Raw genomic sequence first — 144,179 nt, forward strand, 5'->3', positions numbered from 1 at the left:
AGAGAAAAAAACCCGAAAATCGTATATTGCAAAAGAATACATATGTAAATCTTTTTTTAGATAACCCAAAAAGTATAAAGTAGTTGAGCAATAATATAAAGTCTAATTTTATTACTCATGAGCACAGAACTTGTATGGCACTTCCTACAGTCAAAAATAAGTTCAGTTAGATCACCCCATGCATGAGGGCTCGTGTAAGTCTGCAAGTGCAGTTTCAGCCCCTGCACTTCCCTTCAGTCAGTTGCACTTTAAACCACTTTAATTAAAGGTAATTGCATCAAAATGCACTCCTTGCACTTCCATATATGCTTTGTGCCGCTCAGTCCTTAGTGCCTACGGACCAGGCAGTAGCTCCTGGGTTTTTATTTATGTGGATTTATTGAATGATTTAAAAGCAGTCAGAAGTTTTTTCTATTTAAGATATATTGCTCTTTGTAAAATGGCCTTGCCCTTATCCAGTAGCATCTCTTTTAATATCACATCATGCTGCTGTTAATAAGAACTGAGGTTAAGAACCTGTCCTAATTTTGATTTTCATTATCAAACTAAATTATGTATGATATAATTTCTTCTGTTAACTAAAACCTTCAAGGAGAAGGAAAGGTAAAAACTAAGTAAGCTTTATAAGGAAGGTCTATGTCTATGAGTCTATGCTCTGAGTCCTCAGTGAAAACAAACACCACATTTATTTCCTTCTATTCTGTACACATGATCTTCTTTGTCAGACTTCCTTCTCTCAGAAAAATCCTTCAAAGCATGGCATAAGTCTGCTCAGTTTCTTCCTCTCTCCACCTCCCTTCTGCTCCACCCCTCTCTGCTGTAATCTGAGCTGAGCTCTGTTTTCTGCCTGCATGTTGCTGCCTGGACATGACATCAGACCAAGCTAAAATGGCAGCTGTTATCTTAAATAAACAGAGAGAGCTTTTAGGGCTGTTTACTTGGGTATCGTAAAGCATTCTACAGAATAAATATAGGCTTCTAGCTTGCATTATTGTGACTAATATATTGGCAATAAAATGCCAGAGTAGCTTTCTTTCTCCTTTAATTGTATTTAAACTTTGCTGCAGTGTCTTTTATCAGATCATAAATCTCTGCAACATATAAAATCCTACATTTATTACCAAAACACAGACTAATATTTGGTGCATTTCCTTTGTTTTGCTATGTGTTCTTTTCCATGAACAATCTCTAGCATGTGCTCATTATTTCTGACCTGTTAACAGGAGAGGTTCAGTTTCTGAAGCTTATTAGTGGAAAAGGTTCATAGCCTACTAACAGCTTTCAAATGCAACAGAAAAGTGGGATCTAATTTATCCCTCTATATGCCAATCCATTTTGCACTTCAATTGCTTTAAATTCCAGCTGATTTTTTAGCAATTAAAATTCTTGCATTTAGGGGCATTGTTGTGAGAAATGTTTTTTTTAAATGTAAGATTTTTTTGTAAGAAGATCAATACTGGACCAAGCAAAGGATGTGCCCCAGGGCTTTAGCTGATCACACCACTCCCATGTTGGAGCGAGACTGAGTGCGGAGCTAGGTGCAGGGAGCCTCCAGGATCCTAAATTACGATTAGGTAGGCAGAAGCGGTATGTACCTAGCACCCAATGTAAGACTTGTGCCTTTTCAGCCTATAACTAGTTCCAGCCCTGAATGAGATATATTACAGTACATTTCTATAAAAATAATGCATTAATTATCACACAGTGAGATTGTTGGCTAAAATCCTAGCACCAAAAGTCTCACATACATTTTACAAAATATAATCAAAGAAAATGCAAATGCTAGTCAATACAATAAATTGAATAAATAGCTATACTGTTTGACAATATCAAATGGCACTGGTGGCATAGTGAATAATGTGCTAGTGTAAAAGTAAGGAGCACATTTATCACAAATTGTTTGGTAGTGTTTAATTATCTCACTAATCACCATTTATCAGAAAAAATTAAACATCAAATTCTTGAGAAAAAAACTGATTATCTGGATCACAAAATCTTCGAATCAGTTCTAGTTGGTTATGATATATCTTGAAAATCAGATTCTTGGGTTGCTATCAAAAATAATGGAAAATAATGGAAAGATGTTCTACCCAGGGGCGCTTCTGCCATTAGGCGAGTTGAGAAACTTGCCTCAGGCGGCAGAAGCGCCCCAGTTACCAGGGGCGGCAAAAAGCCACTCCTGGTAACTTTAAGAGACAAATTTCTGGTTTTTAAACCGGAAATTCGGCTCTTCTAGTGCAGAGAGCGCAATTGCACTCTCTGCACTAGCGATCTCACCGCCCCCGGACCCGCTCCTGCACTCAGAAGGTAAGCGCTGGGGAGCAGGGGGGGGGGGCGGCATCCAGGAGCCGACTCTGGCGGTGATATGTCCAGAATCGCCCCTGGTTCTACCTTGCCTGCTCCTGGAAGCATTGTCTACACCTGGGTGCAGGCAGACATAGCGGATATCAGCCCAAAAAGTGAGTATTTGCATTTTCAGCTATTATCTGCCCTGCATCTATTTGCACCCAGACAAGGACAGTGCTTCCAGGAGGCTGGTGACAGCGTAGGGCTGATTCTTAGCTTGTGTTTTACTGCAGGCTGAGAATTAGCCTCGTGTGGCACTAGTAGCCTATGTATGTATAAAAAGTGGCTGTTGCCTTCAAGTGAGTATTAAAGTATACAAGACTTTTATTGCATTAAAAGTCAGTTCAACATATGAAGTCCTGAAAGTGCTGCCAACTGTTGAATCTATAATCTGTTTCACAAAGATCTTTTTATCCTTTTATAGTATATGTACATTATCAAATCTGTGGTACTAAAAATCACATTTTATTATTACTATTATTTATACATAAATCAAACCAAAGCTGGTCATACACCTACGGTTGGGTGATATAGGGCTAATTCAATCGTTTGGCCCTAGGGCCAAACGATCTAATTGAAATGGCGGGCATAGGTGCCATCGGCTCAGGGACCACATCAACGAACCAACACATCAAAGAGTCAATGTGGTCCCCGATCCGACGAAAAAGAAAAACCAAATCAAAATCTGCCCAATTTCAGGCCAGATGAGGGTCAGGGAGGCCCATCGGTGGTGCCCAAACAACGGGCATCTAGCTAAGGGCCAATATGTAAAGGGCTGACATTGGCAGCTGAAATCTTCCTACTGTATGTATGGCCAGTTTAACTATAAGATATGGCATCTATTACAGGTATAGGACCCCTTATGCGGAAACCTATTATCAAGAAAGTTCCGAATTACGTAAAGGCCATCTCCCATAGACTCTATTATAAGCAAATAATTCTAATTTTTAAAAATGATTTCCTTTTTCTCTGTAATAATAAAACAGTACCTTGTACTTGACCCCAACTAAGATATAATTATTTATTGAAGGCAAAACAATCCTATTGAGTTTATTTAACATTTATACGATTTTTAGTAGACTTAAGGTGTGGAGATCTAAATTACAGAAAGACCCCTTATCTGGAAAACCCCAGGTCCCAAGCATTCTGGATAACAGGTCCCATACCTGTATCTGTGAATACTTGGACCCCCAGTTTCAGTACTTTGGTTCACCATTCCTTACAGCCCCAAGGATTGTTGGTTCTCCTGTTATACAGAAACCACACCACCCTGGGGTAGCTGGGAATGAGTGATGCTCTTCTTTCTTCATGATCCCAGGGCTGACGCATGTGCAGTAGCGTGAAAAAGATGTTGTTTTTTTTTAAGTTCGTCTTTTCCCGAACTGGGAAGTGGTGCAAAGACAGAAGAAGGAAGATGATCTCTCTCTCACAGATAACCTGGGCCAGTACAGGTTTATGCTAACAGTAGCACCAGCCTGGGTTATAAGGTAAGTGATTGCAATCACTGGGGGTGCCTAACGTTTTGGCACCCCCAGTGATTATACCTTTTCTTCTCCTTTAAGGCTACTACAAAACAGGCTTCTCTATATGTACCAAATTCTGAACCATTTTTTTTATTTCTTAAATTTCTTTGGTTTCACATTGTGTGCAATTTTATTAAATAAATATATATTTGACTTATGTTGTTTATATTGTGTATTTTGTGTTCAATTAACTATATATTGCTCATAATATGTAAGTAACATTAAGTACTGAGTCTTTATTTTAAATTAAAACAAAAAGCATTTAACAGGAAAAAGAACGCTATTACATAAAAATAATGATCTGGGAAGTACAGAAAGGAAATTACAAGATTCATTTCTTTATATAATTTCTAAAACCGAAATAAAGCTAATGAAAAAAAAAGCTGGAAAGCTGCCTACACACCACTTGATTTGTGAAGCAAAGAGGATAAAACTATCTGCTTGAAACTGAAAAACACTACCAAGGTTGGGAGGGAGCAAGCACTAAAAACATAAAACATGGCAAAGAGAAGGTTTAATTTAGGAGAAAATAAATCTAAATCATGATTTGTCCTTGTGTTTTATCAAACACAGATACATAGAAAAAACTGTATTTACAGAACAGTATAGAATGGCAAAACATAGTAACATAGTAAGTTAGGTTGAAAAATGACATACCTCCATCACATTCAACCATAATGCCTATATATAACCTGCCTAACTATTAGTTGATCCAGAGGAAGGCAAAAAACCCCATCTGAAGCCTCTCTAATTTGCCGCAGAGGGGGAAAAATTCCTTCCTGACTCCAAGATGTCAATCGGACCAGTCCCTGGATCAACTTGTACTAAGAGCTATCCCCCATACCCCTGTATTCCCTCACTTGTACTAAGAGCTATCTCCCATACCCCTGTATTCCCTCACTTGTACTGAGAGCTATCTCCCATAACCCTGTATTCCCTCACTTGTACTGAGAGCTATCTCCCTACCCCTGTATTCCCTCACTTGTACTGAGAGCTGTCTCCCATAACCCTGTATTCCCTCACTTGTACTGAGAGCTATCTCCCATAACCCTGTATTCCCTCACTTGCTATGAATCCATCCAGCACCTTCTTAAAGCTATATAATGTATCAGCCAGTACGACTGATTCGGGGAGGGAATTCCAGAACTTCACAGCTCTCACAGTAAAAAAAAACTTTCCAAATATTTAAATGGAATCTCCCTTCTTCTAAACGGAGTGGGTGCCCTCGTGTCCGTTGGAAGGACCTACTGGTAAATAAAACATTAGAAAGGTTATTATATGATCCCCTTATATATTTATACATAGTTATCATGTCGCCCCTTAAGCGCCTCTTCTCCAGTGTAAACAGACCCAACTTGGCCAGTCTTTCTTCATAACTGAGACTTTCCATTCCCTTTACCAGCTTAGTTGCCCTTCTCTGGACCCTCTCTAACTCAATAATGTCCCGTTTGAGCACTGGAGACCAAAACTGAACAGCATATTCTAGATGGGGCCTTACCAGCGCTCTGTTAAGGGGAAGAATAACCCCCTCCCGTGAATCTATACCCCTTTTAATACAGCTAAAACCTTGTTTGCCCTTGCAGCTGCTGCCTGGCATTGCTTGCTACAGCCAAGTTTATTATCTACAAAGCCTCCAAGGTCCTTCTCCATTATGGATTTGCCTAGTGCAGTCCCATTAAGGGTATAAGTGGCTTGCATATTTTTACATCCCAGGTGCATGACCTTACATTTATCCACATTTAATCTCATCTGCCACTTAGCAGCCCAAATTGCCAGTTTGTCAAGATCCTGCTGCAAGGATGCCACATCCTAAATAGAATTGACTGGTCTGCAGAGTTTTGTGTCATCTGCAAACACTGAAACATTGCTTATAATACCCTCCCCTAAGTTATTTATGAACAAATTAAACAAAAGTGGACCCAGTACAGAACCCTGAGGGACCCCACTGAGAACCTTACTCCAAGTAGAGAATGTACCATTAACAACCACCCTCTGTACCCGATCCTGTAGCCAGTTTTCTATCCATGTGCAAACGACTTCACTACGACCAATAGACCTGTGGAGAACGGTATCAAATGCTTTGGCAAAATCCAAATAGATTAAATCTACTGCACCCCCACTGCCCAGCTTCTTACTTACGTCATCATAAAAAGCAATTAAATTGGTCTGACATGACCTGTCCTTCATAAAGCCATGCTGATTACTGCTCATAATGGCATTCTCCATTACATAATTTTGAATGTGATCCCTTAACAAGCCTTCAAATAACTTGCCCACCACGGATGTCAAACTTACAGGCCTATAATTGCCAGGCTGAGATCTTACTCCCTTTTTAAATATAGGAATGACATTCGCCTTCTTCCAATTCCTAGGTACCATACCTGATGAAAGTGAGTCTGAGAATATCAGAAACAAAGGCCACTGTAAATCTGCCCCTAGCTCTCAGTACCCGAGAGTGTATTCCAGTTTTTACATTACTTCTACTCCCAAAAAAATGTTTCCTCTACTATTGAATTTTCCCCCATAGAGACCTGTTAACAAAAAGTATTCACCTGGTTTTGTACATCATACAGCATTAATGATGGTTAAAGTAATTGTCAGACTTACCATTCTCTTTTCTGACCTGGAAAAACCCTCCATGTCATACCCAGGACCTTACTAGGGATGAGATTTCAGCAGCAGTACAGCTTAAATACTAAGGAAGTCAGTTTGCTCCCCAGATTCTTTAAGTGACTAAACCTGGAAGTTTTGGTGACTTTACTACTAAATCTTCTGTATTTGCAAAAAGAGAAAAAAAAAAAAAACGGGCCCTGAAGGTTTCATTTTGCACTTTGAATTCTTAAAGGAAAACTAAACCCACTCCCCCCTGCTTAAACCTGCTAGCCCCAACTGCACATGCTCAAGCAGGGTTCATATTGGCAGTGAGACTCCCACTGAATGGAAGATGGCTCCCAGGTACACTGCTGTGCTGCTCTGCTTTTTTAAGTTGGGTTTTTCTAAAGGGACAGTTTTTACAGGCTATGCGAAAAGGGACAGGTGAGGGGGGTTGATGCAGGCCAGTTAAGGGGGTTTTGTACCAGGGAGAGGTGTAGTTCTCCTTTAAGAACAGTAATTTGAACAAAGAGAACAGGCCTCCAGACAAAATGAATACAACTAAGCTGTCTTAGTATTAAACTAATACCAAAGCTAATACTAAATACTAAGCTGTTTTAATTAAACTTTAATTCATAAATAGAAAAGGTATCATTGAAAGGATACACAGTTCCATATAATTGTAAAAACAAATACATGCCCAGACAGTGTCCTTGTTAAGATATGGGCTGAGGACCCCACCAGTATGTAGCAAAATGGTTCCAAGTGTGTGAGCCTATTATTCATTTCAACTGCTTTAGAGCTAATATTTATTATTATTTGAAATAAAAGCCTCTTGTGTACTGATTGCTGACACCAAGGTAAATCTTAAGTTTAAAGGGCATTATTAAACCAACCACATTTAAGCCGATCCATTCCAAATAATCTGTATTGCCAAGACACAGGTTTGATGATGTGTTTTGTGGCCATTTAAGTGTGGCAAATCAAATACTGTACCACCCTTTAAGCATCCAGCCAATCATATGACGGAACACAAACATTTCAAGGTGGTATGCTAATCAGTCATGGGCGTTGGCACTAGGGTGAGCAAGTACGCAAAAATAATGGGCCTCTAAATAATATTAAGAAAAAGCAAATCCGATATTAGGAGCATGTATATAAACCACAAAAACATTAAGGTCTAAGAACTAATAAAGATATTTCTGAAAAAAGCAAAAAGTACAGTAGAATTGGAAAATCAATAAAGAGATGTTTTATTAAAAGAGTAAGTAAAGATCAATAGAACCGACTGTATTCCCTCTGCAACACAAAGACACCTAGGAAAGAAGACTTTTAAAAAAGCATTATTACTTGTTTTGAAACTATTTGCTGTCCGTTAAACAGGCTGAAACTAGATCTAGCTTCATTGAAAAACGTATTCTTGTTTGTGTGCACTGTGACTCGTATAAACCCAGGAAGCACCCTTAGTACTAAAATGGCAATTTTCTATTTAGGATTACCCAATAGCACATACTAATAAAAAAAGTATATTTTTATGAAAATAGTTTATTTAGATGAAGCAGGGTTTTACATATCAGCTGTTTTATTAAATATACTTTTATACAGACCTACATTGTTTGGGGGTATAGTTTTCCTTTAAACAAAATCTCACCTTTTGGTTTTCACCCTAAAAAGTTACTCTCCATAGATTAAAACATCTTTCCTATTTATATAGTGGAAAATGGGACTTGGGACTTTATTACAATGTAAAGTATTTGGCAAATCCTAGTATGATGGCTTGTCGCCCATATTACTATTTCAACATTTTTTCAGCTGTCAATTTCACCAGCTATTGGACTGAGATGAAGTTTGGGCGGTGACCACTTAAAATTTGCAGCTGGCTGTGGGTCCACACACTAGGATGACAATCACTACCTACTGATAGGCTGTTGTTGATGGCTCGACCTGGACCTTGACCATATTAATGTCTAAATACAGCATGCAAAATAGGCAAGTCTGCAATTCACAGCACTATTAATTTAGGTTATAAACACATCATTTCCTATTGTGTGTAGGATATATGAACTTGTGATCTATACCCTTGAGGGCACTGAAAACTGTGCCAACACTTGGACCTAACCTTACACATAATTAGCTCTGCGGCAGCATTAGCACGCAGTAGTTGAATATGTTAACATCATTAGGCTTGTGGCTACAGTGTGCATCATATTCATTATTTCCAACTGCTGCATTTATAACTTGTTCCTTAGTACAGTATACAGTATATGACTTTAACACATATCACCTCAATTTTTGTGTGTAAGACATGACGTTGTTTTTTACATACATGAGTTTTTTTTCTTAATCCTGTTTATGGAATAAATAGTAATGACTTGGATGATTTCTTAAACAAGCATAATATCCAAGGCTATTGTGATCTTAAAGCAACAGTAACACCAGAAATAAAAGTGTTTTAAAGTAATTAACATTTAAAAAGTAATAAATATTTAATGTACTGCTACCATGCACTGGTAAAGGTTTTGTGTTTGGTTCAGAAAGGCTACTATAGTTTGTATAAACACCCTGCTGTGTAATCAGGGGGGCATCTATTGAAGCTTGAAAAAAAGAAAAAAAGGCACAGGTTACAGATAAGCTCTATAGAATATGATGGTGTTTTACAGAGCATATTTGTTACATGCTATGTAACCTGTTTCATTTGTCTCTGTTTCAGTTTGAATAACCCATGGCTACACAGCAGCTTTGTTTATATAAACTATAGTAGTGTTTCTGGAGCAAAGCAGACTTTTACTAGTGTAGAGCAACAGTTTATAATATTTCAACTACATTAATTCACTTTCATTTTTTGCATTATTGTTCCTTGATGATCTACAGCTAGTAAATATAGGTATTAGCATATTTAGTTATATTTGTGAATATACAGATAAGTCTGTAAAAGTATGTGAATACACACTGCACTTCTTTTTTAGGGGTTGAACTTGATGGACTTGGGTCATTTTTTCAACCACCTTAACTATGTAACTATGTTTCTGATCTAATTGCTCTTTAGTGAGCTGTTTACTCATGAATTTGTATGTGCCCGTAGAGACACAGTCAGGTTGCTTACACTAATGCTGTAGTAGCTAATTAGTTAATTATAGGAGTCTTGGGACTTAATTGAAATGAATAAAACATTAGGGTGTATATTTAATTATGCATTTAATAGATACCTATATGGTTTTATTTTTATTAGTGAATGTTTGTCACCTATATTTATGATCTAATCTGGGTGCCTATTAGTTCCCCAAGTGAGACATTGGTTTTGTGGGTTTTATTTTGTTGGTACAAACCACTCTAATTTAATGTTAACTTTTAAAAGTTAAATATTAGTATGTTATAGACTAGACAACTTTAAGCAACTTTTTAATCGGTCTTCATTATTTATTTATTTTTATAGTTTTTGAATTATTTACCTTCTGTTGGAAGTGTTAGGTTACTGTTTACAGATTTAACAGAATACTGCAACCACTAATACAAGTGCCAACTTGTCTAGGAATATGATGATAATCTCCAGGCTCGTAGTATTTTACATAAGTATATTTTTTGCTTTGTTCAATTAACAAGATACAGCATAGATGATCAATACAATTAAGTTACAAAAAATAGAGGCATAGGGAACCAGCATAATATGTTACAAGGCTGTCCCTCAATCCTGACTGTCTACTAAATCCAAACATTTAGGCTCTCTTATCCATCTTTTTCCTGGGAAAATCACCTCTCCGGAAGAGGTGGTTTTGATGTTTGAGAGCCCCAACTGTTGTTTTCACTGTTGAATTCAGCCCCCTGGCAATGCAAGTCAGCTACAATACAAGGACACAACTGCACAGTTGTGTTGTGTACTCTTTGTGTTGTATTAGCAAGCAGCATTCCCTATATTATAAATATATATAATATAGTGCAGATAAATATAAAGGTATGACCCCCCCACACACTCCCTACACCTTATTCTTCAGACTCTTTCCAGCTTTTAAATGGGAGTCACTCACCCCAGCAGAAAACAAACTATTGCTCTGTGAGGCTACAGTTGTATTGTTATTATTAATTCTTAATACTTTATATATTTTTTTATTACTTTTCTATTCAGGTCCTCTCCTATAAATATATCAGTCTTTCAGTCAAACCACTCCCTGGTTACTAAGGTAATATGAACTCTAGCAACAGATATTTGCTGAAATTCCAAACCAGAGAATTGCTAAACAAAAAATTAAACAATTAACAAAAACACAAATAATGAAAAAATGAAGACCAACTGCATATTGTCTCAGAAGGAGAACAACCCATTTAATGTCCTTACTTCTATACCTATAGCGCAGAAGTCTGTCTTGCTCATGTCTAGTTCTAGTACTTTTTGTCATGAACAAGAAGGTCCATTTTGCACATCAATATGAGGCACAATTAACATACATTTGCCCATCTTTGTCTACATAATTTCTCAGACAGTTTTAACATTTTAATCCTCTCAGGTCCGAAATTCTTCAATGATTTAGCTAACAAAGCTTAAATACAGTATGAACTTGGCATACTGAAAAATGTGTCAAAGAGTCTCTGTGTAATATTTAAGTGTTTGTGATAAAAATGAATGTGACATTCATTCCCCCTGATGGAAAGTTTACACCTTTTACACAAGGCTTCATCTATTTTAACAATATTTAATCTGAATCTGTGCCAATTATTTTTTTACTGTATTCAGTATATGGGCATATCATGCAGACTTTAATTTCATTAACACTTTCTGTATATATATATTTCTTTTCTTTCTTGCTACGCGTCATGTTACCAAAAACTTGCAACACAGAATAGATCAAAGTGCAACCCAGAAATATGGAAAGGTAAGATGGTACTTTGATCTTGCGCCATAGGACAGTAAACCATGGCACCCAATTGGTGATTAGCTTTTTTTTTTTTTTTTTTTATCAAGCTGAGGGTAGAATTGTGAAAACAAATATCTGATTGATTGATTGCCCTGAGTTATTGCCCAGTTGCAGATTTGCAATTTATCAAGAGGTTAAAAATCAAATTTGGGCTAGTTTCTCAAGGGGGTTCTTTAGAAGGCTAATATGAGGTATTGCAAGATACCAAACAGCTGCAAGCTCTAATTGCACAAAAAAATCACAAACTGCAATTTACAATTTACAACTGGTCTCCTACCTATATTCTCTATCCAGAAATGTACACATTAATCTGGCTGGCATAGCTAGAGGTAGGACCAACCCATTCCACAAACCATATGTTTTGCTTAAATATATAATGAAATTGCCTATTAGTCAGGATCCCCTACTGAACTCTGGTCTGTCAGCCGCTGTAGGGTCTAGTTTTTTATGTTTCTATGACTTGCATGTCTCTGTTCACAACTGAGGGCTCTTCATAATGTTTAGATTTTGTGATCTAACCCCTATATGTAGCAACAGGCACTAATTTTGCCCAGTAGCAGTAACCCACAGCAACCAATACGATGTTTGCTTATAAGCAGATGACCAGTAAATGCTCCCTGGTGATTGATTGCTATGGGTTACTGTACCTAGGCAAATTTAGTGCCTTTTATTACATAACCCCTAAAGTATTTTAGATCTCATATAACACTTACTGCTGCAACTTGTAAATGCCCAAGTGCACGTTCTGTATCTTATCAAAGCAAACTTATAAACTAAAATATAGAAGGTACAACTATGCAGAATTTAAAACCAAGTTGTTTTCTCCACTGGTGTATACTGGCAGAATAAAGCCAATACCCCACATTCTATATCTCCTATGTGTATTCACATATAGGTACAAGATCAGCTAAGATCAGTTAAAAACAGAGCAATATCAGCATAATTTAGCGTTTCAGCAACAATACCTGCTGTTGTTCACTAACTGACTGATCCCACTTCCTAATGAAAAGATAAAAGAAAAATCCACACTCTGTATGGCAATGTTTTTTATCAGTTCAAATACACTTGGAGATCCAATCTTTTGTCAGGGTCCAGATTAAAAAAAAACATAGTCCTAAGAATATATAGGGCTGCAAATAAATGTTCAAGCCAAATCTTATAGGCCTTCAAACTGTGCTTTCATGCTTCCAATTTCCCACAAGATATCTTTCAGGTTGGCCCCCCAGCCAGGCCAGCCCCACAGTTTGGGAAGGATTCCTTGCATTTTCCATAGTAACTATAACAAAAGAGGAAGAACAGAACAGTAAAAGTGGCAACCGATTTTTTTATATGAATACAGTTGCCATTATACATATTATGACAATCCTATATAACTATTCATCTTTTATCACTGGTGGTAAAAGCTCCAATAACTAAAAAGGAGTATTACCCAAAAGTTACAGATTACTGTCAACGGGTATATGTATGGCCCTAGTTTTGCTTAGAATCTATTGTTGATTCATTAAGGGTTGGTTTCTGATATTTTTAATATTTTAAACTAACGGGCTAAGCACATTTGTGTAGGATTTGTAATGTTAAAATTTCTGTCTGTCTGTCTGTCTGATTTAAAGATGCATCTCATAAGTCTGCAAATTCTTTTGTTTTAAATGTAAAAGATACCCATAATGACACGTTACTATGGCAACCTGACAGGAACCGAGAAGCACTGCAGCATAAAATAGTAGCATACACATATTATCTAACTTTATATTGGAACAGAGCTGCTAGAATGTTAGAACTGCATCGCTACACTTTTACTGGCTTAGCAGCACAGAACAGAATACTGTTGATAAAGCTGAATGAACAAAGACAGTTCCAGGTTCCACAGAAAGCTGGGATTTTTGATCTGTTTCATTACACTAAAAAAATATGCAATGCAAGTTTAAAAAGTCATCCATGAGAATAGAAGGTACAGTTATTTAGCAATAACCAAGTGCACTTCCCTTCATTGTCCGCGAGATTTCTTTAACAAAAAACTGCAAGGAAATAGTAAAAGAATAAATACAAAAGTTGTGGTAGTATAGGTGGAGGGAAAGTAGTAGCCATAATATTTAGTGGATGCAGGAGACCAAGGGGGTAATGTAATAAAAGGCACTAAGTGTGCCCAGGGGCAGTGGCCTATAGCAACCAATCAGCAGGTAGCATTTACTGGTCATCTGCTTATAAGCAAACTTCTTATTGGTTGCAGTGTCGGACTGGAACCCCAGGGACTTAAAACATTGTGAAACTAAAGCAGGATGGTACTTGTTAAAATTAATTCAACATCAGAACAGAAGTACAGCTAGATCGCAGCCTAGCCATGATCAAGCACAGAGGGCAGGATGAGGTAGGCTTGTATTATACATTAGGTGGCTGCCTGCTACTGGGCTTAACATGCAAAGAAAATTAATGTCAGGGAGCTCTTCAGAATTATTCAAAAGGCTGAGTTTACAGAATCTCGCAGATAAAGTAGTGCTAGTTCTAGGCATTCAGCCCAATTTATAAGAACTTAAAACTTGAACGAGCAGGTACAGAACCTTTGATCGCTGCACCCTTGCCTTATTATACACCTCTTTTCTTTATTCTGACCTTTAAATTGATTAGAAATTAGCTCCCTGTCATGTATCTCTTCAAACAGCAATCCTCTGCTTTTTATCAACTTCAAAAAATTCATGTAGATGCAATGAAATTGGAGAAAAGAAATCTTTCAAATTACCGCCTTGATTTTAAATTTGTTTGCTTACTTTTGACTTTTAAATATGGGAATTTCCTCCTCAGCATAAAGAGCAATCCTGTAAGTGATAGTTAACATGTCAGCCGTAGTTATCATGTATGTGATTTTAAAGGCTTCTTCATTATATAATTTTTAAAAAAATAGACAGAGACAATCCAATTGTATAGTTGCTTTGGAAAAAGCTAGTCTTTATCATTACTTTCCTAGGTCTTGGTTTAAGGCATCAGTATGTACATAGAAGAAATGGAAGATTTATATACTGTATTTATTTATTTACCTATAGCATTATGTCATTCCATCATCGTACCTTAAAGAACATGCCCAAGCATATTGTGGGATATCTGAAGACAGTGACAGATACCAAATATTTAGATATCAAACTTAAAGGAGAAGGAAAGGTAAAACCTAAGTAAGCTTTATCAGAAAGGTCTATGTAAATACAGCCATTCACTTTCCAAGCATTCACAGAAAAGCTGCACTGGGTCCTCTATCAAAAGAAACACAGAATTTCTTTGCTTCTTCAGGGCACATCATGCGTCTGCTCCACTCTTCCTCTCCCCCTCCCTTTCCCCCTCCCCCTTCCATCATCTCTCGCTCCCCCTCCCAACTGTACTGTGTAATCTGAGCTACCAACAGCCAGAGCTGCAGCACAAAGCTACTGAGACCAAGCTAAAATGGCAACTGCTATCTAAAACAAACTGATGGAGCTTCTAGGACTGTTTTCTCAGGTATGGTACAGCTTTTTGCAGAATTAATACAGCATTTTGATTGCACTATTGTGGCTAATCTATTGGCAGTAAAATGCCAAAATGCCTTTGCTTCTCCATTAAAGCAGAACTAAATATTCTGTGTCTGTATCATAGCAAGAAATAACCACCAAAAGGCTCTGAAAAGCTTTGGAGAATGAAAAACATTATTGATTTGTTTGCTTTAAGAAATTGAAAATATGACTAATCTGTCAGTATTTAAACAGAGAGGATTTAAATGCAAAAAAGGTAAATGTGCACTTACAAAGAGATGGGACATCATTTGCAAGTTTCTAAAGAAAGTTTTTTTTTTTTTTTTTAATAACATTAGTTTCCTAAATAAGAGAAACATAATGTTAAGCACTATTTTCAGGCAAAATGGAACATTGATTGTTTCTCTGGTGCTACAAATTAATACAGGCTAGTCAAGTGCCATTTTTAATGTATAGCTCTGACCTGATTTTGTGGCTTGTCTTATTTTAACCTAGTCACATCCCTGAGAATAAATCAACGGTAATGTAATATATATATATATATATATATATATATATAAATAGTGCCTGGGAATGTTCAATAACCAGCAATAAAGCTATGACACAATGTTCATAATACAAATAAAACATATACACGTGAAAAAGGTGACTGGTTTGCACAAAGCCCAGTGGATTTCCCAGCTCTTCCACTTTCAACCTCCATACGTGAAAACCCAATGGGAAATGCTGAACAAACAAAAAAAAACAACTCGTCCCCACCAATTGGTCAGCCAGCCATGGCCCTCACCTAGCCTATTTGGGCTGGTTGCACTGGGTATTCTTTCTGCTCTTATTTGTCTTATAGCACTCAATTCATCTAACATTTGAAAAAAAAATGGGAAGGATAGCAGATCTTTCTGGGTGCCAGTCTTAGAGAGTTAAAGGATCCTATTCTCAATCAAACTTAGAAGAATATAAGCATCAATATGTTGACTTTTTTGCACACTGTACACAATGTCATTTTGAAATGCAGATTTGACACATTTCTTTTGTGAAGACTTTGGTTTTTAATTATAGGGGGCATTACCTAGACACAAATTGCAATTTTGAGTGCAACTGACATGTTTTTTTTTTCTCACAATGCAGTTTTTTTTGCACAATTATTCTAGAGTTGTGATGTCATTCTGCTGCCAAAATATACGCAACACATGCAAATCACTGCAAATCGGCACAATTGCGCCCAAAATTTTTGAAATCTGTTTGACTTCATTTCCAGTGTTTGGCACAGTGACGTGTAAGCTATTCTCTTACCGCAGGGGTGTTCTCCTATTGATGCAGGGCTCTGAGGGAACTCTGGTCCAGAGGTGGTGGTAGCTCTAGGGTTCCCCTGCATTAATAGGCATTGTAGAGCCCTGTTCAGAATGGAACCTGTAGGGCGTAAGTTGCCTGCTGCACTTTTGGATGAAAAAGAACACTAGAGATGCATAGCTTTTTCTCTTTTAAGTAACAATTGGGTTATGAGGGCATTCATCATTACAGATGTCTGCTCACTTTGCACATCCCAGTACCTGTGAAAAGTCATCTTGAGGTCTGATATATCTGTAAGACTGGGGTCACAGGGATTCTGGAGTCATAATTTCATTCATCCCCATTCCCCAGCAATGGCCTGTGTTCCTCAGGGTTCTTTCCGTAACATCCCAATTCCATTCATGCTCAGCAATGGCCTGTGTTCCTCAAGGTTATTGCAACTTATTGCTGGAGAAATGCTCATTTAGTACTCATGAGTTCTGTAGGCAACACTCACTTGTTTCAGTGCTCTGCGAAGATGCAGGATACATTTTTTTTTATTTTTGCCACATTGATAAATTGCTCTCTCCTGGAAGAACTGGTGATGATATTTTGTCTTACAACAAGATGTTTATTTAAAATTTTTATTCTTCTATGAAAGCTATTCACCATTCCATTGAAGTTTTGATTTGAGTTCACATTGTTCCTTAGTATGATATCCCCATCTCAAAATGTTCATTTTTCTATTGCATTTGATTACAAGAAGCTTTATTGGTGTTTAAATTGTGTGATATCAAGCACATGTGCATTTTAATTCAGGTGCCCTAAACCTGCCTGACAGGTCAGAAAGGATTTACGTAATTATTACAGAGATAATACAGAATATAGAACTGATCATATTTAGAAAGTATTATTTTCATAAACTTATATTAAAGCTTTTTTTTCATGATGGCTTCCTTAAAACTCTGCTTTGAACTGCGCTTATTATGTAGGTTTTGGCACTGGGAGCAGAGAACTGACTGCTGCCATGATGTCACATGCTCTACAACATACTTTAACAAAGGGGCTGTGGCTATTCCTGTGGCAATCAATATTTTGGGGAGAACAACACTGATGTCTGCCCACAGCCTTTGCGCATCTATATTTGCTGTTAATGAATCAACTGCCTATTATGTTTTCCTCAATTAATAAAGTGGTATTGTGCCATTGGCACAGGGCTATGTGCATGTTGTGCTGGTCTGGGCCGGATAATTATTTAAAAATTTGCAAATAAGCCACCTCCCCATCTCTTTACAGCTCCATAAAATATTGAATATATGTATGCTCTAGAGACTGTGGGATGGGTTTCAGGAGGATTTCCCTTTAGCAAAAGAAATGAAACTTAAAACGCCTTCTGAAATCAGAGCAAAAGAAATCAATTTTATACAGCCAAGAAGTTGAAAAGAAGTGAAAATTGATCCAGGTGCTAGAAGCCTTTAAAAATGTAAAGATTCCATTCTGTATCACAGAGATGAAGAGTGAAATAACATTGTCCTACGGTAAAGGGGTTCTAACTATTATTAGCAATTCTCTGGTGCCAAGCCGTAGATAAGGAATTTATTAATGATGTTCTTAATGATTTAACAATGGTTTTAAATTAACATAATAAATGTATTTTAAATGAGGTTTCAAGGTAATACATTAGAAACTATTAAATGTTTCAAAAGAAATAAAATCGCTATGTCTGATGGGTAACCTGTTCTGTCCTTGTTCTATACTAATGATCATAACATTGTAACTAGCATGGAAAATGCTTTGGAAAATAACTTACATTTGGACATACTTTAGAATAAAAGGGAACTTTGTTTCACAGGTATTGGATGCATTATCCAGAAACCTATTATCCAGAAAGCTCCAAATTACAGGATAGCCATTTCCCATAGACACTATTTTAATGAAATAACTCAAATTTAAAAAACAATTTCCGTTTTTTTCTGTAATAATAAACAGTACCTTGTACTTAATCCCAATTAATATAGAACTAATCCTTTTTGGAGGCAAAACAAGCCTATTGGCATAATTTAATGTTTAAATGATTTTTAAGAACACTTAGGGGCACATTTACTTACTCACGAACGGGTCGAATGCGTCCGATTGCGTTTTTTTCGTAATGATCGGTATTTGGCGATTTTTCGGAAAATTATCGCAACTTTTTCTTTGCCATTCCGAATGTTGCGCAAAATCTGGCGATTTTTTCGTAGCGTTAAAACTTGTGCGAAAAGTCGCGCCTTTTTTGTAGCCATTCCGAAAGTTGCGCAAAATGTTGCGATTTTTCGTAGCGTTCGGATTCATTCAAGCTTCAGTATGGTGACTTTTCTTGGGCCAGGTTGGAGCTGCAGGGTGCCATTGAGTCCTATGGGAGGCTTCCAAAATCATGCTAAGTCTGAAAGTTTCGCCCGCCGCTTACGAGCGCTCAATACGAAAAAGTCGCGACAAGATACGAGCGAATCGTAATGGCTACGAAAAACTTGCGTTTTTTCGCGCAAATCGTATTGGTAACGAAAAAGTCGCAACAATTTCCGAAGAGTCATAAAGGCGCTGAAAAAAACGCAAAAAATACGAAAAAGTCGCAAAATATTCGTTTTCCAATCGGAATTTTTCCAATTCGGATTCGAATTCGTGTCTTAGTAAATCAGCCCCTTAAGGTATAGAGATTTAAATTACAGAAAGACCCCTTATCCAGAAATCCCCAACGATTATGGATTAAAGGTCCCATACTTAATACATATAATCAGGCATCCAAAGTTTGGTTGTTGTGCATATAAAATATCTGACTGATGCTGAAATTAGACTCACAGCATAAGTGTGTTAAAGCAAAACTATTCCCCTGCAAGTCTATATAGAAACACATTGTATATATCAGCCCATATTTAAAACATTGCTTCATCCAAATATACCATTTTCATAAAAGTATATATTTCTACTAGTGTGTGCCTTTGGACAAACAACCATTTTAAGTAATAATGGATACTTCCTGACTCATCAGCCAATGGCTGGAAGCAGTCTTTAACTCCCAGGCTTCTTCTTGATCTCTGCAGGAGCACACAGACCATCACAAAATGATGGCTCAAGGTAAAAGATGTAAAATATTTACTAATACAAATGAGAAGCTCAGAAATAACCAACAAAACATAAAAACACCTGTAAGAAAATAATATAATTAATTATACATTGATTTTTTTATAGCATATTTTTTATTTTTTGCTTCAGTTACCCTTTAAAATATGCTCAAACAAATGGAAATTGTGAAATACGTTCTGCATATTGTTATTATTAATAAAAGACTAGTTTTGCATTTCCTTTACCAAATATTGTAGAAGAAAGACTTCATTGCTGACACATTGTATAATGAACCCCACTTAAGATATAAGACTAAGGCACAATTTTAAAGAGGAGAAAAGAGCACATCCAGAAGTCATTAGAGACTTGCCTAGATTTATTGCAGTGTTCCCTATGTTGCCTAAAACAGTTCCATCAGTTGTTTTACCAAACACGTTTAGCAAAGATGCTAACGCGTACTCTTTGATCTTCATGTGCATCTGCCCTTCACACAAGATTTACAGTACAGGTATAGGACCCGTTATCTGGAATGCTTGGGACCAAGGGTATTCCAGATAAGGGGTCTTTCCGTAATTTGGATCTCCATACCTTAAGTCTACAAAAAAATCAATAAAACATTAATTAAACCCAATAGGATTGTTTTGCATCCAATAAGGTTTAATTATATCTTATTTGGGATCAATTACAAGGTACTGTTTTATTATTACAGAGAAAAAGGAAATCAGTTTTAAAATTCTGAATGATTTCATTAAAATGGAGTCTATGGGAGACGAGCAGTCTGTAATTTGGAGCTTTCTGGATAACAGGTTTCCGGATAAGGGATCCCATACCTGTACTATCACATTTTTAGTACTTTTTACATTTTACCAATTAGCCTTTTACTGAATTTATATGATTTACATGTAGATAAAAGGGTGCACACAAACAAAACACACAGACACAAAAGAGATAATTGTGATACAGCACTCTGGTCCCTTGCATTCTAGCTATGTTATCCATGTTCCCTAATGATCAATAATCATGCTTGCATTCCAGAGAAAACAACTGGAAAAAAGGAAGGGATAAGTTCCAGGTACAAACTAATGAGCAAAAATTAGAAAGCTTAACTATACATACCTAGTACAAATTACATTTGTTGGTAAATGAAAAAAAAATAGTACACAACTAGTATGTAAATTAACATACATTATGGAAAACAAAATATGAGGCACAGTGCCCCAAACAGCCCCATCTGCCATCGCCCTTACAAGTCTTCATTTACTCTATAATGCCCATGCAGTGCCACGGATTCTATCCCCTGATACTGCAATCTATTCAAGAAGCCTTTAGCCTTGCTGTATGCTTCACTAGAATATTAAGAGGCTTCCTGCACAACTCGTATGTGCCATTATTTGCTTGTTTATTTATTTATATATTTATACTTATTATGTGATGTACTGCCTGTGTAGTTTCATTCATTCATTCTAGATCTGAACCTAGGATAAGCTGCTTCGTATCTGACTTTTTCACCTCTACTCTAGGGTGTCTAACTGCTTGTGCTTAGCAGTCTTTAGGGCATAATTAGCCCTTTTTAGGGCAGTGACACAAATGGCTCTTTTAGGAGTATCTGGCTACATTGGCCAACCAGGCGGAGATTTATCAAGTTGAATGTCTGGTATTTATTAAGTGCTAAATACCCAAAAACTCAAATGTAAACATTTGCTATGTAAATACTTACTTTCTAAAGAATATGAGTTTTTATAGAAGTCGATGGGAGCTTGTAAACTAAAAAATTCAAAGTATTCAAGTTTTGTATTCAAACGAGTTTTCTTTATTAATAAATGAGCTGGCATTTGATATGCAAGTTTATTTTATTTAGAAATACAAACTCGAATTCACAAACTGAAAAATTGTTATATAAGCCCACTATACTCTGCTTACACAGACCCTCTGCCTCTACTTGATTTTACAACTCAAAGCATTGCTAGACTATAGTTGATACTGCTGAGAATTTCAAACCATCTAGGAACCAAATGTACTAGAGGAACTACCCAAACAGTCAAAATAGGGTTTTGAGTGTCATATAAAACAATCATGTGAAATTGTGGGAAATAATGTCATACTGCTCTACAAACCTCCATCCATCTCTTTTGATCATCTCTGATCAAATATTGGAGTAACATGGTCTATTGATATACATGGATAGTCACATTAAACAGTTTTTATTCTATAATTCTATTTTGTTATCTTACTTGTATAAATATAAATGTTCCAAAATAGATTCTTAGCATATCCTCATGAGAGTAACTATACCTCAAATGTTTGTGTAACCTCTACAGGATAAAAGGCACCAGAGCTAAATTGAAAGGAAGAATGCACTAACACCATGACTGTCACACTGTGATCTTGGTGCCTCTAGAGACAAAGATCCCAAGACCCAAGTGTTGGAATACGCATTCCAACACCTGTTTCGCTCCAAGTTGTCTGATCACATTAATGTCTAACCACTGAAGCGAATTGAAGCAGTACAGTGGAAAAGTGTTACCCGCTGAAAATAAAATTACCTCTTGGCTGTTTTATTATTTAACTCTCTGCTTGAATATTGCTTCATATAAACGCAGGAAAATAAGTGTAGCAGTAGCGTGTTAATAGCTAATACTGACAGTACCCCAGTGGGCTGAACTAACTTTAATTTGTAATACAAACTCTGTTCAGTTGTCTACATACACAATGTCCATCATTATATAACTTGGACTTCAGCAGCAGAAAAGATCTGTTAACCCCTGAATATCCAAGATAAGCTTGAGCTTTCCATAGACCTAAATACTGCTCTTGTGTCCTCACATTATCTCACCAGGAATCTCCCAGTGTTATTTCTCTCTACATTTAAATGTGAAAATTCACCAAATGGCACATTTTATTTATTTTCTCATGTCCTCTGTTTCAGCTCTGGCTACATTTCACACTTTACATAATTTTTTTTCTCCGATTTTGCACCATTTGCTTGAGAATGAATGGAAAAAAGGGATTTGTGTCTATTTCAGCAGTTAGTTAACCCATTTGAAATTTTTTGTAAATACGCACAAAACCACAAGGAAATAAACTGTGACAGTTAAAAGTCTCTTAACCTGCTTATCTTAATAGAATCCTGACATTCCCAGCATGATAATTCCATCACATCTTCACTTAACCAAGGTGTTTTTTCCCAACTTTTACATCCCACTCTAAAGGCCAAATCAATTTAGCAGTGCATTTTAAAAGCACATCCCATACTGACCTATATTCCTTTTATTTCCTTTGAGGTTTTTGTTAGTAACTCTTACACTGCTTTACAAACAATTGAATATATTCTTAAAATGCATTTTACTTTCTTATTATCAAGAGGTCCAGTATCTAGGTTTGTCTGCCTTTGCTGTCTAGCCATTAAAAACTTACCTAACATAGCAAGATGTCTGGTATACTTTGCAACTCTGCAACTCTGTCAGGGGCTGACCTTAGAGAATGGTTAAGGTTCAATGGTGTATTTTTTTGCACATTACTTGCAACTAAATATGGATGGATATGTTGAATTCCCTAGAGTCATAACGAAACATACAAGGCTGCCCCAATTAAATCCATTTGAACCTGCAAGTCCACAACTATCAACTTAAACTATCAGTTCTTCTTGACAGGCACCTTCAATGACAATTTTTATAACTTTATCCAATAGTGTTTTCCATTAATCCCTTATGTTCTAGACATCTAGAACAAGAGAATACTTTCCTTTTCTCATATTTTTCTCAGGAGATACCTTAAAAGTCTGTACTTAGTTCTTCCTATTTTCTAATTATACTACCCTATTAACTGTGATGCCTTATCTGGCATTTCTATCTGAAGCTATTCTTATATTAGAAAGGAAAAACTGAGCCATTCCACAAATCCACAAAACTCTTGTACTGCTAACAAGTCCCCATCACATTCTTATTCCATGCCGTTGCCATGGGTTTATAAGGATTACTTCCTCTCTTTGATACCTCACATTTAATACAAACTAAATGATACTTATATCAACAGGAGAACATATGCATCCTAGATGCCACCAATAATCTGAAACTTTGCCAGGCACTAATCTGGCTATTGCTTAATTTCAGAATAAAATGTAAACTATTGACTGTTAAAACTGTCAATAACTCTAATTCCCATGAAAATATAACCTAGTTGCATAATCTTCTGTCCTACTGACAATCTCATCTCCATATTCAGTATGAGATTGGTGTCTATATTGTATGTTTCGCACTAAGGAGCCAATTTATAAAGCTGTGCAAAATTATTTATGGCAAGAAAAACTGCATGAAATGTGAAATTAATAGCATATTAAAAAGGCGGTGAATTTCTCCCTTAGTGTCACTAAAATAATTTATTTAATATGGACTGTATGTATTATTTATTTATAATTATTTTACAACCTCAGACCTGGCACTCAATTTAGGCGGCAAAAAAAATTCCAGCTTAAGAAGCTGTGTAAAAAATGGCTAAAAAGCAGAGCTGAGAACGTAGCACCTTTTTTCAATTTGCTGCTGATTTTTACACCTGAATTTTACACTGGGTTTGTGGTTGGCTAAAATAAATACACAGCTTTGTAAATATGTCAGATTTTATGCGGCAAGGCCTGGCATTTAGATGGGGTTTTTGTGTCGGAATGGTGTATTTATGCGCTGCTTTTTTCACATAGCTTTATGAATAAGCCCTGAAGTGTATTGTACAGCAATAAATATATATTTTGTAATAAGTATAATGTTCGACCTGCCAAAAGAAACGTTTCCTGAGATGAACAGTGCATATTTCTAATGACCTTAATGTCAGCAGGTGCTGGAATACAGTGCCTAGTACGAAATGGATGAATACAAAATTAATATGTCCTTGATTGCATTGCCATAGCTGCAGCACCGTAAAGTGTTTTGAGGCAGAGCAGTATTCAAGAAGCGTGATGCTGGCAGAATTATGTTTTTTTATTTAAAGAAAAACTGTCATAACAACATTATTTCCTTTGTGTCTTAAAGGGTTGTTAAATGTAATGTAGCATGGAAGAGCTAGAAATTTTGTTTTTGTATGCAGCATATGTTATGCTCTTAAATACTAAAATACTAAAAAAGTAAATGCAGGAAGCTGAGCATTATTTAAACCTCCATCTTTTGTTAATGTTATTCTTATGATAACTGATTATGAAATAAATATAAATGGAACCCTAATGGAGCATTCCTGACTGTTCCAGTTGCATATGGAGAGTTAAGAAAAAGGCTTATATCTCAATAGGTACCTGTTATACAGTAGACAAGATATATGAGGGCCCCAGACAGTGTGCAAAGTGCAAAAAAAGGCTGAAATCGGCAATTTTTTTGCACGTTGGGCATTGTGTGGATAGCCACAGGCCTCTATGTCCTTTTGCAGAAACCTGTGGACGTCTACTTGATTCTAGCATGGCCTGCATTAGGCAATGTTAGATTCAAAAGGGGCAGGGGGAGAAATGTACATGCCCCCCCTCCAGCCACCTATCTTCCCTTATTTGAGAGAATTTGGATGCGCAAGTAAGGAGTAGAAGGAGGTACAGCCACATTGGGCCCAGTATTTACTGCTTGCCCAAAAAAAGGTTGTAAGAACAGGGCTGGAATACGTCTCCTAATGATGGTCTCTGAATGGAGCACCAGATGGGAAAGCAACAGCCCCAGGGGGACAGATAGTTCTGTTAAAAGAGCACTAAGGGGCTCACCCCTACACTCCTTAGTGCAACTTCACACCCCCCCAGAGGCATTGTAATTTGCCCCTATTGTGCCATATAAGAGACTCAAACAGTGGGCCAGACTAGATGACTCTGCACTGGGTGATTAAGATATTTATACATACCGAGGTGCATATGTGGAGAATGATTAGAAAAAAAGGTTTGAAACAAAATGTTATGAGTGCTTAGGCAACATGCACAAAGAATTTTTTTTAAACACTGATATAAATACACAGGAACTGCAGAAGTGCTTTCCTATTATCTGTCTAATTATACTTTGAGGAGAATAAAAACATGAGTAGTTGCAATGATTAATTTATCTTCTCCTGTTAATGGGCAGCTCCTATTCATATTTCAAATGCTGAGATGCGTAGAATGTGTTTTAATCCCTTACACAGCAAGCAGTTTAAACAGGATGTTTAATAATACGTATTAATACAGCTATAGATGTGTGTGGGTGACGACTGGTATAGAAAATAAGAATGAATATATATATATATTGTATATATAATATTGTTTATTTATCCATTACTAGCTCAAATAGCACTGGACTTTATAAAAGCATAGTGGCAAACAGCTATAGGAGGAAAATGTTTGTTATATTTAACAAATAATAACCACAAAACATCATTGGATACAATCCTTATAAAACCACATATCTGGGATTTATATTAATATTACTCTGATTTACTGAATATCAGTTTACAAATGAGTTAGGTCCCCCAAAACATGTCTATGCTTATTAGAAGATAAAGACTCAGCTTAAGAACCTCTATATACATAGCAACTGTATCACAACTCATCACTTGTCAGGTCCCCTGGAAGCAGTATCCCTCTGCTTTTGGAATAGATGTCACATCTAAATGTTGTATTTTCTGACATGCAAGCTGGAAAAGATTAATTTTGAAAACTTACTGAGCACAGGTTTCTATGTATGTGTGCAGCTTTACATTAAGGTTCTAAAGGAAATCATTATTTAAGCATAACATAGACAGAACCCACCATATGGGCAAACATGTTAGTTTAATACTTTTAAGCAAACCAACTTTATAGTAACATGAGATGCAAAAGCTTCCAGTGCCTTAACAGAGCAGGCCCAGACTGGAAATCAGTGGGTTCCGGCAAATGCCAGACGGACTACTGTAAGATGCCTTAGACAGTCACTATTTATTGTGCTTTATTGGATGCTGTTTGGGCCTTTGTTTACTTGAAATGCCAGGTCCTATTTTGGATCCCAGTCTGAGCCTGCAACAGAGAACTGCTGTACAGGCTGCATATCATGCTTTCCAAGGTCCAGGCCTTGACAGATGGGGACATCAAGTGGTGTAACTAGAGGAAGCAGACCCCATAGTCCTGGGAGAGGGGGCAGATCACAGAGAAGCCCAGGCTGTAGGGTCTGCTTTTTATATAACTGTAGAGATCACTCTTCTCCAGTTGCTCTCTTACCTGAGATCGAGTGGGTAGGGAGCAAGGCTAGCTAGAGAACGGGCAGGGAAGGGAGGGTGAGTAGAGGTTGTGGTGAGTGCTTGGGGGAGGCCCAGCACTGAGTAGTTACACCACTGGATGACATATACCCAAAGATATATGTATGTATAAAGCATATGCATATAAATGCATACAGTTTATTGGTTTGTTGTAAAGAATACTTAGTACTTAATGATTACTTTGAACTCTCATATTAAAACAGAGAACAGTTTCAAATTTTATGGCCACTTTATGAGCTAAAGTTCAATAATTGTTGCACTTCGGTAAGCAACTGTATGTCAGGTGAAAAAGATTCCACTGTTTGGATGAACTAATGATAGTAAAGGCATTTATATTTAATGTACAGGTCAATTAGATTATTGCTTCACCTACAGTTCAAAAGACAGGTGCAAATTATAGAGTATGAAAACTTTTTTAAAAAGTGAAGAGTAATTATTTAGGGCTGAAAAAGCCCATTTAAGGTAATTAATAGACTTCTTTTTCTGCCAGCATTTATTATCCATGTTATAAGTGAACAGGTTAATATTCATGCAGACCTAATGGCATAGTAGAATATTTAAAATGCTTTCTCTTTGGGGAAAAGGTGTTTCACATTAACCTTCCGTAAACTATATTTACATGTTTTAGTATAATGAATAATGGAACAGGCTGAGAGCGTAAGGTTATTTGGAAAGTTTTACTGAGAGAGGAGTTGCAGTAAACTCTAAATTTATGTCTCCCTTGAGTGCCTGTAATGTGTAGCATTAATCTTTGGAGAGATAGATAGGAATAAGAACTGTTAGATACGGCTATGAGATTGCATGGCTCTTAATTTAGCAGTGTGTCCTCCTACATATAGCACAAAGTAGCAAAGTATATGGCAGTATTAATATCTATCAAATCTGCTGTTCAGCGAGCACCGTAATGCTTTCCAATACATGGCCTAAAGTGTTCTGTCATTTACATCACCCAATCATTGCTAATATTGGAAAGCTTCATTTCCTGTACAATCCATGTTCAGATATGGTAATGTGCTTCTCTATTTTAGGTAAGTCTTACAGAGGTTTTTTTTAATAACTCGTGACTGTCAAATACAAGTAACACTAATCTAAAGTTTCAGTTGGATTACAATTACACATCAAATTTAGAACCCTAAAAAAAGTGTTGGGCCCTGAGAATATAATACTATTATATAATCGGAATAGACAATTATTTGGTTATATTGCACAAAAGATGCATTCTCAGCTGGAGAAAAGCAAACACAACACAAGTTAAAGTCATCACAGTTGGAATGTGAATATACACACTAAAATAGATACTAAACAAAAATTACTGGCATGTCAATGTGAATAATCTTTAATATTTCAATAATATATATTCTTTAGTAGAAGGCTATGAAACCTACTATAAATTAGAAATGGTTATTAACCTCATGCCTTGTAAGGTTTCACATAAACATATCTGATCATTGTTATCTTTAGCTGGAAATGTATGGGTAGTGCATTAGTAAATAAGCTCTGTCCTGTAGTTCATCATACACCCTTTAAAGTACAGTAACCTATAGGCGGGGAAGCAGCTGGATTTACATGATACACCATATGCAAACAAGATGAGTATTGGAGGAACGAAAAGTGGCACTGGAACTATGCAATCTGCTGAAGGACAAGTATCAAAGCAATATAAAAGATTTTGATATACAAGCCTTTCTGCCAATGTAAATGTACATGAAGGTAAAAAAAAAAGTACAGAAAAATGTGGTACAAACATTATTTGTCTCATATTAACCTCTATGTCTACTGAGTTACTCCAATTATTAGATTATGACACCTTTTTTAACCCTAGTTTAGCCTTGGTATGCTAGTGTGAATTATGAGTAAATTGTATGATGACACTCCAAATACCTCCATTTGTAGCAAAGAAAACCCAGTAAAATTCAGTATACAGGTATGGGATCCATTATCCAGTAATCCAGGAAGCGCATCTCCTATGGACTCTATTTTAATCCCATTTTTTAAAAATAATTTCCTTTTTCTCTGTAATAATAAAGCAGTATCCCAACTAAACTATAATTAATCCTTATAAGAGGCAAGACAATCCTATTAGATTTGATAAATGTTTAAATCATTTTTGGCAGACTTCAGGCATGTAAATATAAATTACAGAAAGACCCCTTTCTGGAAAACTCCAGGTGCTAAGCATTCTGGATAACAGGTCTCATACTTGTACCACTGTTGCCACTGAGTTGCCCTATAGGTTGAAGTATATTTGTCAGGCGTGCGTCTTGACGCCCGCGCATGCGAACTGCGCTTAAATAGACGCCAAGGGCCTAGGATCACTGCGAAGTGATCATTTTCCTCGTGAAAGATGCTAAGCATTGTTATTTTTCTGATTAAGACTTTTTTTTGACCCGGCCTGCCTATTGACTACGTATCCTGCTGCCTGGACCGACCTCTCGCCTGCCTGACCATCCAATTGCCTCTCGACTCTGTTTGACGCCTGGTGCGGCACTCCTGCCACTCCTCCACTTGGTCCCAGTCCTGTTTCACCTCCAGTGGCTGTGCTCCTTAGTGGGAGGTGTAGGAGAGGTCCTTCCTCTGTGAGTTCTTCCATCAACACTTCCGTGAGTCCTGACAATATTAGATATTTCACTTGTCCATTGTGAAAGATAACGCTCAAAAGAAGAACCAAACCCTTTGTAAGTTTGAGTTACACAACCCCAGGTGCTTACCATTGGTCAGGAGGTTCCACAGGTACCAGCCTCAAGAAAACCTGGTCAAAGAAGAAATCCATAACCCATAATGGCAGATTTATTATTTACGATCCTCAGGTTTGCAGTAATTATTGTAGGAAAACACAGAGAGCAAAATGCAGCACAAGGAAAAAAATCAATCAGTTCAAGAATATGCGAACGATTACTAAGAATCAAAGGATCAAAGGAGCATAAATCTGCCCCGCAGTGTAGCCATTTCCTGTTTATGCCTTCCAGCAAGTCAGGGCGCCACAGTGCTTAGCTAGTGAAGCCAGTAAAACAATCTCATGTACCATAATTCATTATACAAAGTCATTTAAACATAATACTAAAAACAGCAATACATACATGCATTTGGCCCTAATATTCCTACATTGCTATTGCTACAAATTTCATAAGAGCACTTATTTCAAAAATCCTTTAAAGTTCTTTAATACGTTGAATTATTAATAGAGTGACTAAGAAATGCAAATGTTGTGATTAACCCAAGGTTTACATAATAATTAATGTGGTTATTGAAATATAGAAAATATGTTCTCCGTGTATATGCTCAACTTTATTTATTTTGAAATATAGCTTAGGTTAATGTATTTTGGCCCTCAGGGTACATCTTCATATTCTTTTAAGCTTTCATGTTTATGATTTGCCACTCAGTGCATAGATCGTCTTACCCAGTAGAGACTTGTGTGTCTTGAATAATGATTTCCAATCTCCAGGACAAGAATCAGTACTTGGATTATCAGGCTTAAATGCTGAGAGCATTTCATTATGTGATTCCTTTTCATTCATCAGCTATGCCATAATTAAAGGGCTCAGTGATCAGATGTAACAAACAATATACTGTAAAGAGACCTTGAAACAAGAGCTGCACTACAGAGAAATAACATATATCTTGATACATTAGGGCTCATTTATGATCACTAGGCAGAATGTTAAGCACCAAAATGGGTGCACAGTTGAGTCCAGAAAATTCAACATACAATGCTCTTGTACGTACTTACCCACATCTATACTATGCATCAATGTGTCCTTTTTCACTAGTCTGCCCAGTGCTCCTACTTTACTGTATGAGGTATCATTCACAGAATGTTTTGGCAAGGAGGAGCTTAAAATCTGCCTTAATCAGGCCCTAAATACAAGGGTCCCTTTGTAGTGGGGTGCCTTCGTGATTGCTAATTCCCCAGTTATAGTTATAATAGAATTTTTGCAGTTTAGCCACTAGGTGGCAGGGTTTTGCAAGTTTGGGAAAATTAGGTGTAATAGAGCCTCCAGCCACTAGAGGGAAACATAGGGCAGAACATATATAAGCAAGGTACCACCCAGTTTGGGGTTTTTTGATGGTAGATCAGCAGGATAGACAGAGAGGGTGTCACAGTGAGAAGTACTAGGTGTTTCAGGCAGTCAGGCTGTTTAGTATGAGTAGCCCACACCCCAACAAGGAAGTAGATGGCTTAGGAGCCTTGTCTATGCCACAGTAAGGGATGAAGGTCAGTGTTAGGACTAGCAGAAAAGGCCTTTGGCAAGGGACGTCGCCAGAAAATTCCTGTTCAGAGAAGGGCAGAGGAGCATTAGAGGAATGCCGGACTCTCAAGTGGACAGGTGGGGAGTGAGCTCCCAGCGGGGGTGAGGTTGAGGAAGGCTAGTCAGAGTGAAAAGGATGTAAGTGATTGCATTATGGGGTAAGCCTGTCTGTGTTGCCCAGTGGAACTAAATGCTGATCGGAACAGTACTGTTGGATATATGTGACCGGCAGAAACTGAATAAATATTTGTTAACAGCATTTATATGTGTGTCCATTCGTCTATTTATGCTACACTTTGCAAGTTGCAAATGAAAGTTTGTGGCTGATTGCTCTGGGAACAACTGCACAGGGAAGCAATGTTGAATTGTGGTAAATACATGGTGAATTCTGTTATTTTTTATTTAGCAAATTAGCTCTTTTATCTTGTATGCTTATTCAGAATGTGTGCATTAATCCATTTCATTTGGAAGTGACTATGGGCAAACATTAGATTTTTAAGTTCAGAATGTCATATTTACAGCCCTCCCACTCCATGGGCTCTGCACCAATGTGGGTGGAATGATTTCTAAAGTGTAACTAAAGTGTAAGCAGTAGAGAATAATCAGAATATTCTCTACTTTCTCTATGAAGAACACCACCGAAAACTGTCACACTGAATTTAAACAAGCCTGATGCCATTGTGGTACTTAACTGAAGTGGCAATTGTTGTGAAGGTAGAAAAAGCTGTATAAGAATATTACAGACAGAAGCAGATGGAGGATAATAAAGAATATTCAAGGCTAGGCTGAAGGAGACAAACCGCATAATAAAACGTATGGGGAGAAGTACAAAGTAAAATAGCAAAATGTAAAGTAAAATGATGAGAAAGCTTTTCTAGGTAAAACATTGAAAGGCAAATAACCAAAGACGGAGTAAAACCTCAAGAAAACAGTTGTCTACTTCTGGTTTAATAACCAGATATTCAGGAGCGGCTTTTTGCTGCCCCTAGTAACTTGTGGGGCCCTGCCACCTAAGGTGAGTTTCTCAAGCCGCCTTATAGCAGCAGTGCCCCATGATGTTTCATTTTGGGTTCAACAAGGGTATTTACACCTAATAAAAATACTTCAGTAATGAATAGAGATGTAGCGAACTGTTCGCCGGTGAACTAATTCGCGCAAACATCGGGTGTTCGCGAGTTCGCAAACTTTTCGCGTATGTTCGCAAACTTTTCGCGTATATTCGCAATTTGGGTTCGCGTGGCGTTTTTCCGCTGTGTTTTTTCTCGGCCTAAAACGCAGCACAAGCCACACATAGCGTTTTTCAGCAAATCCCGTTTCCATGGTGCTAATAGTGCGAAATAGCAAAAAACGCCGCGTATTTCCGCTAGGTCTGCCAGCTTCCTTTGCAGTTTTACGCAACGCTGTGTCAACAAAATATTTTTCAGAGAAATTTTTGCCCTTGATCCCCCTCCTACATGCCACTGTCCAGGTCGTGGCACCCTTATCCCTAGTAATGAAGACACAACCGCATTTTAAAAGAAAAAGGATTGCTAGAGCTAGAGATTTCAAAACCATATATATGGTTATGGGGAACATCCAAGGGGGTTACAGATATGCAATATAAAAATTAAGCAATTACACATTTAGCAGGAGCATACGAGGGTGATACTTCTGTTTGTAGAGGCAACTGATGGGTCGCAGGCTGAATGCAAATTTATTTATGTTTAACAGTTGCTTTCTTGACTTCTCTCGTAAGAAAAGCAGTTTTTTTTTCTATTAACTTTGGGATAGGGTTGCCACATTTTCTGGCCTACATATTTCATTATCGTTCTGCCCCTATTAATAATACTGACATCAAACAGGTGGCAGCCCTATTTGCAGCAGACATGCAGAACGTAAAGGAAAAAAACATGCCATGCATGTTTTCTTATTTTTTTTCAACTATGCTTACTACATTCTCCCCAGCTTTGGCACAACAAAGCACAGCAGTTTGCACGAAGGGATTGCTTGCTTAGTTACCTGCCTGTGTGCTTCTTATATGCACGTAAACTGGTCCTGTGTTCTGGCACACCACAAGCAACTTTGCAACTGTTTTTTTAATAGTGTTTTAATTGTATTCTTTTTTCACTGCCAAAAATACTATTGCTCCATAAGGCTATCATTTTATTAATGTTACTTTTTATAACTTATCTTTCTATCCAAGCCCTCTCCTATTTACCATCCAGTCTCACATTTAAACCAACTGACCTGGTTGTAAGAGTAACTGGACCTAAATAACTAAATAAATTCCACTTTGCAGAGCTGAATAATAAAAACACCAAAAAATAAAAAATGGAAATGAAAATATGAAAAGCTATACCTTTAAATATATGACTTACCCCCCCCCTCCCCATTCTGGCTGTCAAGTCTTGATACAGAGGGGATCAGAGCTATGTCACTGTGGTTGTGGGAAGGTAGCAGTGCAAAACAGAAATGTCAGATTATTAAAAGGCAGCTAAATAATACTTTTTCTAAATACATCACTATAGTTTGCATACCTGCGCAGAAAAGCAACAAATAACCAACAACAATATTCTTAAGTCCTTGGTTATGTTAATAGTAACTAATGGTGCATATTCATGTTTCTTGTTTCTTATTGTTTAGCACTAAATATTTTGTATTATAAGAAATAATTAGTGAGGCATGGATTTGCAGCAAAATTCCGTGTTTTGCCATTAGCTAATTGTTTTGCGAAATTCTGCGGCAGCAAAAATTTGCGGGAGCGTCAAAATAGTCACCAAAAAGGGCACAGTCACATAAAAAAAGTCTTGCATGTTAAAAAATCGTGCACCGCCCGAAAGTGCACCAGCACAGCGCAGCGAAATGGGACAGATTCGCTTATCACTAGAAATAATGTAATCTTGTTTGAAATATAAAGATATGAGAACATACTGGTCATGGAATTCCTTGGTGGCTTGTAATATAATTATAGTGTTCAATAGGTCTAGCATATTCCCTATGGCAGTCAATTTGACCAGATGCTTGGGGGGCAAGGCTGAATGGCTGGCTGATCAGATACTCTCGTACTGTGCTCACCAGGCCCAGACAGCCTTTTAATCTTGCTTTATATAATTCCAGAAATGGGAAAATCTTTAAGGGTAACTAAAACCCCCTCAGCAAAAAAGCCCAGTCATTAGTCCTATACCCACCATTAATGTCAATTTGGTTTTCTAGCAGATGTTTTATATGGTCTGCTAAATATAAAGGCTAATTAGTATGATTTTTAAACCACTTATAAATTAATAATATCTTATCACCTAGTGGCTTTTATATATAGTTTTCCATTGAAAAGGGAATAGAATTGTTTGAAGCACTGTTTCTTATCATCTCTTGTTTTAAAAAGTCTAGTCATCTCCAAAGAAATGCTACTTTTCTGCAAGAAACAACTTAATGCACAGGATGCCAATATGGCCGAGGATAGCAAGACCTCCTCACCAATTTTATCACCTACCTGGAAACCTTCCAAACCAAGCAACATACCTGAGATGATCACCTCCTTACCAACCAAAAATGACCTCTCCCAACTATTAGTAAACATCAAGGACTCTTAACGTGCTGAGAGAGAGATCCTGAAAATCACCATGGAGAGTCGGTAGTAGACAAGGCCTGGAAGACACATGGAATAGAAGCAGGTGGCATAACGGAAGCCAAACAACTACTCGCAGTGCTCTTCAATAAACTGTTAGGCCAAGATAAAGACTAAAAGGTACCCACAGACACCAACCTAAGGATATCCTATGCTGCCTCCATGTAAGGAATGCCCTATGGTGCTCCTCTTCAATGTCCTGTACAAAATGGTGGTGCCCATGGCTGTCACATTGGACACAGCACCAGTTCATTGGCCAAATATATCCCTTAAGCTGGCCATACACGCACCGATAATATCGTACGAAACCTCTGAACGGTTTGTGGCCGATGGTCGCACGAAAGATCGCAAATCGGCACGTGTGTGGCCACCTTTATACCCCACAAATTGGACTATCTGAACACAGCTGTAACACTTCATAACTTCACAATCAAGTAACGATCCTCAATATTGCTAGAGATAGGAGGATAGCATTGAGAAGGATAGAATAGAACTATTCAGAGACTTAGTGCAAATTACTATTCAGCCAATGACCACATGGGATCCCAAATTTTATATATCACTCCCCCTCCACCTAGGACCCTGGTCCCAGTGCACAAGCTGTAGAGATGGCTCCTGCAACCTGTATGCTTGTACAGCCTACTGCGGATACAGGTGGCCAGCTCACTCAAAATGAACAAGGTACCATGTAGGACAGACTCTTCACCTAGAAACATGGAGACAGATGTGAAAAACTTCCCTGCGCTTCACCTAGGGTGCTCCAGCCATGAGGCAAGGTGAGAAACTTTAAGCATGAACATCAAAATAGGGAGTTAGGCCATGAAAAACCACAAAGGTCAATTAAAAAAAAATCATAAAGGAATAGTTAATAAGTGTGAAAGAGCTGCAGCACTTTAAATAAAGCTCTGCTTATACAGAAAAACAGATTTGAGACTATTCTGCTCAATAGCTGACATGAATACTGTTCAAAGAGGAAAGTGAATATATTTTCTAAATAAGTATGCCCTGGGTGGCAAAATTTGGCAACTGGCATTTCCCTTCCCCCTACCCCACCGTAATACCTCTCCAACCCTCACAGTTTTTATTGATTGTTAAGCTTCTATGGCCATATGATACATGTTCACTGTTATATCCATCCCTAATAATGTTGAAGATGATAATTTGTTACTATTGATGCATATCCCTGTTAAAATTTCAATAAACAGATAATTAAAAAAAAAATGACCACAAGGAATTAGTTTGTTTTCCAACCAAGCTTTGATAATCCATTTCTGTGTGGTTGGTCCTTACCAATATACTGAGGGGATTAGGGTGTTCAGTCAAATACCCCAATGGCCATCTTTAGATAAAAAGGTACAAACAAAAGTATTCACTTTAAGCCATGGGTGTATTCTAATGCTGATACTAAGGTACTATACAGAATTCCTTTGTTTTGCAATTGCAGAAAACACAAGACATTGCACTCAGTCAAAAACATATTATTATACTGCTGAAGCAATCTAATTAATTAGAATATTGCTTAAAAATACCTTTAGTGCTCTTTCTACAGTAGACATTGTTGCTGTGGATCAATTATATGTCATTTCTTTCTACTAAAGCCTCACTTCAGGGTACTTTTAAATATGCTGATTGAAAACATTATATAATTGAATTGATCACCTGTAATTTGTCTTGGAATCATTAGCACATTACAATTTAATATGAGAAATGTTATAACTGTATCATGTACCGCGCTGTGGCATATAAATTGAATCATTGTCAGGTAGAGAATATGAATTATGTAAAATATCAAAATCAGTATTCTCAAATACATTACATTTGTTTCAAAGAGCACAGTTTTTAGTATATATACATTTCAAAGATACATTTTAAATATGTTTAAATATTGAAACTATAAGCAGATGTATTGCAGGCAAATCTAAATGTAATGCTTGCAGATTCAATGCTGATGCTGAAAATAGCCTTCTATAGCTTTTTTACTCCCCCATAAGCACTGAGCAATACCTCAAACAGTACAAATGAAAAAATCTCTGACCTTATATAGGATAGAGCCTATACTACAGGTATCTAGTAGTGACAACCTACTCACCTGAAAACAATTAAAAGGGAACGTCACCCAAAAACAACTTGAGCTTTTTGAAATAGTAAACATCATTTCAACCAAGTTTGCAATATACATTAACTAAAAATATGGAGCCTTTTTATGATTTATAATGAATAATATGGTTTGGAACAGTTACCTAAGCCGAACCCCCTGTTTTCCTGCTTATCTGGCTGACTCACAATCCCACAATTCCCTGCAAATGTGATGTCAATAGGGAAAAGAACATCACAGTGCAATGCATTGTAGGTTATGTAGTTCCTGCATGCGGTCTGTAAGCTCTGGAGAAGTTGTTACAATATGTAACATCAATGTTTTAGTCCCTCCTCCACTGCCAGGATTTTGAATGATGTAGAAAGAGAATAACTGTTTTGCAGCTGGATTTCAGTATATAAAAATGGCATTTATTCATACTTTTTAAAAAAGAACAGATTACAGTGAGAGGTATATTAGGGATTTCTGTGTTGTGTGGGGCTCGGAATCCAGAGTTCCCCTTTAAATAAGAGAGTATTTTATACTCATGGCCAATCACAGCACAGCGGTACTGTTGGCTTTTTCTGCTTGGCACAGGCAATGATGACAGAAATGATAGGCAGCGCAGGCAGAAGATGTGATCTAATTGATCCTTGTGGTAAAACCAGTGTGGAATATTTAGCAAGTATTATTTACAAGGAACTTAAAACTTTATCTTTATCCGGAAACCCATTATCAAGTTCTGAATTACGGAAGGGCCATCTCACATAGACTCCATTATAAGCAAATAATTCTAACTTTTAAAAATGATTCCCCTTTTCTCTGTAATAATAAAACAGTACCTGTACTTGATCCCAACTAAGATATAATTAATCCTTATTGGAGGCAAAACAATCCTATTGGGTTTAATTCATGTTTAAATAATTTTTTAGCAGACTTAAGGTATGGAGATCCAAATTATGGAAAGACCCTTTATCCGGAAAGCCCCAGGTCCCGAGCTTTCTTGATAACAGGTCCAATACCTGTAATAGAAGAATCCTCAGGATTTCTATGATGAAATGCAATTGTATTTCTATTATTTGTTGCTACTTGTATATGCATAGAAATTATGCAGTAGTGTGTTTTATAGCCAATAAGAAGAATTGAAGAATGTACAATCCCAAATTAGAATATTGTAGGAATTCTGAACAAATATAGCTTTTTAAAGGCTAAATATGTTCTGCAACAGATAGAAAGCCATACAGTGCCTAATTTAATTTGGTTTCTCTTTATATGGTTTCTGGTATAGACAGAGATGGATCATGTTTTACAAGCCATGCTCTCTTAAGTACACAACATTAAATAAAACCGGGGTATATAATGTCCTGCAGCGTCTGGTTGTGTAAGATATTTCTTCTCTGGCAAGATTCCCAAAAGGGTTTTACTTCTGACCTTCTTTAGAAAATCTGACTAGACTTTATTTAGATTGATCACCTAGGAAAGCATGTCTGTCATTCATATTGATCAACATTATCATTTATTAAATGAAAAAAGGGAATTATATAGAAAAATACATTGTAAATATTGTGCATGGCCTTTATGCTATTCAGTTTTTTAGGCCAGTTACTCGTTTGAAATCTGAACCTGTGATAATGTTGATACGATTATTATTACCATTATATATTTATATATATATATATATATATATTATTTTTTTTTAATCAGAGTTCAAGCGTGGTTTTTCCACAATTCAAGTTTTTAGCAAGAAGAAACTCACGCAATTCGAATTACGGTTCGAAAACTCAGATGTCTGGTATTTATTAAGTGCACAAAACCCAAGAATCTAAAATCTTGCGAGTTTCTATAGAAGTCAATGGAAGTTGTCCTAGACAAAGTCAAGCCATAGATTCCATTCAAGATATTCCAGTTTTCGAATTTTATTCAAGTTTGTAAACTCGTAAATTCAAGGTATTCGAGTTTTTTTATTTTAACTAGTTTTCCTTATTAATTAATAAGCAAGCGTTCGATTTGCGTGTTTATTCGATTTGGAAATAAAACTTGAAAATGTATAAATAAGCCCATAATTTCCCAGAAATAAAAGTTGTCAGTCAATTACATGCCCATGTATTATTTATGACTCTCCATTTTTATTTATTATCATCAAAAATGTGTGGCATTGATTAAATTGACTCCCTAATATTACAAAACATATTTCCATTTTACAAAACCTGATTTGTGTAGCATTGGGCATGATAGCTATTATTTATCTTTTTGCTCTAATTATATGTGAGTTGTATCAGGTTATCTATTACTAACATCACACAGGTAAATAATATGGTAACAGTTGCACACTTAAGCATTCCTCCGGGGAGATGGATGGATGTTTTTTTATTTACCAGCAAAAGAAAGAATAGGGGGTACCCAGGACCTCACTGATGAAGTCCACTCACCCGGGAAAAGTCATTCATGTGTCATTAACCTAAGGCAGGGGTCCCCAACCTTTCTCACTCATGAGCCACAGTCAAATGTAAAAAGACTTGGAGAGCAACACAAGCACCATATGCACACTATCAGCTTACAGGAGGCTTTATTTGGTAGTAAATCTTGTTTTTATTCAACCAAAACTTGCCCCCAAGTCAGGAATTCAAAAATAACTACCTGGTTTGGGGGCACTGAGAGCAACATCCAAGGGGTTGGTGAGCAACATGTTGCCCCCGAGCCACTGGTTGGGGATCACTGACCTAAGGATAAGCTCCAGTACAAATCCTGTAAAAGTTTTACTTAATTTAAAAAAAACAAGTAATATTTAACCAACATTTATGGGTTCATTAGCCTTTGGGAATCAACAAGATACAGTCTCAAATGCCACATGTATCCATCTGAAAAGGTTGCCAGCAGGCACATTTTTACAGTCGCTTAGTAATGCCCATAGATTAATTAAGACTGACATAGCATCTTTGCTCCCAGCTTTTATTTCTTTCATTTAGAGCAGGGATCTCTTTATATCTTCACTTGCTGATGAACTACAAAATCTCTCATCAGGCGTACTCAGCCCTGAATCTCTGAAGCCTGCTGGGAGTTGGAAGGTAGTATCCGGTGGGGAAACAAATGTGTAAGATCTGTGTAATTCAACCTCTGCAGTAAAATGTGCAATATTTATAGCACACCTTGTGTTAACCTTGAACAAAGAAAAATATTAATTAGACATCCTTAATGATCCAAGCTTCATTTGTGGTATTTTATGGGGATAATGTATTCTGTGTTTGCTGAGTACTATGCTAGTGTCATAGGGATAATAAAAAAGGGCCTCTTGCTTTTGTAAAGTAGCACAGTGTTATATACTGATTGCCTTTGGAAGTTTATTACTATCAAATCTTTCTCAAGGATTATTAAGTTGTTTACCCTTTCAGACATGAAATGACTGGCTATGTTATATCTGTCTGTAATCGCTACACCTAGACAACACAGTGATGATTTCAAAGAGAGAGCGATGAACAGTCGCTATGTAATAGCGGGAAATGGGCTACAATAACCTTGCAACCTATGTTGTAATGTTTTTAAAGCTTGCTTAGTGAATGCATTTGCATACATTTGCATATATTACAACACTCATGAATATGCATAGATCAGTAAGATTCATATTTTTAATCCATTAAAAATAAAAAAAATTCAGTTAGCTATTATTAATATAGTGACTTTAACAAAACACTAAATTTGTTATATTTTCATTTAATGGGTATACAGGTAACATAGTAACATAGTAAGTTGGGTTGAAAAAAGACATATGTCCATCAAGTTCAACCATAATGCCTATATATAACCTGCCTAACTACTAGTTGATCCAGAGGAAGGCAAAAAACCCCATCTGAAGCCTCTCTAATTTGCCACAGAGGGGAAAAAATTCCTTCCCGACTCCAAGATGGCAATCGGACCAGTCCCTGGATCAACTTGTACTAAGCGCTATCTCCCATAACCCTGTATTCCCTCACTTGTACTGAGAGCTATCTCCCATAACCCTGTATTCCCTCACTTGTACTGAGAGCTATCTCCCATAACCCTGTATTCCCTCACTTGTACTGAGAGCTATCTCCCATACCCCTGTATTCCCTCACTTGTACTGAGAGCTATCTCCCATGCCCCTGTATTCCCTCACTTGTACTGAGAGCTATCTCCCATAACCCTGTATTCCCTCACTTGTACTGAGAGCTATCTCCCCTACTCCTGTATTCCCTCACTTGTACTGAGAGCTATCTCCCATAACCCTGTATTCCCTCACTTGTACTGAGAGCTATCTCCCATACCCCTGTATTCCCTCACTTGTACTGAGAGCTATCTCCCCTACCCCTGTATTCCCTCACTTGTACTGAGAGCTATCTCCCATAACCCTGTATTCCCTCACTTGTACTGAGAGCTATCTCCCATAACCCTGTATTCCCTCACTTGTACTGAGAGCTATCTCCCCTACCCCTGTATTCCCTCACTTGTACTGAGAGCTATCTCCCATACCCCTGTATTCCCTCACTTGTACTGAGAGCTATCTCCCATAACCCTGTATTCCCTCACTTGTACTGAGAGCTATCTCCCATAACCCTGTATTCCCTCACTTGCTAAGAATCCATCCAGCCCCTTCTTAAAGTTATATAATGTATCAGCCAGCACGACTGATTCGGGGAGGGAATTCCACAACTTCACAGCTCTCACTGTAAAAAATCCTTTCCGAATGTTTAAATGGAACCTCCCTTCTTCTAAACGGAGTGGGTGCCCTCGTGTCCGTTGGAAGGACCTACTGGTAAACAGGTATGGGACCTATCATCCAGAATGCTCGGGATCTGGGGCTTCCTGTATAAGGGATCTTTCCGTTATTTGGATTTCTGTGCCTTAAGTCTTCTAAAAAATAATTTTAGCATTAATTAAACCCAATAGGGTTGTTTTGCCTCTAATAAGGATTAAGTATATCTTAGTTTGGAATAAGTAAAACATACTGTTTTATTATTAGAGAGAAAAAGGAAAAACTTTAGAAATATTTGCTTATAATGGAATCTATGGGAGATGGACCTTTCCATAATCCTGGATAACGGGTTTCTGGATAAAAGATCCCAAACCTGAACTACAATTTTGAAAGAAAGAAAGAAAGCTAAATTGCACTGGAACTACAAGGAATGGGCCTATAACATATGACTAATTAGCAGATGGAGCAAGCTGTTTTGACATCACATGGCTCAAGTGGCACACCATGTTACAGCATTCACTCAATGAAAAATGTGTTATAATAACTGTTTAAATGTGTGCCATCACAGCTCTAGGTAAAGAAGGTAAGGTCTTTATGAGTTTTAGTAATACCCAGGGAACCATGAGGTTTGCTTTTAAACAGGTTAGAAACATCCTGATTGGTAGCTCTGGGTGAGTAGACATGGTGTGATACAGCTTTTTATGTCTGGGTGTCAGGCCCCCTTTAAGGTGAGATATCACATGAACACTATTGGGCAATATTCGGGCATTTCTAAAGCAATAGCAGAGTGATTGATACAGCCGTATGTCACCAAGTCCTATAGTAAGGGGGTTAGTTTCCAAAAGGTAGGCTTGAATTTGCAGCTATATATTGTGAGGCACTGGCTGGAAAGGCAGTGAATGGAATGTATATTTTACTTAGGTTTCTAACCTACACATATGAAGTTTTCCAGGGGCTATAGGGGCCAAAAAAACAAGTGATATTTATAGCATACGTTAAAAATAGTATCACTTCTTATATAATTAACGATCGATTCACTAAAAGGACACTTATCTGAATTAAGAACCGATGTTATTAATCGTTATTTATCTGGCGATGACATATTTTTAAGCGATATTTTAAAGCATGCAATATATTTATGCCTTATTTCGTAGCTTTCGATATTAGCACACGCTATTACACACGTAACTGTTCTGAAAATTACCATTTCCCTGAAAACTGGAGGATGCATCACTCTAGGGCGATCACATAATTGAAAAACATCTGACTGCAAACTCCATCTTGTCACCACAGACAATGACCAGCTGCAATTTTGTTTAGTAACGCCTACTCCTGGGAGGCGTTAAGTTTCACAGTATTTATCGCTACATTTTATGCTTTTAATGCTTCAAATATGTCTGTGAATAATGCGTTAGTATTATTTCTATTCAATAATTACCCCAATGCTATGGAAATAACACTTTGCGATAATCAGGATTTTTCCGCATGCAATGTGAGTAGTAACGCATGCGAAATGACTTTGATGAATCGGTACTTAATTATCAAACACTTTTTAATGCATAAAACTATGCGTTAAGCGTTAACGACCTTTAGTGAATCGGCCCCATTGTCTGGAGGAAACAAGTATCCTCAGGTTGTTGAAAGTTGTTCTGGAGTCTGGGGGGATGTGTCCATTTCTAGGACAACAAAGTCGACATAAACTGCTGTTCAGAGTGTAAATTTCTGCCCAAATAACTATTTAAGACAGTATAAAAAACAAGAATATAACTTTAAGTCTCCATATCATTTGAGTGCTCCTCTTCCTTGATAATAATGCTAAAACAAAGCACACAGACAAATGAACATTTTAAAGAAAATATGCTGTATCCTGCTCCTTTATTCATTTTACACAAAGCAAGTCTGACAGATTTCAAGCTCTGAGACTTAAAGATGAAACTACTTCTGAAAGGTATTGCTAAAAGACAGTAAAGATGAACAAAATAACCTCTCCAAAAACATGATGTACAAATGTAAAACTTCCAGCCATCTGTACAAAAAAAAAAGAAAAATACACACATTGATGCTAATGGTTTCTGCCTTGGCTTACAACCAATATACAACTGCAGATATTTTGCAGCTTTGTGTTGTTTAAAGTCCACGAAAGGCAAAAACTTGTCTGTTACTAGATATCATCTTGGCATGTATTCTTCGGGCAAACCTGAAAAGTTTCTAGCCTTAAGTGCCTTGTCTACCGTCCTGATATATCCATCAATGACATTCTTCATTTCTTGAGTAAAAGGCTCCAAGGATGACTGACTGGAACCTAATCGTTTGAAGTTACCATCCTTATTGTTTTCCACACAAAGCAGGCGGTCTTCATTTATGGGCACTTTGAGAAAGGCCAACATTTCTCTTAATTTACCAATAAGGTCCATCTTTAGGTCTTCATAGTGTACTACAAGAAGTTTCCTCCCATACTGGAGCCAATCTAGAGCATGTGAGGCCCACCATGATGCATAACTATTAACAAATTCTGGCCACTCTGTAATAAATAGGTAAAATATTAAGCAAAATAAATAGCATACATATTGTTTGTGCAGTATGGTATGGGTAACAGGTATGGGACCTGTTATCCAGAATGCTCAGGACCTGGGGTATTCCAGATAAGGGGTCTTTGCATAATTTGGAAGTCCATGAAGAAATCATTTAATCACTAAATAAACCCCACAGGATTGTTTTGCCTCCAATGAAGATTAACTATATCTTACTTGTGCTTTTTTATAATTACAATGAAAAAGGAAATGTGTTTTAAAATTTTGGATTATTTGATTAAAATGGGGCAATTTAGAGCTTTCTGGATAATGAGTTCCGATACCTGTAATATGTAACATAACATAAACATTGTATACAAAGCAAGAATTTGGAAATAATGGTAAATTGGTATTTTGATATAGAAATCTGGGTTGATTATGTGTTTAGCTTTGCATGTTGATGCATCACAGACATCATGGTCAAATAAGTGAAAAATCATAATTGCCCCTCAACTTCCACTGACTGGCGATGCTTTTTCCCTAAGGCTTTGATGCCAGCATTCAACTAATTAGCAAGCTTAGCTGTCTTTGCAACTTAGGTTCTCACCAAAAACTACCTGTAATCTGCCCAAATTAAACGTAATTGAGTTTTTTTTTCTAGCAGTGATTCCGAAAGACTGGGCATCAGGGCCTGCTGAACATGTTTAGACATGACCCTGAACATTATGATCTGTTAATTGCTTAATTAACTCAGGAACTACAAACGTATGAAGCAAATGATTACTTTATATTTTGCATCACTTAGGCTAATGTCCCACAGAGTGATTTCTGCTACTGCGGGTGACAAATCGCTCTGAAATGTCTTTCCACCGCCAACAAAGCCAACTGCAACACTGCCTTGAGAAGACGAAGACCAAATGCAAGGGCAAAGCACAGGATCCTGAGTGGGTGCATACGCATGCAATCGTATTTGTGTGCACGCTTTCTCTATCACAAGCATACATTAACCCCGCTGTGCCTGCCCTGTCTCAAATGTTGTGTAAAGATGGTGGCTGTGATGGAACTGTGCCTAGGAAATTTTAACAGCACAACAGCAGCAGTATTTATGAAAAAAGCCCAGAGATCTAGTAGATGAAGGGGTGACTACTCATATACTGCATTGTTGTAAAGATGGGTTTCTTTGTCCTTTAAAGTTTCTCTGGTTTCCAGATTATATGTGCACCACACACACTGGAAAGCATAGTGTTTGTGAACCTTTCCTACATAAGCCCAACTAAACAAGCTATTATTGAAGTCATTAAAGAGTATATGACTATACTGAAGCAAAAGCAAAGCACTTGTAGAAGTTTCCAACGTAAAACACAGTTTTTTTCTCTGTTAAGAGCAGTGCATTACCTCTACTCGTCCAGTGCTTCTCTGTTGCATAGCCAAGGTGGCCTCCACATTTCCGGTTGAACTCTGCAATCAGAGCTTTGTAAGGATTCCTGATTAGTAAAATAGAGGAATCATACATTTCTATTTCTCTCTTGCCACTTTCATGAGTCTTCACACATATAGTCCGTCCACTTCGCCAGTGATCCTTTTCCCCTTTAAAGCCTGGAAAAAAGATTTAATTTGAGATCATTTGAAAAGAAATTCACTTGTCAATACATATCATTTTCTTTTTCCTCTCAGAAAAGGTTTACTCTGTACACCATTATTCTAGTCAACAGTTACTCTTGATAAGGATTATCAATGACCATAAAAAAGATGGTGCATTACTTTTTTTTACTATATACGCATTTTAGCTGGTCAAACAAAACATTACTAGTATTATTACTATTTTGTAAAGTGTCAACATATTCTGCAGTGCTGTACAATAAATGGGGGTATACACTAAACTTACAAATTTACTCACAAATCCCCAATAACTAGTAAAAGAGGTAACAGGGCCCTGCCCAAACGATCTTACTAAGAACCGATTATACGAATAGTCTATAAGGATATCATTACAGGAAGTTCCTTGCTCTTGAGCATCAGGCAGAAAACAGTCATAATCAATTCAGCCCTATACACTGTCACCACTTGCCATGGGAATCATATGGGAATCCTGATGCCCAAGGCATATGTAGTAGTGATAGACAGCCTACCAATCAGAAAACCTTGCTCCAAACTTTTATGTGGAGGTCCAACTGTCATCTCTAAATCTGCCTTAGGCACTGTGTCCATAAATCATTATGTGAAAAGGAGAATGAAAATAGAGATATTTTGACAGCCAATGTTTTTTGTGATGCCCAGAGTGTCATAGGTCTTAAGGCACAATATTATACTTAAGTAGATAGTTTATATACTAATTTTAGGTACTTTTACTACTATTTCTACTTCTTACTAATAAGAAATATTTAAGCCAGAGCCTATAACATTTTTGGATAATAAAGAAAAATAAATCACTTGACTTCACTAAACCACACTGTGTTTTCCAAGAGAAACAAAACTATTTTTATAATGATAGTATCTCTTCAATTTGCTTTTTTTTTTTTTGCAGATTTCATATATTAGTGAAACAGTGGTGTTGATCTTATTCCCACTGGGGTGGTGGTATTTAGATTCAGCACGTGTAAATTATAATTACTTGAGATAAAATAAAAATTGCCTTTTACAGAGTTCTTGGCAAAATCAACTGTCTATGAGTTCAAAAGCATTGTGGGATATTCTATCCCTATTGCTACATAAATAGAAAGGTAAACATGTTTTATTGCTTTGGGAATCTCTAGGTGTAATCACTACATACAGATGTTAGGCAATCCATCTTACATAGATTTGTGCACAAGGTAAAATAAAGGGCAAAGTGAGTCCAACTGAGATTAAGTGAGGAAGCAAGAAATGAAAACATAAGAGCCTTGGTTGGGTTCTTGTGGGATTTAAGGTTTTCAGAAGGAGGCAGACGTGTTTCAGCTGCAATAGCACTATGCTTAAAAAGTTTATACTTAATCTACACTGAACTAAAAGCCTTAGAAATATCTGTAAGGTTAATCAAGTGTAATTGTTAAAAGAGAATAGCAACAGCAGCACCTCAAAAGCTAATAAGAATAATGGAAGCTCAGTATAAAAGCTAAGCTAGATGCTTTACATGGCAATTATTTATTAACTAAATAATAGCATATTTTATACTTAGACTGGCTTTTTAAAACAGCATTATAAATATACCTCTTAATGTATAAGCACTTTGACTGATTCTTCTCAAACCCCTGTGAGTCAAAAGTGCCTTAGACCCTCTGTATTAAAATGAATGACTCCTAAAGCTGGCCATCCACAGGAAGATATAAGCTGCCGATTCGGCATTGCAGACCAAGTCGGCAGGTTATCTGTCCCTGAATGGGAGCAATGTGATTAAAAATGTAATATTTTCTGGTGTGATATGGAAACTACAAAGCCACTTGAACACAGTAGCCTACAGGCTCTAATTTATAAAACCAAAGGTCCGGGGCTGGGTGTGTATGTTCAGTAAACAATACCACGCACACTCTAATGTGTAAAAAATAAGAACCTGGCTCTGCGTCTTTATACCCAACAAAATTACATTAACGCACTGTAATGGGAGTTTTCTTCACCTGTTTATCATATCAAGAAATATATCACCTACCACCTGAATAGGAAACAGGTCTGCTCTAGTAGTTAATACTTTATTAAAATAAAACTTTACCTACAACCAATGTAGGTCTCAAGAAAAATATATCACATAAAACAGCTCATATGTAAAAACCCTACTTCATCTAAATTAACCATTTTTATAAGAATATATATTTTTTAGGAGTATGTACCATTGGGGAAATCCTAAATAGAAAATTGTCATTTTAAAAATTAAGCACCACCTCCTGGGATCATATGATTCATGGTGCACACAATCAAACCAAGACACAAACAAAGCTAAGTACAACTGTCCTGTATTCACTGTGATGCATTTAGTATTATGTATTATTTATGATTGTATGTCGGTAGCTGCTTTGTTTAGCAGCTTGTATGTTTAAGCCATGGTGTGTGGATGTTTATTTCCTAAACATTTTATTGCAATTCTGAATCTAAAAGTTTCTTTAGTACAGGTATGGGACCCATTATCCAGAATGCTCGGGACCAAGGGTATTCCAGATAAGGGGTCTTTCCGTAATTTGGATCTTCATACCTTAAGTCTACTTAAAAATAAATGAAACATTAATTAAACCCAATAGGATTATTTTACATCCAGTAAGGATTAATTATATCTTAGTTGGGATCAAATACAAAGCATTGTTTTATTTTTACAGAGAAAAAGGAAATCAATTTAAAAAATCTGAATTATTTGATTAAAATGGAGTCTATGGGGGACAGGCTTTCCGTAATTCGGAGCTTTTTGGATATCGGTTTTCCTGATAAGGGATGCTTTACCTGTACTACAATCCCCTCAACTTCTTCCGTAGCTGAAAATTGGGCAAAGATAAGTTTGTTTGGTGAGTTTTCCAAATGATCCATTCTTTTGCTCGATTTGGCCCACTACACACTTGGCCAAATCAGCTGAACCAATAATTAGTACCCCCCAGACCTACGTTGATCCTTCAGGAGAGGACTGCATCAAGGCTCTGCAGCAAACACTGTATTACCTAGCAGGATTTCTAGGTATGTATATGGGCAATCTTCAGCCAGATATCTGTTAGAAGGCAGATGAGCAGACTTGTGTCTATGGTGAGCTTTATTCTCACACTGAGTTTCTTCATAATGCACATAATTTTGAAAAAAACATTTTTTATTGCTGTATATACTGTTAGAGATGCAAGCAGTAAGAACACTGGTGTATTTTCGATCAGTATTAAAGGTGGGATACACATTGCACCAGGTAAAATGCCTGGATGCACAGCAGCTTAGGAAAAGCCAGATAGGTGAGTCCTGGAGTAAATGGAGGGTTAATAGGACAGGTCCTCCATTCTGTATTCCAGTGAGGAGTCACCCAGAGAAGAACCAGGAGTCACTGAGAAAGGTCTCTCAAAGCAGGGCACAAGGCAGGAAGGCTTCCTGACTGTGTAAGGCACTCCCAAAGGGGCTGGGGTGCTGCCTGCCACTGCAAGGAGCAGAGGGAGCTGTGACCACGTGTATGAGTGCCGGAATTTTGAGGCTTGGTGAGAAGTCAAAGTGTGCCAGAAGCTGGTGAGCTGGAATCCCAGGAGGGGGGAGACAGCAGGGCTGAGTGAGTAGCCCAGAGTGAGAGTCACCGTAGATGAAAGCAATTTGGGAAAGCAATTGGGAATGGTGAGAAGCCCCAGGAAAAGGTTCCAGAATGTGAGAGTTACCCTGGAAGATGAGAGCCCTGAAGAAGGGACAAATAATAACCATGAACTGTCTCTTATGCTCATGATCCTCTGCATTCCTGCCTGCCAGCTACCATGATCCTCTGCATACCTGCCTACAATCTACCATGACCCTCTGCATACCTGCCTACCATCTACCGTTCCCCCAAAAATTGTGTGTATAGGCAGACAGCATGTCATAATACATAACAAGCAGAAATGTTTATCGTGAAACATGCAACAAATATTCGTATTTATAAATACCTTTGTTATACAATGTTCCGTCAAAATAGTAGCTTCCAGTATAATATCCTGTGGCATGCTCTATAAGGTGTCTCACCCATGTGTTTCCTGCCCCGGGGAAGCTTGATAAAGCAATAAAAACTTTAGATTTGATTGGAAGGAATTTCCTGTCGGTGCACCTGGTATCTGAAATGAAGTAATAAAACCACTCGATGACCTATGTAAACTTTTTAGCACGTACTATATAAGAATACAGTTTGTATTACAAATAGTTTTGCATCATATACACATCTGATGTCGTGAGCAATGTTTGTTGTTTCATTATAAGTGAAGAGTGAATCTGTCCTGTTTTGTTAGACTTCAGCTAAACTTGCACAACAGTAGAAAATTTGTAAAATTTGACTTTTTTGACGCACAAGACTTTTTTGATGTGATTGCGACTTTTTTTGATGTGACTGCAACTTTTTTTTTACATGGCTGCAGGGTTTTTTGATACAATAGCTTACAATGCAAAAAGTTGTGCCCATTTTGTAAAGAAATGCCAAATTTCGCTGCAAATCCATGCCTGCCAACAAAAATTCACTCATCACTATTCATTATAGGTAAATGGTATATGGAGCAGATTGATGATTTTACTATACAGTACAGTAAATATTGCATACTACCAAACCAAATGAGTTCAACAACAATACTTTCAAAAAATAAATAATATAGTTTTAGAAAAAAGAAGAAATCATACAGGATTTGCTTATAACAAGCCAACATGTTCAAAGTTTAAAAGGCAAGCCCCCCAGAATAACATACCAGCCATGTTTCTCATTTAAAACTAATAAAATATGTATGCATTAATTCAAAGGAAACATTAAAAACAATCTATCTATGCTGAGAAGATTAACATTTTGAAAGGTATGATTTAAGGGGTAACAACAGGAGGAAAATACCTAGATCTAGATAGCAAATGGTAAGTCCTGGATATAAAATGATTAGGCAAAGTACCCATTTCAGATTTGAATTTAGTAAAGTGACATTTTTTCCCCTTCATTTTCATTGTCTTTTGTTTCGGTGCATACGTCGTGTTTATAAATTATTGTAATTTGTGTGATTCTCTAAATGTATCTGTCTATGGTGGTGTCTTGTTATTGTTTGCAGTTTGTCTAAGCATAGGCAACAGATATATAATAGTAATGGTTTTAGCGTTGTTTCCATTACAGTTTTCCTATATAAAAGGTAAGGTGCTGCCACCCTAAGGGATATGGATATATATATACTGTATATATATATATATATATATATATATATATATATTTTCTTTTAAAAGTTCAATTATCTTGTCTAATATTCTTAGAATGTAGGTTGCAGTGAAAAGTAAAATGCATAAAACTATTATAAGGGTCGTAAAAGCATTATTGCAAATGAAGGAGTCATTTCTTACAGTGCAACGTGTTAAAATAGCAAGAGACCTGTGAGCCATCCAGGCTGTTTATTACTCAATTGATTCTTTCTCCCTGCAGGACTAGGAATCTAACATGAGCTTGGCTGAAGTCATATGATAATACAGTATGCAAGCAGCTCTGCCTAAGGATGCATGAATTATTGAATAGCTTCACTCAGGTGGCTCTGACTTGTGTCACTGCATAAGTATTTCATCTGTGGAAAATATGTAAGTGATAATGTGTCATCTAGTTATTACTCAGATCAATAGCTATAACGTAGGGACAAAAGATAGGTCCATAATGTATATACACATGGGTGAAGAGGTTGAGTAAAGAAAAAAAAATATTTAGGTAATAAAAATTTACCTTAGCATATCACATCCTGCTATTATACACATTTCTAAAATATTCTGTTGAGAATAGAAATGAATCTAAGCAGTAATATTAAGATTCTATTCTTGCTTTTCACTGGATCTTAAAAGCAAGTTTAGTATATTGGGATTGTATGTGTTTGCATAAGTGTACCAGCAACAATACCAGTATTTGCTTTAATAACAATCATTGGTGTGCACTATAGATGAGTGTAATATATTTTATTATTTATTAAAAAAAGAAAATAATACAATATCCTCAAACAATATTCTATTTGTGGTCAATGTTTGAAATTAGAAATTTGTTAAACTTTGAGTAGAGTAAAATTGTAAATTGCTTGACACTAAGGGGCACATTTACTAACCCACGAACAGGCCGAATGCGTCCGATTGCGTTTTTTTCGTAATGATCGGTAATTTTGCGATTTTTTTCGGCGTCTTTACGATTTTTGCGTAAAAACGCGAGTTTTTCGGCGTCTTTATGATTTTTGCGTAAAAACGCGAGTTTTTCGTAGCCATTACGAAAGTTGCACAAAGTCGTGATTTTTTTGTAGCGTTAAAACTTGCGCGAAATGTCGCACATTTTAAGTTTTAACGCTACGAAAAAGGCGCGACTTTGCGCGCAAGTGTTAACGCTACGAAAAAATCGCGACTTTGCGCAACTTTCGTAATGGCTATGAAAAACTCGCGTTTTTACGCAAAAATCGTAAAGACGCCGAAAAACTCCCGTTTTTACGCAAAAATCGTAAAGACGCCGAAAAAATCACAAAAAATACAAAAAAGTCGCAAAATGTTTGTTTCCAATCGGAATTTTTCCAATTCGGATTCGAAATCGTGTTTTAGTAAATCAGCCCCTAAGGGGGCCATTTACTAACAGTGGGATTATTTATTTTTCCCCTAATTCCAATTTTTTATTACTAAAGATCATAGAAAAAAAGGTGCAACTTTTTCGATATTTACTAATCCACAAAATGGCTAAAAATCTGAATCTGACAATTTGCCAGCTAAAACTTGTCCAGATCATGTAGAAGTCAATAGCACATGTCCTTCCCTGGAGGATAATTTTTTGCTTCAAAAAGTTTCATCTTTTTTTAGAGGTTTTCAGATTTCTGACACTGGTTTTCTGTGCGACAATTTGAAAAAAGTAGAGGTTTTGGTGCAACAATTCGAAAAAGTCACAGTTTTGTAATTTGTGCAATTCTTTTCCCCACATACTAATTAACTTTAGGTGACCCAATTACATGCATAAAATTAATCCAATGGGATTCTTGAGATGGCAATGTAGAAGAGAGTAGCATCATCTAAACTGCTAATTTTCTGCAAATAAACTAGTTGCCTTTTTTATAAAATGTACTCAAATGTCTATCAGTGCCATTTAGTGGACAAAAGTAGAAGTAAGAACAGTTGTAAACAAACCTGAGATTTAAAAACAAATGACAAAACAATCAAAGAGTGTAATTAAAGACAATTATATATGAAGGCAGTAGCTGACATAATCACACACTAAATACCCAGTAATCGTATTGAAAATGTCATGAAAAGTTCGCTCTTTTGATTTTTTTCAATAAAAAAATCATTAAATTAAAAATAAACTGAAATTAGAAGAGGAAAATATATATTTGCTGAAAAATAAACACTGCAGAAAAAATGAGACAGGCAGACAGACAAAAGAACACTGCACATAATCATAATTCTATCACACAATGGTAATTCTATTAGGAACAACCCTAAAGTATACAGTCTCAACCTAATTTTGGGGTGAAGTTGTAGTTCATATGGATTTGGGTGTATTATGTCATGTTATACAACTTATGGGCTCTTCAATTACAAAGATACAACAGATATAAGGGACTGTGGTACATGTGATTACTATTTTTCTATTATTACATATTGATTAACAAATGATGTACCAAGATATCCTTGATCTCTATGTACCATGCACAGATATTTAGGATCATGCTCTGAACTATAGCCCTAAAGTCACAGAGATAAGCAACTGTAATTGGTAGGGGGGATGGAGCTCTTTTGGGATGGTGCTTATTAGTTTGCTGGCAGCAAGAGTAAAAGCTATAAATTGAATGTCATTTACTTCACTTTTATTAAATTTAAAGCCCTGGGGAATTGATGTGACTTCTATTTGTCACTGAGGAAGGTCAGATATAAATGCTATACTATAAACTTTCACAAGGGACCAGTAAAAATAAATCAATTATAATCACTTGTTCCATCTCTATGTAAATATCTCTTTTAAATCTTAATGAATGCATTCATTTTTGCATTATGTTTCATGACTAGTTTTCTATAACACAGAGTAGATCCACAAATCCACATTTTATTTGTATTTTCAATAAACTAATGACTTTGCAGTAAAGTGCAATGGATTGCAATCTTCAAGAACCTGAATCAGTTAAATATGCAGCTTTACCTTGAATAGGTGTCTGATAAACAGAGCAGTAATTCTCTTCCCTTAGTGCCTCTGATTCATTAGTGCCATTTAGGTACCCAGCACAGAGCGATTCATCCAGGGGTTCATAAAGATTAAACTGACCCGTTGGGTAGCCACAGAAGCATTCTGTCCATTTCACAATTGCTAAAGGATATTCCTAAAATGAGATATATACAAATTAAAAAGCTTTTTCATTTTAAAAATAAATGAACAGAAACAAAATAACCCAAATATTGCAGTATTAGTTTCATAATAAAAATACCCTACTACTTAGTATGGTTATATAGAACTTATAAAAAAAAAATAATATAAAAAATATTTACTGGATAGAACTGCAGCTTTGGGCATTATATTTTTAGGAGATCTTTACAAATTATATTATTTTGTGCATAAAAAGAAATAACTTTAAGAATGAATAATCACAAATAATTCAGATGAAATGTATGATCCTATAACAACATATTGTAATTTGTAAATAAATTCATGGACATTTGAAAAAAAACAAAAAACAAGATTCTGTCCTAATTCAAAGAAAAGTGTTTCTAGGACAAAATAGACCTTTATTCCTGTTAAAAACATAATGAAATGACTTCTGAGGAAACACACACACTCTACGGAAATAGGTGTAAAATCCTGCCGAGGAAGAAGATGAAATTCTACAACTTTACAGATTTACATTTACCCATGCAGAGCTGCTAATAAGCCATGTTTTTTTTTAACATTAATATCTAGCATCTCTCCCAAGAGTTCCTCCTGAAATTTCACCAGCAGACACACTATATATTCATGCAGCTTTCAGTTTTTAAAATCCCTACCAGTGGTGATGAGGAATACTGCTTTCACAGTGAATTTAAACTAGATAGCTTCTGACTTTAAAGTGGAACTGACAATATATTTCCTGCACAACTCCTGCTCCCATTAGTCACTATGTTAACCATTGTAAGATTGAAGCAGGGACAGTTATTAAAGAAAAAAAGAATTTATTTAGAAGATAAAATATGACCTACTTTTATTTTTATGCATTATATATAAATCTACAAATACATTGTTTTACCATTTTACAAGCTTGTTAACAGATGCACTTGTTTCTGGCTATAGAACACCTTACCCAGCATTGTTCCTAAATCAGTTTGTGGCAATCTGCATTTTTATTTTTGTAATAAATTAACTTTCGGATGAATTATTTTTTTTCCAAAACTGTCACATTAGTGCATCGGAATAATGGTGGCAATACAAAAATCATATTTACATTCTTAATCCAACAAATCAAGAAAAAAAAGTGCACACTTTCAGAATAGATTGGCTCAATTAGAATTTTGAATGAATTTCATTGTTTTATGATTCACTCAAGAGTTCTGAGAATTAAAAACAAAATTATAAGAAGTACTGACAACATACAAAAAAGCAGGAAAATAAAACTTCAGGTTTTAATGACTACGGCATTACCAAAGTGACATATAGCTGATGTGTTGTAGGGACTAGGGGCTTCCTGCAAAATCTCCCACATTTTTTAATCATGCCAAGTCGGGGGCAGAGCTCTGCTTATAATGCAGTGTATAAACACTAGCCCCACACCCACCCTGTGGCAAAGGCAAAAAAAAAAATCCCACCCAGCAATTTTGCAGATTCAAAGAAATTATTTTCTAGAAGACTTAATCAATGAAACGTGAGTAAGCAGCCATTTACCCCAAGGATATCTCAATAAAAAAAAGTTTATAAGTTTATTATGAACCATGTACAACAAAGCCTCACACTTCTGAATGTTTTTTAGAATATATCTCTGCTGATAGCAGGCTAGTAAGAATAGTAAAGATAGTAACATAGCAAACGAGTAAAAGAGATAAACCAAAAGAGGTAAACCATTCACTCTTAGTTCCTTCCAATCTTTCTCCTAACATCTGATTGCCAATGACCCAACATATAAGTAATAATTTGAGACTAGCATTGGGCGAGTGGATTAGATTTTACTCTGGTTAATCCTGTTACATTAATGGAATTTTTTTGCAGAAGTCCTTTCCCAGCATTCTCCCAGGCTCCAGTACAACATCTGTAATGAAAGGTTCCGTCCTGCTTAGTCATTAATGCCTCGCAAGTCCGATCATCATAGCAACAGCATACCCAAATACTATTTTTGTCATCACTTTTTGGAAACCATACTGACTGTAGACAAATCAGTAAAGCAGTTTTTTTGAAAAATATCAAACTAATATAGAATATTATGCTTAACTAAACTTTTAAATAAGCAAACGAATAGCCACAGAGACACTAATAACCTAAGAAACAGGCCCCAGATTAAATGATTGGTATATTTTGTTAAAACTGGAAATAAGGATTATAGTGGGAAGACAGAATAGTAAGAAAGAGATTAGCTGAATAGCATATAAGTATTGTAGGTTATTGACAAAAATAATTGTGATGGGCTTAGTAGGGCTTAGATTATATCTTTAATATAAATAGAAGTTAGTTGTGATTTTTCTGTTAATATGGAGGGATATATAAAATTAATTTAGCTTTTTCATTTATTTAGATTATTCATTTATGTCACAGTATAAAACATAATTTTTTTAAATAAAAGTTGGCCATGTACACTTCACATAAAAACAATTAACATTTAACTCTGTGGGGTTACTTTAAAGACCATGCCCCAATAATCATGAAAAAACAAAAAAGGGAGCTGCAACTTTTTACCACTGTCTATTCATGAGTGCCATCAGTGTTGCATGTGTCTTGAAATACATCTCTCTGGTCAAATGGCTTAATGACCGGACTACAGAGAAACTGATCTGCATGTAGAAGATGTAGCCTATGATGGTTCATCTAAATAAGTGTCAGCTCTAAATATTTTGGAACAAAGAAACTTTGTTGTGTGGTATTATATATATATGTAACACAGGAGTACGCTCTATTAAATTATTGGAAAAAAATTCACAGGACATAAAACCTTAATTTTGATTATCTTTATTATTGAGATGTTTATTTAGTTTACAAAAAAGTTATTAGAGAGAAGGTCAACCTAGAGTAAACAATAAAAACATCCCTAACATAAGATTCAACAACCACAAACTGACCACAGCGCTTTTATTAGCAAACTGGCACAAGAGATGAGAATCTTGAGATATACAATTATACAGAACTGTGGATAATCAGTATTATAAGTCACAGTAACTTGTTCCCTACTAATTAAGCCATAGCTTGCAAACTTTGCTCTTAATGGTTAATTAAACTAATTATACAGTTGTGTTTAAATGGAATGAAAGAGATGTTATTCATCATTCGATTCAAGTGTTCACAAGGGAATGACCACTTGCCATCAGCATGTGGCAAATGTTTACTTACCACGTAAATGACTTGATTACTTGATAAACAATAAGGGAATAAAATTCCTTAACTGAATAAAAAAATATTGTGAGAAGTGTGGCAATAATCTGTATTACATAACTGTTTCTGATAAAACTGACCATGGCGTGTTTAATTGTTATAAGGACCTTACACTGTATGCTCAACTGGGGCAGGGACAGGTGTTGATAAATAAACATAAACAATAATAATAATATAAGAATTGCTAATTCATCAAAAATATTTAGTGACTGTTCAGCCAGTGGAAAAAAGGCAATGATTTACAATTGGCACCATTGCACAAGGTATGTGATCAAAGAGCTTATTTACAAACGCTAGTGAAAGCGAAAAGCTCTACAAAGGATACAGAATTCATCTTGCATTGATGTAATCCACATGCTGGTGGATTCCATTTTCTATAATAACACGGTATAATTCTATAATAACCTCTTTTTTATATTATCCAAGAATTGTATACTGAAAACATCTGAAAACGTGTAAACATTAAAAAATAGTATCATTTTGCCATCAGCAGGGATGCATGCTGGTTTAATTAATATCAAATGACTGTTTTATTGTAGAGATGAAATCAATTAAAATAAAGATTTTTTTTTTTATTTGAATAGGGCACTATGGAAAAAAGACATACCTTATTATACAAATGTCAGAAAAAAAGTGTCTGAACAGCAAAATATGTACTGGTATATACCAATGGTGTATTGAACCTGTCAATCAAAATCTGACTCCGACTCCTGCATGAAGATAGACAGATTGCTGAGGTGAGGATACTAAACAGCAAGATTGTTTTTTGCTTCAACTATTCTGGTCCAGTAAAGAGAGGATGCTGAGACATATGTACCAACAACAATATTTGGCTATTTGAACATGGAGTAACATAATAACTATTACAGGTATGGGACCTGTTATCCAGAATGCTCAGGATCAAGGGTTTTCTGGATAAGGGATCTTTCCATAATTTGGATCACCATGCCTTAAATCTACTAAAAAATAATTCCAATATTAATTAAACCCAATAAGATTATTTTGCCTCCAATAAGGATTATTACTATTACAGAGAAAAATTTGAATTCATTGATTAAAATGGAATCTATAGAAGATGGCCTTCCTGTAATTTGGCGCTTTCTAGATAACAGCTTTCCGGATAAGGGTTCCTATACCTGTACTACTACCATGTTTATCTATTAATCAGGAAGAAAGGCTATATGGCACTTTATGAAACACCTAACTTGTTAATCTAAATTATCTTTAGTGTGTAATTTTTATTTAAGATGTTTCTGCCCAAATGTAAATCCTTTTATCCTTTTATCTTTGTTGTTAATCATTCATGAATTTGCTGCCCAGACCCCTATTTATATAAATGATTGAATCATGGAAGTTGTTGTATGCCACAATTCAGTATCATCACAATGCAGTATCATTAGCAAGCACAAAGATAGGACTTACAATTACCTGAGGTCAATTATGAATAAGCTACAAATAACTGGCCAAGGACAAAACACAGACCGACCAGATACTTGCCTATCAACAGTGGTCTAACTAGAAAATGTTCAGGTAATCCCCACTCTTTATAATATATCTTTCTGTCCTTTATCTATACAACTATGAATAGAATGTTCAAGGTCAATATTCCTTAATTTAATCAGTAACCTTCTGTGTGGTACTGTATCAAAGACTCTAGCAAAATCTAAGCAAATCACATCCACTGCACCCAAGGTCTAGGTTTCTGCTCACCTCCTCATAGAAAGCAATTAAATATGTCTGGCAGGATCAATTGTACATGCTGGAACATACTTTTGTTTTGAGTTGGAATGTATTTCAATGTCCAATCACTTAATAACCCTTTCAAAAGCCTCACACATATGTCAAACTAATAGGCCTCGTTTCCTGGCAGAGAACAGAATCCCATTTGAAATTATGGCATCACATCAGGAATAACCTCCTTTAGTAGAATGGGGTGAATAACATCAGGTCCTGATTTTTTAGTTTACCTTTTAACGCCAGTATATACTTAAAATGATTACAATATATATGGGATTGTGTGCAGGGATTGAACTTGTTGTTGCTTTGCAACTCAACTGTGTTAATATATCTAAATAAAGCCTCTCTGCACACTGTAGTGCTAGTCTTCTTTCTTTAGCGCTCAGCTTCAATTCTAGTTCAGCATAAAAATAAACACCCTCACTCTCAGGTCTCAGGGCTCCTTGCTGTTCTGATGAAGCCAATTCAAAGCACTCCCCTTGCTTTGTTTTTTTCACATCAGAGTAGGTTGAGGGGGGCACTAGATCTCACCACGCTAGGTAAGTGCCACCAGGCACTCCTCACACCACCAACATCACAACTCTTTCCAGCTCAGTATGCACAAGGCTCACCATCTTGGATTTTGGTTGGCCATTTTTGAGCATCACTGATACTGCACATGCTCACTGTGTTCTGTGCTGCTAACCTTAGGGGTCGCTTGAAATGATCAAGAAGAAAACAAGGTTTTCATGTTATAGATGCTGATGCCACAGTAGAGATGAATAAATTCATCAAAGTGGTCACCTTGGCTAGTATAGAAGCTAGTGATGTACAGTTATATTGAATTTCCATGGGACCTCAGTTTGGGTCACAAATGGGGTTGCTGATATGGGTTCCTACATCATTGGTGGGTTCAGGATGACTTAAAAGTAATGGTCAGGAGGCTTAAGAAAGTGTGGGTACATAGTTTTAGTGACCTACCCATTACTAACAGAAGCCCCAATCATAATGTATATTATTTCTGGCTTATTTGTTAAAAATATTAGTTCTCCTTTCATTTTTACTTACCCACCAGAGCAAGGTCTGGACTTGATCCTATAAACAAAAAGGTTAAACCTTCAGCAATATAAATAAAAATTCAAGCATGCATTCCAGTAGTGCCAATTTAAAATCCAGAACTTAAAGGCTAGAACAAGAAAATACAATATTCACAGCTCTGCTTACATTGTATGATACTGCTATGATATTAGCAGGATTATATTTTTTCCATAAACCTAAAATCTGGAATTCTGACACCCATCTTATCTAAACAAATACTAAACAAATACTAAACAAGATGCTGTGTACTGATTTTAGGAAAGCAGAGCATTTAATAATGTAGTGCATTTTACAAAATGTAAACAGTCACAGCAAAAAATTCCAGTTGCTATGTAAAAATAATCTCTTTTTATACTTTTAGACTTTTTATAGATCTTCCTTCCATTTTGGGCATTAAAGTCATGGTACTGTAATAAACAGCAAGCAGAAACATTTTTAAATAAAATCAATGCCTCCTTAACATTTAAGAAATCACTATTGAAAATATTTATGATCACTTTCACCTACATGGCCAGCATTTAATTCTGTCCAATTCTGCTTTAACAATAACTTATTTGAATCTCCCTGCTTGCTCTAATAATGACAGATTGTTTATTTTATTATGCACCATTATCTACATACTTATCAGAGCTTTGCTTAAAGCGTGCATTAAGGGCTTTTATGGTTACTTAAATTTCTCTCTTCTCTCTAATGTCGTTAGTAACAACATGTTGTTGCATAAACATTAATATGCTTCTTAACTTCGTCAGCAAGTACAACTTGACATGATAAAGTGACTGCATCTTCCTAAAGCTTGTTATTCAGAATAAAAAGGTGCTCTGAAGCCCTGTACTTTTGATGCTTGCTCAGGGTAGGTATTAAGAACAGGGCTTTTTTGCACCTGGGAGTGCACCTTGCACCAATTTTTGAGTTAGGTGCAACTTTTGTCTCCCTATGGCAACTGCTTAAAGGAGAATTAAATTCCTAAAAGTATTTATGGGTAAAAATGCCATATTTTATGTACTGTACCAGCCTAAAGTTTTAGCATCTCAATAGCAGCAATTATCCAGGACTTCAAACATGTCACAGGAGCTCCCCATCTTGGAAAGTGTCAGTGAGCTCTAAACAGCTGTTGAGAAGCTAAGCTTAGGGGGTGTTGCAAATTATCAAGCAGAAAATGAGGTTGGCCTGGCATATAAACTGATGCTACAGGGCAAATTATTAATTTCTGATGCTAATTGCACTGGTTTCAGAACTGCCAGGCACTAATAATCTATACTACTTACTAATCAACCTTATATTGTGACATTTATATTCTATATATACAGCAAATTGTGAGTTGGTCCCTAAGCTCAGTAACTGACACAGAGCATGTGCAGTGAGTCATCAGATAAGAAGATGGTGGGCTACTGGGGGCAACTTCAGGGGAACAGATCTTCCTTGCTAAAGGGCTGTTGTTGCCCTGGGCTGGTACAGAACCCCAAAACATAAGGTACAATAATTTTGCGCTACTTCTTAAGTTAGACTTTAGTTATCCTTTAAAGCATCATTTGCTAACATAAGTGCAGTGTGTTATATTTTTACCCACAATGCAGCATTTCCCCCAAATAGCAGCACTATTGGGGGGTTGAGTATATTGTTGAGCTTGCTTGCTATGTCAAAACAAATGCAACAGCACAAGTGTAGGGATGTAGCGAACATCGCCAAAAATGTTCGTGGACCCGTTCGCGGACTTTCGGCAAAACTCAAGAATATTCGCGAACTTTGCGAACCCCATAGACTTCAATGGGAAGGCGAACTTTAAAACCTAGAAAAGCCATTTCTGGCCAGAAAACTGATTTTAAAGTTGTTTAAAGGGTGCCACGACCTGGACAGTGGCATGCAGGAGGGGGATCAAGCAAAAATTTCTCTGAAAAATACTTTGTAAAAAAAACGCCAAAAAAAACCGCCAAAAAATAACGCCAAAAAAACCGCCAAAAAATAATGAAAAAAAAAACGCCAAAAAAAAACACGGCGAACCCAAAATGGCGAACATCGGCGAAAGTTCGCGAATTTGCGGACTTGCGAACACCCGATGTTCGCGCAAATTAGTTCGCCGGCGAACAGTTCGCTACATCTCTACACAAGTGTGTATTCGTTACACTTGTGCCTTTGGGCACAAGTCTGTTGCACCTATTAAAGCAGATAGCTGTGGGAACCCTGAAATAGTATATCATATAATATACCCACTGTACACATCATAACACACTTTACTCCACCTCCATGATTTTGCGGACTTTTCATACAGCACTGGATAAATGAATAAGCCCAATATTAAGTATATATTTCAGGTCTTTAAATTTTTATAACGTTAAAGACAATAGCATATGGGGCATTTTGTTGGAGGGGGGAATTATTCACCATATGTAGAAAATGGATGTGACATCATTACATAGGAAGAGAATTTTCAACTCCCATAAAAAAAAAGTATCCCATTATCTAAATTTCTTCAGTTGGGATACTTTAATTGGTCCCAAATAAGCTCTGACAGGGGCTGTTAAGAATGCTTGAGACCTGGGCTTTTCCAGAATCTTTCCGTAATTTGGATCTCCATACCTTAAGTCAACAAAAAAATCATTTAAATGTTAATTAAACCCAATAGGATTATTTTGCCTCCAATATAGATTAATTATACCATAGTTAGGAGCAAGAACAAGCTACTGTTTTATTATTACAGAGAAAAGGAAATTATTTTTTTAAATTTAAATTATTTGGTTTTAATGAAGTCCATGGGAGGTGGCTGTCCTATATTTTGGAGATTTCTGGATAATGGGTTTATGGATAATGGATCCCATATCTGTATATACATTGGTAATACCTAAATACTACTAAATAAATACATTAACGATGATTTTATGTTGAAATAAAAATAATAATTATAAAAATAATATATATTCTTTAAAACAGGCATGTCAGAACACGGACAATGCATTTTTCCCTGCTGTACTGTATTTCCAAGTTAGTATCTTTAAGCAATAAGCAAGCAGGGAGTTAATGTTTCTTTTCTCATCTGTTTTTTAAAGCTTGACAGCCACATACAGTTGCCAGCAAGGCCTGTAAACAAGTGAAAAAACTGTCAAGGCACTCAATTACCATACATCAAAAACTACTCCCCCAACAATAAAAGCTGTCAACCACCTTGCTGACGTTGAGCACTTGCTTTAGATCTTAATTTAGAAGCTCCGCACATCGCATTTATTATTCCAGGACTCAAATCCCTGTACTTTTCTAAAGGTACACACTTGGAGCTGGAGTAATAAGGAACATTTTTCTCCAGAATGAAGCACAACTAACATTAACACTCTGGCAATTTCCTAATGAGCTTCCTCTTCCAGCCAAGGACCACAATTTTATTACACTATTAGAGAGACAGTGTATAATGGTTTGATAAACTAAGGATTTTTTTCCTCCCATTTTTTTCCTTCCACCTGTTTTCAGATTCATGTGACAAACTGGTGGATATAAGAACTTTTCTCCAATACATATAATCATTTGAAGAACCACTTATTCTGCATGAGTATCAAATGCTAATAAAATGTATGCTAGAAATGTACAGTATATACTATAGTGGCAATCTGTGTCATTTTCACTCTTTTGCACAGTATGTGCAAAATACATTTGAAAGTGTTTTCAAATGTATTTAACAGCTAATGAATTAAATACAGAAGTGTATTAAATGATATTTAGTTTCTGATTTTGTTTTTAAAGTTTTGCCTATATATGTCTTTTCCCAAAATTTGTAAAATAAATACAACTTAATATCCTTTTTTCACTATGACTTTTTTAGATTTATCAAGTCTTACTGGTGAAAAAGAAAAAAAACTTGAAACCTAAAAGCTGTCGAGATGCCATAGAAGTGAACATAAAGTAAAGATGGCCATATGTGTTAAGATTTGCTCATTTGATGAGGATGCCAAACGAGCGAATCTTTCCCTGATATGCCTGCCTTGGGTGGGCGATATCGGACTAATTAGATTGTTTGGTTCTAGGGCCCTGCCAAATCAGTCTAAAGAACTCGAATTGGCAGATGAAGTTCTGCCCGCATATGGCCAGCTTCAGTTTTCTGCATTCAAGCAATTTGATAATCAACTTATTTGTGATTGCAAAAAAAGTCACTATCGCATTGTGTTTAGATTATGAGTTTTTTTAACTTCAAAACGCAGTTCTTTCTGGTTTCATGAAACAGACAACTTTTTAAGTATTTTCTTGGTCAACTTCTATTGATATACCCACAGAACACTTCAAAACTGTACTTGGACACCAATTATAATTTAACATTTTGGTTTAATTTATTGTTGGTGTTATTAATGTATGATTAGCACTATAGATAATCAGGTCTAATTTTCTTGACTCTGAAATGTTCTCTGGTCACATGTTTTTACATTCCCTCACCCATCATTTTAATATAGCTTCACTTGTCAGATTTTTAAATTCTGCATAAAATATAATTGTGTACCATTAATGAATAACAAAATTCAAAAAACAATATATTTAACAAAGGTAAACTGGATTGTAATCCAGTTCACCTTTGTTAAATATATTGTTTTTTGAATTTTTAGTCATATTTCAAAATATTACCTCAATACCGCCTAAAAAAAGTATTTTTTAGGTTTTATGAACACCCTACTAGTGAACTAGTAAAAGTTCACTAATGCCTTTCTTCATTCACGAGACCAAACATAACCAAACTTTTGCTGGTTATTCTTAAATGCAGATAATGCAGCAGATGTTTATCCCTTTTTAATACTGTTTCACCTTATTATTTTACTTGTATAAACTTTTGTATTACTTTTCTTGTATATAGTTTGCCCTAATAGAGGGCTATGTATCAGTAGCAGAGCGTAAGGGGAGGAGGCTGGTAGAGGTTGGAAGGGCAGGATGTGACAACAAGGGGAAGAGTTACAATGGCGTAGAAGGAAGCAGGGTACAGCGGCAGTCAGTCATCCGAAACAACGTACCACCAACCCACCCATTGCTGCTGTTAGCATAGTTGTGCATTTTCTCTATATATTTTCATGGATCCAATTTTCTTGTCACAGCTGGTAATGGAATACTTGTCATTTGGGGGCTTATATCTAATTATCATTACAGAAAATAGCCGCCTGGTATTAATATAGCCTTGAAAAATGCACAGGTCTAGCAAGGTAGTTTCATGGCTGCCTGGTTTTACTTGCCTGTCCAACTCTCTTTGCAAGCATTTCTTAAAGAGGGTACTTCAGACATATATGTAAAGACGTCCATTGTAAATTTACATTTGTTCGTAAGTTATTATGATATGCTATGCATTAGTAAATATATTATCTGTTAATTATATTAAAAACTGTGGCCCTTCAATCCCAAAAAACTGGGAGCGGTTCTTTGTGTTTTCAGGGGGAAGTAAATGGGGATATTAGTAAGGAAGGGTATTTGTTTTTCCCCTGCCTATTGGCTTTGCTCCTGTCATGAAGTAGTCATTGGTTATAAAATATTAACTAGCTCACGGTTGTCCATATGACATCATCATTTTAATTGAATCCGGCTCTCCAACATGTTATATGAGAAATAATGGGGCCACTAAATGTAATAAGTTGGACAGCACTGAACTAGCTGATGTTGATACAGTATATAATAATTTTGAGCTTAAAGGAAAATGTGAGAGTTCTGTAGGTCCCCCTGAGATTGTAACCATTCTATGTTCCCATTTTATCTCTATGCCAGTTTCACAGTATATTTATACAAATGAACCAAACAGTTGCGCCAATAGGTCCTCATCTTCAATACCACCACATTAATGTATGACATCAAAGGATTTGGAATTACCTGGATAATTGGGTCTAACTGACAGACTTATGATTGCAAGCCATTATTAATCAACCCTGAATACGTTAAGTGGCTGTGTGTTTGATCTACTTAAGAAAAGAGTTAATTAGCCCTTTAGATCTATTATAAAAGGCATATTTAACCAAGGTAAAAATCCTTTACCACTATTTCAGAAAACATGGGAGAGTTAGGGCTCTGGCACACGGGGAGATTAGTCGCCCGCGACAAAACTCCCTGTTCGCGGGTGACTAATCTCCCCGAGTTGCCATGACCCGCCATCCCACCAGCGAACATGTAAGTCGCCGGCGGGATGGCACACGCGGCGGCGCGATTTCCCGAAATCGACGAAAAAGACTCGCGAGTCGCAACTCGGGGAGATTAGTCGCCCGCGAACAGGGAATTTTGTCGCGGGCGACTAATCTCCCTGTGTGCCAGAGCCCTTAGAGTTAATTGCATGTACCTTTTTTAGCAGAGCCAGGGGGATTAAAATAGGCAAAGAGGGTCAATGTTGTTTACTTTGGTAAAAATAACATAATGTGAGTTATACATTAAGTGGTAGAGTGTTAGTAGCCTCCTTAAATGAGAAGGATTTAGGGATTTTTGTGGATAACAAGCTGTGTAACTCTAGTCAGTGTCCTTCCATGGCTACTAAAGCAAATAAAGTGATGTCTTGCATAAAAATTTACATTAACTGAGGGATAAACACATGATTCTCTTCTTTACTGATCTATGGTAAGGCCTCATCTTGAGTATACAGAGCCTCCCTTCTTAAGAAGGGTATCAATAAACTACAAAGATTGCAGAACATGCAGCTAAACTGGTAAAGATTTTTTTTTTCCACAATAAAAAGTGCTAGCACCCACCAAAAGCAGGTGGATGTTGGGTGGAGTTGAAAGTTGTCAGTCAGTAGCAGTTAAAGGTAAGTTAGCTTGAACCTTCCATTTTTCCATATAGCCAGGTTTATTTTGAACCAGACCTTACCACTAACAGAAGCCTTAATCAAATGAGTTTCTGTTCTTTAAATCATATTAACTCACCACTAGTCTGCAAATATCTTAAAATGAACAGTTCTACAACTGTACAACTACATGAAAAGCAGCACCGTTTCTTAACTACTTGCTGAACTGACAAGTTCCCTGCTACTTCATTTGTTTTTAGTGATCTCAGGAGATTTTGGGGGAAATTACAATTAATGAAAGCAGCTTGCAGCTAATTAACACTATTCAGTAACTAATCTACAAACCAGTGTTAAACTAGCCACACAATTCAATACTACAGCCTGTGTGTTACCAAAAGGACCAAAGAGTGAGATTTTAACTGCACATGACGGGAAATATATTTGGTAAGTAATTGTGCTGGCTTGTAATTGTGGTCACACAAATAAGTGTACACTAAGGGGCAGATTTATCAAAATGTGAGTTCAGAGCTTAATACATAAAAACTGACCCATGTTCTATTCATTTCTATGGAATTTTAAGAAGTGTATTTATCAACTGGTAAAAGTTAGAACTCACCATTTGATAAATACACTTCTAAAAACCCCCTAGGAATGAATAGAACATGGGTGAGTTTTTATGTATTAAGCTCTGAACTCACATCTTGATAAATTTGCCCCTAAGAGGCATATTTATTATGCTGTGTAAAAAACAGTGAGAAAATTTGCCACACATCACCAGGCTTCACTGTGTAAAAAACGGCATAAAATTGGCGCAAATCTGGCATTCGGACAGTGATCTTCTCCGTTTATTTTAAACAGCTTAACATTGTTTTTTCAGTGAATTTGTTTGATAAATATGCCCTAAGCCACTCTGAGCCAGAGTGCTTTACAATAAAACTTAAAAATACTGCCAAACAATGGGTGTAGCCAAATTGGTCATAGGACAACAGATCCAGAAACTGGTTTTGGCCATCTATCGCCATTATCACAACATGACTAGATCTCTACGCAGATAAATTCATGTACTTTACATCTTGTTAGAGATGTTTATGTTATTACTAAGATGTTTCAAGTATTTTAATAATGTACTTTACTTTTTTTGCTTTCTCTAAAATAAATAGCTGACATAATTAGCTTCTCTTCTGCTTTTACTTTTTTTTTTTTTGGTTCCTATCTTCTTACTTATGCAAATCTACCAGCTAAGATGCTGTTTGCTTTCCCTGGTACAGTGTGTGTCTGGCAGATTTTTTTGTGTAGACAGAACTGATTGCTATTTTGTCAAAATCAGCAGCGTAAAACAAACTGTCTGACAAATGCCATGATCATTAACCACCTTTGACCCAAGCTATCTAAATGCTTGGAAATGCAGTTTACCTCTGCCGGAGGGGCATTGTTTATTATCTCTGATAATATAGTATCGTTTTGCATGTGATATCACCCAATATAACATGGAAACACTAGGCACAACAAGGCTGTAACCTTTATATTGAAGGACAGTATACTTCCTTGTTAAACACAAGTCCATTGAATAGGGCTTGGGTTGAACATAACTATGAAAGCTCTTTCACTTTCCAGCTCTCTGGTTCTTGCAGCAGCAGGTTGTTAAACAAATTACCATTCCACAGTTAAGTACTCTGTATAACTAGCTTCTCATTATCTGAAAGCTGACAGTTTATAGGTCACCCTAAGAAATAATTCCAAAACTTTTTCCATCATGTTAGTTGAGCAAAATAAACTTTACTTTCAATATATACATTATTTAAATTTGTTTTCCTTCAGTCTTGGACTTCACAAAATAGCGGCTGCCTGCTTCCTGTGACTGTGAACTGTTATTAAGACAAGCTTTGCATCATTCAAATTCTTGTTTATGCTCCAGAACAAGAGACCTAATGCCCATGTTACACAATTATAGACAATAAGGAGGGAGTGGGAATACAGGGAGTGCAATGACATTTAGAGACGCATTTACTAAAGGTTGAATATATTTTTTTCAAGATTCATATTTTTTGCACAAAAATTAATTTTTTTTGTAACACCCCCACACAATTTTTTGCCATTGATTATGCAACAAAACTCCAACAAATCTAAAAGAGAAAATACACCATCTAAAAGCTGTCAAGGTGAAGTCAATGGCAGGTAGGGTTGCCACCTGTCCTGTTTTAACCCGGACAGCCTGGTTTAAGGAAGGGCTGTCCGGGTCAAAACCTCCTGCCAAGCTTCCCTAATTTGGAAAACTGAGCAGGTCTCAATAACATTTGACGCGGCGATTGGCCAATCACCGATCTCCGCGTCATAGCTCCGCCCCTGCCATTAGTAGAATATATTTTCAGCACAAGTCTTTTTTATTGTGCTTTTGTTAAACAAATGCAAGTAGAGGCTACATTTCCAAGCTCAACATTCCACGTGCTTACTGTGGATCATCTTTGTAAGTTGTAAAGTACTAAAATTGATATATCTTTGGCATAATACATAGGTTGCAAGTCACTGAAGATAAAAAACGCCTTTACTGACACATCACATTTCGAGCCTATATTGGCTCTTCCCGCTTGTCAAGCCTGACAACCTGGGTATTAGCTACCGAGAAATCATTCATCTGTAATTGTCAGTTCATGGTAACAGTACATGACAATAAATGCATGGTGGGTAAGTTTTCAATACTGTTCCAACTGTGAAAACTTAGCTGCTTTAGTATGTTAGAAAATGTGGAATTTAGTTTAGGAATTACTTATAATCCTAGGCTTCAGCAATGTCTTGAAACTTCTTATTAACACATTAATTGATAAAAAGCAACACTGGGCACCCTAGGAAACCAGCCATTTATCAGAAGATCTGAACTCAAAAAGCATAAACCGAAAAGTTGTGAAAACCATAACTTTTTCAACTTGTCGCACAGTAAGCACAATTTTTTTGTCACACAGATGTCAGCATCAAAAAAACCCCAAAACCTCTAAAACCTTGAAGCAATGAAAGATCTTCCAGTTGTTAAAAGGACTCCTGCTATTGATTTCTGCATGACCTTGACAGGTTTAAGATGGTGTATTTTCAGATTCCCTTAAGTTTGCCCAGAAGCAGTAACTCATAGCAACCAATCAACAGGCAGCAATTTATAAAGCAGAGATAAGTATAGATGAGAATTTAACATATACTAATTGTAGCATCAGGGGAAGACGTCGGGTGGGGGACCCTGTGGGGGGGGGGCGGTTGTTAGGAGACACCAGGGGTGGGCCAAGGCGACCGGGCGCCCTAGGCAACCCGGTCGGCCACCTCGCCCCTGCACCACTACATCGCACCCCCTCCCGTGTGTTTTAACGCGCATGCGCAGTTCGAGCGCAGGGGGCGGTGTGCGATGCGCGATACGAAGCGGCACAACGCAAACTGTTCTAGGGGTAGGCAGGAGAGGCTGCTGCTTGGCGCCCCCCAATTGTTGCACCCTAGGCAGCTGCCTCTTCTGTCTACCCCTAGTTCCGGCCCTGGGAGACACTGCACCTGAAGGGCCCCTGGGGCGGGAGTCCCGTCGGGCCCTGCACCCCCCAGTCCGACCCTGGATAAATTATATAATGCAGGCTCTTTTAGCAGAACTAATAGCGGCATTTCATGATATCAGAATAAAATCCATTTTAAGTGTGTTTCAGAAACTCATTTTAAACCACAGGCACACTCATAATCTGCTGTGTTTGGGAACGGCATGTAGTTACTTATGACCATCAAATTCATGTCATTTAACTTAGAACGCTAATGAAGCATATGAAGTTAATTGTGTGAGGCATTAAAAAAAAACCGAGGCATTAAAAAATGACAAAAATCTGCATTTGCATAATCTTTGTGAATTGCAGTAATCATTAGAAAGAATATCTCAACATCATATTAATACAGGTCTTTCTTATTTAAAGGAAAACTATACCTTCTGAATAAATACTTAACCAATAGAAATTTTATAACATATATTACTGTGGTAACAAAGCATGCGTCATGGCAAATGGAATATGATCTCACACATCCATTGTGGGGGTGGTTTATCCCGACACATGCACAGTACGATCTTAAGCAGAGTTGCATCTGAATTTGCTCATTGCAATAGAAGTAAAAATGCCTACCTGACAACCACATTGTTTTTATTTGTCATTTGAATGCACATATACAACAGAGGTCCTCAACCTTTGTTTTGTGAGCCATGTTCGAATGTAAAAAGAGTTGGGGAGGAACACAAGCATAAAAAGTTCTTGGGAGTGACAAATATGGGCTGTAATTTATATTTGGTGGTAGCCCCAATGTGGACTGGCAGCCTACAGGAGATTGTGTTTGGCAATACAACTGCTTTTTTATGCAGCAAAAACTGGCCTCCACAAATTAAAAAAGAAAACAAAAGTCTGACAGGTCAGTTATCAGTTGGTTCAGGTAGTTTAGGTGGAATAGGCCCGCATGAGTGTTTTATTAGTTTCTTGGGAGAAAAGATCTCCAAAACCTCAGACAGAAAAAGCATTAGGTTTTGTAATTAGTATTAATATGATTAGAGAAGGAGAAGGAAGAGTCAGTAGGCTTCATTTTCAAAACCATGTTCAGCGTGCAAAGTGCAAAAAAAACCCCCACAATCAGCCATTTTTTGCTGCACTCAGCTGTCTGCAAATGGCACCAACTTGCGCTTACCTTGCACATAATTTAGACATGTGAGATACAGAGTGTCAGGGCGCGTAGTGCGTGTCCAGCACTGTCCTTACTGCCTGCCCAAAAGCTTATGCCCCTTCGTGCTTTTGCACTTACATCCCCCAGGGTCATAAATGACTCAAATTCCCCTGAGGCAGTGTGATGAATCAGAAGGATTAATGAGCATGCCGTCAAAATTAATTGTAATAGAGAGGTAGTGCCAAATTTGGTAGAAAGATCAGTTCTGTCTGTAAAGGTTCAATTTGAGATGTATTGATTCATCCAAAAAGAGAAAGAGCTAGAAAATAGAGTTCTGGGTCTTTAAATCAGTAGTTAGTAAAGGGATGTCTGAATATATCTGGATATTATCTGCATAAATACATACAAATTGTATTTTAAGCCAAGCAAATAGATGAGGTCCCTCCCATGGGAGAAAACACCAAGGACCCCAACACTAAGGTGAATTGGAGAAGAGGATTTTGTTGGAATAAGAGACAGAGAAATAATGTTAAATGATTAGAAAGATGCATCATGACTGTAGATAAGAAAATGGAGAATTTACATTACAATGGAATGGCTGACAACATCAGAAGCAGAGGATAAATCAAGAAGGTTTAGAATAGTGTCCTTTGGTCTTGCCAGTCTTCAAATTATTTGTAGCTCTACATAAAACTGTCTCAGTACAGTCTAAAAGTCAAAAAGGGTGTGAAGAAAGTTAATAAAATGAGAGACAAAACAGAGCATAAAATTCAAAGGAGGTTGCATCTGAACACTGAGATGAAGACTGTCCTAAAAATATAGGAAAAGGGATACACTAGCACAAGCAAAATGTTTTAACATAGAGCAGTTTACTGAGTATGCCTGCCGAATTCTTTGTGATGTACAATCATCCCATGCATCTTACTTTTACACTTGAGATGTCGAGTATTGTATAATTGTAAGTATTTTTTTACTTTTTATCTTATCTTTTACCCTTTCTCATCTTCAGTAATTAATCCAGCCCTTAATATTCAGAATGTATAAAATCTAGGCTATAGATACATATTACAGAATAACCTTGAAATAAATTCTCCTGGGGGCTCACAACACATAAGAATATAAATCCCAGTGGCCAATTAACCAAAATGTGTAACAGTTTGAACAAAGTTATACTATAATATGATTTCTCTCCAGACCAGCATTTGTTATTAGTACTGAAGCCAGGCTTATGGGATTGATAATTACCTATCCTGCTGGAAAAATGTATACCCAGTATTTGTTATCTGATTACCTAAACACAACTAAACATTTCAAACAAATTAGACACCCTATTAGGGTTTACTAAATGGGGAAATCCAGTGTTTTAGAATTTTGATAAACCTTCCTAGCACTAGTTTATAGATTACCCTGTACATAGTAGATTTATACTATACATAGCTATAGAAGTGAAAGGGCACTGGCATATTGATTTCCTCCACTGAAACATGAGAAGGGAAATTCTCAAATGATTCCTTTGTCATGGATCATCATTCCACGGGGACCCTTTTCAATGAATCAAAAATAAAACACTATGAAGTAGAAATGGGGTGACAATGGCTTCACATTTATTTATATACTAATACATATAATCTTGCCAACATTTATAAAGAATATATTCCTATATCCAAATTAAACATAAGGGTATCACACATTATGCTTTTTTTTTTTTTACTTTGCTACCACATGAGGACCATGCTGTCATGTCCGCCAATAAAATAACCTCATGATGGAACTGCCCTGAAATGACATCTTTTAGCATAAGCAAAAGATGTAACATATACTACACATCTAATATACACAAGTTTATTTTTTATTGTTTGTTTTCCTTATATTTGTGGTCCTTTCTTTGGGTAAGGTTCCCATCAGTTCCAGGTAACATCCCTGATACAGAAATTGCTTTGGCAACATTCCCTTTAGTGTTGAGCCACAAATGTCCCACAAAGACCCATCCAATAGGCCAGTTAAATTGCTTTATAGGCATGTCTATCGTGTTCTGTTTTTGCTATTGTGTCAGGATACCATCAAATTGGGATAATATGTCAATTTTCAGATTACTGTAATTCACTGTGCTTAGGCTGTTCTCATTGGCTGTGTTGCTCAAAAAGAAATGGGTCATACATAAAGTAAATGTGGCAGTTTCTCTCAGCAGCCCAAATACGATAGGCCAAGCAGATATAAAAAGCAGGTGTTGAACACTGGGTCAAGCCACAAGGAATGACCAATAGTATAGAAAAAACTGCACATTGGGGGTTAACACACATGATGGCAGTTTTAGGGCAGGGCTGTTCATCTTAACTACTGCTGTTCTCTGTGCAGTGGCTGGGGCAAGCAATTTAGAAATACTGGAGTGATACTATTATGGGACAGGGGGGAAACTTCTTGAGCATGTAAAAGAGACACCACACAGGTTAAAAACATTGGCAGGTTGTCCAGCCAGGCATCAGCAGCACATTTGGTGTCTTATGGTCCCTAACCACCTAGTGCAAGCTATGATGCCATGCTGCTAACGTCTGTAAGGCAGCAGCTGATGAACCACAAATGCAGATTTAGGTATTTTGAGGTGGGCTGCTTGCCAGACGGCACTACAGTGGTACTGTGTCCGTATAACATAAGTAACGTCAAACAGAAGCTGCCATTTTAAATAATATTACGTTTCTGTTTTTACTGCGAGTAAAATAGAGTAACAGTGGCTATCCTTCTTCTACACAACGGAATTATTCATAAACGCGTGGCATGTTATATTTCAGTAATTCAAACACGTGCACATTATTAGCAAAATAGGATTTCATACTTTGACTTACCTAATAAATTATTTAATACGGATGAAATACCAGGTGGAAAGCTTTCTTACATTTAGTAACTAATCAGTGGGTAGTGGCTATGGGTTAACTGACCTAGAATATACATAATGTCGAGATAGATGATAGATAGATAGAGAGATAGACAGACAAGCAATGGCTAGACTGTTGTTGTCAGTGGCTGTATAAGTCCAAGTATCATTAAACTAAGCAAATTCTGTACTTTGAAATTGCCTAGCAAAATATAGTTGAAGCATATAGATTCCACAAAAGCGGTCATCATCTACTCACGCAGAGGGCTTGTTAAGTAAAATAATACTTATGCAGTGCTGGAAAAGAGCTAATTATTCTGATTTTATGCCACTGTATGATTACAGTGTAATATATTCACACTTGACTTTGTCCCAGATTTTTTTCCCTTAATCAAAAATGTAATTTGCTGAAACTACACTGTATTTGAAAGGACACTGCCAGAACAATCCCATCCAGCAAAGCAAAGCACAAAAATGCAAATGACAAAAGAGCAGGGTAAATGGGTCATAAGATCATTGTGCTTTCGTTCCAAGCCATAGAATATTAATAATTAGTATTTATGATATCTTTCAAACTACAAGTATAGAAAACACACCATGCATGCTGATACCAACAACAAGTTAAAAATAAAGAAAAAAATATATATATATATATATATATCCACAGTCTCACACATTTCTTTATTTTCACACTGTAAACCATAAGCAGGATTTTTATTGGCATTATTTTGCAGTTTAACATAAAATGTCTCATTGAGAGAAGCTGCTAAAACTGAGAAAAATAACAAAAATAAGACCTCTCCTACATGAATAAACACTAACAAAAAATTTTTTATGCACAGGGATATTTTTCCTGGTCTGTACTATGCTTTAACTGAACTGCAAACAGACACTTTTAATGGGGCATATTTATCAAAAATCTAATTGGAGTTTCTTCTGAATTTGAAAAAAAAGTGCAACAGGTTTCCCGAAACATCGAAAAGTCAGCATTTATTAAAGGAGAAGGAAAGGTAAAAACTTAGCTTTATCATAAAGGTCTATGTAAATACGGCCATAAGCACTCACATCACTCCCATGTTCCACCATAACTTGGGTCAATTCTAGGCTATATTGTGTCCCAAGCAAAGTTAAATTGTTGCTTTTTAGTACATGCAATAAAGTAACTTACAGCAATATACATTTAAGGAGTGATTTATCAATGATCGAGATTGACTTTTTTCTCAATTCAAGTTTTTTGTGCTTAAAAAAACTCAAATTTTTTAAGTTATGGTTCAAAAACTGAAATGTCTGGTATTTAAAAACCCTGAAAACTCAAAAGTAGAAATTAGCCATTTAAATGCTTGCGAGTTATCATAGAAGTCAATGGGAGATATTATAGGCAAAGTCCAGCCATATTTTCAAACTCAAACTTTTTTAAAGAAAAAAGAAAGGTAAAAACTAAGTAAGCTTTATCAGAAAGGTCTATGTAAATACAGCCATAAGCACTCACAGAAACGCTGCACTGACTTCTCTGTCAAAAGATTTCTTGTGTCTGTAATTCATGTGCCAGAGACACGCAGCTCTCTGCTCTCTCCCCTCTCCTGCTCCCCCCTCCCTCAAGAATGCTAAGAACTCACTCCCCCCCTCCCTTAGGAATGTTGATCTCAGCCAATCAGCAGGAAGCTGACTCATAGTCTAACAAACTGAGCATGTTCACTTGGTCTTGGTCTCAGTGCAAGAGTGAGGCATTATGGGAACTTTCTTTACACAGCTCAGCGTTTTTTCTTCCTGTTTGGCTTCTGATCATCTGAACGGGAGAAATATGGGGAGACTTAAGGGCACTATTGAGAGAACTGAAGGTATGCCTGCAGCTTGAGATTAACTCTTTTTTGGCCTTCCCTTCACCTTTAAACTCAAAAAAATAATTTATTTTTTATTTGAATGAGTTTTCCTTCTTAATTAATAAGTGACCATTTAATATGTGAGTTTATTTGATTCAGAAAATAAACTTGAATTCACAAACTCAAAAATTGATAAATAAGTCCATTAAAGGAGAAGGAAAGGTAAAAACTAAGTAAGCTTTATCAAGGTCTATTTCCATTGTGTAAACATTTTCTTTAGTATTAGACTTCTTCTCTCCCCCCTCCCATAAAAATTCACTCCCCCTCCTATCAGAATGTGTGATCTGAGCTACCAACAGCCAGAGCTACAGCACGGAAGTTACAGAGACCAAGCTAAAATGGCAGCTGCTATCTTAAGCAAACAGAGGGAGCTTCTAGGGCTGTTTATTCAGGTATGCAGAATAAATTTAGTGTTCTAGGTGGCACTAATGTGGCTAATCTATTGACAGTAAAATGCCAAAATGCCTTTCCTTCTCATTTAATAGTTTGAATGGACCTTTCTCGCAAAAGCCAACACAACAAGCTCACGCAATCCTCACTAATCATGATAATCCTGTTAATTACAGTTTTAGTTTATATTTCCTGTAAATTCAGCATCCCCAGATGAGTTATTAAACCACAGCTACAAATAAGTAGAAATTCTAATAATGATACTTTTGCTCCCATAGAGAAATAAACCTATACCTCAACAATACAACTAGTTCCCTCCAGAAAAAGAGAACATATATAGATGCAATTCACACCAGACTGAAGTATAGCCAATGTCCTATAGGTTTACTCATATAAAGGCAAGCACTTATATACAAACATGTTGCCTTATACAAAACAGATGATATACAGGTCTTCTGCAGGACGAGTTGAGGATATAAGAAACAATGAAATCAGTTACTCCAACTGCATTTTCTACTGGGCAAAAATTCTTGTATGTCTTCAGGTTTGTATCTAATGAGTAACAAACATTACTGATCATAAGTAGAACATGTGGCATTTAGAACAAATATAAAAACTCATATCTGAATTTCATAAAAAATATCTGTTGCACTCATAAATGCTGAGGATCAAATGCATATGGAACCAGAGTGCAATTTTTATAGAGACGTTGAAAAAAAGCATAAGCATCAGCTGTGAGCTGAAATAAAAGGTAACTGACAGTCTATAAAGCACATCACAAATAATTGGTTACAAAATGCTGGTACACGTGTACCTAACTATTCTGAATGAAACAATACCTTACACAGTTCCAAGAACAAAAATCAAACCTTTATATTGTCTAAAAAAGATTCAGATTAGATTGCAATGGATCATAAAGACAGTTTGTATCATTAAATTCCAGATGATTTGAAATGTAATCAACAATAAAAGGTGACTGTAGATCGATCTGTACATCATACATTGACCTCACGTTGTACTAATTCAAGGGTAATCAATTTTATTCACTCACGACTGATCTTAACCAACCATTCCAGTGAGAAACATCAACTGGAGCTGAAGATCTAATAAACGAGTATGGGATCTGTTATCCAGAATCATTGGCATCTGGTGTTTTCCAGATAAGGGATCTTTTCATAATTTTAATTACCATACCATAATTCAACTAAAAATAATTGAAACAGTAAATAAACGCAATAGGATTGTTTTGCCACCAATAAGGATTCCTGCAGCTTAGTTACCATCAAGTACAAGGTACTGTTTTATTATTACAGAGATAAAGGGAAACATTTTAAAGGATAGGGAAACATTAAAAGTTAAGCACCCTAATTGTAATCACCTAATACCCTGTTAACTACCCTGGCCCGGGGTATTTCTGCAGAAGTTCTTATGGGCAATTTTTCTTCTCTGCACGGGCATGTACATGTGAAAAAGAATAATCTGAGGAAGATGGCGCCAGGATTCTGCTGCAGAAATACCCTGGGTTGGTGAAGATTTTAGAGAATAGGAACACAGGAGCATAACATTTTGGCACCTCCTTCCTTGGATTTCAAGAAAAATTCTAAAATAATATAATAACTGCCCTACCCTGTCTGATGTCCATGTCTGATGTCATTGACAAAGCTGCTATGCTTGTAGCTGTGTCACAGTTTGACAGCTTGCCTTAAAGGAGAACTAAACCCTAAGTATAAATATGGCTAAAAAACTTACTTTAACAGCCTAAAGTTTTAGCATCTCAATAGCAGCAATGATCCAGGTCTTTACAGTTGTTACAGGAGCTCCCCACCTTGGGAAGTGTTTGCAACGCTCTAAGCAACTGTTATGAAGCTAAGCTTAGGCGTTGTCGCAAATTATCAAGCAGAAAATGAGATTGGCCTTTAATAGAAGCTGATGTTACAGGGATGATTATTTAATTCTGATGCTAATTGCACTGGTTTCAAAGCTACCATGTAATGTGAATCTGAATAAATTACTAATCTGCCATGTATTGAGACATTTATATTTTGTATATACAGTATACTGTCATTCCATTCATGGTGTCTATGGCCAAAAATGCTAGATCAAAATAAAAATAAAATCTTAATTATATAAAAAACTGTAAATACAAATCATAAAGGCTATTGGTTAAACAGGTCTATGAAACATTATTGGGGGAATGTAATATGCATGGTTAATGGAAAAAAAATGTTGCAATGGGACCAAAATGATGCTTTATGACAAATTTTGCATTTGCACAAATGCTTTAGCGAACCCACTGCATTTCTTGCAACAGAAGGTATGCATTTGGGAATTCTTTCATTTGCGCACAGGCACAGTGAATGTAATAAAACTTCTTAATGAAAAAGTCGCAGTCACAATTACGCCATCTTAAAGCAGGTGTTAAACATTTGCAATGTAATAAATGTTTCGTGAACAGTATTACATTGAGAACAGCGCTAAATACTCGCAACAATGCATTTTGATGCAATGATTTTTATTACAACCCCCTTAACAGGTACTTAATTAATTTCTTTTTATAACTGAAGAAGCACCTAAGAAAGAGGTATATGGATAGGCAATTGAGGGATACTTGTAATTTCTTGAAGGCCATCTATGTATAGTCTTTCTATTATATAGTCAACATAATCAAAATTCATTGTATTTCCTCAATGCTATTTTGCACAGTCCCCCACAAGATCCAATCAGTTCATCAAAATGAAAAATGAAGATATTATAATCTGTATGACAGTTATGCACAAGGTAATGTCTTCATTCAAGTACCTTATTAAACTCAAAAAAGGGTCACTGCAATGCCGCTATATAAATAAATGATAATAATGATGAAAATAAAGCTCTGTCACTATGCAGTTTGTACAACACTGTGCAGGCATGTAACATTTTAAACAGCTATCGCGGACACTGACGTTTTGCTGTCATTACCAATACCCAGCTTAAAAATTTTAACTGATGCAAAACCGAGGACAAATGGGGCTTATTTATCAACACTGAGCAAATTTGAACAATTAATGCAACTATTTCATTGGTTGTCATGGGTTAATACCCATGGGCCAATTTGCCCAGTGTTGATAAATGAGGTGGCACTTTGTTTTTGATGAAATTATTGTATTTTTAATGGTAAAGCAGCCCAACAAAATAGATCAGACTCTTCACCGAGCGCTTGAAATCAGGATGTCTAGGGGCTGTACGTATGGCACTAAAAATACAGTGATTATGGAGCACTGCACTTCTGCATCAGGTAAAATCTTCATGGAGGAGTCCATTTGTGCTAAACAGGAAAAGTAAACTGTGGGATTAAAGTTCTTTATAGTGCTTTCATGCATTTTGTTGTGTACCACTAGAGGGAGCTGTATGCCTAAATGTTAGCTCAGCTACAATGTGTTATCTAGCTTGGCTTTCTGCTTGTTCTCTATGGTTAGATATACTTCCTACTTGCAATGTCTGTATATAGTTTGCCATGTTGGAGCTCTAATAAACAAGTTGTTTAAGCATTACCATTGAGTCCTGCACAACTCCACTGTGAACCCAACACTTTTTGTGGCGACGAGGATTAGAACTCTGCTGTCTGGACAGAGCAGCAGAATAGGAAAAGAGAACTCACAGGACAAACTTCAGATCCACTGCAGACATGGCTACCCTGGGACACATGGAGGAATTTGATGTAAGTGACCCTTCTTCTTGGGACTCATATGCAGAGAGACTTTCCTACTTCCTAGAAGCAAACACTATAGCTAACCCTGAGCAAAAGAGGGCAGTGCTGCTGACTGTCTGTGGGCCTAAAACATTTGCAGTCATTCGCTCACTCACTGCCCCGGCCTCTCCAAAAACAAAGACTTATGAGGAGTTACTAGCAATGTTAAAGGCACATTTTTCTCCAACACCATCTGTCATTATACAGAGATTTCACTTCCACAAAAGAAACCAAAGAGCAGATGAAACAATTTCTACCTATATTGCAGAATTACGGCACATAGCAGAGCATTGCCAGTTTGGAGAGTTCCTAAATGATATGCTGAGAGATCAGTTAGTCTGTGGGATTCAGAATGAGGCCTTGCAGCGCCGGCTTCTCGCTGAGCCTAACCTGACACTGGCAGCTGCGCAGGAGAAGGCCTTGGCTGCAGAAACTGCACTTTTACACACTAAGGCAATTCATCATACAGCAACCAGTGTGCACACCATATCCTCCAAACAGGCAGATGACATTCAATTTCAAAACAACAAACCAAAAGACTATCTTGCAACAAATGCATCACCATTTACACCATGTATTGGATGTGGTGGTCAGCACAGACGCTCTGTATGCCCTTTTAAGAATGCTGTTTGTCATTACTGCAAAAAGAAAGGCCATGTAATACGTGTTTGCAAAGCAAGGGTTAATCAGGAAAAACAAAGCGATAATGCAAAGTTTTCACATAAAAATTTACCAACAAATAAAGGGGCAGCCACTGGAACAGAGGTCAACCAGCTGTATCATATCCAACATGTCAACAGTAAGGGCCCCGTAAACTCTGAAATTACTGCAAATGTTTTTATACATGGCTATCGGTGTGAAATGGAGATTGACTCAGGAGCCGCATTTACCATAATAAGCTCTGAATTATTTGATAAACTGTTCCCTCACAATCCTCCCACATTATCAAAGCCAGGGTGCACACTCCGTGACTATAATGGACAGTCTGTTGAGCTTCTTGGAAGTTGTGATGTGAGTGTTCAGTACAACACATTCAGCGGAATGTTACCCCTGATTGTTGCCAAAGGTACTCAAAAAAGCCTTTTGGGAAGGAACTGGTTCTCTCCATTAAAAATCAGCATCCAAGGCATCCATGTTGTCACTGGGGGATCAGTAAAGAAGGTCATTGAGGAATTTCCACAAGTTTTTGCAAATGAACTAGGCACTTACAAGGGTCCACCTGTGTCACTTAGATTAGACCCTGCAATCTCACCCATACACATGAAAGCCAGATCTGTGCCATATGCTTTACGTCCAAAAATTGAAGCTGAACTTGAACGTCTCACAGCACAAGGGGTCTTTGAGCCAGTGACACACACACAATGGGCAACCCCAATTGTGCCAGTTCTTAAGCCTAATGGTGATGTGAGACTCTGTGGAGACTATAAATGCACAGTAAATAAAGCTCTTAATCAGCATCCATATCCTGTGCCTGCTGTGAATCAACTGTTATCCACACTAGCTGGTGGCAAGGTTTTTGCAAAACTTGATCTTGCCCAGGCATACCAACAGTTGTTGGTGGATGAAGCTTCTGCAGATGCCCAGACTATTATTACCCATCGGGGTGCATTCAGGGTAAAGCGCCTCCAGTTTGGAATTTCAACTGCACCAGGAATATTCCAGCACTTTATGGAAACCTTGCTATCCAGCATTCCTGGTGTTGTCCCATATTTTGATGATGTTCTACTAATGGGGCCATCTGAAAGTATACTGGCTGACCGCCTTAGAGAAGTACTATCTCGTTTTGATTCATCAGGCATTCGTTTAAAAAAAGAAAAGTGTGAGATTGGAGCTACCAGCGTAAACTTCTTGGGGTACCGTATAGATGCTTCAGGCATTCGTCCTACAGAAAGTAAAGTGAAAGCTATCCATGATGCACCTGAACCAAAATCTAAACAAGAACTTCAAGCATTCCTTGGGTTGCTCAATTTCTATCACAGCTTCCTTGCTCACAAGGCAACAGTGGCAGAGCCTCTTCATCGCTTGCTTGACAAAGGGGTCCCATGGAATTGGACTCCTAAACATTCAGAGGCCTTCTGCAAAGTTAAACAGTTGCTGACATCTGATTCTCTTCTTGTCCATTATGATGAAGATCGGCCATTAATACTTACTACAGATGCATCTCCTTATGGTGTTGGCGCTGTTCTTAGCCACATTCTCCCAAATGGTAAAGAGGCACCAGTTGCTTATTACTCTAGGACAATGACATCAGCAGAGAGGAACTATGCACAAATTGATAAAGAAGCATTAGCTATCATAGCTGGTGTTAAGAAGTTTCATAATTACCTCTATGGACATACATTTGAAATCCACACTGATCATAAACCATTACTGGGTTTGCTCTCAAAAGACAGTCCTACTCCTAATGTTATGTCACCTCGAATGCTCAGATGGAGTATCATGCTAAGTGCTTATGATTACACTCTTCTTTATAAACCTGGAAAATCAATCTTAAATGCTGATGCTTTGAGTCGCTTGCCTTTACAGATCCCAGACTGCTCACTACCCCCTTTACTTGAAGTACTTATGCTGGAATCCCTCCCTGATTCTCCACTGGAAGCTACTGAGATTGCTCATATGACTGCAAAGGATCCAATCCTTTCTCGTGTTCTCAACTGGGTGTGGAGGGGATGGCCAAATGAAAAGTTGTCTGAAGAGTTCAGACCATATACAAACCGTCAACATGAACTATCTGCACATAAAGGGTGTTTATTATGGGGAAGCCGAGTAGTCATTCCTCAAAGAGGACGCAAATTTGTCCTAGATATGCTACATGCAGCCCACCCAGGAATCGTGCGCATGAAAGCTCTCGCAAGGAGTTATGTTTGGTGGCCCAGAATTGACACAGACATAGAGGAGGCCGTACATCTGTGTGTCACTTGCCAGCACTCTCGTCACAGCCCCCCTGCAGCTCCAGTGTTTCCTTGGGAGATTACAAAAAAGCCTTGGTCTAGACTTCATATTGATTTTGCTGGACCATTCCAGGGGAAGAACTTTCTTGTAGTGGTAGACTCTTTCTCAAAATGGTTAGAGGTCATCCTAGTGTCATCTCAGACATCAGCTGTGACAATTTCAGCCCTACGTCATCTGTTTGCAACACACGGAATACCAGATGTTATTGTATCAGACAATGGGACTGCTTTTACTTCTGAGGAGTTTAAGACCTTTACCAATAACAACTTAATAAGGGCAGTAACCATTGCTCCACGTCGACCTCAAGGAAATGGACAAGCTGAAAGAATGGTTCAAACTGCGAAGGATGCACTCAGAAGGATTACTAATGGGGACTGGTCAACAAGACTTGCACGATTCCTTATAGCTCAGCATGTTACCCCATGTCCTACCACAGGTGTCAGCCCTGCTGAGCTTCTGATGGGGCGGCGCCTTAAAACATGTCTTGATCGTCTTAATCCAGATCTAACTGATGATGTAGAAAGGAAACAGCAACAAAGCCTGGATTCAGCCCTATCCTCTAAGACTCTGCGTACATTTGCTTCTAATGATCCAGTGTATGCCAGGAATTATGGGGCTGGTCCAAAGTGGGTCCCTGCAGTAATAACTGAAGTTACTGGACCTGTGTCATACAAGGTACATTGTGATGATGGGCAAGAGTGGCACCGTCATGTTGATCAGTTGCGGAGGCATGTTCAGCCAAGTAACAGTACCTTAATGGAGAACATGGGTTGTCCCAAGGTGGTTCCTAGTGACTCTCTTCCAGATGAAATGGCTACCCCATGCAGCCAAGGGACCAATGAAACCAGTATTCCACCAGGAAATGACTCTGATCCAATAGAGAACTGTGATAACTCCTCCCAAGATGTCTCTTGTGGTCAGACTTCTGGTTATGAACGGCCACAACGCAACAGGGTGCCTCCAAAGTGGATGGACGATTATGTAAGCTAGGGGGGAGGAGTGTTGTGTACCACTAGAGGGAGCTGTATGCCTAAATGTTAGCTCAGCTACAATGTGTTATCTAGCTTGGCTTTCTGCTTGTTCTCTATGGTTAGATATACTTCCTACTTGCAATGTCTGTATATAGTTTGCCATGTTGGAGCTCTAATAAACAAGTTGTTTAAGCATTACCATTGAGTCCTGCACAACTCCACTGTGAACCCAACACATTTATTCCTCTGTCTTTGTATTATCATGGTGGAATCCAGTAATGTGAGTATTTAATTCTATGCATGTTTTAATTATATCAGTCTACCATTATTATTAATGTGTATTATGGTTGTTGGGGAGAAATGTGAAAGGTGGGAGAAATGAGTGTGTGTGTTTTTCTTTGGGGAAAAGATGGTTTTATTAACAAAATAAAATCAGTAAGCTGAGAGTTAAATACTGGAGAGCTGTGTTTCATTCCACTGGTGGGAAAAGAGTAAAAAAGGTTCACCAGGGGACTGGGCTGCACTTTGCACAAAGTTGGAATTATAAGCACTGACCTACATGGTAGATCTATTCATTAAAAATGAAAACATTCAAGTTTGGCCTTTATATAGCCAATTGAGATATGCAGTTTCACGTAAATGCCTGTCTGGAATATTTCTACAGTATTTTTGTATATTCTTTGTAAATAAATAAACTCTGTAAGGGTCATTTGCTACCTCTAGTGCAGTGTGCACAGTGCAGTTTCAGAAACAATTCACCATGGACTTAATGACACATGCCACAACTATAAAGAAGTGCAGCAGTGTGTCAATGTGTGTCCATTTTAAAGCGGCTGAATTTATAAATAATCTGTAATGTATTCTAAATCTCTGCCAGTAATATTACTAGGTACCCAGTAGCACTACTGGGTAATATAGTAATATTGGTTCTCGTTATAGAGTGCTAAAATTTGTAATTGGATATGTTAAGCACTAAGGCAACCAGCTTCGGTATTATGAGGCAAATATATTGCTACTTTATCATTGGGTTTAAATATATTTCTTCCTGTCTCCCAAATAATGACTCCAACTTCTTCAAAGCAGCTCACATCATGCCTGGCTGGGCTTAGTTTTGCTATGTTGGCACTGGTGTCAGCATGCTCCCATTGTGCTCACAAGATGTGATTTCCTCTGCCACTGCATAACAAAGTAGCCCTGTCAAGCTAGTGGTAGCGGAAGATAAATGACAGGGAACAGCCTCCTTTAGATTTTTTTTTTATCCACCAAAAACTGAATTACTTCATAGCTTATCATATTGCTGCCCGTTAATGTAAACTAGCGTTTCTTATTTAAAATAATAAATTACAATTACCCCCATCATAATTTTCCAAAACTGAACTGTTCCTATTTTAAAAACATTGAAACAAAAAACTGAATGCAAATGAAAAAGAGAAACAAAGTTTCGATCATTCCTTAGAATATTAAAATGCACCATGGGTTGGAATAATGAGTATGCCTGAACTTGTTTGTTTTTCTCATAATGAATAAAGCAAGTTAGATGTATGACCTTCATTTCATATAGAACAAGCTTGCACATATTTATTTTGTAAGGATTAAAGGACAAGTCAACCTAAAATGTAATTTTAATAAAAGCAAACTGTTTTTGGGAATTTTTCGATTTTGGGAATTTCAGAGTGTTTTTTACAACAAATATACTTATTTAAAACTTGAATGTTTGCTTATTTATTAAAGAAATCAGAAAACACTCAATTGAATAATACCATGGAAAAAAACTCAATACTTCAAATGTGAGTCTATGAAGATTTTCATTCATCCAGGTCATGGTATATCTAGTATAAATAAATTTAAAGCAACTGGACTCTTCACACATCCATTCATGCAACTCTAACAAGTAACACCTGTTTTGAAGAGTTGCATGATACTTTGGTAATCCTCTCAATGTAACTCCACAGCATTCACACCTCTGTGAGTTTCAGATGTCACCTCTCTGAAGAGTTACAAAGTGCCATTGTGATTGGATTAGTGGAAGAGTTTATATGCTGAGGACTTCCCATACCAGTCAGTTGAACTGAAGAAGCTGCTCGGATGAGTAGTGAAACGTCTTCAATGATTACCAAACAAGTCCAGTTGCTTTAAATTTATTTATACTAGATACTTCAAATGTGAGTTTACAAGCTTAAAAAAACTCGAATTGAAAAGTGGCTTGAATTTTGCCTATGACAACTCCCATTGACTACATAAAAGGTTTTCAGATTTTTCAATAAATACTGAACATTTTCGTTTTTAAACCATAATTCAAATTTTGGGAGTTCGAGCACAAAAAGAAATTCAAATTGTGGAAAAAAAATGTATTCAAGCATTTATAAATCACCCCCTTATTGTTATATCAATCAGCACCCACATATATTGCTCTGTGGTCAGCAGTGACAATAAGCACAGCCTGATATGCCAACACAGCAACACATACAGTTATGTCCTGGCATGCATGAAATTATACAAAGTCAAACACCTACACACACAGCTGGATTTTAGCAGGAACCTTTAGGAAAACCACACTCTGCAAGCTAAAATAATCAGACGTACACTCCAGATATTCTCAAAGCAATACATTTAGACCGCATTTGTCATGCTAGACTGATTCTAAATATATGAATGCGTTAAAATCATATGGTGCTCTGTGTATGCCAGAATAGGTAACTGTGCAACAGAGAAACATTTCTCCAATGTCCACTTCATAACTGATTAGACTCCTTATGTGCAATCATTGGGGAACCAAAATTCCATCTTTTATAATCCATTAACATAGGTAGGAGGTTGCATGTGCCCAACTCTGTACTAGCAGATCACCTTTCTTGTATGGAAGTTCTCTGGATTATAGTCTCCAGAGCCACTGTGTTTATTTAGAAGCCTTCAGGTATGCAAGGCATGCAAGGCATTGTCTTTAAGAGTATTTTATACAAGAATAGTCAATGATATATGAGGTAAATTATCATCTTCAAGCTTGAATGTGTCATAAACAATGTAAATTTAACCAGTTTGTATTATCAGTTTTTCATTGGGAAGATTCACTAAGAGAAAAGGCCAGAAAAAAGGCCAATGATTTAGCAGATACTGTTAGAAGTTAATATTACTTAAGACTTCTTTAATTAAACAATTAAAGGGGTTGTTCACATTTACAATTACTTTTAGTACGATGTAGAGAGTAATATTCTGAGACTATTCACAATTGGTCTTCATTTTTTATTATTTGTAGTTTTTTAGTTATTTCATTTTCAGTTTAGAAACTCTTTAGTTTGTAGTTTCAGCAGCTTATTTGGTTGCTAGGGTCCAAGTTACCTTAACAACCAGGGAGTGGTTTGGATGAGAGACTGGTATATGAATAGGAGAGGGCTTGAATAGAAAAGAGAGCTACAAAAAGTAACAATAACAATGAAACTGTAGCGTCAGAGAGCAATAGATTTCTGGCTGCTGAGGTCAGTGACCCCCATTTAAAACCTGCAAAGAGTTGGAAGAAGAAGGCAAATAATTCAAAAACTGCAACAAATAAATAATGAGGACCAATTGGAAAGTTGCTTAGAATTCTACAACATACTAAAAGTTAACTTAAAGGTAAACCACGCTTTTAAACTGGTGTACCATGGGGTGTATAGTGGGTGTTGTTTCCTGTAGCCCCCTATTGAGTATTTCACAGTATTCTTACTGTTATATTTCCTTTACTCATTAAATTATTTGTACACTGCGCTAAACATCTGAAACATTTTACATAATTATTTCCATGCTATTTTCTGTAGTTCAGCATTTACTGAGCTCAAAAAGATGTAAAGAAAAACCTGCCCAGATAAACAGCAAACGGTTATTTGATTTTCTTCTCACTTACTAAAATACCGCAAACTACTATGCAAATGCCCACGAAATGGAATGCAAAAGTATGGTTTGATATGCAGCTCCATCACTACTGAAGCCTACATGATTAGCAGATGTTGTGCATGCACAAAGACTCGACAAGCACAATTCAAGAAAGGTGTTTAGAAAATGGCAAATTAAACATCATATAAGTATACACTAAAAGTTAAAACTAGAAAACGAAGAAACACATTATTACAAGATTTCTATAACTGTAATATTATAGAGGAGTTTAATGAAAACAGAAAATGAAGCTTTGTAAAGATATTCCAGCTAATTGAACAATTCTAGCTGATGTTTCATATCAAACTACAAGAAAGGCACTAATAATATCTACAATATTGTTCTCCCTACCTTTTCTTAATCTTATTTCCTTAACTGCTAGCATACCTTTTAGGTATACTGAATGTATATGTAATTTTTAAGTTATATGCAGTAAACAAAGGTGTAAAAATGATTATAGTTGCATTAATAGAAAACAAAATATCAAATTGATAAATGAATTGAGATAAAGTTTGTAGGTAGGTATCAGACCCATGATCCCAGCCCATCAATGGTATTCAATGTAGGTTTAGAACAATCAGTGAGAATAAAGATATTAAAAACACCATCTCTTACTTTATCAGAGCAGAATTCTGAGCACATTTCAACAGTAAGATTTGGAAATGAGACAGGAAAAATCCTTGTTACATTTTCTGGGGCTCTGAAGCATCCTCGGTAGGTAACATTCCTCCCTGCAGTGAGATGAAAGGTAATGCAACATGAGAAAAAGACTCAGGAACACAGCTTAAGTGTCTGAACAATGTAAGTCTTATTATTTATCTACTAAAAAATCAAAGATCTGTCTATGGTTTCTTGTTCTTAAAAAGCCATGTTTAGAACAAGCAATAGATCAACAATCAGCAAACGTACACAGTTGATCTTAAGTACAAAAAGACAGCTGTCTACCATGATCAACTCTTTCATGATCAATGACCAACATGCCTGTCCAATAAGACACTGAAGTCTTAAAGAACTTAAGAAACACATAATCACAGGATACTTCACTGCCTCACCAATTTCACAATTAAGAACCATTTGCATTACTTTCTGCAAAAAATGATTTTTCTCCAATTGAAAGGGGTAGTTCACTTTATACTATGGATGCACCAAACCAAGTTTTTCAGATTCGACTGAACCCCTGTATCCATCGTAAGGGATAGGGTCGAATATCGAACTGGGTTAAATGTGCACTTCCTTGTTCACTTGGCAACATCTAACCCTTATACCCTTAGTGGGGCTGCATAGGCAAATCCATAATAGAGAAGGACCTAGAGATGCAGCCAGCAAGTTCACATTTGGTGTCACCATGACCAAACACCAGTTTTTGAGTGTTAAATCCTGCCTCTAGATAGTGCTGGAGTGCAAAGACTTGCACTTGCAAAACACAAAAGAAAATGCCATAGACCATGCGCCACCTGTTGGAATTTTGGTTTTTTTTTTCCAGCGTTAACTGGAAGAGACATAAGGGTTGATTCACTAAAGGTCGATAAGCGTTATTGCATGCTTTTTTTTGCGTTAAAATTGACGCGAAAAAAACGTGCAATCCGTGTTATCGCATGTTTTAAGTCGCATATTGTGTGCGTTAAATAGCGCGCAACCGAATGCGTTAATTTTAACGCATTGCGTTAACTAGCGAATAGAAATAGTATTAACGTGTGGTTCACAAATACATATGAAGCGTTACGTGCTAAATATCGCATTGGTCTATGCGAAAATGAACACCTACTTGGGGCAGGCGGTAATTATAGAAAAGTACAGTTCATGAGCTTTTGGCAACACTATATGGACTTTGCAGTGGGATTCAAGTCTGTGTTGGCCCTAGAGTGATGCAGCCTCCAGTTTGCAGGGAAATGGTCATTTTCAGAACAGTAGTTTTCCGAAAGTAATGGCGTGTATTGCTAATATGGCGTGCGTTTTTTCACATACGGCGACAGTTTGTGCGTGCTGCATTAATTAGCGCGCGTTGCATTAAATACCGCACAAAATAGTCTTTGCGACTTAACTAAAGCAAACAGCATCGTGTCTAAATTAACGCAAGTAACCTTTTAGTGAATCGTGCGTTAAGTTGCGAAAAATAACGCATGCTATAAATAGCTCTCATTATAACGCACCTTAGTGAATCAACCCTATAACGTAATAACACGGTAAAGGAACTTGGCTGGATCTATAGGGGTACTTGTGAAAATGAATTAACTGAAGCAAGCAATGCCAGTCAGTAGCTGCAAGGGCAAGCAAGGCTTTAAACTGTATTAAAAGGGGGGAAAAGGAGAGGTTAACTATTCCCATTTATAAAGCACTGGAAGGGCCCCATCTAGAATATGCACTGCAGTTTTGGTCTCCAATGCTCAATGGATTTTACAAAATTAGGGCAGTTCTAAAGAAGGGCAACTTAGCTCATAAAAAGGTAAAGAAAATCTCAGTTATGAAGAAAGACTGGGTTTTTTTCATGAGAGAAGAGGTGCTTAAGGGGAGAGATAGTAACTATGTATAATTATATAATGGGACCATATAATAAAGTTTATTTGCTTTATTTACCAGTAGGTCCTTCTAGCAGACACAAGACTATCCATTCAAATTAGAAGAAAGGAGGTTCCATCTTAATATTCAGAAAGGGTTTTTAAACAGTGAGATCTATGAAGTTGTAAAATTGGCTTGCTGAATATACTGACAGGTATATACACCAGAGGCCACTCCTTTAGACTTAGGGATCTGAATTTCCATTTGAAGCAGCATAGGTATTTCCTCAGGTTTTGTAATGCTGTGATGCTGTGTGTAATGTGATGCTGTAATTGCAGATTCTATTAATGCCTTTAAGATTGGCTTAGATTATTTATTAAACAAGCATACTATCCAAGGATAGTATAGATATGGGTATATATGGTTATATATGTTAGTGTATAGATAAGTGTGTACTGTATAAGTATATGCATGTGGTTTGGAGGGGGTAAAACTAGATGGACATTGGGTTTTTTTAACCCAACATAACTATGTAACTATTGTCCTGGAAACATATAGCCTAAGGAAGTAGCCTAAGGCCAATCCATGAACTCACTGTGTCTTTGTGTGTATTTATCAGTTTATTCTCTTGTCTCATCTGCTTTACTATTATTAGATATTATGCATGCTAGGAAAAGCACTACTGATGTTATTCTTCAAGTCAAATGTACAGTATAAAAAAAACAGACCACAAAAATAATTTGTTTGAGCCTGTTTGTAGTCTGGAGAATTGTAAATAGTACAGCTGATTTTCACCTCTTGTCTATCTAGTTCAGGCTTTATGTATCTGCACCCATGTCCTTTACAAACTGAGGTCCCTGCAATAGTCTAATTGTCATTCATCAATCATAATTTAGGAGCACTATCCAAAATAATGTAACAAGAGCTGTGTCTATGCTACACTACATTGTGTTTAATGTTGCTAAAATGTCCCCCCCCCCCCCCTACACTGGGAAAAGTGCCAACACTTTCCATCAATTCTGACACATCTAATCTGGGTTTGTGTACCTGAGATAAATGATTTCAGAATACATAGCTGATGTTCTGTAACAAACTAGAGCTCTTTTTCTGAAAGAATAGAAGATGTCAGTGTTATTCCCAAGGGTTTCCTATATGTTTTCATGCTGGAAACAATGCCCTTAGGGAAAAACATGGCATTTTAAAAAGGCATACTTAGACTCAACCGCAATTTGTTTGTATTTCTCTCTATTGAAGGGTCAGTCTCATTAGCAATGATAACAAGCTTCATTCTATGACAGGTTCAAAAGTCATATACTGAAATAAGCAGAAAATACAAACAACTGTATTTTTCTGCATATTTGCCTACCCTGTGACCTGAATTCAAAATAAAGATTTGGTTTCACAGAGTGAAAGATTTAACCTTTTCAATACTCATTAAGGTTCATGTCTGAAAAAGGTACAGCTAAAAAGTGTTAGACTGGAGTTTGTATTGGTACTGTTCCAGAGTTGTCAAAGGAATTTGTGGTGACATTTGCATGAGTAGCTCTTCCTGATTTCTTTGTCCAAAATCCAGCAAACAATAACTTAATTTTTATTTTCTTCAATAAACATCCTTTCTGTGTTTGGATGCCTAATGCTTCATTTCCTCTGTACTAATTTTTACATGCTTTTTTTTAGCTATACAATAAATGTAGCTGGAGCTGTTGAGGATATCAGCTCTGAGGTTTTCCTCACATGGCCCAGATGCAAACACCTTTGTGAAGAGCATAGAACCAAGATGTTGTATAAGGGATTATTGCACAGTGTATAATAAAAAGCGCCTTAAAACGACAATTATTAGTAATGTATATCCGCCATAAATGTTGTTAACAAGGCATATATTTAAACAGAAACGTGAGGTGGTTAACTATGAAGAGGCATGTTGAGGTATAGACTTAAACCAGATGTGTAGTTAAGGCAATAAGCCAAGGTAAAGTATCTGATTATAAAGCATGCAAAAGGTTATCCATGCCTCTTTCCATGTGTTTCAGCATTTCTCATATAATTTCCCTTTATTAACCCAATTTTTGTCTACCCCCAACTATTTTCCCATTTACTTTTTACTTCTTTACTCCCCATCTTCCAGTTTTGTAACTATCTATAGACTATCTATAGACTATGTTACAATTGAACTATGTGTAGCTCAGCTCTTTATTCCGATTGTTTTGGTAAATAAAGCATTAATGTGAACAGAAACTAGGGGTATGATAGTTAAAGATGAATCGGCGTGTTAAGGTGTGGACTTTAACCAGATTCCTAGTTATGACAATAAACCAAGGTAAAGTATTTATAAAATATACATTTTTTATACTGTACTTCTTTCCATGTTTTTCAGTATTTCTCACATTCTTTCATTCCCTCCTTTAACCCAAGTATTAGTCTATCCCACCTAATTTTTACTTCTTACTTTTTTGGTCCCCATTTTCCGGTTTTGCCCTGAAGCATGTAATTAAAAATAACAATGACCTAACTAACATTAAGTTTTAAGGGAAAACAATCCTGCTTTTTTTCTTCTTGTTTTAAGAGCCTTAAAGAATGTTGAAGTATAAAAAGGTCCCGAAAAACCCTAGAGAGAAGAATTCGGGATAATAGATACTTAAAGGGGACATATACCATCATTTTTCAGAGTGCTTTAATGGATGTTTTTTAATGTAAAATAGAAGGAATTGGCTTTTTTTTGGTACATTTCAAGTGAAACTTTCATAAAATTGGCCAAAAACTGCTCTTATTATGCTCCTATCCTGGACTTCCGGTTTAAGACTCTGTACAGTTTGCTAAAGAGCCGCCGGCTCTCACAGCTTCATTACTGAGGGTTTGGGCTGTGAAGGGAGGGAGGTGCTTCTAGTGACGTCAGTTTGGCCGTTTGCAATCACCACGTACTTGCACATAGATCCGCACCGTCAATCAGCCACCTGCCAGCTACCTGCCCACCGCTGTGCCGTACCCTGCTCCCCCCTGAGAGACATTCCATCCTTCCCCCCCCCTCCACCCTGAGAGCCGTTCCACCCTTCTCCCCCGTGAGAGCTGCCCTGTCTGCTTCCCCTGAGAGCCGTTCGTAACTTCTGACAGCTGCCCCTGTGCTTCTTATAAGGAATGTTCGGCTCTGTGCTCCTTTCAGATAAAGAAGCACAGAGCCGAAAGTTCCTTATAAGAAGCACAGGGGCAGCTGTCAGAAGTTACGAACGGCTCTCAGGGGAAGCAGACAGGGCAGCTCTCACGGGGGAGAAGGAGGCTCTCGGGGGAAACAAAACAGAAAGACTCTGGGGGGGAGAAGGACAAAACGGCTGTCAGGGAAAGGAGGACACAATCAGCTGAGGGGGATGCAGGCAGGGGGACAAACTTCTTTTATTTATGTAAAAAAAGGTTAATAGTTTGCAGGGAGTTTTATGCACAATTTATTGCCATCAGCTGTGATATAAAGGGCCCTCCAGCAGGCCCCCATGAATAAACCTCTTTCCTATAAAGAAAGTTTTTATTTACCAGCTGGAGTGCCATCCAACTTTCATGCTTTCGTGTTATTCTCATTGAAAAAAGGCACGTCCTTACTGTCAGTGAAGCAAAACTAATACAGGGGCAGGACTTTCTGACTGTCACTCAGAAGTATGATCACTTCCTGAGGCAGCATGAGGACACGCCCAGTCCTCATTTCAGCTTAGACGCAGAGGAGAAAGGATCTCTCTGCAGCTTTAGTATAATTACATTTTTAACAGGTAAAATGTTTTTAAAACCTTGTTTTATAGATGCACTATACATTTTAGAGAAAGGGGAATATATTACCAAAAAATGAGTATGATGCAATATGTCACCTTTAATTCTTATTCTTAATAACAATAATAGTTCTTATTTTCTCAACAAAATATCCTTGTTCGCTTACCTTAAGGTAGATCACAATCACAAGACAGATCAATACAGAGAAAAAAACAAACTTTGTTTTTATTTTCTGCTTACTTTGTTAGTATACGACTTATTGAACCCTAAACAGCATAAAGCTTGTTATAATTGCAAATCAGATGACCCTTCACTGGAAAGGACAAACAAACATATTGCAAATGAACTACTCTGTGTTTTGTCAAATGCTTTGTGCATGTTTTATTAGGTTTATCTGGTTTTCTGGTTATGGACTAGAACACTGCAAAGTGCTGCACTCTATGAAGCAACTCAGATCTCAAGTTTACTTTGTATGGGAAATAAATATGACTTCTTAAAAAAACTTTATAGACAGTGAATTGTGTGTAGTCTCTGGGCCAACATACAGTAATGACCAAAATGAAAAATGATTCCATAGTAACAATTATGATTCCCACATTTATAAGGTAGGTAACATGCCATCATGCTCACAGTCAAATATGTAGAAAAGAAGGCTTGAAGGAAGAGCGACACCAAAATAATGGTGTAATTAAAGTATATTGTAATGTTGCTCTGACGAGTAAAACTGAAATGCTACTATAGTTTAAATAAATAAGCTGTTGTGTTGCCATAGAGGTAGTTCAGACTGAAAAAGGAGAAATAGCACAGGTTATAGAGCAGATAAGCTTTGTCGTTTACAATGAGTTTCGATTACTATTTAAAAACTAAACCCATTATATTCTACAAAGATTTTCTGCTACCTTCTATTTAATCTGTATCATGTAGCATTAAAGGTGTATCTACAAACCGGATTCCAAAAAAGTTGGGACACTAAACAAATTGTGAATAAAAACTGAACGCAATGATGTGGAGGTGCCAACTTCTAATATTTTATTCAGAATAGAACATAAATCATGGAACAAAAGTTTAAACTGAGAAAATGTACCATTTTAAGGGAAAAATATGTTGATTCAGAATTTCATGGTGTCAACAAATCCCAAAAAAGTTGGGACAAGTAGCAATAAGAGGCTGGAAAAAGTAAATTTGAGCATAACGAAGAGCTGGAAGACCAAATAACACTAATTAGGTCAATTGGCAACATGATTGGGTATAAAAAGAGCTTCTCAGAGTGGCAGTGTCTCTCAGAAGCCAAGATGGGTAGAGGATCACCAATTCCCACAATGTTGCGCAGAAAGATAGTGGAGCAATATCAGAAAGGTGTTACCCAGCGAAAAATTGCAAAGATTTTGCATCTATCATCATCAACTGTGCATAACATCATCCGAAGATTCAGAGAATCTGGAACAATCTCTGTGCGTAAGAAAACCATACTGGATGCCCGTGATCTCCGGGCCCTTAAACGGCACTGCACCACAAACAGGAATGCTACTGTAAAGGAAATCACAGAATGGGCTCAGGAATACTTCCAGAAACCATTGTCAGTGAACACAATCCACCGTGTCATCCGCCGTTGCCAGCTGAAACTCTACAGTGCAAAGAAGAAGCCATTTCTAAGCAAGATCCACAAGCTCAGGCGTTTTCACTGGGCCAGGGATCATTTAAAATGGAGTGTGGCAAAATGGAAGACTGTTCTGTGGTCAGACGAGTCACAATTCGAAGTTCTTTTTGGAAATCTGGGACGCCATGTCATCCGGACCAAAGAGGACAAGGACAACCCTAGTTGTTATCAACGCTCAGTTCAGAAGCCTGCATCTCTGATGGTATGGGGTTGCATGAGTGCGTGTGGCATGGGCAGCTTGCATGTCTGGAAAGGCAGCATCAATGCAGAAAAATATATTCAGGTTCTAGAACAACATATGCTCCCATCCAGACGTCATCTCTTTCAGGGAAGACCCTGCATTTTTCAACAAGATAATGCCAGACCACATTCTGCATCAATCTTAACATCATGGCTGTGTAGGAGAAGGATCCGGGTACTGAAATGGCCAGTCTGCAGTCCAGATCTCTCACCTATAGAGAACATTTGGCGCATCATAAAGAGGAAGGTGCGACAAAGAAGGCCCAAGACGATTGAACAGTTAGAGGCCTGTATTAGACAAGAATGGGAGAGCATTCCTATTCCTAAACTTGAGAAACTGGTCTCCTCGGTCCCCAGACGTCTGTTGAGTGTTGTAAGAAGAAGGGGAGATGCCACACAGTGGTGAAAATGGTCTTGTCCCAACTTTTTTGGGATTTGTTGACACCATGAAATTCTGAATCAACATATTTTTCCCTAAAATGGTACATTTTCTCAGTTTCAACTTTTGTTCCGTGATTTATGTTCTATTCTGAATAAAATATTAGAAGTTGGCACCACCGCATCATTGCATTCAGTTTTTATTCACAATTTGTTTAGTGTCCCAACTTTTTTGGAATCCGGGTTGTATAAAGGTAAGTCAAAAGTTTTACACTAAGGGGCTGATTTACTTACCCACGAACGGGTCGAATGGAGTCCGATTGCGTTTTTTTCGTAATGATCGGTACTTTGCGATTTTTTCGTATGTTTTGCGATTTTTTCGGATTCTTTACGAATTTTTCGGATCCAATACGATTTTTGCGTAAAATCGCGAGTTTTCCTATCCATTACGAAAGTTGCGTAAAAAGTTGCGCATTTTGCGTAGCGTTAAAACTTACGCGAAAAGTTGCGCATTTTTCGTAGCGTTTCGGTTCTGCCCCTACACGGGCCGATAAGCTGCCGAATCGATCCAAGGGACCTTTAAGCCTCTAAAAACATTGTTTTGCCACATGGAGCCTAGTAACAATCAAGTACAAGGTACTGTCTTATTATTTGAAAGAAAAAGAAAAAATTGGTTTAAAACTGACTTTGTGAAAGTTAGCCTTCCTGTAATTTGGAACTTACTAGATATTGGATTTCTGGATTTCTGATTATGAGATCCCATACCTGTACTGGCACCAGCTTTTCTGTGTGTTATTTTCCTCTGCCTGGGGGGTGGGGGGGTGGAATAAAGCTTTATCCAGCAGCACAAGGTTATTACACTTCTTCTCCTTGGTCTCCAACTGGCTTTATATATGATAGGGGAAAGTGACTATAAGAACCCACGCACTCTGTAGCACACCGGTTACTCTTTAGTACAAAAGATAAAAAAAACTGCAAAATCATTTTGCCAAAGCCCAAATGACAATATTGTACACTAGATATGTACTAGAAGGGACCAACAGTCTTTTGCCTTAATATTGGCAAATGGCTGAATTATTTTAAAAATCTCTCTATCATTTGAATATAAGAATTATTTTGGACCTGTAGATGGAATTTCAAAACTGTAAACTTTAAAAATAAGATAAAACATAGTATGTCTCCCCAAAAATTCCCTTTAGTTTCCTATTTACTGTTATATGTGAATAACTCACTTTGCTTAGCTGATACGTGTAGATCCTCCAACCTGAAGACAGACAGTCGGTTGACACCTCCACACACAGACCCTTTCTCTCCTTTACATTCATTGTTACACTCTTCTTCCTTCGCTCTATTTAGAGGCAAATGGTTTCCACAGTAACATTCAGATCCATATGCTAAACCAGCATAAATGTATGTCCTGGTAAATACAGAATAGAGAAAATGTATTTATGTGGTATACATTTTATCAACATATTGTAGCTATATGGTAATGGTAATATATTTAAATTATGTACTAAAAATCTTATTTATAAATATGAAGTATAAAAATGCAGTTAATATACACACCAAAACAAGACCATTACATGATACTTTGAGGGACAGATTTATAAAAATGTGAGATCAGAGCTTACCACAAATAGACTTAATTCTCTTTCTATTTATCCCTATTGGATTTTTAGAAGTGTATTTATCAAATGGTGAACTCTAACTATCACCCATTGATAAATTTGCTTCTAAAACTCCCATAGGAATGAATAGAAAGTGGGTGAATTTTTTCTGCGGTGAGCACTAATCTCACATTTTGATACATCTGCCGCTAAGTAAAATCATATATATTTCTAAAACATCTAGTAATGTCTCTTACCGACAGCCTATTCCCTTGATATTGGCAAATGGCTGCAGGTGTATCTGAATGTAAACGTCTGGTGCAAAAAGACATATTATTTTGGATATAAAGCAGGGCAAAAAGAGGCATCACAAGTTTTTACACCAGCATTTTTGCCACTTAAATTGTCTCACTGCTCTCAAGGGGTTATGCCAGGTATAAGCAGTGGTGTAGGTATATTATTAGAACTGGTTTTAAAAAATGGTTTTGAAGGAGCTTAAGAGTATCCTCTTTATAATTGTTTAATTATAAATCTAAATTTTTAGGAAAGAGAAGCTTCTATCATGGCTTTATATGTCAATGTCGAATGTATGTATATATATATATATATATATATATATATATATATATTGTATATTACCTTAGATTACTACTGTATCTCAGACATAAGGGCACATTTATCATTTATCCTGATACAGTGAGCAAAATGCACTTTTGGAGGTAATTGTCATGTTTTTTTCTCCCACAAAGCAATGTTTTTCATGTGTCATTGCATGCGCAAGCAGGAGTTGAATCGGACACAATTGCGCAGCGTCTGACTGTTCTGCGATGTGTCCAGGGCAACTGCAACCGATTTGCTTCTCTGTAAATTAGACACAGTTGCGCCAAATATCTGCCTGGTGTCAGTTCTGTTGTTTGCCAAGCAAATGATGTCTGCGCCCGACTCTTTAGGCGCAAGTGCACTGCCTCTTTTGATGCAGGGAGTTGAGGGGACCCTGGAGCTACCATCCAGTCAGGAAATGGAAGGCAGGAAGGACTAATCACCGCTAAGCACAACTATACGGAAGTGCGCAGAGTGCATTTGGATGCAAGTACCTTTAATGAAAATAGTTTTAGGCACAACTCATTGTCAGGAAAAGCGCAATTCGCCCACTGCATCTGAGAAGGTAAATGAGCCCTATAATATTAAAAGCTGCACAACTCCACTTGAAAAACCACATGGGCAATTACAGCATGTCAATTCAACCTTTGTAAATGTCACAGCAAAAATGTTCTTTTGACAATAACATTTTTTTATTCAGATTACCTTTTGTGCATAATTAGATCTAAATACTGATGCATAGTAGCTAGCATGACAAAACATACTGTCACAGAGAATATTACCAGATTACTTTTATTAGCATGCTATACTGTGTTATTAAAATGTAACCAGGTCAGCTTTGTAGAGGGAAGTCAAACATATATAAAATAGTATATTCTATGCCTTTGAGTTAACAGCAATGAAAGCAATTTTAAGTAGAAATTCAGACCCATGGGATAAAGGAAAATGCAACAGTTATTTACCCTTTCATAGTCTGTTATTGTAGGTCTTTCAACAAAATTACAGCAGCATAATCCAGTTTTTAATGTTATGTATATAGAGTTTGACTGCTAAGTATCTCACAAACAACATCTTTGTTGCGCTAGGCTGACATGAAGAGGTTAATTACATCTATACAATTCTGAACCGATAACCCACAATCCTGAACATTTTCTTTTACAGAGATGTCTTTTTACATATGAAACCCTTTTCTGTTCATTTTTAATGCATGCAGCTGTGAATACAATGTACCCTGCCATCTAGGTACTAATTTCTCAAGAGACAGCAGACAACTTAATGGCTGTCTATTAAAGCCAGAGGAGCAGGAACAAATGCCACAGTAAGATTCAGAAATGTATTGCACTGAACATCTGCTGATCTATGACAAAAGCTTGATTTACAGATAATAGTGAACTATAGTTTGTGTTGTATTTGGATACTTATCCTCTGCAGTCAAGAATGAAAATCTTATATACCAAAACAAACTGGGTTACCCAGCCCTAACCTTGTTGATCAAAAAAATTGTGATGATTGAAGCACAAGATTTCCGACCATTCACAATGATGTAGGTTAACACTGATTGTCTGAGGTTTGACCTAAGTATAATAGTGTTGGCAAAGAGCAGAAGCTATTAAATAAAGCAAGGGGTGGATTTTATGGCAAGTCCTCACATTTCCTGAGATGGAAGATTAATGATTTCATTCTCCGACATAGAACTAACGTTCCATCAGGTACTAGGGGTTAAAAGGAAATGGTCATCAGTGCTAATATGCTGCCTATAAATGAAAGAGGTACAAATCTAACTTTTGCATGAAGTGCAGGTTGTCCTTCAAACAGATGGAAATTCAATTACAATGTGTGGATTTCTATTGCATTCAGGCATTAAAGGAGAACTAAAGCATAACTAAAGCAGTAGGCTAGAAATGTTGTACAATGTGTTATGAGATTCCATACCAGCCCAAGGCAACCACAGCCCTTTAGCAGGGAAGATCTGTGCCCCCAAAGATGCCCCCAGTAGCCCCCCATCTTTTTTTCTGCTGATTCACTGCCCATGCTCCGTGTCAGTTACTAAGCTTAGGGACTGACTCACAATATACTGTATATGTAGAATATCAAAGTAATGATATAAGGCTGATTAGTAATCAATACAGATAATTACTACATGGCAGCTCAGAAACCGATGCAATTAGCAATTAGAACTTAACAGCCTGTAGCACCAGCTTATATGACAGGCCAACCTAATTTTCTGCTTGATAATTTGCAAAAACCCCTAAATTTAGCTTTTCAGCAGCTTCTCAGAGAACACTGAGTGAATGTGGGGGAGCTCCTGTGACAAGTCCTGGATCATTACTACTACAAAGATGCTGAAATTACAGCCATATTCATTTTTAGGGTTTCGTTTTCCTTTGAGGGTACAGTGTCCCATGTTACCTTGTGTGTAAATCAGAAATTCTGTTGAAAAACTATGACTGGCACTGAGATATGAGCAAACTGATTTAAATGATTTGAGACTTACAGTCAAACTGACAATGTAGTCAGCCAGAAACATGGAGCTATTTGCTGCTGATTGAAAGACAGATTTGAATCAGATTTTTTTTTAAAAATCCATTTACAGTGCTGTCTGGTATATCTCTGTATTAATACAAGGCTCTCAGGGGCAAAGGATCAACAAAAAATGTAATCTGAACTGATGAGAAAAAGTTAAATTCATTCTAAAGGCTCTTTACCTTTCTGCACAAGCGTCCTGGCAGTGACTTACAGTCATTTTCCGAAGATCAAAGAATACTGTAGCTTTGAGGGTTCTTTTCTCTGCGTTATCAACAAAGCATCCAACATATGTTCCTAAATATTAAACAAAGGAGTAAATGTATTATGTTTTACAATTCTCAAAAGCCATGAATAACTTGTAAAATACACTTCTAATATTGCTTAGTGATAATGCTCATAATAATGCTTATTAATAATAATATAATCGGATATAAAACTTGCTTTGTGATATTGTGTCACATGACATTAATAAACACGGTCTTGTGTATTTATATGGAAAGCCACAGTGACATAATTCCATGAATTTTAAAATAGATAGATTATATAGATACAGTATGATGAATAGACAGATAGATATTTAGATAGATAGATAGATAGATAGATAGTCATTTCAAGTGCTGCAATGAACTCCCCTTTTCTTTTCTCATCATTTACATAAAAGCTAAAAATATTCATTAACCACAGTTGTCCATGTACATAACATTAAAATCCTAAGCCTAGTCAAGTCTGTGAGATTTCCTATAGCATATGGCATAAACTAATTATAGCTAGTAGGGATTACATTATCTGGACAAACATTATACAATTGCCTGTAAAAATGGTTGGTTATTGTGTTATAATCCTGCTTATTCTAGGCTGAGAATGATATATATACTGGGGAGCATTTGAACATGAACTATTAATGCTAATAGGCTAGAAACTATCTTGTGGTTACCATCTATCAAAGATCACCCCAAGATACCAGTATCACCAGTCCCAGTACCAGTAGTTAATTTCACAATATCACTTTAACAACAGTCTATTAAACCTACTTATAATAACTGCATTGTAAAACCTTGTTAGGATTTTAGTGCTATAGTTTCAAAGCAACCCTTTTTAGTAAGAATGGCTGTTGGGGTCAAAACTGCCTGCCCATTTTTCCTAATTATGAAATCTTGACAGGACTCTCCTTGATTGATGCAGTGACCAGCCAATTGCCGACTGCCACTTCATAATCCCATCCTGTGATGTCACGGCCCCCGCCCCCAATGTCACTCATTCCACCCTGTGACATTGAGGCCCAACCCACCCACCCCGTCCAACATTCCAGCAGTCTGAAGGTGACAACCCTATAAGAAGGGTCATATACAAATTTTAGGGCAGGGTGCAGAAACAAGCACAATTAAAAAATGGAGAGCAAAGACCCCATGAATACAGAGCTGTTAAGGGGGTGGGCTTGGGGGAGCATAGGGGAGGAAGCATCCTCCATTCCACCCCCGAACATGAATATTGATCAACTTAGGAAGCACTGCTGGGCGCAAGCACTAGATACAAAGTGCAGTAAGGCCCAAGGCACCGAGTACTTAGTGAATGAAAACCAATAGTTTTGGAAAGTTTTGGCAGGTCATATATTGACAAAAAAAAAATAGGAAAGCTGGTTGCTAATTTTTTTACACTATGAGATACAATTCCTTACTGACCTCAAAAATGACAACTGGGTAACTGCCAAGATCAATCGGTTGACTAATTATAACAGCATCTGTCTTTGTTGGCGTGAAAAAAAATGAATTCTTAAAGACAAAAAAATGAATCAGGGAAATATTCTTTATCTTGCTATTTCGTACCCTTACAGAAACTGTCTGTCTTTCCCTGTTGCTTCTAGTGCACCTATGATTTCCCTTTTAACCTTTATCATAATAGCTCTGATTAATGCTCTGTCTACAGTGTCGATTAGTATTAGAAGCTTTAGCAAAATCTACTGTATATCAATTTAATTGGCCAGTGGAGTGTTTTACTCACCTCCAGACAGAATATTAGCAGATTTGCCTGGCAAGGCTATACTTTCTAACCCAAGCTTATCAGTTTATAGTCTATACCACAATTTTTAAATATATCTTCCATTAAGACTTTTCCCAAACATGCAGTATTTTCTTGATTTAATGTATTTATAAAATAACCCTTGTAGTAAATTTACTACAGCCTTTTGGTATCTAACACCCAGCTGAGCAAATTTAGTTTATAAATAACACATGTCTAATATGTAAAGGAGAAGGAAGGTAAAAACTAAATAAGCTTTATCAGAAAATTCAATGTAATTACAGCCATAAGCAATCACAGAAAAGATGCAGAACCCTCTGTAAAAAGAAAAACAGTATTTCTTGTTTTCTTTTGTGTACACATGTGCTTCGGTATCAGACTTCCTCTCTCAGAAAAATCCTTAGTTCCCAGGCCAGAGTTTGTAGAGCTCTTTCCTCTCTCCCCCCTCCCATAAGAATTCACTCCCCCTCCTATCAGAATATGTGATCTGAGCTACCAACAGCTAGAGTTGCAACACTGAAAAGCTAAAATTGCAGCTGCTATCTTAAACAAACAGAGGGAGCTTTTAGGGCTGTGTACTCAGGTATGGTAAAGATTTCTGCAGCATAAATACAGTCTTCTAGCTTGCACATTTGTGTGAAATCTATTGGCAGTAAAATGCTGAAATTACTTTCCTTCTGCTTGAACTGATCTTGTTTAGTTGTAGCAGTATCTCTCACTTAGTCAAGTGACACCAAAAAGCCATTTAAATACCCCATGTCAACATATGCAATGTGGTTCAGACATCTGTCACCTAACAAGGAGATTCTTAAACTTTAAATTAAAGTCCACAATATATATTAACCTGAATTAGTCTCAAAATTGTCTGCCTACACTATACGGGGACTTGTTAAAGCTAACAGGGGAAGACTGAAGGCAGGCATGAGACAGGGACATTAAATTACAGTTTAAACAGTTTTCTCACTGCACCCTATTCTCAAGCAGAAGCAAAATTGTTACTTTTCTCAATATCTCTGGGTAAACAGATGAATAACCCTCACTCCTTGGGGTCTATAACAGTTTTCTCCACCCTAACATAAACAAAGTGTATAATACCTGTCTGTTCCCTACAGTGCAGCACAGCTCTCCAAAGAGTCACCTTCTGTCTCAACACTCAGTACACAGACTATTATAGCACTTGCTTCCCCAAGAGTTGCATCTTTTACAGGCCATGCCAGCATTCAGTGCAGGAGATCAAAGGGAAATGAGGGACTTTTCAGTAAGAATCCGGGACTGCGGGTGGAGCTGTCAAGGGACTGTCCCGCGAAAATCGGGACAGTTGGGCGGTATGGTACAAGTGAGTTCTAGACCAAAATATTCCTGTTCTCCAAAGTTTAAAAAGTTGCTGCCTGCCAATGCCCCAATAGTCCTTTATCTGATTTCTGGTTGAGCCACTTTACAGAAATTGCTTTTAAAGGAATTTTGTCACAAGGAAACATGTTTTGTTTTTTGTTTTTTTTTTCAAAATGCATCAGTTAATAGCACCCCTCTAGCAGAATTCTACATTAAAATCCATTTTTCAAGATATTTTTTAATATTTAATTTTAAAATCTGATTTGAGACTTGACATATTAGTAGTTTCCCAGGTGCCCTCAGTCATGTTACTTGTATTCTAATAAACTGTTGCACTCAGAATGATGTCACTCCCCCTTTCTCCTTAGCAGTGATCAGCAGAAAAATTGCAAGGTAGGAAGACAACAGCTCCCCGACAGCTGCACAGCTAAAAATTCTTCCATTCCCAGCCTAGTGGTAAATATAATAATAGCAATCAATAGTAAAACACCCAACGTCTGGCTATCACTCCTCCAGTTACACTAAGTAAAATAAACAATTGCATATCTGAAAGCAGTTGCATTGTGAAATGCTAACTCTTGTAAAAACAAAGGATCAGGCACAAAAAATATACATTTAATTCTTCAAGAATAACATTTTAAATGGTAGAATTCACTATTCGCAATGTACACAGTGTAATTTAGTAATAAAAAATACACCATCAAAATCATGACAGAATCCCTTTAAAGGAGAAGGAAAGCCATTTTGGCATTTTACTGCCAATAGATTTGCCACATTAGTGCCCCTAGAACACTATATTTATTCTGCAGAAAGCATTACCATAGCTGAGTAAAGTGCCCTAGAAGATTCTTCTGTTTGTTTAAGATAGCAGCTGCCATTTTAAGTAACTTCCTGCTTGCAGCTCTAGCCATTGGTAGCTCAGATCACACATTCCTAAGGGTGGGGGAATGAGTTTTATGAATTCTTATGGGAGGGGGGGGCAGGAGAGATTTGTCCAGACTCTGGCCCTGGGAATGAATGATTTTTCTGACAGAAGAAGTCAGATACCCTAAGAACATGTTTACAAGAAAGGAAACAAGAAATCCTGTGTTCCTTTTGATAAAGGTGCAGCTTTTCTGTGAGTGCTTATGGCTGTATTTACATAGACCTTTCTGATAAAGCTTTCTTAGTTTTTACCTTTCCTTCTTCTTTAAGTAAGTTTTGTTTGTCTACATTATCATACACAGTTCCCCCTTCCTTATATGTCACCAATATAGAGCAAGTATCAAGGCATATACAACAACCTCTTTATTTATTTATTTTTTTTATTACTCTAGACACTTGGATTTTGTGTATTTCATGCATGTGATTACATTGTCTCAATTAATCCTCCTTATCTCTCCTTAGTCTAGTTAACACAGCCAAAGACATTCCCAGCATCATTGTTGCTTATTAATCCTATTTTATCTCGTAGGATACTGGCTTTAATCCTGGGAATATATCTGAAATCCCTATCATAAAGCAAAGTATAGGCTTCTGTTTTTTGCCATAAAAGCAATTACTGCATATAACAAACACAAAAGTGCCAATAAAGGTCCCCATACATGGGACAATTCTAGCTGTCGATATCGGTCCCTTAGGCCCGGACCTGCCCGACCCAAATCTGGCCTGAATTCGGTCAGATCTCGATCGGGCAGGTTAAAAAATATAGTCGGATCGGGGGCCGCATTGGCTCGTTGATGCGGTCCCCGGACCAATTTTGCCTATACCCGCCATAATAATTTGATCATTTGGCCTGGACGATCAAATTAGGCTGGATTCTCCCGATATCGCCCACCCGTAGGTATATGGGCATAAAGAAAAAATCATTGACAGAAGATATTGTATGTTTATCGTATTTGATAATATGGCTTCAGAATCAGTTCCCATGAAAAAAGGCATATCTTTCAACAATGTGACTAGCAGAGCATTGAGATGCCACTTTAACAAATTGAATATTACATAAATGTCGCTTTAACAAATACATCAAATGGACCATAGCAGGGCTGTTTTAACAAAATAAATGATGCTTAAATGGGTATAAAGGGCTAAAAGCGTTCCAATCCTTTTAAGTTATTCTATCAAGTGGTTCAAAGTCTGCAACTGTTTTTTATTGTGTATATCAAAGAAAATTGACTTTTCTACTCTATAACTATTTAAACACCTGTCAGAAGAAAATATTTTTTTTCAGAATGTGAATTATAAGAATAATAATTTTTTCAATAATAAATAAATTATAGGTATCTAACAAAGAAACCTTATCATAAAGTGCTCTTCACAGTATTTAGCAAGAAAATTTAAACTGTTTAAACTGTTTTTATTTGTAATCAATCTTTTTGTTTCTTTAAATATGTTTTATCTTTCTCTAAAGTCACAAAGAACTCTCTCAGATAAATGACCCTGCAAATAATTACTTAGGGTATGACAATTTATGGTTAAGGACAGCATCCAGAGCAACTATGCTCCTTAGACCATTCTGTGACTACTAATGCCCTGTGGAATATAACTGTTTATATTGACATTTTCTTACTCTATAATGCTGTGGCTTTCAGATGTTTTAGCCTGTATAACCTTTTACAGCCCAACATTGAGCCAGCATCCTCTAAACAAGATTGCAGATCTATATAAACATTGTTACATCAATTAACCTTTTACAGTTCTGTGGATGTCTAAGAAAGGAGTTACACCACATTTCTTTTCTTTTATTCTGTATAAACGATCTTCTGTGTCAGACTTCTTGCTCTCAGAAAAATCCTTCAGGGCACAGCACGAGTCTGCTGAGTTTGCTCCTCTCTCCCCCTCCCATCTCCTCCTGCCCTCAAATCCATCCTCTCTCCCCTTCCCATCTCTGCTGTGTAATCTGAGCTTAGAGCTGTTCTAGGAGCAGTGGGCAGGCAGGAATGTGAAGTCAGACAAAAGATTTATTTTCCACTAATGTGAAATGATGGGGGGGGGGGGGTTGCAGTGTTTTTCTCACATATTTTTTTTTTTGCAGTTTTTTTTTTTTGCAGTGAATATTTGCCATAGTTTGAGAAAAAAATGCTCTCTAATGGCTATTCTTTCCACTTACTGCTTTGGTTTATCCTGGCGTGATGGAATTAGAACTTGATCATAATATTCAGATGTTTTGTTTATCTGATTTTCCTTGCATGCTCAGAAGAAACATTTTACAGTCATCATTGTCAAGACTTTGCTGCCAGTATAATCACTCCTCACAAAATATCAGCAGTGCAAACAGTCTCACCACTTCTGTGGTACAAGCCTCAACAATAAGGTCATCATTTTAGTTCACAGCCATAAGGTAGACCAGTGCTGTCCAACTTCTGTTGTACCGAGGGCCGGAATTTTTCCGACCTACGTGGTGGAGGGCCGATAATGGAAGCCAGTTTTGACCACTCCCCTTTTTGAAACCACACCCACTTGAAACCACACCCATGTTATCACATGACCATACCCATATTAATGGTTGTAGTACAGCAAAAACCTGCCATACTCTGCCTGCCCTACCCTGCCTGTGTGTGCCATACTCTGCCTTCCCTACCCTGCCTGTGTGTGCCATACTCTGCCTGCCCTACCCTGCCTGCATGTGCCATACTTTCACTGTGTATGCCATTCTTGGCTGGTTTGTGCCAAACTTGGCCTGTGTGTGCCATACTCTGCCTGCCCTACTCTGCCTGTGTGTGCCATACTCTGCCTTCCCTACCCTGCCTGTGTGTGCCATACTCTGCTTGCCCTATGCTGCCTGTGTGTATGGCACACACAGGCAGCCTACAGTGACACAATGCTGGCACTGCTCCTACAGTCTGCACAATAACTATATATTAAAAAACTTTTAAATTGCAGTACCACTTCAGTATACATTCTTTTTGTAGTATGCATGGATTATTTGTGGGTTTCTACTGCTCCTGAGGTGTGAACAGGGGAACAATGGGGGTGATTACAGCCTGAGCCTGAGGTGTGAACACTGCAGGGGGTGAACAATGCAGAGATTAAAAGGTGTGAACAGTACAGGGGATTACATATTTAAAAAATACAGCCTGATTACAGCCTGAATCTGAGGTGAGAACCATGCAGGGGGGGGCAGTTAATCACAGTACTGATACCATTTAAAGCTTACACAAGAGTAAGCCATCAAAGCAGCCAGACAGGTGGGGGGCCACACAGAGGGCCGCCAGTTGGACAGCACTGAGGTAGACAATAGTTTAAATATAATGCATTGCGTAAAGGAAATAAACTACACTTATATGGATTGACAATCATACATTAACAAAACTAAAAGCTTCTTCTTACTTATTTGATTGGCAGCAAACCTCTATAAAATACCTGGGTATTAAGTTGTGTACATCTGTGAAAAATTTATTTAAAGAAAACTTTAATCCCTTATTACTCAAATTCCATAACCTGACGCAAGACTGGATATACAAAAATATCTCCTGGATGGGAAGGATTGCAGCGATTAAATCCAACCTGCTCCCAAAAATGTTGTATTTATTTTGTACTATCCCTATACAGATACCTAACCATTACTTTCAATCCTTACAAAGGCTGATCTCTAAATTTATATGGAAGGACAGTAAACCATGACTATCTTTAAAGATCTTGTTTAGACATAAAACTAATGAAGGTCTTGGGCTTCCCCACCTCAAGAAATACTACCAGGCCTCCCACCTGAACTTCTTGCAACAAATATATTTACTTGACAACCAACCCCAATGGGTCCAACAAGAATCTGATATGGCTTTTCCACACACAGGCCAACTTTCTCACCTGATTTGGACACACCCTAGAATCCGATCTCAGCAACATAAACTTTTTTTTGAACTTTTTTTCACTACACAAGCTTCTCTTAAAATTTACAGACCACCTCTCCACAGGTCTACATCCACTTGACCACACATATTCTTGCAACAGCTAGACTGGTGCTAGCACGGTCTTGGAAATCAATGCACGCGCTGTCCTCTACAGAGCTAGTTAACCTGATAAATGAAACCAACAGATTGGAATATTGCTGTGCTAGAAATAACAATCTACTACATAAATACTACTCTAAATGGTCAAATTGGAATGACAGTCCTTACTCAGATGGTTTTCAGTCCACGCAACTTCTCTCTATACAAGCTTTCCAGCTTAATGTACATACAACTCAAACCCAACCAATTAACTGATTTTTGTCCTATATTTATTGGTATACCTATCTACCCAGTGATATCATGCTCTCTTTATCCTTATTCTCTAAATAAATAAAAAAAATTTAAAAAAAGAGACCGGTACTGAACTACTTTTCTCTCTACTTCTCCACTTCACTTTGCTTCGTTTCTTTTTCTGACTTATTTTTTTTTTATTTCTTTGTCTTCTATTACTTCACAGTAATTACTGCTTTGGTTAATGTAAAAATTCTAAAAAATCCCTTGAGAAACCAACAGGATGTAGACAGAATTGCTATCATCCTTTTTATCATCCTTTTTATCTTTACGTGATTATCCGTTCTACCTTTTATTTCTCATTACTATGTAAAGAATAACAGACATTTGTTTGGTAACAATGTATATGCTTTATGTTTTGGTACCTGACTTTATGACATGATATTTTGTACTGTTGGAATCTCAGGATAAATAAAAATGTTATTGGAAAAAAAAAAAAGAAAGAAACCATCCATTTCTTACCATGTATATAAGTTAAGCCACACAAACTTGTACTGCATATACTCCTTTGTTCACCAGCACCATTACATTTTTGGGAATACTCAATGGCTGGTATTTTATTGTCCTGTATTTGGTCTAATGTAATTAAACTATTGATAATTAATAATTTTTTTTTAAAAATGTGTATTTTACTTTTATGATGATATTTTTGCAAATACTATTGTAATACCCATTGTTACAGAATCTTTTTTTTAATTAGCCATAAATTCTTCTTCACCATCACAGGCCATTATCTTTGATTCAAACTGCATTATCCCCAAATTAGTAACCCATTCTATCCTTTTCCAAAATAATACAAAGTGATATAGCATCATGTATTTGTATCTTTTTATGGTGTCAACTACAATGAAGGCTGTTAACAACTTCAGACAGATAATATATGGAGAATAATTCAAGTGCTCTATGTATAGCACACAATTTATGCCCAGATCGTAGCCTAAAGTAAAAAATCATGTTCATTTATTTGCATTACAATTATTATGTCTCAATAGAAAGAATAAAAGGGCAAATAAACCAAAAACATTAATTGGTAATTTCCTATTTTTAGAGGATTCTAAGATATCTGCATTTTTTGACTGCTTATCAGGTTTTTGGCTTAACTGAGATTTAGCCAGTTTAGGGTTCAATGAATGCAGAAAGTGCATAGACAGGTTGCTGACACACCAGGAGAGTATTTGTGATTAATCTCCTCTAGATGTAGTGTTTAATCTCCTCAAATGCCTTCCTACCGTCATAAGTGACGCTTCAGCTTTCCGAAGTCGTCCAAAGTTTCCTCGCAAGGCAACTTTAGAAAACCAAACTGACAAATATGTCTTCCTACCAGCAATTTACGTTCTTGCCTGTAGGAAAGCTTTCAAAGAGATTAGCCATCCTACAATGAACTTCCTCTAGTGTTGGCAACTAATCTCCTTGTGTGTCATCAGCCTTAGGGTCAAGAAAAAAGCAAAAAGGGAATTATAATTCTCACACTTATTGTAAGAAAAGCTCCCACTATGATCCTTTAACCAATAAGGCCATAACCAAATAAACTGTAAAAAAGAAAAGGAGAACAGATAACCTTTTTTAGGTTATTTAAATTTATATACTACCCCTACCCCCCCAACCAATATTGGTATTAGAAATCTAAAATGGTCTGAAGTTGATAATATATCAGAAACCACTTAGAATAAAAATGTAAAATAGAATAACACATAAGAAATAAATGTTTTAGTACCTTTGTTGACCAGCATGTGCTTCACTACTTTGGATGGTGTGCCAAGAGAAGGATCCTGATCTTTTACAAAATTGTGAAACCATCTTCTTCTTAGTTGTCTCAGTTCAGAGTTGCGTGTAATCAGCCAAAGTGGCTGATCTATTACTCCATGTCTTTGAGTGAGTAATTTTTTAGCGTGTAATTTTGCCAATCCTTTCGGAACCATCCTGTGATCAATATACTGATCACCAACACTGTCAGCTGATAAACCCAGATTGCCTACAGTTCCTCGGTTACTTTGCTGGATAACCAAATAAGATCTTTGTAAAAGAAGCAAACTTCCAGCCATTAGATAAGCAACAGTGAGAAAGAAGAGAAAAAACTGGGCTCGCCTTAGAAATTTCTGTAGGCTGAAGAAAGGTTTGGCCATGCCCACCCTAAAATCATAAAAATTTGGGGAGGGAGAAAAAAGGGGGGAAGGGGAGAAAAAAAAAGAAGAAATTTTCCAAAACAAGATTATAGCACTTCTTTCATAAACATCTGATTGTGTCCATTCAAAGTTCCAACAAAACATGAAATATTTACTGCCATGATATAGAAAAGTATCTTCTTTTTAAGGTCAGTGGATGAAAAATGAAGAATTGCTCCATTTTATTGCATCATTTTGGCACTTTCACTCTGCTTAACCTTAGAAAAAAACAGAACGAAAAAGACTTAGTAAGTACACACACATCATATTAGAGCATAGGACAATTTTACTATTTAAATATGATGTATAAAAATGTAATAACAACAACATAATAAATGCCCCTGTTACTATTTACAGTATTTATTTAATGTAATTTCAATTTACAGCTTATAGAACATTACAAAAGCATTGATTTAAAAGGTTAAGTATATAAAATAATTGCATAATGACTGCAAAAAAATCTCAGAAAAAAACAACACACTTCCCACTGACTTGAAAATTTAAAATATTGAAATTTCAATATATGTATACATATACATATACAGGATGTGTTGTCTCCATTTTTGTAAACATATTGTTTTGGCTTCTGACTTCCTCTCTCAGAAACATCCTTAATTCCCATGGCCAGAGTCTGTGCAGCTCTCTCCTCTCTCCTGCTCCCCCTCCCATAAGAATGCTAAGAAACTCCCTCCCCCCACCCTTAGCAAATGGAAAAAGTTTCTAGGGCTTGTTCCTCAGGTATGGCAATGCTTTCTGCAGAATAATTATATTGTTCTAGGTGGCACTAATGTGGCAAATCTATTGGCAGTAAAATGCCAAAATGACTTTCCTTCTCTTTTAAGGCTACTAAAAAATTATTTAAACATTAAATAAACCCAATAGGCTTGTCTTGCCTCCAATAAGGATTAATTATATCTTAGTTGGGATTAAGTTCAAGGCACTGTTTTATTATTACAGAGAAAAAGGAAATCAGTTTTAAATTTTAGAATTATTTGCTTATAATGGAGTCTTTGGGAGATGATAATTTAACAAACCATCAAATGGTGGCATGAATATCTTTTATAGAGATACTCAGGGTAATGTAAAGAAAGTTGCAAAGCTTGTCCAGGTCTAAAGATTGCCATACACATTAAGATTTTTCTCTCCCTAATGACCAATTTTTAGTGCGATCTGACAAATCTGTCAAATTATAGTAAGGCTAGTGGGCACCGAACAATCGCACACATGGTGATTTTTCATCTGGTTGGAAAAGTTTCATCCAATTGGTTGCTGTGGATTACCAGACGATGCAAATGTTGTGGCTTTTAATATATTACACCATTAGCTTTTACAATTCAGTGTTTAAGTTCTGCTCTGTTGGATATAATACACTTTGCATTAATGCTGAGGGCAGAGTGAAATCATGGTGTGTCTGTTGGCATGCAAAGAGCCTTAGGACTATCTCAGTCAGAAAACTTTAGAAATAAAGCTTTTTCCTTCTTCCAAATGAAGTAAAATCAAAATGTGTGGGTTGGAAAGCTGCTGTTGATTTAGTACACAGTTATGACATTATTTATACAGGGAAATAAATCATTCCTTTGCTCTCAAAAGTACCTGCCTAAACATTACCTTTAGATCAATGTAATAAAGTAATATATCTACTTATACATTTCATATATATTACAGTTGATACCAACCCTCACTCTTATCATGCCTGGATGTCAAGTGAATATTCTAAAAACATCTATATTTTCTCCTGAGGCTTCTGTTGTGAGTAAACACTGGTTTATTCACATCTCAGATGTACTTGGCAACCTTTTTGAGCTAAAAAACCACCTGTAACAGTAGCAATAAGTAGCATCCATTATACTCAAGGGGAGAGTCGTGCCCAGCTGTGAATACTTTTCCGCCAGGGTATATGCCTCATTTGACATTAGCCTAAATGATGTAAGATTACCGTCAATCCACAACGAAGAATTGAACATATTGTTTTCCCATTTAACACAATGTAGTTCTGTCTTGCTCAGGTCAGAAACTCATAGTACTGAAGGCTTTATTTTAACAGAGCAACAAATTTTAGATTATTTATGTTCAGCAAAAAAATATTCTCCTCAGAATGAACTGCCCTACTGCTCAGTTCCAGGTATGGAAAGTTTAAGACCTCAGAATTATCTGAAATGTATGACCTGGGTGTGCAGTCCAATAATCCCAACTAGTCCAGAGACCTGTATAATACTTTATAATATATCTATTTAAATTGAAAGGAACACAAAACAATAACAGAATGTAATATATTTTCACCTGTACAAAGCAATTAAAGAAGGACATTCAGTACCCACAACACTATGTGCTCGTCTGATGTAAAAACATTTACAGATAATGAACAATGAAATCACAGTCAAGAAATATAAACAGAAAATACATGAACTTTAATTATGACATGGGGAAATGTGATTGTACCATTGCAGCTACATGGCCCTTGACAGAGTATGGAACATTGAAATTGTTTTTTCGTGAGGTAAAAATATTTTAAAAATTAAAAAAAAAATGAGAACGTAATTGACTCTATATTTTCATACTTGCACTAAAGAGATAGCAACTAATATGATTTAATTAACAGTTGATGAGTAAACTCTAGTGGTTGTTATGGATTAGTAGAACAGGTAATACACTTTGCATATTTAATAATATAACCTCATATTAAAATTAGTACAGGTATGGAATCCATTATCCGGAAGCCTATTAACCAGAAAGCTCCAAATTACAGGAAGGCCACCTACCATAAACTCCATTTAATCCAAATAATTCAGGTACTTAACGATTGCCTTTTTTTCTGTATTAATAAAACAGTGACTTGTAGTTGATCCCAACTAACATGCGGATAAATGCAACTAATTTAATTAATCCTTACTAGAGGCAAAACAATGACATTGTGTTTATTTGTTAAAATCATTTTTTAGTATACTTGGTGATCCAAATTCAGGAAAGAACTCTTAACTGAAAAACCCACGGTCCCGAGTATTCTGGATAACAGGCCCCATACAATGAAAAATCAAGCCAAGTACATGAAAACACAATTCTGTTTACATGAAATCCATACAAGAATACTATTTTTAACACTGAGATCTTACAGAATACAGAATATTCCTGCAATAAATTAACATTTATTTTCTACACTTTTCAGTAAGTTTTGCATTTCATTGTTGCCAACAAGATGGGTGCTCATTGTGTATTGTCAAAAGATGACCAATTGGAATCAGTGTCGTGCAATCCCACCAGATTGTATTTGCTCCCTCTATTTAGATATAGCTAACTTGCCATCAACTTCTACCTTCATCTTCCCATGTGATCTAATCAGTTATTATTCAGATCACTGCAAATTGGCCATCCATGTGTGTGTGTCAAAATTACTAGTGTTTCAAACATTGAGCATGAACTGATAGTTGCCTTGGGTTAAAGCAACATTTACCCTTTTCATTTTATCTATTTATTTTTAAAAGATGTCCAGTTCCCAGTTGTACCGGACAGTACATTGCACAATGGTTGACAAATTGTATTCCTTTGGGCAGTTTATGTCATCTCTGGTATTATTTAATTTGATTTGAATCTAGATTTACTGAAGCTGTTGCTACAACTCAATTCATGTTATGCTTAGTGTTTGCAAGAAAACTATCAATCATTTCATGCATAGCAGAAAAAACAGCAGGAATTATGGCACTACAATGCCTTTTTTTTATTTAGAATGCATTTAGAAATGTATATCGTTTTTATTATTTCTTCTACTATATTCTGCAAACCGCAGAAAGGATTGTTTACACCTTCCCGGTTCTTCCGAGCAATTGTAAGAGGAGAAGTACATTGATCAATTTAACCTTCCCAATTGAAACCCCTGTTTAATAAACATCTCTTTTTTCCTAGGTCTGAGATGCAGCATTGAGTTGTGGAAGGAGGCAGACTTATTATCTGTGTTTATCCTCTGATAATAATGGGGGTTGGGTGAAGTAGTAAGATTAAAAAAACCAATAGTGCTTAACAATAAAAAATAAAATATTTATACTTAAAACCAAAGTCCTATCTATTTTTTCATGCTGTAGATGTAGCTGTAGATGTAATCCCCCTTAAGGTGGCCATACACGTGGCGATCTGACGATGTTTCGTACGACCATCGGTCGCACGAAACATCGTAAGATCCGCCACACACCATTCAGGGCTGAATCGGCAGGTAAGGAGGTAGAAACAATAGGATTTCTACCTCCTTCTGCCGATTCAGCTCTGAAGGGAGAATTTTGGTCAGGCGCCTTCTATGGCGCCCGATCAAAATTTTCAAACTTGTCCGATCGGCGAGTCGTCCGATATCGGCAGCTTCCTGCGATATCGGTCGACTCGCCGACATGCCATACACGCACCGATTATCGTACGAAACGAGGTTTCGTACGATAATATCGGTGCGTGTATGGCCACCTTTAGGCTAATGATACACTGGGTGGATTTTCAACATGTGGATAGATGCAGGCTAAGAATCCAACCCTACACTGATAGTTGTGCCTGCACCTGGAACCATTGCTTCGACCTGGGTGCAGACACACTAAGAAGAATTCGGCACAAAACTGCATATGTTTCTCGCCAAATTCTGCTCAGTGTGTCTGCACCCAGGTCGAAGCAATGGCTCTAGGTGCAGGCACAAATTTCAGATATTTTCAAGTGTAGGGGTGGATTCTTAGCCTGAATTTGCCCTCATGCTAAGAATCCACCGTGTGGCATAAGCCTTAAACAGCGACTCTATATCACACATCTCGTATAGTAAATTAGTCATGCGATTTTATGGAAAGCAAAAGATCCATTTTTTATATTATTTAATGCACTTATTCCTCATAAAACAAACCTCAAGACTGAAAAAATTGCCTGTTTGAACTGAGGCCAACGCTAAGCAATAAATCTGACATGTCTTAAACATTACAAGAGTTATTTTCAATCAAACCTTGATGATGTGGAAATAAGCTTGGTTAGCCATGATAACAAGGGAAGTCAGTGGACAGCAGACTGTTGGGAAGGTGTGAAAAGAAGAAGAGACATGAAAATGGAAAAGGCAAGGAGTGAACAGAATGTGACAGTTCTGTTCATAAATAGAATGAGGCCATGGTTCATGATGTCTATCAGCTTAAGAATCCAAATGTCAAATGCAATGCTGAAGACAGCAACAAAGGGGAAAATAAAATAAAACAAATCATCCCAAATTACTTTTCTACTTGCAACTGAGACACATTCATAAACAACCAGAAATTCAGAGATGTTTAGAATGTATATACCAGTATCACAGTCTCAAAGCAATAATCCAATCGTACCAAAGCAGCACAGTTGCTTCAAGAGAATTCCATTATCCTTTGCACTAACTAATTAAAGTTCAGAGCTGCCTAATATAATTGTGCTGGATTTAAGTTTTTCTTCAGGCCCTTAATTTAGAAAAATTGTTTTAATAAAGTGCAGCCAGTGGGTACATATGAAATTAAAAAGAAAACGCATAGAGATTTCTTTGATGACTAAAGCAGAGGCCAAGTAACTGTAAACTGAGAACAAGAGTAAACAGAAAGAAAATTGAAAAAAAAACAAGGCCTAGTTCTTTCAGCTTATAACTTAGGTTTGTAATTTTACGACTACTGTAAAACATTTTCATTACAGAAAATATACCTTATGCTTATGTAGTGATTATCCTTTTATTTTCCTTTCTGTCTATGACACAAAAAGATTTTATCACTGCCTGTGAGCACAAGTAGCTACCATGGGTCATTACCATTCACTGCAACAGGATTGAACATAATACTTCTTAGGGGCAGATTTACCAAAATGTGAGTTCAGGGCTTAATACATAAAAACTCAGTGTATGTGTATTTATCAATGGTTGAAAGTTAAAACTCACACTTTGATAAATACACTTCTAAAAACCGCATAGGAATGAATAGAATGCGGGTGAGTTTTTATGTATTAAGCTCTAAACTCACATTTTGATAAATCTGCCCCTAATGTGTGTTAACTATATTAAAACATACCAACAGATGTATTTGCAAGCATAAATTCCCTTCAGAAGGCTAGTCATTATGCATACTACGATAGTCAGCGACTCACAGACTAGAGACCTGTGCAGGTCATGATGGGTAGACCTGGATGCCGCCAGTGACTCTAAACTAGACCCACAAGCAAAACTACCCACTGGCCATCATACAACTGGAAGTGATTATACTAGTGCCATTGTTGTAGAGCAGATGTCACTTGATGGTAAAGGAAGGTAAGAAAAGATTAAATTGAGACCAGTATTATTCTTTTTAACACAAAACAATCTCAGTTGATTCTAAAGGGTAAGGTGATCTGCCTGTGTTCACAAAATAGTTTAAATAATTAGTTTCTTCATATTTGCATAAGTACGCACTTCTACGTTCCCTGACTTCATTGATGCAGTCAATGGAGCACTGTACTCTACCCACTAGGTTTGCCTAGTACAATAAGAAAGGAAAACATCATTGTAACCCACTCTTAAGTAAAAAATGAATGTTCTGCTCTAATATGTTATTGTCTAATGAAAACAAATGTAAAATTCACAATTCTGCCTAAAGTTTCTTCAGATTCCTTTCATCTACCAAACAGATTGCTTTTCTTATGAAGGAGCAAACTATATGTATTTTACAAATAATGTTTGAAAGTTGACCAATCAGCTGGAGAAGTGCACAAATCTGTCTTTATCAGTGAATAGAAAGTTTTGGCTGAGACTGTTAGCGTATCTGTTCCTCACAGGGATAGAATTGTACAAGCAAGAAAAAGCTCCTTTGTCTTTTAGGCACTCTATGACCTGCTTTTTGAAAATAAAAGACAACAGCATGCCATAGCAACTGGACCCCTCCCAGCTTCCAACCTGATTCCTATTCTGAGAAGATGTGAAAGCTAACAGGGAGGTTTTCCCTACATGAATGAATCTAGAATCTGGTCAGAGCTTTAGTGTAAGTCATAGAGGGATCCTGTGTCTGAAGGTTGCAAAGGCGATATTCACTTCTTTCACAACAACGGAAGGATTTTTCTCTGGGCAAGCAAGTTGTGTTTGTGGTGGCACTGATTGAACAATATCATATATCTCCTTTTACTTCTAGATGGGAACATAATATAACACTGACCTAAAGAAAATGATTGATACCTGTAAAGTAAAACCAAAATAACAAAGTGAGTTCTTATAAAGCAGCAGAATGTACCTAATTACTGCGCTGGGAAATTCTGTCATTAAAGAGTACTATCCTATTCTATGTCAAACTGAATAAAGACTACTGAGGAATTGAATGGATGGCCTCATGCCTAATCATTATATCACACAAATACATAGTCAAAAATAGGCCTGCTTTAAAGATAAAAAAATATCTGGTTGTAGCTTTATTATTATCAACCTTTGCCTTTGGCTTATTGTTGATCTACTGATCTATTCAGAAGCATAACATTCCCATACTGTGCAAAATAAGGTAAGAGAATTCAAGTGAAGCGACTTACAACTAGTAGGAACACAGGGATACTGTCCTCACAGAATTACTACCTTTTGTTATACAGGAGTGGGATCATCTATCAGTATCTGTTATATTGCATTTCCACCTGACAAAATGGGCACTGCATTGTAAATAGTGACCAAAGATTTCTGTTTTTTTCTGTGTCTGTTGTTAAATGGGCAACACAGATATGCAAAAAATACATATCTGCTTGATTGTACTATAACATAACCAGCAGTCTAATGATTCCACCTCAATTTTTGTTAAATACATACACAAACAATACCAATACAAATCTACAGAATTATATGTATCAAATAAGTAGTTTACAAATATATGATATAAATATATGTATCGTTAATATTATACAGCAAATCCCTTTACACTTGAAATTGCACTGAGCTGAAGTATAGTACATTCCATAAGCATAACCACTTCTGAAACATATTTCTTCTCAACTATGTAAATGTGCCAAGCGGAGAGTAGCCAGACAGTTTAAGGCACCTAGGAGTAGCAAAAGCATCAGTCATAGTCTAGGCATTTGTCTCCTAAATGGATATTTATGATTATGTATTAAGCTGATTACATGAAAATATGGGGGGCTCAACTAAGGGAGGGAAGCGGCAGTAATGGACAGTAAAATTCAGTAATGGACAGGATAAACCAAATGTTACATATCACAGGTCACATCTGTATAGTGACTGGTGTAACCAGAAAAGCCAAGATCCTTGTTTACAGGGAAAAAAGAACATTATACATTATGACTGAAATATTTCTATAATATATAGCTAATAAATAAAAGGATATTCACTTTTCTCAGAAGCCCCCAGAGTACTGTTAACATTTTCTTGCTCTGAAGAAATCAGGTTATGTTTATGTTTCACTCTGGTGCAGAAAATAAGGCCTCCAATCCAAGGATTGTTATCCCACACCATTTCTATCAACAAAAGTGAACAGGACCAAACTGTAAAATGGACAGAGGTGTAATAATTTCTTTTAGATCTAGATAAAAATACACATAGCCAAACATATAGCTGCAAGCATATTGATTTAATTGTACCTAAATGTATGAGACTTTTTTTAAACAGATCATTCCAGCCATTTATCAGTATTAGTTTACTGTCCTGTTTTATCTTTCTGAGCGATGGGATGAAATATATGGATGAGAACTCCTCTGGGTGATATGATATTAATCTACAGCATAGTAGCATGAAAATCAAGATGATGGAACGCTGCCTTACTTACCAGTAGAGGCAGCTTCAGAAAATATGTAAATTATAATTTACTAGCAAACAGGTTCTGGCTTTGTGGCATGGTCATCCAAATAACTGCTTGTTAGTTTTACTGCTTGGTGATTTTCTCAATTAAAACTAATTTCTATTTTCATTTAAGTCCCTTATAGGGTTGTGAAACAGGATGAAATCAAACATCAGATACAGTGGAGGAAATAATTATTTGACCCCTCACTGATTTTGTAAGTTTGTCCAATGACAAAGAAATGAAAAGTCTCAGAACAGTATCATTTCAATGGTAGGTTTATTTTAACAGTGGCAGATAGCACATCAAAAGGAAAATCGAAAAAATAACTTTAAATAAAAGATAGCAACTGATTTGCATTTCATTGAGTGAAATAAGTTTTTGAACCCTCTAACAAAAAAAGACTTAATACTTAGTGGAAAAACCATTGTTTGCAAGCACAGAGGTCAAACGTTTCTTGTAATTGATGACCAAGTTTGCGCACATTTTAGGAGGAATGTTGGTCCACTCCTCTTTGCAGATCATCTCTAAATCCCTAAGGTTTCGAGGCTGTCTCTGTGCAACTCTGAGCTTGAGCTCCCTCCATAGGTTTTCTATTGGATTAAGGTCCGGAGACTGACTAGGTCACTCCATGACCTTAATGTGCTTCTTCTTGAGCCACTCCTTTGTTGCCTTTGCTGTATGTTTTGGGTCATTGTCGTGCTGGAACACCCATCCACGACCCATTTTCAGTTTCCTGGCAGAGGGAAGGAGGTCGTCGTTCAGGATTTCACGATACATGGCTCCGTCCATTTTCCCGTTAATGCGAATAAGTTGTCCTGTGCCCTTAGCAGAAAAACACCCACAAAGCAAAATGTTTCCACTCCCATGCTTGACGGTGGGGACGGTGTTTTGGGGGTCATAGGCAGCATTTTTCTTCCTCCAAACACAGCGAGTTGAGTTAATGCCAAAGAGCTCTATTTTGGTCTCATCAGACCACAGCACCTTCTCCCAGTCACTCACAGAATCATTCAGGTGTTCATTGGCAAACTTCAGACGGGCCTGCACATGTGCCTTCTTGAGCAGGGGGACCTTGCGAGCCCTGCAGGATTTTAATCCATTGCGGTGTAATGTGTTTCCAATGGTTTTCTTGGTGACTGTGGTCCCTGCTAATTTGAGGTCATTAACTAACTCCTCCCGTGTAGTTCTAGGATGCTTTTTCACCTTTCTCAGAATCATTGACACCCCACGAGGTGAGATCTTGCGTGGAGCCCCAGAGCGAGGTCAATTGATGGTCATTTTGTGCTCCTTCCATTTTCGAACAATCGCACCAACAGTTGTCACCTTCTCTCCCAGCTTCTTGCTAATGGTTTTGTAGCCCATTCCAGCCTTGTGCAGGTCTACAATTTTGTCTCTGACATCCTTGGACAGCTCTTTGGTCTTTCCCATGTTGGAGAGTTTGGAGTCTGCTTGATTGATTGATTCTGTGGACAGGTGTCTTTTATACAGGTGACTAGTTAAGACAGGTGTCCTTAATGAGGTTGACTAATTGAGTAGAAGTGTCTAACCACTCTGTGGGAGCCAGAACTCTTAATGGTTGGTAGGGGTTCAAAAACTTATTTCACTCAATGAAATGCAAATCAGTTTCTATCTTTTATTTAAAGTTATTTTTTCGATTTTCCTTTTGATGTGCTATCTGCCACTGTTAAAATAAACCTACCATTGAAATGATACTGTTCTGAGACTTTTAATTTCTTTGTCATTGGACAAACTTACAAAATCAGTGAGGGGTCAAATAATTATTTCCTCCACTGTATGTATGCTATTGCCACTATACTACTTTAATACAGTGCCTGTTCATTTGGAGAAGTTGCTATATTATTATAATGAAACTACGGCCCATGGCCGCAACCTAATGTAGGTGCATTGCTATGTGACACAGTGACGCGATAACGGCACAATTCTGAGTGAAAATTCAAAATAAAAAGACACCAGAGACCCAGATTCAATGCCCGAACATAACTGTAAGGGCCTTTGTGCATCCTAGCTTCTGAGGAAGTGGTGAGAAGCCACGAAACGCGTCAAGCTGAGTGTATAGGACGTTGTGATGATTTTAAAGGAAATCAATAAAGTGAACTTTTAATGCCAAGTAGGTCTCCGGTGCGCCGTCTGTGCTATATATATTTGTTCCGTATCTTGGATGTACACCTGGACCGGAGGCGTGTCGGGACGTGGCAGCACGGGACCTTGTAATGATGGGATTGATCCGGTGAGTGCTCCCCGTCAATTAGTTCTATTGCTCCTTTGTGCATCCTAAATGGCCTTACCTGATCTGATATAAAGGTTCCTGACTTTGCTATCTTGTTCTGACTATCCTGATTGCTGGCAGCCCTGACCTGTACCTGAAATTAAGAGACTCTCTGAACCCTTTGGACACCTAATTTGTGCAGCACCAGCCCGGGGTAGCTGCAGCGCTTCCTCTTTCTCACGCGCGCGCATGCGCAGTAGGGTGAAAAGCCGACCGCTGGCATTTTACGGAAAAGGAAGCAGGAAGGAGGAAGCGCTTGCTACAGGTACCCCGGGCTGGTGACTTTAATTGCCTACCTTGTACCCCGGGCTGGTGCCCCTGTTAGGAGAAAACAGCACCAGCCCGGGGTAGAAGTTAGGCAATTAAAGTCACTTGGGGGTGCCTAACATTTTGGCACCCCCAAGTGACTTTGCCTTTCCTTCTCCTTTAACTGGGCATTTACTGGAAACATAAGAAACAAGTTAATTGCCCAGCTCCATAGTCTAGTACAGGGGTCCCCGACAATTTTTACCTATGAGCAACGTTTAAATAAAAAAAGTTGAGAATCAACACAAGCATGAGAAATATAGCTAGGGGTACCAAATAAGGGCTGTGATTGGTTATTTAGTAGCCTGATATGGACTGGCTAACTACAGGAGGCCTCCAAAATTTGCCTTCAAGCCAGAAATTCAAAAATAGAAACATTTTATGACAAAATAACTAATAATATAGAGGTCCACTTATTCTTAATAAATGGATTCTAGGGGAGGAAATTCACAAAGATATTACTCATAACAAATGCATAGCATAGTGTCAATATGAGTTCAAACCAATCTGATTATTTTCTATACTCTTCTAAACCCTGGATTATGGTGCGGCCGCGCATTTGATATATTTCAATTTCATGTATGCATTTGATACTGGTTTTCAGAACAAACTGATACATAAAATAAGACTCTTCTGACTGGGGGAGAAATCATGTACCTGGATAAGCAGCTGACTTACCAACAGAATACAGAGGGTTGATATGAATAATACATAAAACTGGATTAAAGTTATTAGTAGGGCACCAGAGTAATCAGTTTTGAATTTTGTATATTTTTGATTAGTTATATTGTTGAAATTGGGCAACAGTGGCAGATGAGATATAAAGTAGATATGCCTATACCATCAGTGATAGATTAAATACATTATGGGAAAAACAACAGGCAAAAGCCACAATCCCTCTTCAAACCCTGAAGGATGGACATGGAACCTGTTCTAAATTTTGAGACCATTAACATGCTGCACACCATATGCAACAAAACCTGGGTGCTAGTACCAAACAAAAAATACACTGGAACAAGAACAACACTCAAAGGATTTAATGGAAAGCTACTGAAGCTAGTGCAAGTTAGAATGCTATATATAAAAAAAAATCTATTTATAATATCTATAATAAACCTCTCTTTTTGCATTTACATTTTTGTTTCTTTCAATCTTAGGAGCGCTGTCCTTGTTCCAGTGTATGTATGTTTTTTTATTATTAATATTTCCACAGTACCAGCACTCAATTTGATATAGGAAAATTCACAGCGCTCACAGCATTCAATAATTTAAGAGATCTTCATCAGGATAAAAAGAAAAACAAATGTTATTTTCCTAACAAGGTTACAGGGTCCCTGTAGGCAACCAAAATGTTAACTTAATAAGTACCCTTTCCATTTTTTAGCTTAAATCCGTATGGTCATTTCTTTTTTCTTGTAGTTCATTCAGAAACCTGTGTCGCCTGTGTTGTTTACTAGCAAATTTTTACTGATGTAAAGATCACCACCACTGGACGTAGAAATGCAACCTGCAATGAAACCTGCAATGCAACTTGGCCTGGAACATAATATTCTTACTTGGATAGAGAACTGGCTGAAGGATAGATTACAGTATGCAGAGCAGTTTTGGCTCCAGTCCTTAAGAAGGATATTAATGAGGGCAGAGAGTGCAACTAAACTGGTAAAGGGGATGGAAGATCTATGAGGTTAGACTGTCAAGGTTGGGGTTGTTTTCTCTGAAAAAAGGTGCTTGCGAGGGGACATGATTACTCTGTACAAGTACATTAGAGGGGATTATAGGCAGATTGGTGGTGTTTCTTTTTTTTTCCATATAATGATCAGTGCACCAGAGGACATTGCTTTAGAGTAGAGGAACTGAACTTTCATTTGAAGCAGTGTAGGTGTTTTTTTTTTTTGATGAAGGCAGCAAGGATGTGGAATGCCCTTCCGAGTGATGTTGTGATGACAAATTCTGTAAATGCCTATAAGAGGGGCCTGGATGATTTCTTAAACAAGCATAAGATCCAAGGCTATTGTGATACTAAAATTTACAATTAGAATTGATGTTGGTGTATATATGTTTTATGTGAGTGTTTAGATCGTTATGGGTCTATGTGTGTGTGTTGGGGTTTGCTTAGAAGGGTTGATGGACTTTTATAAACCTAATTTATCTATGTAACTATGTAACCCTTGGAGTACTAAATGTAATACTCCAAATTTAATCACCTGGCACTCTAGGTTTAGCAGATGCCAGTATAACGTCTTCCTGGCTCTTTCCTGTGTCATTGCTACAATACCCCCATGCAATACAGAAATAGTTTGGTAAGATAGGATTGGAAAGAGCTGAGGACTCCACACACAGCCATAACTTCAACCCAACTGAACACATCTCATTATTTTTAATGTCGACTCTGATTTAAGGTGGCCATTCACATACCAATTACAATCTTTCCTGCGACCAGGGCTGAATCGTCAGACTCAGCCCTAAACCCAGATTCTGCTCGTGCGCCTGATTGACAAGACGACAAATATCTAAAGCTTTTGTTATATCAGTCATCTCCTCAATCCACCATGCATGTACCAAATACGTTAAAAACAAGATTTTGTACAATAATATTGGTGCGTGTATCGCCAGCTTTAGGCCTGAACCCCAACATCAGTATCCAACCTCCATAATGGTCTTTTGCTGAATGGAATCAAATCCCACCAGTAAAGTTCCAACATCTAGCAACAAGCCTTCCCAGAAGAGCAGAGGCTTTTATAGCAGCAGAGGAACGAACAGCTTCATTAAAGCAGTTTTCATTTTGAAATAAGATTTTAGACAGACAGGTGCCGGAGTACTTTTGTCCATTTAGCATAACTACAAGTTATAATCAGGAAGAAACCCTATAAAATTAAGAAAGGAAATAATTTCTTATTTTATGATTTCATTAAATATTGTACTTGGACACATTTTGTGAATTATAACTGTGTACAAAGACTTTAAGATTGCAGTTTAAGTGCTAAAAAATTACTTTTTCAATAAGTTTTATTTGATAGACTATGCATTATTGCACAGTTATCAGTTACATGTTTACAAAACTTGGATGAAATATGTGCAAAGAAAAATTTGTTCCCATTAAGAAAAATGTGTTTGCATCACACATTTTTTTTTCTGTTTAACCTTCATTTACCTCTCATAAACATTTTATCCTCTACTGAAACTGAGGGAATTAAATTGCAGTAACTAAATTACTCATAGATACCAATAAAACTGTAGATGGTGCAGTAATTTGTGTTCATTTCAGAAAGGAAAAAAGTTGTCTAGTATAATCCTGTAACTGATGCCTAAATTTACAAAGATAGGAAAACCATGCTGTGACTGAGAATAGTCTTATGGGATAAAACAGCCACCAAACTCTAACCCCTTATGTAATAAAAGACACTAAGTTTGCCTAGGAGCAGTAACCCATAGTAGCCAATAAGATGTTTGCTTTTACACAGGTGACTAGTAAATGCCTCCTGCAGATTGGTTGCTATGGGCAAACTTAGCGTCTTTTATTACATTACCTCTTAAGATTTTCGGCTAACCTGTTCTTGATGCAGCAGAACACCTATGGTAGTATAGTGTTCAAAACCCAGGAGTTGTCCTTGTCATTGACAATGTTTATTATGGCTGCATTAGGCTAGCCAGACTCACACCCCTCAGGCTTCTTGTTAGAATTCGTAACACAGTAAAAGTGCTAGTGAATAATAAGAGGGCTAGTAATGATAAAACAATTTGCTGACTAATCTTAAATATGACCAATATATCCACATATCCAAGCTGCTTTTTAAGTTTAATTAAGTGGTAGGGAATTTACTGGCAATAGGATAATACAATTGCTGTGGGACCCCAGCAAAATGTTTTCTTCATAAGTGACGTCATGCACATATGCGCGCTTTCAGAAGTGACTTCACGTGCCACTTCGGAGGATAGCCAAAAATCGTAAGAATACTACTGGGTGATGGGAGACAGGGGTAGAAAGGCAAAATCAGGTAACTCCTGAAAAAATGGGGGACTTTTTCGTAGCCGTTGCGACTTTTTCGTAAATTGTCGTGACTTTTTCTTAGCGTTACGACTTGCGCGAATTGTCTCAACTTTTTCGTAGCCGTCGCGCTGAGTATGAAAGTTTCGGATTCATTCAAGCTTCAGTATCGTGGCTTTCCGTGGGCCAGGTTGGAGCTGCAGAGTGCCATTGAGTCCTATGGGAGACTTCCTAAATCATGCAAAGTCTGAAAGGTTTGCCCGCCGTTTACGAGCGCTCAATACGAAAAAGTTGCGACAATATACGAGCAAATCGTATCGGCTACAAAAAAGTCGCGACAATTCGTGCAAGTCGTAACGGCTACGAAAAAGTTGCGACAATTTACGAAAAAGTCATAACGGCGACGAAAAAATCGCAAAAAATACGAAAAAGTCGCAAAATGTTCGTTTCCAATCCGAATTTTTCCCATTCGGATTCGGATTCGTGGATTAGTAAATGTGCCCCTATATGTATGATTTTTTTTGTCAAAACATCAGGGTTAAGCTGTTAAAGGGGTGGTTCAACTTTACCATAACTTTTAGTTTGTTATAGAATGGCCAATTCTATAACAATTCTATAACCAGTCTTTATTATTTATTTTTATTGTTTATTTGCCTACTTCTTCTTCTGACTCGTTATAACTTTTAAACAGGAGTCACTGACCCCAGAAGCCAAATAACTATTTCTCTGTGAGGCTACAATTGTTGTTATAGTTACTTTTTAGTACTTATTTTTCAATTCAGGTCCTCTCTTTTCCATATACCAGCCTCATCTGGTTAGGGATGGTTGTTCCGAGTTGTCATAAATGGCCTCAAACACAACAATACACACTTTATTGCTGACATTTAGTAAACTATACATGCTTAATTTGATGTAATTTCAGAACTAAAAATGCCATAGAAATTAGAAATATTTCTGTAAATGAGAGTAAATGACATTCCAAGGTGCCTGTGATGATGGCGTTACATCAGATGGATAGATATCCACTAAAAATAAATAATAAAGTTAACCACAAGGACAAAGTGACCAGCAAAGGACCTTATTAGACCTAGATTAAGCTCCTCTCAATCACAGTAGACAGAAAGAAACCATATTCTGACAGGCCACATAAAACAAGAGAATCACATTTGGCAGTTGGATCACGGAGCCTTGTCAAAAGAACTGCGAGACATTGTTTTTTTTTCCTTAAGCCAAAACAATAGCTGCAAAAACCTCAGGCTATTTTTGTCCATCTATGTTTCTCTGATTTTAGAAACAAGTAAAAGTTCAGATCAAGAGAAGGTAACGCTTTGATTGGCAGAGGAATGCTCAATACCCTACTCTGTAACTAATGTGTCCCAGAGGTAGTTCAACTGGCTAAGATGTCCTTTAGCAACAATTCTGATAGGAGACCAACAGCAGCTATTTACTCTTTTGTCTTTAGTTTTTCGTTTTAAGATAATATGGAAAGAAGAGACTTGTTTGCTGAGGTGGGATAATGAATAAATACTGTAGTGTAAATCATTTTACCGACTGCTTGGCAAGCAGCACATATCCCATAATGTGTAAGGCATTTTAGAAGTAAAGTTATTAGGCACTAGCTGTAATTATACCACATATGTGACTGCCCCTGTTTTTCTTTACCTTGCATTCATACAGAACAAATAATGAACAAAGCTACTGAAAACAAAGTATATTTTGCTTCAAACAGGTCCATTCTGCAAGTTCCAAACTATGAATTTGAAAAAATGAAGTAACACATATTAATAACTTGCTAAATACTGAACATGTATACAGAAGAAAGATGAATAACCTCACTAGCAACAATGATGCCTGAATTAAGCTGGCCATACACGTGGCGATCCGACGATGTTTCGTACGACCATCGGTCGCACGAAACATCGTCAGATCCGCCACACACCATTCAGGGCTGAATCGGCAGGTAAGGAGGTAGAAACAATAGGATTTCTACCTCCTTCTGCCGATTCAGCTCTGAAGGGAGAATTTTGGTCAGGCGCCTTCTATGGCGCCCGATCAAAATTTTCTAACCTGGCCGATCGACGAGCCGACCGATTTCAGCAGCTTCCTGCGACATCGGTCGGCTCGCTGACATACCATACACGCACCGATTATCGTACGAAACGAGGTTTCGTACGATAATATCGGTGCGTGTATGGCCACCTTAAGTGTTGTCCTGTTACTCAGTATTAAGTCATAGGACATCAGAACTATTCTCTAGATACAAAATCCCTATACAAGTTACAATAATATTCCTAGCAAGGCTGTATTTAGGTCTGGTTCTGCCATAGACATCAGATAAATAATAATAATAAATACAGCCCTATGTTGCGCATGTAACGTCATGCACCTAACGTCACGTGCAGCATAGATGTGATGTCACATGCACCAACTTCTTGGAAGTGATGTCACGTCCCCCTATCCCCTCAGGCCCAGTTATTTAGCTAGATTTCCTGACTTCTACCCCAGTAAAAGCCACATTGGGCTTAACATAGACAACTTCACTTATCTTGGTAATTTGGCCCTTTCATTTCAGCTCACCTACTAATTATACTATTCCCTTTGGTATCCTGCCATATCCATGGCTAGATTGTCAGTCAAGCATGCAAACCAATAATCTGAACACAGAAAGTAAGAGGAACATCATATTCTATATATCCTGTACTGCAGAATCTATATGCTGCAATACTAACCAACAGGACAACTTTGCTGTAGCTCCCAACTAACCAGGTAGAAATAATTTCTTTACTGCAAGACTGATAATCTTATTTGGATCACATGTATACACCTGTACAATATTTAATATATAGGCATTTTAATGATTATTAAACTTACACCATTTACCTATTCTATTTTTAGCTTTTCCTAAAAAATTGCCCTTTGATCCCATCCCTAACAGAACCTAGCAAAGAAAAACTAACAGCGGAGATGGCCCAAATATAAATCACACATTATTTTCTAGAAAAACAATATCTTGAAAATCAGTTGGCTTCATATTAACAGAACATGCTATGTTTAGTTCAGTCTATTGATGTAGGCCATTTAAAAAATGTTTTTGCTTTCAGACCATATGACCAAAAGAAACCACCAAGCAAGAATACTGGGTCCTTAAGTGAAGAGTATAATGTATATGGTTGTATCCTATAAAATGGATTATATCTGAAATCCATTGTCTCATTATTACACTGTTCAAAAGGCATTCTGCTCTCTCGATAGCATTAATTTCTAATGAAAGAAAGATATGGAAATCTTTTGACACAAAAATTATAGTTAAGATAAAACTTAATTACTCATGTACATATTGTACTGTTATATTTTCTTATAATCCTGCTGAGATAATGTAAGCTTGCACTACCAAATATCATAAACAGTAATGGCAAGCACAATTCCCTCTAACATAAATTTGGGATTTATAGTTCCTTTAAAGGGGCAGTTGCACCTTGAAGAAATTCAAACATCCTTTATGAATTTTCAGCTTATGGTAACTCCTAAACTGCCTAAAAATGTCTACCATTTTACTTCAAGCTAAGGGTAGGCACAAATATTTAGAGTATGGTGCAACTTTGTGCCCCCCTAACACTGCAGCACTTGGACTGACCTATAGTAAATAAGACCTATAGTCCACACAACTAGTGATGGGCGAAATGTTTCGCCAGGCATGGATTTGTGGCGAATTTCCGCATTTCGCCATTGGCGGATTGTTTCACGAAATGGATGAAAAAATTTGCCGTGGAAAAATTTGCCGCACGTCCAAAATTTGTCGCCGGCGTAAAAAAAGAATAGTCGCAGGCGTCAAAAGAATAGCTGCGGGCAAAAAAATAATAGCCGCGGGCGAAAAAATAATAGCCGCAGGCGACAAAAGAATAGTCGCGGACGACTTTTCGCTAATTTTTCGCCATTTTGCGGATCTTTTGAAATATTTGAGAATTGTTCGGCGAAGCAAACGGAACAGATTCGCTCATCCCTACACACAACATATTCGATAAAGGCACAAACAGAACATTTTACAATTCTATAATAATCACTGTATAGAAATGCTACCTTTGCCATTCCATAGTAGTATCCTCCTTGAAATGTAGTTAATACAGACTTTACCAGAAACATGTTTCCAACCAGACCTAATAGGATTAGCAAAGTTTTAGTTGACCGGGGCAGACTTATGTCCAGGAGATAAACTAAAATGTAAATACTAGCAATCTCTAGGATTGAATGAAAGATTACAGTAAATCAGCTCTGTTTTTATTGCTCAAGGTTCTTAAAGTACACTGCAGGAATAACATCTCTTTTTATCAACAGATTACAGTTATTTAGGTTGGTATTTGTATAACCAAAATGGTTGTAAATACCTAAAATAAGACACGTTTTAAGGAAACAAATGTATTTGCTGCGGATAAAGCTAGAGTTATACAAGTGGCCCAGTAGCCATAACTGACTTCCAGCTAAACATGACAAGCGTTATGTTATACATTTTTAATTGTCAGGTTCCACAAGAAACTGCAAACTGGTATTAATGTTAAGGTAAAGAACATCAGCAAGTCTTTTTTTAGAGGACTAGTTAAATTTCAGTGATATTCTGTTTGCCTAACAAAAGTAACACTATGGGACTGATTTATTATAAATGAGGAATTCTGAATGATTCCAAGTAAGTTGAATTTTATCCCATTTAGTAACACTCTGTTTGTAACAAATTCAGAAATGTATCAAAGCAGATCCATGGGTCAGTTTACAAAAATGTGTTTGACTGCTCTGAGCAACTGAACACCATTCTGCTCTAACAGTTAGCACTCAGCAGAGGTCCAATACTAAATTGTTAAGCTTTGATGCAATTAATAGGGATTTAACAATGCTTACAGTATTATTATTTAGCCCCTATGATCACAAATAATAAAACAAAAATCAATAACAAAACAGGTACGCTAAGCCTATTAGCAGGTCCTGTTATGCAACAATATTCTTCAGGTTCACTCATAAAACCAGTGCTTAATTTTGATCTTGGCCACTTCAATGGGTCATATGTGCAGTCCCTGCAATACTATATTTATTATATTAAGCAGAATCTAGAAATGTATAAATACCACCTTCCTGATTCAGTAACATGTGAATCTATAGATTTGTCACAGTGCAGAAAACTGATGTGTTATGTGAAATGCATAACACAGAATATACACAATGGCAAAAGTGTTCTTAGGTGGCACAGCTATTAAAATTACAGCAAATACAAGGGTAGTAGCTATAGACCCCTTAGTAAAAATAAAATGGAACAGGATCACCCCTTATCTCCCCAAAACACTTGATTACCCAGAAACTATTAGTTTCATCTTCAACCCCCTTTTCTGACCCCCATCACCCAATACCCGTATTTATTAAAGTAGTGCCCCTCCACATTGTCTTTTCTTTTTATCTACATTAAAAAAATCAGATTTTATGTGGTTATATGGTCCCTTCAGGTTCTTAGTATGGGTCACAGCAACTGCATCCAATAAAACTATGTCTCATGCTGCATGTGGGATTGTGCCCCTATAGGTTAGCTTGTATGGCACAGAATTAAAGTGGATTTAAACATTGTTGCTGAACCATACTTTTATCAAATTTGCTAGACAACAAGTTCAGTAACATATTATCATTACACATTACAAGTAAGCATGCTGAGGGCTGTAGTTTAGGGTTGTAATTATAAAATAACATATACCTTTCTTTATCTCTCAGTAAGTGAGGCACAAGCAAAATGTCAGTCCACTACTGTCAGGGGTGTCAAATTAAAATGTGTAACCCCCACTCCCCCAATGAAATCTGCACAACGCTACCCTTACCTTGCCTAGGCTCAGAATGCAGGTGCCCCCATATAATTAATAGGGAAAACAATTTACAGAAATAGTTAGGCCAGTATTCTTAGAACAGGTGGCAAGATCAAAACATATAACACTTGACAATGGTGCTTTCCCTTCTAATAATAAACTCTTTATAGAAGTATCCATCAAAGTCACATCCACATGCTTCAATAGAGTTCAAAGAGCCAAGAAAGCTGTGCACCACTGTGTAATATCCTGAGAATTGCTCTGAACTTCCTTTCCTGTTTTGAAACAAAGGCAGCTGATAGCAAGGAAGCAGAAACTGTTCTGAACATAAGACTATCATACACCACAAAAAAGCTAATAGTAAACCTGTACTAAAGATATTAATCATAGCAACTGTTAATGAGGCTTACCAGTAAAACATACAGCTTAGTTTTTAGTATGTTCATAAAACAGGCTGACTGCGGGCAACTATCTTTATTCAAAATCCCAAATTCTGATTTCTCAGATTTAGGAGAGATTAAGGGGCTGTACCACTATGCACCTTATTTCCTTATCGTAGTGGCATGCTCCAAATTCATTAGTCACTGGCCACAATAACAAACCACATAATCCATTAGTCTCTTGTCAAATGTAAAAACTCATAATTCATAACAGATGTAACAAGGATGTAATTAGCAGTTCTCAGGGTCATTCTTAATCATTTCAACTCAACAGAGTAGAAGGGAGAAGTAACATAGGTGATATAGAGCTTGTTCCCTATCCCCATGGTGCCTAATTCCCTTCTTGTCAGTGGAGTCAAGGGTCAGCTGAAGCATTCCCATGCCTGGGAGAAATAGTTAAATTGATACTGCTTTTATTTTGAACTACATTTTGCATTCTAACTTTCAAATCCTGTGCATGCAGTGCTGTCCCTGACCTGTCCTGTAAAGCTTACAATCTAGGCGAGAGGGTAACTAACAGGCACAAATAGAAGGATATAAAGAGCAGTTTTGAGTGGTTCTGACTACAATCAGCCTAAGGTACTTCAACAGCATGAGATAGCACCCCAAAGCAAATGCAGCAATGTGAGCAGAATAGGAAGCCCAAGGGTGGAAATAAGGATAATGACTGCCTGTGCCCATTAGAAAACCTAATGTGCAGGATTTACCCATACATTTCATTCGTTAGACTGCTCTATTATATAGGTCTGTTCTGACTATCCATGTAATAAATAAATGCACCATCCTATCATCTGCAAATACAGCTACATCTGCAGGTGGCCACCAGGAACGGATGTGAATGGAACCCCTGCACTATTAGCTACAGTGATTTATTTATTATTTAAGAGGATTTGCAAGCATCAAAAACACATGCCCTTCTAGGATATTGTAATTTTCCTATCTTAAGCGTAGGGAGTACACTATGTTGAATTTCCTCCAAATTAAAGTGAAATTTTTAAAGCAGTTTTTGCAAAAGAAACAACTAAGACTGTAGAAAAACCAAACTGCAAAATATATCCCTTACCTTTTAAGATCTCCGAGCGCTACAGAACTTGTTGTGTCTTCTTTTACAGAAAACTGGTTAGCCTGTGTCCCCACAAAGGACATTTCTTGCAAAAGGAAGCATTTTAACAGCATAATGAATAATGAATACAGGTGTTGTGTGAAACTCGCAGATGGGCTGCTTTGTTATTAAAATATCGTAACACGACCTTCCAGAATATGCATTAATTGGTTTGGGAAGTAAAGCATTATTCTGCATTGAACTTGAGTGGTTTATAATATCATTAACTGTGAAGCTCAACTAATCACAGGCAAATGACAATTCATATGACAATTATAGCAAAAATGACTAGACATAAATTAGTAACAGGCCGATACTTTGATGACTGTAATGCAGCTACTATCAAAGGCTTCTCTCTCCCATACTGCTACCCATACACAAGAAAGAAGAAATATATTTTTATAACTACAAAATATGTATAATATATAATAAATACATCCTTTTCTTTCGCTGCTAAAACCATTATGTTTCCCAACTAAAACCCATTGTCTCTACAATACATTACATAAGATGTTTACTTTTAATTTAGACTTCTGCAATCCAAAATGCCTTGGAAGAAATAAGGTTCTTGCTGAAATATCCTTCCTTTTTACATTGATTCTTTTCACTTCCCTTTTCTTTTATAAAGCTAATAACATTCTTGATATTTTTCTTAACTTTACTCAAGCAAGCAAGTAAATGTGTTTAACATATCTAGCCCTAACCTGCACATAGCAAATATTACTATGAGCTGGGATTGACACAGATGAAACAGGTTTTCATTCACAATGCATGAAAGGACCACGGCCACCATCTGTTCAATAAGCAGCCTGCACAGCTCAGTTACTTGTTGTGGCAGTGCATGAAGAATGTGAATTCCTTAGATCAATATATCAAGCAAATTCTCATCAGTTTTAGTTACTTTTGCTTCACAGGAGATTGAGAGTGAAATTTGTCCCTCTTTTGTGTGTCAGACCCTATTAAAACTCTTGTGGCAGATACAAAAATGTTTCCATGGTTCATTGTCCTCCTCATCTTTTATACTAGAAATCTTGTTCCTTTTCATTTACTTATACCTAAGAGGCAATGGAATGGATTTTTCAGCAAGTGATTCATCTAGAGAGCAGCTGACACATTAGTGGGGCAATGGTGTTTCTGCACAAATTTACTTTTTTTTTTTAAATTAAAGGAGGTCTTCCCCTTTAAGTTAAAAACACAGTTTATTAGGTTTATTTATTTCTAAGCCTAAAAATAAGCTACCTGGATGCTGGGGTTGATACATGCTTATCAGGCAGTTTGGATAAAAATCAGCTGAAATGGCTTTAATAGTGGAATGGATTCAAATATTTCAGTAGCAAATCCAACTTCCCTGTGATTTGGAGAAAGGCAGGTGCTGCCCTGGCTATATATTTACCTCTCCAACTATAAATAAGGTCACAGGGATCAGGTTTAATCTGTTGGGGGCAGTAAGTGCAAGAAGAATGACCCTTAGTATCCTTCAAACTGATGTCAGCAGATAGGTTGGGTTGCAAGGAAGATGCCTTCTGCATTATTTATACACATGCAGCAGTATGAAGTTGCTCAGCAAAATGCAGGTCAGGGACCTGACTCAAGAAGCCTGCGGAGGGGGTCAAAACAGTCCAATATCTGGCCTTTATCTATTGGGCAGGCCATCGTGGGCAGCATCGTGTTGCAATGGTTAGCACTACTGCCTTGCCTCGCTGAAGTCTTATGTTTTATTCCAGATAGGGCACTATCTGCAAGGAGTTTGTATGTTTTTCCCATGTCTTTGTGGTTTTCCCTGTAACATCCAATAACATAGGTGGATTAATTGGCCCCACTGGGATAGGAATTGCTGTGAATGATAATCTCTGTAATGTGCTGCAGAATATGTGCATAACTAAGTAATAATAAAATTACAACTGGGACATGGACCACCACTTGTGCTCCTCTATTGGGTTTGCATAGGTCCCAGCAATATATAAGTAATTTGGAAACCTTCCCAAAGGACCTGACCCAATATAGTCCTTGCTGAGCTGTATACTAGTAATCTAATTATCTTGCAAGGAACAAATATGGAGGAGCTTCAATCTACCTTGTCCTTGGGTTTAGTAACCAAAATATGTAAACCATAGATTTTTCATGATTAAACATGGAGGTAAAAAAATGTGTTCAGTATAGGTTCTATCCATTGCACTTATTCTGAACAAGGAAGTATATTGACCTTTTAGATCCCATAGTCAGTGCCCTCAACCCCAGGGCATTTGCTGCATATACATTGGTATATCAGAGAAAGTCACAGAGACTCATGGGGGAAGTGTTTACGGAGCATCTGCATGAATTTTCACTTTCTTAAATTACCCCTTGTGCCTAAGAAAAACAGTAACCTTCTTAAATCTGTTGGATGACTGAATCTCCACTTGCAAATATGTCATTAAACAGCAGGAGGCAAATACAGCTAAAACTTAACTGCTGCAATCTGCAGTTCTTGGACTGTAACAGCTACCTGTGTGAATAATACCTCTGCTGCATGTATAAATATAGAAAGCCAAGTAGCCAAATCACACTCATTGCTTACGTTCAGGCATGTCTACTAATCGTATTTCTACATCAGAATGAAACATTGTATCACCACAATCTCAGGACTTTTGGAATTCACAGAAAAACAGTGTTTTCAAACATGTATTAATTGTATCACACAATTTGAAGGAACATTCACTTTCAAAATACCACTCCTATTTTTGAGAAAGAAGCTTTTTGGCAGAATACAAAGCACTTTGTCTTGAAGTATTATATAATGTGGTTCACATGGCAATTACTTCATATTTATGCAGGCCTGAACTGGGGCTCAAAATAGACCCTGTTATTTCAAGGATAGAAAGGCCCAAACAGACCCCCACCAGCTCAGTAAATAGTGACTCTTTAATGCATCTTACAGAAGCCCCTCTGGCATTTGCCAGAACTTACAGATTGCTAGTCCAGGCATGTTTTTATGAGTTGAATAAGCATCTATTGCACTATAACCCCCATACCAAAATGGTTCTTCAAAGGTGAGGGCAGTGAGGTTGTTTATTGTCCTTCCGAATGATGTTATGATGGCACATTCTATTATTGAGTGGCTTGGTTGACTTCTTGGACTAGCATAATATCCAATGTCTACAGTTAGTTTAGTGTAGGTATGAATATATTTATATGCACTACTTGATTGAAAGGGTTGAATGTATGTACAGTAACTACATGATAAAAAAGTTTGCCCAGATGCAGACACCCATAACAACCAATAAGATATTTGCTATTCAACAAGTGACCAGTAAATTCTTCCTGCTGCTTTGTTACATAACCCTACTAACTAAAAGAAATCCAGAACTCAAACAATGTATGTTATTATGCTGAAATCTGGGGGAGATGAAAGGACCGTAACATGGAGATTTGTTATATTTTTGCCTAGTACGGGTTTGGGACCTGTTATCCGGAATCCTGTTATCCAGAAAGCTCCAAATTAATCCCAATTAACCCTTATTTGAGGCAAAACAATCCTATTGGGTTTAATAAACAATTTAAATAATTTTCTAGTAGACTTAGGGTATGGAGATCCAAAAAAAACCGGAAAATCCCTTATCCAGAAAACCTCAGGTCCCAAGCATTGTGGATAATAAATCCCATACCTGTATAGAGAATGGGTTCATACTTCAGGGAATGGACACAGAAGTGCTATGTTTAAAACTAAATAAATTAATGCCACGGCAAGCAGTGGGTAAATCCCAACCAAATATTTTAGGCTGTAAATTGGTTTTACCTCTTTATCAGTTATTGGGTTTTTTTTCAATGCAAATCTGTATGTTCAATATATACACCTATTTATTGGGCAGCGTTGGGGAATATGTTGGCGCTTATAACAACAGTAATAATAAATACAATCTACAGATATCCTGTCATCAAGCAGCGCAATGCACAATAGGCAGGAGACAAACATGTGTAGTCATGCCCTTCTTTATCAGCAGCCAAGCGATACTTATTTCTACAGACAGATTTCTGTTTTGTAGTTAGGGCAAAGCATATTTTGGAAGGTTGGGATTTTGTTCCTATTGAATCCTACAAACCAGATATAACATCATATATTACATGTTAACAGGGAGATTCACTAAAAAAATTGCAATTTACAGCAATTGTCCACTATATATCAGTTACTAATGATTTTTGTAATTATTTGTGAATGTAGCTGCATTGTAACAATATAGTAATGCACTTTAAAGGCTGAACATGGTAAGTAAATGCCACTTTAGATTTTTTTATGGTTTTCAGAACAAGGAAGGGAAGGAGTGGGGACGAGAAATAAATAAAGAGTATGCTACAACTGCTTAATAGGTTGGCCCCTTATAGGCAAAACAACCGTACACTTATTCCCTTTAAAAGTTACTGACTGAAAATCCCCCAAACAGACAACTGATCAAGCAACCAAGTTAAAAACTGGTTTAGAAAGAAGTAGAAAAGCTTCAGCAACATGGGAGTTAAATGAATACTCTAAGGAAAAGCTGCCCCATCTAAACCAACCCCTCATTTCAATCTCCTTCCTAATGTGGTCAATAAATCTGCATTGCACTCAAGGATTTTATGCTTACGATATTTAATAAAGTGAATCCCAACAAAAACACAACAAAATAATTTAATTCTACGTACGAGTCGATTCCGTAAGCAATTGCTTTTTCCATGGAGATCTTAATTTAATTTCCCATAATTTGCCTGGGCATTCTGAAAAGAAAATCAATTACAACTGGCCTGTTTTCTGATATATTTGCCATTCAGAGCCACATCTTCGAGTCGGTTTAAAAACTACTAACAAGTTATGCAATGTTTTGGGGTTTTTTTCCCCGACAGTTCCTGTTTTATTCTCAGGTACACTGCAATGCAACTTTCACAAGATGTAACAATAAGGGTGAAAAGTACTTTTTTGTAAACTGCGGACGAGCTGCGGACATGCTCCATTTCCCCTTCATTTGTGTTAAAATAGCCTTAAATTTGGTGCTCAGCATTAATAACAGTATTGGTATCTGATTCAGTTGGCACAAACCAGCTGTGGTTATTGACGCCACCTGCCACTGGGCAGACATTATGTTGAGGGCCGCATTATGACCTGTGTTCACTGCCGCTCCCCAACTGGCACACCTAAGTGATGCACCTACACAGCATATTCTAGGGTTGTCACCTCTTATAACTGCTTTTACCAGCTTGCCAGGGGTGGTGATGAAAGGGGACAGGCCATGACGTGGCAATAGGATGGATAATGTCAAAATGGGCAGGACTACAAAATAACGTAGAGCAAGAGATTGAATCCAGGGGAGATCAGGAAAGGGACCACGTAGGCCGGGCAGGTTAAGGGCTTATGTGTCAGTCCAGGGGATAAATTTAATGATTAGTGGATGAGTAAATCTGTCCCGTTTCGCTTCGCCGAAAAATTTGCAAAACGACAGTAAAATTTGCGAAAAGGCGAAAAATCTACGAAACACGCTTGACGTACAACTTTTTTGTAGTCTTATTTGTTGCTCATGTCTTTTTTTGCCAAGACAGCGCCTATTTTTTGGCTACTGCCCCCAATTTGCGCCTTTTTTTGATGCGCGACAAAATTTTCAGCTGCAAATTTTTGCTGAAGTTTTGCAAAACAATTCACCAATGGCGAAATCTGGAATTATTTTCATATAGAGGTATAGGACCCGTTTTCCAGAATGCTCGGGACCAAGGGTATTCTTGATAAGGGGTCTTTCTATAATTTGGATCTCCATACCTTAAGTCTGCTACAAAATCAATAAAACATTAATTAACTCCAACAGGATTGTTTTGCATCCAATAAGGATTATTTATATCTTAGTTGGGATCAATTACAAGGTACTGTTTTATTACTACAGAGAAAAGGAAATCAGTTTTAAAATTCAAAATTATTTGATTAAAATGGAGTCTATGGGAGACGGGCTATCTGCAATTCGGATGCTTTCTGGATAACGGGTTTCCTGATAAGGGGTCCGATACCTGTACATATATTTTTCTGAAACCCTTATTTTTCTGCATTCTGTATGTTCTTATAATATGAATGGGGGCAGCCAGCATTGTTCTGGCAAGAAAACACCATCCTCTAGTTAAAGAATGCTTTCAGGTCACCAAATTATCATGGATAATAGCAGAGTACTTGCTTTGCCAAGCAACAACTTACATCAGACCAAAGCCCATGCAAAACATTAACTGTCTCCTTTTCCATTATTTTGCAGTATAATTTCCTTCCACAAGATTCTCAAAAGCATTTTAAATCAAAAGAAAAAAAAAAAGCATTATACACAACGACACCTAACAATTCCCATTTGCGTGACTATTGTGAATAGTAGGTCTGTCATTAATTCGTAAAGTTGCGCGCTCATTATTACAGTTTGAAGCCACCAAATAATGTTCTTGACGTCCGCTAATTCTTCAAGTGAACTGATTTGTGAAGGAGGCAATCAATCAGTTTCAAAAGCAACTGCTCCCTTTTATGTCAAAACCATCAGTAAGTGGAATTATATTCCCAGTATAAATGATGGATGCCTGCTAAACTATAGGAAACATGTTAAATAATGTTCTGTCTGTAAAGAACAGAGAGCCCATGCTGTATATTGTGCTTAAAGATCAAGCGAACAAGACCAAACAGGAAGTTCAACAGACAGAAGAAAGTTAATGTTCATAGCACTATTATAAAAGCTTTGATGGTGTTATATAGATACATTATAATAATGCAGGGGACATGTATGCCCTGATACAACTCTCTACCTGTTGCTTCTCTGCTGCCGGTTAGATTTATGGAACAGAAACAGCAGGGGCATTGTAATTTACACACCACTGAAGAAGGATAGTCAACAATTGTACCACAATGCTACAAACATACCTGATTCATGTTAGGTTAGCATGGAACATTTAATGGAACCGCTGTACAGATGGTTAATTTGGCCATCAAAGGTTGCCTATGTAAACATCAGATTCAAAGAGATAGTGTTCAGCAAAGAAACAAATGACGAGATGAGATAAGGAAAGTTGAGGAGCACATCAAACTATTGCCAGATTAGGAAGTGTCATCTAGTTCTCCCTCACTCTGCTGCCACCTGTTATGAACCCCACCAGCATTTCCCTCCAACAGATGAATGCTCCTGACAAAGAATTAGCCTTCTACTAACAGCCCCCTCTGTATAAGGCTGCTCCTGAGCCGGTCCCCAAGCTGCTGTTATAATGAAGAAAAAAAAAAGGCTGTACAAATACAATATTCTAAATTATTATAATCCTTTCTTTTTCTCCAGTTCAGGCCATTCAAAATTGAGTTGTGCTCGTTATATATTGCACAGTATATATTTCATGTGACATAATCCAGTTGGCCAAATCATCTTTTTACATGCATTGAAGGGTAATTTACAGCCTTGCAACTCGCTAATAAATCAAAATTCATCCCTCACAGGGCAATTACACATGATTTAGAACAATTACTGTTTATGGCTGTCTTGCCTAATGGTCATAGTCTAATCTTGCCAGATTATTCAGGTTACTTTGGGCAAATAGGGCCACAGGGGGGGATACCTTAAAAGCTATTTAAATCAGGAGTGTAAGATGTCATGCCGCATACAAATCACATTAGAACTGGAGAGATTTAAACACTGGTTTCTGGGGAACCTGCTATTAACAGGACTGAAAGGGTTAAATGCAGATCAGGCACAATATGATGATACTTAAACCCATCGCTGTTGTATAATCTTATAATGCTTTAAAAATGCTGTCACCAAAATCAAACTGAATGGCACAACTAGGTAGTGCTTAAGAGACGAGTTGCATTTTTATTCCATATATTTTCAGTTTTAAACCTATGTTCATTCTGTAGTAGTTCTACTTTCTAGATAATGTTTCTTAAAGACACAGGCAGCTACAGAAAAAGTAAGGAGTAATCATCAATAAACCTTCCTTAATCATAATGTGTAGGCTCTTTATGCACTGTCAGTCATGCATACAGTGCTATTAGTATACAGCTGTTCACATGTCTGGATTAACTATGAAGACAACCAGTAATGATGATGGAACTAGTAAATAATAATCTCAGTGGCTGTAGCAACAATCAGCCTGTGATCATCACTGCTCTGGGGCTCAGTGCACAGACCAGAAGGTATTAACTGATTTAAGTGGAAACAAGAAACTGTAGGGATGTGGATATTTCATTGGCACATTACCTGCTAAACTTGAGAGTTAGCTGGCATCACTTGATACTTGAGTAGATCTTATATCCACCTGCATGTATCCTTATCTAGGCAAACCTTCCTTAATACAAAAGATAGATGCTGACAAAAAGCATCATTCAAAATCTACATAGCTGGTACCCAGGAGGAGAGAAAGGGGTTCAATGCATCTATGGTTTAAGTTAAACCTAGTGCTTACACTATTCAGTGATGCCCTGTATGCCCCTCCGTGAGTACAACTAGGCACATCCGCTGTAAAGTGCTGCTTACATAAGTAGTGTTATTTAAATAAAAATATACAAACACGCAAACTGACACTTTTGCACCCAGCTGTCTGTCTATAAAGTATTTAGATACAGATAAACAGATCAACCAAAAGAAATAAGAAATAGAAATCTGTTACTAGAAATCCCATTGTAAGATCTAAAAATGACAAGATACATAGCTCTATTCAGATGTAATAAGGGCATTAATGTTGGGCAAGTACCAAGCATACATGGCAAGTTTATCATCACCCCTTTAGGTAGAAGGCAGTGAAGTGAATGGCAGAAGTGTAAAGTTGTAGGGGCAGGAGATATCTGCAGGTACTGAGCTTTCCTATAGACATACAAGCGATTGGAATGAATGGGTTTTGCTGCTAACTAAACAAGTTATGGAGATGCTGAGCCCCAGCGGAGGGTAGCAGGCTGGCACATACACTGGCAGCACCAAACTTACCTGGGAAACACACAGAGGAAAGTGACTACTTGTCAGCCCCAAGGAAAGCTCAGGAATCAGCCGATAAATCCAGTTTGCTGCTTGGTTTTCCCATGCCAGACCGCCAGACCGCGGAGCAGAGCTTAGCATAGCCGGAGAGCCAGCAGTGAGTTGTCGGTACCCGCATCCAGGCTGTTCTGCTGTTCCGCTACCTCCAGCTGTTTATATCAGTAACTAACAGAACAGCCACATACAGGAGCCGCTCCGCGCATGCTCAGTGCAGCCCCGCTCTGCTACTTCTGATTCTCTGCGATATCTCCGGGGTCCTAGTGGCTTCCACTGAGCACAGCCTGAAGCGACTATTTGGCCGAACATTCGCTACAGACGCACGTACCGCTTCCACCTACAGATACAGTACTGCTCCCACCGTGCCCTTCATTTATACATATTATGTACAGAGAAAGCAAGGACATCTTCATATTTTGACAATGGCTGTATGTTATCTCTGTATCTACTCGCTGTGCATCTATTATTAAGTAGTATCTTTTAAAATGGATCTCCCTTAATAAACTGTCTTTCCTGTATGTTTTCACTGATAAATGTCAGTGGCTTTAAAGGGGTGGCTCACATTGAAGTTGAATGATCAGTTCTTAGCAACTCTGTAACTGCCCTTCATATCTCATGTTATATAGAATTGGAATTATTTGCCTCTTCTGCCTCTTTCCAGTTTTCAAATCAGTATCACTAAACCTGGCAGCTAAAAAAGAATATTTCTCAGTGATACTACAATTATGTTATTGTTACTTTTTATTACTTATCTTTATATTGGGGCCCTCTCCTATTCATATTTCAGTTTCTCATTTAAATGACTGCCTGGTTGCTAGGGTAATTAGGACCCCCCAGATTGCTGCTACAATACTAAACTGCAGAGCAGCTGAACAAAAAGCTAGATAATT

General features: G+C 37.1%; 1 protein-coding gene across 1 annotated transcript; it reads right to left on the reverse strand.

The window, feature by feature from the left end:
- Window positions 1–42,920: 42,920 nt before the first annotated feature.
- wscd1 (WSC domain containing 1) lies at window positions 42,921–111,593 on the reverse strand. Its single transcript, NM_001078907.1, is given in 8 exon segments — window positions 42,921–43,599; window positions 44,984–45,184; window positions 49,147–49,311; window positions 53,355–53,532; window positions 88,252–88,367; window positions 97,387–97,571; window positions 101,067–101,181; window positions 111,169–111,593. Coding segments are annotated over 8 exon segments (1,722 nt in total). The 5' UTR covers window positions 111,578–111,593; the 3' UTR covers window positions 42,921–43,246.
- Window positions 111,594–144,179: the final 32,586 nt, after the last annotated feature.

Source organism: Xenopus tropicalis, chromosome 2 (assembly GCF_000004195.4).
Source record: "Xenopus tropicalis strain Nigerian chromosome 2, UCB_Xtro_10.0, whole genome shotgun sequence".
Lineage (NCBI taxonomy): Eukaryota > Metazoa > Chordata > Amphibia > Anura > Pipidae > Xenopus > Xenopus tropicalis.